The sequence below is a fragment of the Heterodontus francisci genome, chromosome 1, assembly GCF_036365525.1.
Source record: "Heterodontus francisci isolate sHetFra1 chromosome 1, sHetFra1.hap1, whole genome shotgun sequence".
Lineage (NCBI taxonomy): Eukaryota > Metazoa > Chordata > Chondrichthyes > Heterodontiformes > Heterodontidae > Heterodontus > Heterodontus francisci.
In genome coordinates this window covers 95,940,094-96,084,272 of record NC_090371.1, presented here as the reverse complement: position 1 = coordinate 96,084,272, position 144,179 = coordinate 95,940,094, and the positions used below count along the sequence as shown (strand labels likewise).

At 43.0% G+C, this 144,179-nt stretch overlaps 1 protein-coding gene across 1 annotated transcript; it reads right to left on the bottom strand.

The window, feature by feature from the left end:
* Positions 1-64,615: 64,615 nt before the first annotated feature.
* LOC137370989 (sorting nexin-18-like) lies at positions 64,616-143,844 on the bottom strand. The gene is made up of 2 exons (XM_068032896.1): positions 142,028-143,844; positions 64,616-66,810 (listed from the first exon to the last, which is right to left on the bottom strand). Exons 1-2 carry the CDS (start codon positions 143,529-143,531, stop codon positions 66,557-66,559), a joined length of 1,758 nt encoding a protein of 585 aa, XP_067888997.1. The 5' UTR covers positions 143,532-143,844; the 3' UTR covers positions 64,616-66,556.
* Between the last annotated feature and the right edge of the window lie 335 nt (positions 143,845-144,179).

Below are 144,179 nucleotides of genomic sequence, written 5' to 3'. Positions count from 1 at the left end.
ACTGTTCCTGCCTCCACCAGCTCCTCAGGCAGCTCATTCCAGATACCCACTATTCTTTATGTGAAAAATTTACCCCTTTGATCCCTTTTAAACCTCCTCCCTCTCACCTTAAATCTATGCCCTCTAGTTTTAGTCACCCCTCCCATGGGAAACAGACTCTGGCTATCTACCCTATCTATGCCTCTCATAATTTTATATACCTCTATCATGTCCCCTCTCAGTCTCCTTCACTCCAGGGAAAACAGACTCAGCCTATACAATCTCTCTTGAAAACTCAAGCCCTCCAAACCAGGCAACATGACTTATTGACAAGGACACCCAGGTCTCTTTGTATATCTACACTTCCCAATCTCTTACCCTTTAAGAAATACTCTGCACATCTATACCTCTTACCAAAGTGGATAACCTCACATTTTTACGCATTATATTCCATCTGCCACATTGTTCCCCACTCACTATCCCCTTGAAGCCGCTTTGCATCTTTCTCACAACACACATTCCTACCTAGTTTTGTGTCATCTGCGAACTTGGAAATACTACATTTGGTCCCCACATCCAAATCATTGATATGGTGCCATCCAGCAGTGACCCCTGCCTGAGTTCTGAAGTATGTGGGAGAGCACCTAATTTGTTTGTAGCAGGCAGGTACATTCTGGGGGCATCTCATGCACCACCTGCTTCATGCAGCTGAAAAACCTGGCATCCATCGTGGTGTCATGGAACAGAAGCTGAAAGGTTAAGAAACTACAGCAGAGAATTCCATTGCCAGTAGTCTAAGGGCTAATCTACTGGTATTTCTACAATTCCACCTTTTGTTGTGATTACTGGAATTCTCAACAAGGAAATGTAAATAGCTCAACCCCCAGTATTTCTGTATAAACAGATATAAAATAAACCAGTGAGATTCTACAGCTCAAAATCACTAGCAACACCTTCATAATCACTTCTGCAGTTCTGTTGCAGTGACTTTAATTGTTGTCTTAATTTTAGGCTTTAGAGTCCCCCAAAATTTCATCATCTTGGTGCCTCACATTTTGCAAATCTGTAAAATTACTCCTATCAGATCTGATTATGACCTTCAACTTGATTGCACTGTATTTAGTGGGTTTGTAGTGCAAGTGGTGTATGCTGGAGGTTAAATACAGTTTTGTCAACACTTTGGAATATCTCTATAAGGTAATCTACTCTAGTGGGTGACTAGTATAAACATTTCAAATAAAGAAAAAGTGCTGTTGATTTCCTAATCATTAATGTAATGCACACTATATTAATTTGTTATCAATATGCAGATGCATTCTTTAATCAGCGTTTTTTTAAGATTACACTTCGCCATATATACATGCTTAGGGAAAACATTTTGGATTAAGGAATTTATACTAATAATACTCAGTTTTTCTCTGTCCAGACTGTTTTGATTGGTCAGTTTAAGAGTGTGTCTGTTGGTGAGTTTATTTGGTGGGCGGTGCCTGGCACCCATGGAGGCAAATGGAGCATGCACAGCACTGGAACACATGATGCACATGCGGCTGCCAACGGTTGGGGTTGTTGGTGGAGAAAAAAACAGTGCAAGATAAGGGAGCCCAACAGCAAAGTTACCCTGGCTGAAGAGATTGTTTCTGTTTGGGATGGGATACGATTTATGGGAGGGATGGGGATGGCATATGTTGCATGTTCCTTGAACCTCTGTGTTTGTACAGACTGTACACAAAGACTGACCACTCCAAATTGGATCAGTAACGCAATATTGTGGATTCTTTATTGAGTACTGAGACAGCAGCTAGTACATTGAGATGTTTACTATACCAATGTTTCTTCAAGTCTGCTTCACACTCAGAATCATGTGCTGTGTTACATCATAACTCTTACATGGCTAATATGATCTTGTAGCCACAACTCTTAAAGATGTACACACACAACAGCATAAGCAAGATGGAATGGGAAGAATGGAATGTCCTGGGATGGGAATGGCATGGATGGGGATGGCATGGGAGGGATGGATGAGATGATGGAATTGGTTAAGTGTGACAAAATGGCTGGGACAATTATTTGATGCAATTTATTATTCGAATGCTATTCTTTGTGCTAAAATGAAGATTTGAGTTAAAAAGATTTAGAAAATCTGTCATGTGAATTAAAAGAATACACCAGTATTGATTCTATAGATGAAGAACATGATAACAGACTATACCATCCAGAGTTTCTACACAGTCTAACTCCAATGGGCATGCTACTGTGCAAACTTAGACTTAAGGAAGGTGCAGTTATAATGTTGTTCTGAAACTCAAATCTTAAACAAAGACTTTGTCATGGAACAAGATTGGTAATTAGGAAGCTGATTTTTTTGATGATAGATGCTGAAATTATAACAGGCAGATTTCAAGGAAATAGTATTTCCTGAATAATATCGACCCCATCAGACATAAACCTGTCTTTTCAACTCAGGAGAAAACAGTTCACAATCAGACTTCCATATTTGATGACTATAAACAAGTCATAAGGCCAGACTCTTGACAAAACTTGTATTTATATTCCTAAGCCTGTTTTTACACTTAGAGCTTTATGAAGCTTTTTCCAGAGTGAGAACTTTTGATTCTGTTAAAGTCTTTGGTGAAAAAATAACTAGAAATCCTGTATTTAAAGAATAACTCTTGCAATAAAGATACTAATTTGACTGTAGTTGTTTTGTGGGTCTCTGCTAATATAAAAATAACTTTGAAATTGAAAGACAACTTTTTGAAATATTTAAATTTGGTAAAAGTAATTTAAATAGGAAAATAAACTCTGGCTTGGCCACTTAAGGCAATATCGTAAAATCACCTATTACTCCAGTATGGTCCTCAAGTCAAAGACAACCCTTGGTTCCTTTTCTGCATGATCAACCACCTCCTTAAACCTCTCGTGCCCTCCTCTCTCATCCTCAATTCAATAAACAAGTACAGCTGCTTTCCATCCTAATCCCCAAACTCTCACCCACATTAGTCCAAGACACCTGCATTTTTGAAGCTTCTTGCCCTCCAAGCCAATTTTGGAAAACCATTTCTTGCTCTTATTCCTTTGCCCCCTCAATTACTGGCCACCCAAATCCCTTTCCCTTGCTGGCTGACATTTTCAATGGCACCGTTTCCTTAGGCACTGTCCCGCTCTCCTTCAAAACTGTCCATCACATCACCACAACACATCCACCCTCCCCAACCACCCCAAAACAGAAAATCTTGTAAACTCGCTGTATGTCAGGCAGCATCTGTGAACAGAAGACAAGTTAATCTTTAAGCTGCCTGACATGCTGAGTGCTTCCATCATTTTCTGTTGTTGTTTCAGATTTCCCACATCTGCAGCACTTTGGTTTTTTTTATTTCCCAACCTCAGAGCATGACGGGCCCTCCATTTTACTTTTATTTTTAGTTATTTTCTTTTTTTGTATATATTTTTTGTGTTTATTTTATTTTATTTCATCTTAGTTTGTTCAGTTTTCTTACCCCTTTTTTGTCATGTTTGTACTTGCGGCTGTTCAATTTTCAGTCTGTTACCACCCTATCTGTACTAATGCTTTGTCTTTCAACACACCATTAACATATTGTTTGCCTTTGCTCCATGGCCTTCTGGTCAGCTATTCTGTGACCTTGTCCTATCTACATCTTCTTCTCCTTTGTATCTCTTGCCCCACCCCTGCTTTACTTGCTTATAGCCTTTCACATTTCTAATATTTGCCAGTTCTGAAGAAGGGTCACTGACCTGAAATGTTAACTCTGCTTCTCTCTCCACAGATGCTGCCAGACCTGCTGAGTATTTCCAGCATTTCTTGTTTTTATTACTTAATTTCCCTTTCTTCTCCAAGCCTCCCAACCTAGATATTTCCTCCCAGCTACATGCCCATCTCTTCCCTAAATTAGTTTGAATCCTTCCAGTCTGGCCTCTATCCTTCCCACAGAACTGAAATGAGACTGGCTCAGTTCATGAATCAGATCCTTTGTGACTGCGACAATGGTGCTTTAATTGGTCACCTCCCAGTCTTTTTGAGATCACCACAGTGTTTAATACAGTTGACCAGAGTACCTTCTCCAAACCCTCTCCTTTGTCATACATTTGTCACCAAATTTACATAGTTGCATTGCTACCTATCTGAATGTAACCTGTATATTAACAGCAATGGTTTCTCTTTTTTCCCCACACTATCACTCTAGGGCACTCTGGGATCATAGAAATTACAAGACAAGAAAAGACAAAAGTCCATCCAGTTCACCTTCGACCATCCTAGCAGTTGTGATGCAATGACAATGGTGTTTTTCACTAATCAAGGCAACCAATCTCTTTCAATTAGGGTTGGGGCCGACCATGACTCATGGCCCTCCTGCCTTGGGCGCTATGGCGTTGGAAGGATGAATGAGAACGGGCAGAGACTGCTTGAGTTGTGTACCTATCATAACCTCTGCATCACCAACTCGTTCTTTCACACTAAACCCTGTCACCAGGTTTCATGGAGGCACCCAAGATCACATCGTTGGCACCAGCTAGACTTCATTGTCACAAGGCGAGCCGCCTTAAACAGTGTTCAAATCACACGCAGCTTCCACAGTGCGGACTGCGACACCGACCACTCCCTGGTGTGCAGCAAGGTTAGACTCAGACCAAAGAAGTTGCATCATTCCAAGCAGAAGGGCCACCTGCGCATCAACACGAGCAGAATTTCTCACCCACAGCTGTTACAAAAATTTCTAAATTCACTTGTAACATCCCTTCAAAGCACTCCCACAGGGGATGCTGAGACCAAGTGGGCCCACATCAGAGACGCCATCTATGAGTCAGCTTTGACCACCTACGGCAAAAGTGCGAAGAGAAATGCTGACTGGTTTCAATCTCATAATGAAGAGCTGGAACCTGTCATAGCCGCTAAGCGCATTGCACTGTTGAACTACAAGAAAGCCCCCAGCGATTTAACATCTGCAGCACTTAAAGCAGCTAGAAGCACTGCACAAAGAACAGCCAGGTGCTGCGCAAACGACTACTGGCAGCACCTATGCAGTCATATTCAGCTGGCCTCAGACATCGGAAACATCAGAGGAATGTATGATGGCATGAAGAGAGCTCTTGGGCCAACCATCAAGAAGATCGCCCCCCTCAAATCTAAATCAGGGGACATAATCACTGACCAACACAAACAAATGGACCGCTGGGTTGAGCACCACCGAGAACTGTACTCCAGGGAGAATGCTGTCACTGAGACTGCCCTCAATGCAGCCCAGCCTCGACCAGTCATGGATGAGCTGGACATACAGCCAACCAAATCGGAACTCAGTGATGGCATTGATTCTCTAGCCAGCGGAAAAGCCCCTGGGAAGGACAGCATTACCCCTGAAATAATCAAGAGTGCCAAGCCTGCTATACTCTCAGCACTACATGAACTGCTATGCCTGTGCTGGGACGAGGGAGCAGTACCCCAGGACATGCGCGATGCCAATATCATCACCCTCTATAAAAACAAAGGTGACCGCGGTGACTGCAACAACTACCGTGGAATCTCCCTGCTGAGCATAGTGGGGAAAGTCTTTGCTCGAGTCGCTCTGAACAGGCTCCAGAAGCTGGCCGAGCGCGTCTACCCTGAGGCACAGTGTGGCTTTCGTGCAGAGAGATCGACCGTTGACATGCTGTTCTCCCTTCGTCAGATACAGGAGAAATGCCGTGAACAACAGATGCCCCTCTACATTGCTTTCATTGATCTCACCAAAGCCTTTGACCTCGTCAGTAGACATGGTCTTTTCAGACTACTAGAAAAGATTGGATGCCCACCAAAGCTACTAAGTATCATCACCTCATTCCATGACAATATGAAAGGCACAATTCAACATGGTGGCTCCTCATCAGAACCCTTTCCTATCCTGAGTGGTGTGAAACAGGGCTGTGTTCTCGCACCCACACTTTTTGGGATTTTCTTCTCCCTGCTGCTTTCACATGCGTTCAAGTCCTCTGAAGAAGGAATTTTCCTCCACACAAGATCAGGGGGCAGGTTGTTCAACCTTGCCCGTCTAAGAGCGAAGTCCAAAGTACGGAAAGTCCTCATCAGGGAACTCCTCTTTGCTGACGATGCTGCTTAAACATCTCACACTGAAGAGTGCCTACAGAGTCTCATCGACAGGTTTGCGGCTGCCTGCAATGAATCTGGCCTAACCATCAGCCTCAAGAAAACGAACATCATGGGACAGGATGTCAGAAATGCTCCATCCATCAATATTGGCGACCACGCTTTGGAAGTGGTTCAAGAGTTCACCTACCTAGGCTCAACTATCACCAGTAACCTGTCTCTAGATGCAGAAATCAACAAGCGCATGGGTAAGGCTTCCACTGCTATGTCCAGACTGGCCAAGAGTGTGGGAAAATGGCGCACTGACACGGAACACAAAAGTCCGAGTGTATCAGGCCTGTGTCCTCAGTACCTTGCTCTATGGCAGCGAGGCCTGGACAACGTATGCCAGCCAAGAGCGACGTCTCAATTCATTCCATCTTCGCTGCCTCCGGAGAATACTTGGCATCAGGTGGCAGGACCGTATCTTCAACACAGAAGTCCTTGAAGCAGCCAACATCCCCAGCTTGCACACACTACTGAGTCAGCGGCGCTTGAGATGGCTTGGCCATGTGAGCCGCATGGAAGATGGCAGGATCCCCAAAGACACATTGTACAGCGAGCTCGCCACTGGTATCAGACCCACCGGCCGTCCATGTCTCCGCTATAAAGACGTCTGCAAACGTGACATGAAATCCTGTGACATTGATCACAAGTCGTGGGAGTCAGTTGCCAGCGTTCGCCAGAGCTGGTGGGCAGCCATAAAGACGGGGCTAAAATGTGGCGAGTCGAAGAGACTTAGTAGTTGGCAGGAAAAAAGACAGAGGCGCAAGGGGAGAGCCAACTGTGCAACAGCCCCGACAAACAAATTTCTCTGCAGCACCTGTGGAAGAGCCTGTCACTCTAGAATTGGCCTTTATAGCCACTCCAGGCGCTGCTTCACAAACCACTGACCACCTCCAGGCGCGTATCCATTGTCTCTCGAGATCAGGAGGCCCCAAAAAAAAGAAGAAAGTCTACAACAGACCTAGACATGAGGTGAGGAAAACCCCAATGGTGGAAAGCTTTGGGAACCACAGGAGACCAACTCCTCACAAGCATGCTATACATTAATTACCGTATGTCGTGCCTCAAACTACTCATTTACTGTATCCTAAAATATTTTCTGAAAGAAATCTGTCGAATATGAATTTTATTAAAAGATATGTCCTTGTCTTTCTTGTCTTCCTTATCCTTCGGGTACATAATCTGCAGGCATGGGAATCACCGATCACACAGGTTGAGCAAACCCAGCTCCAGCTCCAAGAACAAAGAATAAAGAACAGAGAACAGTACAGCACAGGAACAGGCCATTCGGCCCTCCAAGCCTGCGCCGATCTTGATGCCTGCCTAAACTAACACCTTCTGCACTTCCGGGGCCCATATCCCTCTATTCCCTTCCTATTCATGTATTTGTCAAGATGCCTCTTAAACGTCGCTATCGTACCTGCTTCCACCACCTCCCCCGGCAACAAGTTCCAGGCACTCACCACCCTTTGTGTGAAGAACTTGCCTCGCACATCCCCTCTAAACTTTGCCCCTCTCACCTTAAACCGATGTCCCCTAGTAACTGACTCTTCCACCCTGTGAAAAAGCTTCTGACTATCCACTCTGTCCATGCCGCTCATAACTTTGTAAACCTCTATCATATCGCCCCTCCACCTCCGTCGTTCCAGTGAAAACAATCCGAGTTTATCCAACTTCTCCTCATAGTTAATGCCCTCCAGAACAGGCAACATCCTGGTAAACCTCTTTTGTACCCTCTCCAAAGCCTTCACGTCCTTCTGGTAGTGTGGCGACCAGAATTGCATGCAATATTCTGAGTGTGGCCTAACTAAAGTTCTGTACAGCTGCAGCATGACTTGCCAATTTTTATACTCTATGCCCCGACCGATGAAGGCAAGCATGCCGTATGCCTTCTTGACTACCTTATCCACCTGCGTTGACACTTTCAGTGACCTGTGGATCTGTACGCCCAGATCTCTCTGCCTGTCAATACTCCTAAGGGTTCCGCCATTTACTGTATACTTCCCACCTGCATTAGACCTTCCAAAATGCATTAGCTCACATTTGTCCGGATTAAACTCCATCTGCCATTATTCCGCCCAAGTCTCCAACCGATCTATATCCTGCTGTATCCTCTGACAATCCTCATCACTATCCGCAACTCCACCAGCCTTTGTGTCGTCCGCAAACTTACTAATTAGACCAGCTACATTTTCCTCCAAATCATTTATATATACTACAAACAGCAAAGGTCCCAGCACTGATCCCTGTGGAACACCACTAGTCACAGCCCTCCATTCAGAAAACCACCCTTCCACTGCTACCCTCTGTCTTCTATGACTGAGCCAGTTCTGTATCCATCTTGCCAGCTCACCTTTGATCCCGTGTGACTTCACCTTTTGCACCAGTCTGCCATGAGGGACCTTGTCAAAGGCTTTACTGAAGTTCATATAGATAACATCCACTGCCCTTCCTTCATCAATCATCTTCGTCACTTCCACAAAAAACTCAATCAAATTAGTGAGACACGACCTCCCCTTCACAAAACCATGCTGCCTCTCACTAATAAGTTCGTTTGTTTCCAAATGGGAGTAAATCCTGTCCCGAAGAATCCTCTCTAATAGTTTCCCTGCCACTGACGTAAGGCTCACCGGCCTATAATTTCCTGGATTATCCTTGCTACCCTTCTTAAACAAAGGAACAACATTGGCTATTCTCCAGTCCTCTGGGACCTCACCTGTAGCCAATGAGGATGCAAAGATTTCTGTCAAGGCCCCAGTAATTTCTTCCCTTGCCTCCCTTAGTATTCTGGGGTAGATCCCATCAGTCCCTGGGGACTTATCGACCTTAATGCTTTGCAAGACACCCAACACCTCCTCCTTTTTGATAATGAGATGACTGAGACTATCTACACTCCCTTCCCTAGGCTCATCATCCACCGAGTCCTTCTCTTTGGTGAATACTGATGCAAAGTACTCATTTAGTACCTCACCCATTTCCTCTGGCACCACACATAGATACCCTTCTCTGTCCTTGAGTGGGCCAACCATTTCCCTGGTTACCCTCTTGCTCTTTATATACGTATAAAAAGCCTTGGGATTATCCTTAATCCTGTTTGCCAATGACTTTTCATGACCCCTTTTAGCCCTCCTGACTCCTTGCTTAAGTTCCTTCCTACTGTCTTTATATTCTTCAAGGGATCCGTCTGTTCCTAGCCATCCAGCCCTTACGAATGCTTCCTTTTTCTTTTTGACTAGGCTCACAATATCCCGCGTTATCCAAGGTTCCCGAAACCTGCCACAGGAACATGCTGGTCCTGGATTCTAATCAACTGACGTTTGAAAGACTCCCACATGTCAGATGTTGATTTACCCTCAAACAGCAGCCCCCAATCTAAATTCTTCAGTTCCTGCCTTTCTCTTTGGCCTCTTTATCTCGAGAGACAATGGGTAAGCGCCTGGAGGTGGTCAGTGGTGTGTGGAGCAGCGCCTGGAGTGGCTAGAAAGGCCAATTCCAGAGTGACAGGCTCTTCCACAGGTGCTGCAGAAAAATTTGTTTGTCGGGGCTGTTACACAGTTGGCTCTCCCCTTGCGCCTCTGTCTTTTTTCCTGCCAACTACTAAGTCTCTTCGACTCGCCACACTTTAGCCCCGTCTTTATGGCTGCCCGCCAGCTCTGGCGAACGCTGGCAACTGACTCCCACGACTTGTGATCAGTGTCACAGGATTTCATGTCGCGTTTGCAGACGTCTTTAAAGCGGAGACATGGACGGCCGGTGGGTCTGATACCAGTGGCGAGTTCGCTGTACAATGTGTCTTTGGGGATCCTGCCATCTTCCATGCGGCTCACATGGCCAAGCCATCTCAAGCACCGCTTACTCAGTAGTGTGTATAATCTGGGGATGTTGGCCGCTTCGAAGACTTCTGTGTTGGGGATACGGTCCTGCCACCTGATGCCAAGTATTCTCCGGAGGCAATATTCCTGCCTAATATTGTTATAATTAGCCTTCCCCCAATTTAGCACCTTCATCCGAGGACGACTCTTATCCTTATCCACAAGTACCTTAAAACTTATGGAATTATGGTCACTGTTCCCAAAATGCTCCCCTACTGAAACTTCGACCACCTGGCCGGGCTCATTCCCCAATACCAGGTCCAGAATGGCCCCATCCCTAGTTGGACTATCTACATATTGTTTCAAGAAGCCCTCCTGGATGCTCCTTACCAATTCTGCCCCATCCAAGCCCCTCGCACTAAGTGAGTCCCAGTCAATATAGTGGAAGTTAAAATCACCCACCACTACAACCCTGTTACCTTAACATCTTTCCAAAATCTGTCTACATATCTGCTCCTCTACCTTCCGCTGGCTGTTGGGAGGCCTATAGAAAACCCCCAACATCGTGACTGCACCCTTCCTATTCCTGAGCTCCACCCATATTGCCTCGCTGCACGACCCCTCCGAGGTGTCCTCCCGCAGTACAGCTGTGATATTCTCCTTAACAAGTAATGCAACTCCCCCACCCCTTTTACATCCCCATCTATCCCGCCTGAAGCTTCTAAATCCTGGAACATTTAGCTGCCAATCCTGCCCTTCCCTCAACCAAGTCTCTGTGATAGCAACAACATCATAGTTCCAAGTACTAATCCAAGCTCTAAGTTCATCTGCTTTACCTGTTACACTTCTCGCATTGAAACAAATGCACTTCAGACCACCAGTCCCGCTGTGCTCCGCAACATCTCCCTGCCTGCTCTTCGTCTTAGTCTTACTGGCCTTATTTACTAGTTCCCCCTCATTTATTTCACTTGCTGTCCTACTGCTCTGTTTCCCACCCCCCTGCCACACTAGTTTAAACCCTCCCGAGTGACGCTAGCAAACCTCGCAGCCAGGATATTTGTGCCCCTCCAGTTTAGATGCAACCCGTCCTTCTTGTACAGGTCCCATCTGTCCCTGAAGAGACCCAATGCTCCAGATATCTGAAACCCTCCCTTCTACACCAGCTGTTCAGCCACGTGTTTAGCTGCGCCAACTTCCTATTTCTAGCCTCACTGGCACGTGGCACAGAAGTAATCCCGAGATTACAACCCTAGAGGTCCTGTCCTTTAACTTTCTACCTAACTCCCTAAACTCCCTCTGCAGGACCTCGTCACTCTTCCTGCCTATGTCATTGGTACTGATGTGAACCACAACCTCTGGCTGGTCACCCTCCCCATTCAGTATGCCCCCTGTCCGTTCAGAGACATCCTTGACCTTGGCACCAGGGAGGCAACATACCATCCTGGAGTCTCTTTCACGTCCACAGAAGCGCCTATCTGTGCCCCTGACTATAGAGTCCCTATAACTATTGCTCTTCTGCGCTTTGTCCCTCCCTGCTGAACAACAGTGCCAGCCATGGTGCCACTGCTCTTGATGCTGCTGTTTTCCCCTGATAGGCCATCCCCCCCAACAGTATCCAAAACGGTATACTTGTTAGAGAGGGGGATAGCCACAGGGGATTCCTGCACTGACTGCCTGCTCCTTCTAGCAGTCACCCATCTATCTGCCTGCACCTTGGGTGTAACCACTTCTCTAAAACTCCTGTTTATGACGCTTTCTGCCACCTGCATGCTCCTAAGTGCATCCAGTTGCCTTGATCCCTAGCTCGCTTGATCCCTAGTTTGCTTTCTGTTGTTTCTTGTTTGACCACAGCATCTTGGCATCCTATTTGACCCAAAGCTGAATTTTTAATTCCACAACTTATCTATCAACATGCTTATTTCTACCTACATCACAACACCTCCACCACAACCCATCTTTCTGCCAGTGAAACCCTTATCTATGTCTTTGCCACCTCAGAGTTTACTGTTCTACGTTGGCTTTGCTGACTTCCCATATTGCATAAATTCCAACCTCTCCAAAACCCTGTTCCACATATCCAGTTGTTCACTACATCCCAATTGCCCATCAACACGATCATTGTTGACCTATCGTGGGACCATGTCCTCCAATACACTCAAAACAAAATTCCCATCTATTGGTTGTTCCATGTCTTGTCCTACCTTACCTCTAATAGCGAGAGCAGTCCAGGCACGCTGGAGTTTTGAAAAAAAAGTCAACAGTGACATCACAGGAAAGCTGCAAGCTGATTGGTTGGTGAGTAACAGCTGTTAGAGCCTGGAAATAGGTTTAAAAATTAGGGGGAAATTCTTTTTATTTTAAAAAAAACCTTCAAACCTACCTTATAAGTGATGAGGTTAGAACTACTGAAGTGTGTTTTTTTTTATTCGTGTAATTTATTAAGGACTTTAGATTGTAGTGGGTAGTGTTAGGAGTAGAATAAGGCCTCTAGTGTAATTAGTATTCTTTTAATTAAAGGGAATAACTAAGTAATCTAAAGGTAAGTCATGGCAGGAGAGCACACACCCATGATATGCTCCTCCTGCGCTATGTGGGAAATCAGGGATGCTTCCAGTGTCCCTGACGACCATGTGTGCAGGAATTGTATCCATCTGCAGCTACTAGCTAGCTGCATTATGGAGCTGGAGCTGTGGGTGGATTCACAGTGGAGCATCCATGATGCTGAGATCGTCGTGGATAGCACGTTTAGTGAGGTGGTCACACTGCGGGCAAATGCTGCAAATGCAGGAAGGAAATGGGTGACCACCAGGCAGAGAAGAGGAAGGCAGGTAATGCAGGAATCCCCTGTGGCCATCCCCCTCTCTAAAATAGATATACTGCCTTGGATACTGTTGGGGGAGATGGCTCAGGGAAAAGCAGCAAGAGCCAAATTCATGGCACCATGGGTGGCTCTGCTACACAGAAGGGGAGGAAGAAGAGTGGCAGGGCTATAGGCATTTCTGCGGCCGCAAACGTGACTGCAGGATGGTATGTTGCCTCACTGGTGCTAGGGCCGTGGATGTCATGGAGCGGCTCCGGGACATTCTGAAGGGGGAAGTGAACAGTCAGAGGTCGTGGTACACATTGGTACCAACGACATGGGATGAGGTCCTGCAACAAGAATTTAGGGAGCTAGGTAGCAGATTAAAAAGCAGGACTTCAAAGGTTGTAATCTCTGGATTACTCCCAGTGCCACATACTAGTGAGTCTAGGAATAGGAGGATAGAGTAGATAAATGCGTGGCTGAAGACATGGTGCAGGAGGGAGGGCTTTAGTTTCCTGGATCACTGAATCTGTTTCTGGTGAAGGTGGGACTTGTTCAAGTTGGGCAGGTTGCATCTGAACCGGAACAGGACCAACATCCTTGCTGGGAGGTTTGCTAGTGCTGTTGGGGGGGAGTTGGGGTTTAAACTAATTTGGCAGGGGGATGGGATACAGAGTGGAGGTACAGTAGGGGTGATGCACAGTCAAATATAGAAGAGAAACTGAGTCAGTCTGGAAGGCAGAGCAAATATAGACCTATTAAGGCACAAGCGAATAATGCAAGGCTGGATTGCATCTATTTTAACGCAAGGAGTCTTACTAGTAAGGTAGATGAATTGAGGGCATTGATTAACACATGGGAATATGATATTATTGCTATCACAGAGACATGGTTGAGGACAGGGCAGGACTGGCAGCTCAATATTCCAGGGTATAGAATTTTCAGGCGTGATAGGGGAGGGTGTAAAAGAGGAGATGGCATTGCACTGTTGATCAAGGAGTCAGTTACTGCAGTAAGGAGGGATGATATCTTAGAAGGTTCTTCAAATGAGGCCATATGAGTAGAACTTAAAAACAAAAAGGGGGCAACCAGTTGGCTGGGAGTGTACTCCAGGCCTCCAAACAGTTAGGGAGAGATAGAGGAGCAGATATGTCGGCAAATCTCAGAGGTGTAAAAATAATAGAGCAATAATAGTAGGGAATTTCAACTTCCCCAATATCAACTGGGATAATCTTAGTGCAAAAGGGTTAAAGGGGGCGGAATTCTTAAAGTGCATACAGGAGAGCTTTTTGAGCCAGCACGTAGAAAGTCCTACAAGAGAAGGGGTGGTTTTGGACCTAATCCTGGTGAATGAAGCCGGACAAGTGGTAGAAGTGTCAGTGGGGGTCATTTCGGTGATAGTGATCATAACTCTGTAAGATTTAAGGTAGTTATGGAAAAGGATAGAGGGACTGGAAATAAAAGTGCTGAATTGGGGGAAAGCTGATTTCAATATGATAAAACAGGGTCTGGCCAAAGTAGACTGGGAGCAGCTACTTGTAGGAAAGTCTACATCAGACCAGTGGGAGTCATTCAAAAAGGAAATTGTGAGAGTTCAGGGCCAACATGTTCTCATAAAGGTGAAGGGTAGGACCAACAAGTCCAGGGAACCCTGGATGCCAAGGGATATAGAGGATTGGACAAGGGAAAAAAAGGAGGTTTATGGCAAATTCAAAGCGCTGAAAACAGCGGAGGCCCTAGAGGAGTATAGAAAGTGTAAGGGAGTACTTAAAAAAGTAATTAGGAGAACGAAGAGGGGACATGAAAAAACACTGGCGGGCAAGATAAAGGAAAATCCCAAGGCATTTTATGTATATTAAGGGCAAGAGAATAACTAGGGAAAGAGTAGGACCCATTAGGGATCAAAGAGGCAATCTGTGTGTGGAGCCGGAGGACATAGGTGATGTTTTTATGATTACTTTTCATCTGTGTTCACTATGGAGAAGGACGATGTAGGTGTAGAGATCAGGGAGGGGAATTGTCATATACTTGAACAAATTAGCATTGAAAGGGAGGAAGTATTAGCTGTTTTAGTGGGCTTAAAGGTGGATAAATCCCCCGGCCCAGATGAGATGTATCCCAGGCTGTTATGTGAGGCAAGGGAGGAGATAGCAGGGGCCCTGACACAAATTTTCAAATCCTCTCTGGCCATAGGATAGGTACCAGAGGACTGAAAGACAGCAAATGTGGTACCATTATTCAAGAAGGGTAGCAGGGATAAATCAGACAATTACAGGCCAGTGAGTCTAACGTCAGTGGTAGGGATATTTTTGGAAAAAATTCTGAGGAACAGGATTAATTTCCACTTGGATAGGCAGGGATTAATCAGAGATAGTCAGCATGGCTTTGTCGGGGGCGATCGTGTCTAAGAAACTTGAATTTTTCAAGGAGGTGACTAGATGTGTAGATGAGGGTAAGGCAGTTGATGTAATCTATATGGACTTCAGTAAGGCTTTTGATAAGGTCACACATGGGAGATTGGTTAAGAAGGTAAGAGCCCATGGGATCCAGGGCAATTTGGCAAATTGGATCCAAAATTGGCTTAGTGGCAGGAGGCAGAGAGTGATGGTAGAGGGTTGTTTTTGCGAGTGGATGCCTGTGACCAGTGGTGTACCGCAGGGATCGGTGCTGGGACCCTTGCTGTTTGTAGTGTACATTAATGATTTAGACATGAATATAGGAGGTATGATAAGTAAGTTTGGAGATGACACGAAAATTGGTGGTGTCGTAAATAGTGAGGAGGAAAGCCTTAGATTACAGGGCGATATAGATGGGCTGGTAAGATGGGTGGAGCAGTGGCAAATGGAGTTTAATCCTGAGAAGTGTGAGGTGATGCATTTTGGGAGGTCTAACAAGGCAAGGGAATATACAATGGATGGTAGGATCCTAGGAAGTACAGAGGGTCAGAGGGAGCTTGGTGTACTTGTCCATAGATCACTGAAGGCAGCAGCACAGATAAATAAGGTGGTTAGGAAGGCATATGGGATACTTGCCTTTATTAGCCGATGCATAGAATATAAGAGCAGGGAGGTTATGACGGAGTTGTTTAAAATGCTAGTTAGGCCACAGCTGGAGTACTGTGTACAGTTCTGGTCACCACGCTATAGGAAGGATGTGATTGCACTGGAGAGTGTGCAGAGGAGATTCACCAGGATGTTGCCTGGGCTGGAACATTTCAGCTATGAAGAGAGACTGGATAGGCTAGGGTTGTTTTCCCTAGAGCAGAGAAGGCTGAGGGGGGACCTGATTGAGGTATACAAAATTATGAGGGGCATTGATAGGTTAGATAGGAAGAAACCTTTTCCCTTAGCAGAGGTGTCAATAACCAGAGGGTATAGATTTAAGGTAAGGGGCAGGAGGTTTATAGGGGATTTGAGGAAATAATTTTCACCTAGAGGGTGGTTGGAATCTGGAACACACTACCTGAAGGGATTGTAGAGGCAGGAACCTTTACAACATTTAAGAAGTATTTAGATGAGCACTTGAAACGCCATAGCAAACAAGACTACGGGCCAAGTGCTGGAAAATGTGATTAGAATAGATAGGTACTTGATGGCTGGCACAGACACGATGGGCCGAAGGGCCTGTTTCTGTGCTGAATAACTCTATGACTCTAATCTATGTCCCCTACTGACTGTTTTGTTCCTCAGGTATCAGCCTTTTGTGTAACCCTCCTCGCTTTGCCTCACCATTGCTTTCAGCCATCTCAGTGTTACTCTCTCAACTGCTTCCTCAAACCCCTCTGTCATCTTTAAATATCTTCTCAATCCCCTTCTCTTTGACTAAGCTTTCAATCATCCTTCCTAATTATTCCCTTCTGAGATTAACATCTATTTTTATTACACTTAGTTGTGAGGCACAATATGACCTTCTTTACATTAAAGGCACTATATGAATGCACCTTATTGTTGTAATGCCAGGTCATCTCAGAGCAATATCACACAGTAAAAATAAACTTGGAAACTAGCTAACAATCATCCTAATTGTTGGGACAACTGTTCCTTGATTATAAATATCTAATGCAGGTATGTTTAATTCTAACAATTAGTTTAAAAAAGGCTGACATAAGTCTCGTCAGCCTACCCTGGTGCATTACTTTAAAGTGATACAGAGACTTTCCGAATATTTTGAAAAACACTGATCATGGTCAGGGAGCCCTGAAAGTCACCTCTGCTGGCCCAAATCCTACCATTATGTGGCAAGGAATGGTAAGCAAACAAATTTGCTGCAATATCAGACTGACCTTATTGAATTGGACAGATAAGAGCACAAATAGGTGCAGTGTTTAATAATACAACATCTAATATCCAAAGCACAGCAAGGAGTCATTTACTTAAGTCAAGGTGCATCCTATAACTTACTAACCAAGGGTATTTACACTGCTAAGTTACTTCAAAAAGTTGTGTTCTGTGTTTTTTTTGCTCTTGCACAGCTGTTTTAAAGTCACAACTCAAGGTTTTATTTTTAGCTAGTGTAAACTCTTACCAGGTGAATATAAAAACCACTTTGCTGGTTTGTACTGGATAGCTGAGATACTCAGTGGTAATTGGCAAGAAAAAAATGGCTTCCTGCAGGAGCAATGCTTAAAGCAACAAAAAGCTATGGTTCTCTCTTAAAACAGAAATAACCTCTTTTGGTGGGTTGAATCTTCCAGTGACAGTAGTGCTGGCTCATTTACTTTAATGCCATTAAAGTTGGGCTGCAGTCACTGATAGCTTGGGTAAAGCACCAGCCTTGCCCTGGGGTAATTGTTACTAATACAGTGGGTGAAAGCACTGAACATGAAGTGTAGATTAATATTCAGATAACACAATTGTTTCATTTGGAAGCCCTTCTGGAATATAGTTCAGTTTCTTTTTTGCAGAGTTTGCTCGCAAAACATGTGTAGCTTTGGCTGTCTTGCCATGAATATTCCCTAATGTTATGAAGAAGAATGTTATGAAAACAATCATAGATGAAAGGAGCACCACATGCTCGCAATACTTTTTTAATTTATTCATTCTCAGGATGTGAATGTCATTATCAAGGCTGCATTTATTGCCAATCCCTAATTGCCCTGAAGAAGGTGGTGGTGTGGCTTCTTCTTGAACTACTGCATTTCTACTTGCAGAGGGCACTGGTCTGGCACATAATAATATGTTCAAGGACTTCACTAGCTGGTATGAGGGTCTCACAATTTTATTACATAAGTAGTATTGAAACATTCTCAAATCAAAGAAATGCCTCTTACAATTTCATCTTATGTGTATTGTTTGTCAGTATACCATATCGGCAGGCATAGCATAAGCAAAAAAGGAACTAAATCAGTACAAAATAATCAAGCTGCTAAAAAGTTGCTGGATAAATGCTTAATCCTTTTTTAAAAATATTGAATGCACTGCTTAGCAATTGGAACAATTGGGAAACAGATGTGCAGCATTCCAGGGCAATTCTCAGTCCCGCAGATGGTGTCCTCCACTGAACCCCTGCTTATTAATGGTGGTGATAAAGCACAGGTTGACTACTGAACATCCAGTTCCTATGATGCACTGAGAGCCTGGAGTTGCTTGCAGGCAGTATTTTTCACTCTATATGAAGCCAGGAAATCAATCCTTTGAGATTAAATTTTTTACAGGTATATCCAGATTTACAATATCACTTTTTTTTAAAGCAAACAGTTCTTTGTCTAATACATGGCTCCAAAATTTTTCTAGGGCTACTCTGCTGCTGTAACAAACCCCAAGGAGCGTTGGGCATTCCCTCAGGTAGACACTTATAGTGTTGGCTGGGTGGGGGCAGGAAGTGGAGAGATTCAGTTATAAAATCGGCACTCTTCCCCGATCCTCCACTGCAATTTTCCAGCAGCTATATCTGAGAGCTGCATGGGGGTCAGAAGTACAGCTGTCACACTTCAGCTCGTTCCTTGCCACATCCTATTGCTAACCATATCCTTTCTCCTTTATCTATTGCACTGACTTTTCATTTTGCTTCATACTTATTTTTCCTCTTTTTGAGGATGAGAGTTCCTCTTATTCAAAAGGCACATTCTCTCCTTCCTCTTTCTTAGGCTTTCTTTCAATAAACACAACACATATCAACTGTAGTCAGGACAGCTGGCTGGCAGGCAACCTTGCCCAAACCTTCCGCTGGTGCACTGTGGAAAAACCAACTGCTAGAGGCTAACTCTAATTTTCTCTTATATAATCCATGCTGAGCACAGACATATCATTAGATAGAATTTTAAATTTCATTGAGTTCCATCACAGAACATCTTTGATTTCATTTAATAGTTCTGAAAGTTACAAACCAAAATGTTCATCTCTTCTCCCCTTTCAGGTGCTGACTGAGCTGCTTTCATTTCTCGCATTTATTTTCTAAATTTTATACCATAGCAAGATTCATAGCTTTAGCAACTTGTCACATTAGTCTCTGGTCTTAGATATAAGTTAACATATGTAGGAATGCATTTGGTTAAGTCCTGTAAGCTGTTTCTTTTATCCTCACTCTCGCTCTGTTTCCTGAATGCAGTGACTCATGCTATTGCATATTTCCACTGGTGCTGACTGCCTTCCGATACCTTATCCAAGTAGCTGTTCATAGGTGAGCTTGGCAGTGAGCTTCGGCAGGCTATTCACCCATAGCAGGGAGTGAATCACAGCTGTCCCCAAATACAGTGCTTAGCTACTGACCACTTTATCTAATGTACTATTGGAATGTGATTAGGGGAAAGAACACTGGCTAATTTATTCAATGCACCAACCCAGCCACACCAAAACTATCTGTAGCACCACCACTGTTGAGATTGTCTAAATCAGCACAAACTAAGAACTGAACTTGGAACTTTCCTGTTTTGTATGGCTGAATGTTAGAAAATAAAGCATTTCATTAATGGAAGCACCCTGAAAACTAACTGATGGCCTAACTTCAGTCATCATTCTACCCAGAGAATAATGGACACTTTTTCTTACACTATGATCTAAACATTGATAAATCTGCTGATCTGAAATGCATGGCACAAATTTAAAGAACTATCTACTTTTTGTAATATTACTTGTTCCTTTGGTATGTGAATTCACAGGATTCACAGGACTGCAAGTAATATCCAAAGAAAACGTGGGTTTTTATTATAACGTAACTGGAACATATATATATTACAGCTTCTTAAGGTGGTCTGTTCTTAAGGTCGTCCCACAACATCCCCCTTTTATCCCCAAGATAAAAACATATGTACAATATATAATAATGTTGCGGTTCAGACTAACTATACATGATTAAAGCAAAACATTGTTTAAAAGTAAGCAAGTTTAATACTCTCTAAAATGTGAAGGAGGTTTGCTTATTTGTCCCTGTTATTACAGGGTGAGAAAGAGGTCTAGGGGTTCCCTCTCAGCCTTTTCCTGGTTTGGCCATAAAAGGGTTTAATTTTTTAAAAACTGTGTTTTTAGCTTACCCTCAGTGGAACCTTGTTCTCTGCTTTCCAATTGTAATGGCAACGAAATCAACCAGACAGGTTTTCTTCAATTTAAACAAGAAAGGTGTAAGTTTATTAACCTTAAAACTCTAATTCCGTTAACACTACTAAAAATACACAACGCGACCAAGCTAGCACACATACGTGATAAACACACACTCAGAGAGTGACAGCAAAGGAGAAAGAATCAAGGGGAAAGGTTTGAAGCCAGAGCTTCAGTGTCTTTTGAGTTTCATGTAAGGTCTTGGATTGCAGTTAAATCTTGCCGTCTCGTTGGGGCCCAATGTACACTTTCAAACTTGTTTCGATTGTTTTCTGTCTTGAGGCTCAGTTTCTTCCATGGGTCCCTGTCTTTGTGTGAGAGGGAGAGAGAGACAGGAAGATGCTGTCTTCTTGAAATCCAGTTGTAGTCTCTTCTTTGTCGTGAGAGAGAGAGAGACAGAGAGATATGCTCTCTCTTCAAGTTCAGTTGCAGTCTGTTTTTTTCTGTGTGGCACGATTCAAACCAAACGTGGGCCATCAGGCCAGTCCTATGACTAGCTCCTTTTTTGGAATAACCTGCCCAGCGAGGTTTTGTGTATTCTTTCAATCTTAGTAGACGTCCTCAGTAGGAGGCTGGAATGCTGGCTTTCACGTATCCGATGTCTTTTGATCAAAATCCATTTGGTTAATTGAATCAGGGAGCAGTTCCATTCTCTTCTCCAGGCAACTGTCTTTCAGAATGCAAATATTTCCAGCCACTGTCCTTTTAGAATGCAGCTGCAGCTATGATTTCAGTCCAGTAAGAATATAAAGTTAATGTTCCATTTGACAAAATTAATATGCCTCATTCTTGGCAGGTGTAATTTTCCTCACAGTCCTGATCTTGTTATCGTCAATCTTTTCCCAGAGCTGATAACTCCTGAGACTCTGGTGACTCAGAACTCTGGTTAGCATATTCTTCCTCTGCGCTCATAGCTTCTGACTGTTTAGCTTCAGACTTTGTCTTCGAACATGTCTGTGATGCCACAGGGTCGTCACATGTAGTGTTGTCATACAGCTCTCTGAGTTGACTTCAATTCCATCTGAGAATCGCACCATTGGGTGTCTTGACCTCATACGATCTGGGCTGGTCGCATATCCTAACAACCTCTGCAGGATACCGACGCATGAGTGAGAACTCTGACCTTCTCACAAATGAGCTACTTCTGGCCCTGCTTGCCTGTCATACAATGCCTTCATCTTCCCTTGTTGGAAACAAGTATATCCTTTAGAGCCATAGACTTTTACAGCACAGAAACAGGCCCTTCGGCCCAATGTGCCTACACCGACCATCAAGCACTAGTCCTAACTAATCCCATTTCCCCGCACTTGGCCCGTAGCCTTGTATGTTACGGCGTTTCAAGTGCTTATCTAAATATTTCTTGAATGTCATGAGTGTTCCTGCCTCTACCACCCCTTCAGGCAGTGTGTTCCAGATTCCAACCACCCTCTGGGTGAGAGGATTCCTCCTCAACTCCCCTCTAAATCTCCTGCTCCTTACCTTAAATCAATGCCCCCTAGTTATTGACCTCCGCTAAGGGAAAAAGTTTCTTCCTATCTATACTATCAATGCCCCTCATAATTTTGTATACCTCAATCAGGTCCCCCTTCAGCCTTCTCCACTCCAAGGAAAACAACCCCAGCCTATCTAGTCTGTCTTCATATAATAAAAGCAAAATACTGCGGGTGCTGGAAATCTGAAATAAAAACAAGAAATGCTGGAACCACTCAGCAGGTCTGGCAGCATCTGTGGAAAGAGAAGCAGAGTTAACGTTTCGGGTCAGTGACCCTTTTTCGGAACTGATAAATATTAGAAATGTCACAGGTTATAAGCAAGTGAGGCGGGGGTGGGGCAAGAGATAACAAAGGAGAAGATTGGACAAGGCCACATAGCTGACCAAAAGGTCATGGAGCAAAGGCAAACAATATGTTAATAGTGTGTTGAAAGACAAAGCATTAGTACAGATAAGGTGTTAACGGACTGAAGATTGAACAGCAGCAAGTGCAAACATGAAAAAAAACAGTGGGTAAGCAAACTGAACAAACTAAGATGAAATGAAATAAATGCAAAAAAAAAATTGTAAAAAATGTAAAAAAGAAACAAAGAAAAAATAACTAAAATGAAAGTAAAATGGGGGGCTGTCATGCTCTAAAATTATTGAACTCAATGTTCAGTTTGGCAGGCTGTAGTGTGCCTAATCGGTAGATGAGATGCTGTTCCTCGAGCTTGCGTTGATGTTCACTGGAACACTGCAGCAATCCCAGGACAGAGATGTGAGCATGAGAGCAGGGGGGAGTGTTGAAATGGCAAGCAAAAGGAAACTCAGGGCCCTGCTTGCGGACTGAGCGGAGGTGTTCCGCAAAGCGGTCACCAAGTCTGCGCTTGGTCTCCCCAATGTAGAGGAGACCACATTGTGAGCAGCGAATACAGTATATTTTGAATAACTTGAAGATAGACAAGTCTCCCGGGCCTGACGGGGTATATCCAAGGATGTTATGGGAAGCAAGGGATGAAATTGCAGAGCCGTTGGCAATGATCTTTTCATCTTCTCTGCTGACGGGGGTGGTACCAGGTGATTGGAGGGTGGCAAATGTTGTGCCCCTGTTCAAGAAAGGGAATAGGAACAACCCTGGGAATTACAGGCCAGTTAGTCTTACTTCGGTGGTAGGCAAGTTGATGGAAAAGGTGCTGAGGGATAGGATTTCTGAGCATCTGGAAAGACACTGCTTGATTCGGGACAGTCAGCACGGTTTTGTGAGGGGTAGGTCTTGCCTCACAAGCCTGATTGAATTCTTTGAGCAGGTGACCAAGCAAGTGGATGAGGGTAAACCAGTGGATGTGGTGTACATGGATTTTAGTAAGGCATTTGATAAGGTCCCCCATGGTAGACTTATGGAGAAAGTCAGGAGGCATGGGATAGTGGGGAATGTGGCCAGTTGGATTAAGAATTGGCTAACTGATAGAAGGCAGAGAGTGGTCTTAGATGGTAAATACTCAGCCTGGAGCCCAGTTACCAGTGGCGTGCCGCAGGGATCAGTTCTGGGTCCTCTCCTGTTTGTGATTTTTATTAACGACTTGGATGAGGAAGTCGAAGGGTGGGTCAGTAAATTTGCAGATGATACAAAGGTTGGTGGAGTTGTGGATACCGAGGAGGGCTATAGTCGTCTGCAAAGGGACTTGGATAGGTTGCAGTGCTGGGCTGAAAAGTGGCAGATGGAGTTTAACCCTGAAAAGTGTGAGGTCGTCCATTTTGGAAGGACAAACATGAATGCAAAATACTGGGTCAACGGTAGGGTTCTTGGGCATGTGGAGGAGCAGAGAGACCTTGGGGTCTATGTGCATAGATCATTGAAAGTTGCAACTCAAGTGGATAGGGCTGTGAAGAAGGCATATGGGGTGTTAGCGTTCATTAGCAGAGGGATTGAATTTAAGAGCCGTGAGGTGATGATGCAGCTGTACAGGACCTTGGTAAGGCCTCATTTGGAGTACTGTGTGCAGTTCTGGTCGCCTCATTTTAGGAAGGATGTGGAAGCCTTGGAGAGGGTGCAGAGGAGATTTACCAGGATGTTGCCTGGAATGGAGAATAAGTCTTACGAGGAAAGGCTGAACATTCTAGGCCTCTTCTCATTAGAAAGGAGAAGGATGAGGGGTGACATGATAGAGGTTTATAAGATGATCAGGGGAATAGATAGGGTAGACAGTCAGAAACTTTTTCCCCGGGTGGAGCAAAGCGTTACAAGGGGTCATAAATTTAAGGTGAAGGGTGGGAGATATAAGGGGGATGTCAGGGGAAGGTTCTTTACCCAGAGAGTGGTCGAGGCATGGAATGCCTTGCCCGGGGAAGTTGTTGAGTCAGAAACTTTAGGGACTTTCAAAAGGCTTTTGGATAGGTATATGGATAAAGGAGAATGATGGGGTATAGATTAAATTGTCCTTGACAGAGGACAAAGGATCGGCACAACATTGTGGGCCGAAGGGCCTGTTCTGTGCTGTATGTTCTATGTTCTATGTTCTATGTTCTATTACATTGAAAGAAGTACAAGTAAATCGCTGCTTCACCTGAAAGGAGTGTTTGGGGCCTGGGATAGTGAGGAGAGAGGAGGTAAATGGGCAGGTATTTCACCTCCTGTGATTGCAGGGGAAGGTGCTATGGGACGGGGACGAGGTGGTGGGGGTAATGGAGGAGTGGACCAGGGTGTCGCGGAGGGAATGATCCCTTCGGAATGCTGACAGGGGTAGGGAGGGGAAGATGCGTTTGGTAGTGGCATCACGCTGGAGGTGGCGGAAATGGTGGAGGATGATCCTTTGCATATGGAGGCTGATGGGGCGGAAAGTGAGGACAAGGGGAACCCTGTCACGGTTCTGGCAGGGAGGGGAAGGGTTGAGGGCAGAGGTGCGGGAAATGGGCCGGACACGGTTGAGGGCCCTGTCAACAACAGTGGGGGGGAATCCTCAGTTTAGGAAAAAGGAGGTCATATCAGAAGCACCGTCATGGAAGGTAGCATCATCAGAGCAGATGCGTCGGAGACGGAGAAACTGGGAGAATGGAATGGAGTCCTTACAGGAGGTAGGGTGTGAAGAAGTGTAGTCGAGGTAGCTGTGGGAGTTGGTGGGCTTATAATGGATATTAGTAGACAACCTATCCCCAGAGATGGAGACAGAGAAGTCGAGGAAGGGAAGGGAAGTGTCAGAGATGGACCAATGTAAAGGTGAGAGAAGGGTGGAAATTGGAAGCAAAGTTGATAAAGTTTTCCAGTTCGGGGTGGGAGCAGGAAACGGCACCGATACAGTCATCAATGTACCGGAAAAAGAGTTGGAGGAGGGGGCCTGAGTAGGACTGGAACAAAGAATGCTTGACATATCCCACAAAAAGACAGGCATAACCCATAGAGACACCTTTTACTTGAAGGAAGTGCGTGGAGTTGAAGGAGAAGTTGTTCAATGTGAGAACAAGTTCAGCCAGGCGGAGGAGGGTGGTGGTGGATGGGGACTGGTTGGGCCTCTGTTCCAGGAAGAAGTTATGAAGATCGACCTCATGAGTTTTGGACACCACAATTGTGAGAAGCTAAGAAATGAGATGGCGCGGGACCATTGTTGTGGAAGGATGGCCTAACACCATACAGGAAGTAACTGAACGTCTATGGTCAGAAACAGCATATCGAGATGAGCTTTTTATATCACATGGGGTTATTTTCAAATGGAAACAAGTCCTGATACCTAAAGCTTGCTCTGGTATCGATTTTAACTTTAAGCTAATGCTTGCCACTCTTCTGTAGACATATAATCCCGATCATGGAAAATGCCTCAGATTGCATAATAGCTTTGACATGCTGATCCAAATTAACTATTTGAAATGCTTGCTTACTGTTCACATGAGTGCATTCTTCATGTGTGTTCTCTTGACAATCTGTCTCTCTGCCAATCTGATCTACCTGCTTGGGCTATTGTTGTGTGTTGGCGTACCTTTTGTCGCATTTGACATCCTGTCTTGGTCTGCATTCTCCCTGCATGTGATCTGCCACCATTCCAGTGTGCAGTATCTGAGCTTGGCCTTCTGCACTGCCTTGCCCAATGTCCACGCATACCACAAACTGTGCACTGGTCCTGGTATGCTGGGCAACTGCGAATTGGGGGACTCAGGCCACATTTAACAAAGAACATTACAGCACAGGAACAGGCCATTCGGCCCTCCAAGCCTGCGCCGATCTTGATGCCTGCCTAAACTAAAACCTTCTGCACTTCCGGGGCCCATATCCCTCTATTCCCTTCCTATTCATGTATTTGTCAAGATGTCCCTTAAACGTCACTATCATATCTGCTTCCACCACCTCTCCTCACAGCAAGTTCCAGGCACTCACCACCCTCTGTGTAAAAAACTTGCCTCGCACATCCCCTCTAAACTTTGCCCCTCGCACCTTTAACCTATGTCCCTGAGTAACTGACTCTTCCACCCTGGGAAAAAGCTTCTGACTATCCACTCTGTCCATGCCGCTCATAACTTTGTAAACCTCGATCATGTCGCCCCTCCACCTCCGTCGTTCCAGTGAAAACAATCCGAGTTTTTCAAACCTCTCCTCATATCTAATGCCCTCCAGACCAGGCAACATCCTGGTAAACCTCCTCTGTACCCTCTCCAAAGCCTCCACGTCCTTCTGGTCGAGTGGCATCCAGAATTGCACGCAATATTCTAAGTGTGGCCTAACTAAGGGTCTGTACAGCTGCAACATGACTTGCCAATTTTTATACTCTATCCCCCACCCGTTGAAGGCAAGCATGCCGTATGCCTTCTTGACTACCTTATCCACCTGCGTTGCCACCTTCAGTGACCTGTGGACCTGTACACCCAGATCTCTCTGCCTGTCAATACTCCTAAGGGTTCCGCCATTTACTGTATACTTCCCACCTGCATTAGACCTTCCAAAATGCATTACCTCACATTTGTCCGGATTAAACTCCATCTGCTATTTCTCCGCCCAAGTCTCCAACCGATCTATATCCTGCTGTATCCTCTGACCATCCTCATCATTATCCGCAACTCCACCAATCTTTGTGTCATCCGCAAACTTACTAATCAGACCAGCTACAGTTTCCTCCAAATCATTTATATATACTACAAACAGCAAAGGTCCCAGCACTGATCCTTGTGGAACACCACTAGTCACATCCCTCCATTCAGAAAAACACCCATCCACTGATACCCTCTGTCTTCTATGACTGAGCCAGCTCTGTATCCATCTTGCCAGCTCACCTCTGATCCCATGTGACTTTACCTTTTGTACCAGTCTGCCATGCGGGACCTTGTCAAAGGCTTTACTAAAGTCCATATAGATAATATCCACTGCCCTTCCTTCATCAATCATCTTCGTCACTTCCTCAAAAAACTCAATCAAATTAGTAAGACACGACCTCCCCTTCACAAAACCATGCTGTCTCTCGCTAATAGGTTCGTTTGTTTCCAAATGGGAGTAAATCCTGTCCCGAAGAATCCTCTCCAATAATTTCCCTACCACTGACGTAAGGCTCACCGGCCTATAATTTCCTGGATTATCCTTGCTACCCTTCTTAAACAAAGGAACAACATTGGCTATTCTCCAGTCCTCTGGGACCTCACCTGTAGCCAATGAGGATACAAAGATTTCTGTCAAGGCCCCAGCAATTTCTTCCCTTGCCTCCCTCAGTATTCTAGGGTAGATTCCATCAGGCCCTGGGGACTTATCTACCTTAATGCTTTGCAAGACACCCAACACCTCCTCCTTTTTGATAATGAGATGACTGAGACTATCTGCACTCCCTTCCCTCGGCTCATGATCCATCAAGTCCTTCTCTTTGGTGAATACTGATGCAAAGTACTCATTTAGCACCTCGCCCATTTCCTCTGGCTTCACACATAGATTCCCATCTCTGTCCTTGAGTGGGCCAACCCTTTCCCTGGTTACCCTCTTGCTCTTTATATATGTATAAAAAGCCTTGGGATTCTCCTTAATCCTGTTTGCCAATGACTTTTCATGAGCCCTTTTCGCCCTCCTAACTCCTTGCTTAAGTTCCTTCCTACTGTCTTTATATTCCTCAAGTGCTTCATCTGTTCCTAGCCTTCCAGCCCTGACAAATGCTTCCTTTTTCTTTTTGACTAGGCTCACAATATCCCGTGTTATCCAAGCTTCCCAAACTTGTCTTTCTTCCTCACAGGAACATGCTGGTCCTGGATTCTAATCAGCTGACGTTTGAAAGACTCCCACATGTCAGATGTTGATTTACCCTCAAACAGCCGCCCCCAATCTAAATTCTTCCGTTCCTGCCTAATATTGTTATAATTAGCCTTCCCCCAATTTAGCATCTTCACCCAAGGACTACTCTTATCCTTATCCACAGGTACTTTAAAATTTATGGAATTATGGTCACTGCTCCCGAAATGCTCCCCCACTGAAACTTCGACCACCTGGCCGAGCTCATTCCCCAATACCAGGTCCAGAATGGCCCCATCCCTATTTGGACTATCTACATATTGTTTCAAGAAGCCCTCCTGGATGTTCCTCACAAATTCTGCCCCATCCAAGCCACTAGCACTAAGTGAGTCCCAGTCAATATAGGGGAAGTTAAAATCACCCACCACCACAACCCTGTTACCTTTACATCTTTCCAAAGTCTGTCTACATATCTTCTCCTCTAGCTCCCGCTGGTTGTTGGGAGGCCTGTAGTAAACCCCCAACATCGTGACTGCACCCTTCCTATTCCTGAGCTCCACCCATATTGCATCGCTGCATGACCCCTATGAGGTGTTCTCCCACAGTACAGCTGTGATATTCTCCTTAACAAATAATGCAACTCCCCCACCCCTTTTACATCCCCCTCTATCCCGCCTGAAGCTTCTAAAGCCTGGAACATTTAGCTGCCAATACTGCCCTTCCCTCAACCAGGTCTCTGTAATAGCAACAACATCATATTTCCAAGTACTAATCCAAGCTCAAAGTTCATCTGCCTTACCTGTTATACTTCTCGCATTGAAACAAATGCACTTCAGACCACCAGTCCTACTGTGCTCAGCAACATCTCCCTGCTCGCTTTTCCTCTTAGTCCTACTGGCCTCATTTACTATGTCCTCCTCATTAATTTCACTAGCTGTCCTGCTGCTCTGGTTCCCACCCCCCTGCCACACTAGTTTAAACCCTCCCGAGTGACGCTAGCAAACCTTGCAGCCAGGATATTAGTGCCCCTCCAGTTTAGATGCAACCCGTCCTTCTTGTACAGGTCCCATATGTCCCTGAAGAGAGCCCAATGGTCCAGATATCTGAAACCCTCCCTTCTATACCAGCTGTTCAGCCACGTGTTTAGCTACACTATCTTCCTATTTCTAGCCTCACTGGCATGTGGCACAGAAGTAATCCAGAGATTACAACCCTAGAGGTCCTGTCTTTTAACTTACTACCTAACTCCCTAAACTCCCCCTGCAGGACCTCATCACTCTTCCTGCCTATGTCATTGGTACCGATGTGTACCACAACCTCTGGCTGTTCACCCTCCCCCTTCAGAATGCCCCCTGTCCGTTCAGAGACATCCTTGACCCTGGCACCAGGGAGGCAACATACCAACCTGGAGTCTCTTTCATGTCCACAGAAGCGCCTATCTGTGCCCCTGACTATAGAGTCCCCTATAACTATTGCTCTTCTGCACTTTGTCCCTCCTTGCAGAACAACAGTGCCAGCCGTGGTGCCACTGCTCAGGCTGCTGCTGTTTTCCCCTGATAGGCCATCCCTCCCAACAGTATCCAAAACGGTATACTTGTTAGAGAGGGGGATAGCCACAGGGGATTCCTGCACTGACTGCCTGTCCCTTCTAGCAGTCACCCATCTATCTGCCTGCACCTTGGGTGTAACCACTTTTCTAAAACTCCTGTCTCTGATGCTTTCTGCCACCTAAGTGCATCCAGTTGCCGCTCCAACCGATCCATGCGGTCTGTGAGGAGCTGCAACTGGGTACACTTCCTGCAGATGTAGTCCTCCGGAACGCTGGAAGTGTCACGGACTTCTCACATCTCACAGGTGAAACACTTCACCCCTCTATCTGTCATTTCTAGCACTAATTAGTTAATTAATATAAAATAAATAAATACTTATTAAATCCTTACTAAATTGTTATAATTAACATATGGTCCCTAGTGCTAGATTTCTACTATAAATATTAAATGCTAACTAAATATAGTAATCTCCTCCCTCTGGTTTAGTTACTCTACTTATTAATTAGTTAATTAGTGTTTTAATCAATTTTTATCAGTTTTATTTTCAAATTCGGTACAGATTCCCTACCAGCCAATCAGGTCACAGCTTTCCTGTGACATCACTTTTTCAGTTTTTTTTCTCCCCAACCGAGGTAACTTACCGCTCTGGAATTCTGCCCTCTGAGTCTGCTCCAAGAATCCACGAGGTAAGATTTTTATACTTACCGCTCTGGAACTCCGCCCTCCGAGTCTGTTCCAAGAATCCCCGTGGTAAGTTTTTTATGCTTACCGCTCTGGAACTCCGCCCTCCGAGTCTGTTCCAAGAATCCCCGTGGTAAGTTTTTTATGCTTACCGCTCTGGAACTCCGCCCTCCGAGTCTGCCACAAGACTTAGCAGAATTCTGAGCCCTGGTTACCAAACCAATTTTCCTAGCCATCCCCAATGCTTGAAACTGTTGCCGCCCAGTCATGATGGTTTCAAATTTCCTTCCATCATTCAGTAATGCATCTATGGTGTGCCCTTTCTTCTTTCTAGCTGGTCTTTTTGAAAGACCTCTATTGAGGTCACCACAATTACTAGCTCTATAACCCATTCCAACAATTCAATATCTGCGAAGTTGCATTCTTGAGCTTTGTCTTGGCACCTTGCCACAAACTGGTCAATGGACTCATCTTGCCTACGCTGGGAGGCGATAAGCTCAAGTCTATGTATGCAGAAATTTACCTTCACCTTCAGTTGCTCCTCCAGGAATATCCATAGCTTGCTGGGGTCCGTCTGATCCTCAGCTGACAATCCTGATGTACTGATCCATTGCAGTCTCATTGCCCAGTGCGGTCTTGATTTTGATAGTTGGTTTCTCTGATTCACTCAATTCTTGATCCAGAAAACACTGTTCCAACCGTTGTTGAAACAGTTTAATTCAGACGCCATGTCTGAAGCCTTCCAATCCATGATTGAATACCTGAAAGCCACTTTCTGGATGATTCTGCTGTTTTACAGGTTTTCTTTTTCACAGGTACAGCTTTCTGTTTTATTTTTTAGACAGGTTCTCTTTTGCAGGCCTGCCCCTTTTAAGAGGCAGCAGCTTTTGTTTAGACACCATTTTTTTAAAACCAAGAGATCAGTTCTTTGTTTACGCAGCTTGTTCAATATTTTTTAAATCAAGAACAGTTTTTTTTAAAAAAGAGGACTGCAGTTTGCTGTACCAGCAGCTACCACAATCAGCCTTTTACCTTGTGGTGGACTTATTTTTATATATAGAGATACAGCACTGAAACAGGCCCTTCGGCCCACCAAGTCTGTGCTGACCAACAACCACCCATTTATACTAATCCTACATTAACCCCATATTCCCTACCACATCCCCACCATTCTCCTAACACCTAACTACACTAGGGGCAATTTACAATGGCCAGTTTACCTATTAACCTGCAAGTCTTTGGCTGTGAGAGGAAACCGCAGCACCCGGCAGAAACCCACGCTGTCGCAGGGAAAACTTGCAAACTCCGCACAGGCAGTACCCAGAACTGAACCCAGGTCGCTGGAGTTGTGAGGCTCCAGTGCTAACCACTGCACCACTGTGCTGCCCACTTCCAGTGGCACTGTTGAGCACTTCCCGCTCTTTTCTGTTTAGGCCCTGCCCACAAATTCAAAGAACAGGAGAACTAAAGCAGTATTGGATGTACTACCTCTTTTCAAATTTTTCGACCCACTGCCGGATTAGTTGAAAGCACCGATCTCCTGGCAAATTGCCGACTGTACTCACAGAGTTTCAACACCTCCCATGACCCTGTTTGTGCTCTCTGCCTGAATCTTCAGCCACTCCAGGCAGGCAATCGGCTGTTCCTTTTTCTCTCTTGGTGTGCTTTTCAGAAAAAAATCGAACGTTGCCACGATATAATATTTGGTAGTCTTCAGAAAAAATACATCCCAAATGTTGCCACCGTATAATATTACTTGTTCCTTTGGTATGTGAACTATTGTAAGATTCACAGGACTCCAAGTAATATACAAAGAAAATATGGATTTTTATTATAACTTAACTGGAACATTACATACACACACAGTTACTGCACAAGCACATTTACACACATCTCACTCTGTCGGGCTACACCCACAACTCCATGGCCATGTATGATGTGACATCACTCTCTCTGGTAACCTTCACTTACAGCTTCTTAACGTGGTCCTTTAAAGGTCGTCCTGCAACACTTTTAATCAAGTATTTAAAAGTAGATAAACCATCACCATATGTGCAAAACCAGAAAACCAATAAAAATATGGAGACAAAGAAGATATATGAGCATAGGGTGCATTGTAATTTCTCAGGAAATAACCTCAAGCCCATCTGGTTTTTGCTCAAGCTGACTAATAGTGCTTTCCTTGGTACTATTTATTTCCTTCCTATTCTTCAACTTGATATTAGGTACAGAAAAAGGAAGAAATTAGCAAAAGTAAGTGTGGGTCCCTTACAGGCAGAGACAGTGGAAATTATAATGGCAAATAAGGAAACGACACAGACGTTAACAAATACTTTGCATCTATCTTCACAGTAGAAGACACTAAAACATTCCGGAAATAATGGGGAACCGAGAGCCTAGTGAAAATGAGGAACTTAAAATTAGTATTAGTGAAGAAATAGTACATGGGACTGAAAGACAACACATCCCTGGGCCTGATGGCCTACATCCTGGAGTTTTAAAAAGAGGTGGTTACAGAGATAATAGATGCATTGGTTTTGATCGTACAGAATTCTTTAGATTTTAGAATGGTCCCCACAGATTGGAATGTAGCAAACATAGTTCCGCTATTCAAGAAAGGAGGGAGCGAGAAAATGGAACTATTGGCTAGTTTGCCTGACATCAGTAGTAGGAAAAATGATAAAATCTATTATTGGGGATGTGATAAATTATAATATGATTGGGAAGAATCAACACAGATTTAAGAATGGGAATTCATGTTTGACAACTTTGTTAAGAGTTTTTTGAGCTTGTAACTAACAGCTGTTACGACCAGGTGAGAAAGGTGTCTAGGGGTCCCACTCAGCCTTCACCTGGTCTTACCGTAACAGGGTTTTATTTTTAAACACACTGTTTTTAGCTCCCCCTTGCTGAATCCTTGTTCACCACTTTCCAACTATAAGGCAAAGAAACCAGAACAGACAGCTTTTCTTAGATTTAAAGAAAAAAAGTTGAAATTCATTAAACTTCAACTCTAATTTGGTTGATGCCTACAGATACACGACGCTCCCCTGCTAGCATGCATACGCGATACACACATACAAATAGAGACAGAAAAGAGCAAAAGAAAAAAATAAAGTGGAAAGGTTTGAGGCAATACCTGAAGAGGTTTTGTTATGGTTCTTCAAGCTCACTGTAGAGTCCTTGATTGTGGGTAGATCTTGCTTTTCATTGGGGCCCAGTATTCTTCTTAAACCTTGTTCGTTGTAGGAGACTTTTCTCTCTTGGGGCTCATGTGTCTTCAGTGGATTCAGAGGCTTGTGAGAAACAGATGGTAGCAGACAGGAGAGATCTTCTCAGTTCAGGAGCAAATGGACACTCTCAGTTCAAACTGTTTGTACAATTCAGAAAAACCCAGCTTGCCAAGCATGTTAGTCATGTGACTAACTGGTCTGACCACGTCTTGGATTGTATCACCTTAGCAGTCTCTGGAATGCTCCTCTTACACACAATACCTGGTGATCAAGGTCCATTGTGGGTTGAATGTGTCAGGGAATGGTCCTTTGTCCTTCCAATCACTGTCTGTTAATATGCAAATGTCTTTTGCAGCCACGGCTTATCTGTTAACAAGTCTTTTCTTCACTCCAGTAACAGTTTAAAATCAATGTTCATGACAAAATTGATGTGCCTCATTCTTGACAGGTAGGGGCTGAGTATGACACAACGTAGATAAGGGAGAACCAGTGCATGTAGTGCATCTGGATTTTCAAAAGGCATTCAATAAGGCGCTAGAGAAGAGATCATTACACAAAATTAGGACTCATGGGTTTGGGTTACTATATTAGTATGGATTGTGGATTGGTTAATGGACAGAAAACAGTAGGAATAAACAGGTCGTTTTCGGGTTGGCCATCTGTAACTCGTGGGAATATCACATGGATCAGTGCTTGGGTCTCAGCTATTTACAATCTATATCAATGATTTAGGTGAGGGGATCAAGTGTAATGTGCTTAAGTTTGCTGATGATACAAAGCTAGGTGAGAATGTATGCAGTGAGAGGATGCAACGAGGCTGCAAAGGGACATACAAGAGCAAAGTACTGCAGATGCTGAAAATCTGAAATAAACACAGAAAATGCTGGAAATACTCAGCAGGTCTAGCAATATCTGTGAAGAGAGAAACAGAGTTAATGCTTCAGGTCAGTGACCCTTTCTTGGAATTCCTGCTGTGGTTTGCACTGGAGTGCTGACTTGGTTTGCAATAGAGTGCTACAGTGGAAGTTTGGTAAGTGAGGAAGTTCGGTAAGGAGGGAGTGAGGAGCTCCTTTCATTTCCTACCTGTCCTCAGTGTGAGGGGAGCAAGAGCTTCCAAAGAGCACAGGTGACTGGGAGAAGACTCGGAGGGCAGAGTTCCGGACCGGTAAGTATAAAAAACTTACCTCTGGTGAAAAAAACTGAAAGTGATGTCACAGGAAAGCTGTGACCTGATTGGCTGGTAAGGATTTTTTTTAACTGAATTTGAAAATAAAACATTGATAAAATTGATTAAAACCCTAATTAACTAATTAATAAGTAGAGTAACTAAACCAGAGGGAGGAGATTACTGTATTTAGTTAGCATTTAATATTTATAGTAGGAATCTAGCACTCGGGACCATATGTTAATTATAACAATTTAGTAAGGATTTAATAAGTATTTATTTATCTTTAATTAATTTATTAATTAGTGCTAGAAATCTCAGTTAGAGGGGTGAAGTGCTTCACCTGTGAGATGTGGGAGGTCCGTGACGCTTCCAGCGTTCCGGATGACGACATCTGCAGGAAGTGTACCCAGTTGCAGCTCCTCACAGACCGCATGGATCGGTTGGAGCGGCAACTGGATGCACTTAGGAGCATGCAGGTGGCAGACAGCGTCACAGACAGGAGTTTTAGAGAAATGGTTACACCCAAGGTGCAGGCAGATAGATGGGTGACTGCTAGAAGGGGCAGGCAGTCAGTGCAAGAATTCCCTGTGGCTAACCCCCTCTCTAACAAGTATACTGTTTTGGATACTGTTGGGGGGGATGGCCTATCAGGGGAAAACAGCAGCAGCCTGAGCAGTGGCACCACTGCTGGCACTGTTGTTCAGCAGGGAGAGACAGAGTGCAGAAGAGCAATAGTTATAGGGGACTCTATAGTCAGGGGCACAGATAGGCGCTTCTGTGGACGTGAAAGAGACTCCAGAATGGCATGTTGCCTCCCTGGTGCCAGGGTCAAGGATGTCTCTGAACGGACAGGGGGCATTCTGAAGGGATGGGGCGGTGAACAGCCAGACATTGTGGTACACATCGGTACCAATGACATAGGCAGGAAGAGTGATGAGGTCCTGCTGGGGGAGTTTAGGGAGTTAGGTAGAAAGTTAAAAGACAGGACCTCCAGGGTTGTAATCTCGGGATTACTCTCTGTGCCACATGCCAGTGAGGCTAGAAATAGGAAGATAGTGCAGCTAAACACGTGGCTGAACAGCTGGTGTAGAAGGGAGGGTTACAGATATCTGGACCTTTGGGATCTCTTCAGGGACAGATGGGACCTGTACAAGAAGGACGGGTTGCATCTAAACTGGAGGGGCACAAATATCCTGGCTGCGAGGTTTGCTAGCGTCACTCGGGAGGGTTTAAACTAGTGTGGCAGGGGGGTGGGAACCAGAGCAGCAGGACAGCAAGTGAAATAAATGAGGGGGAACTAGTAAATAAGGCCAGTAAGACTAAGAGGAAGAGCAGGCAGCGAGGTGTTGTGGAGCACAGTGGGACTGGTGGTCTGAAGTGCATTTGTTTCAATGCGAGAAGTATAACAGGTAAGGCAGATGAACTTAGAGCTTGGAATAGTACTTGGAACTATGATGTTGTTGCTATTATAGAGACTTGGTTGAGGGAAGGACAGGATTGGCAGCTAAATGTTCTAGGATTTAGAAGCTTCAGGCGGGATAGAGGGGGATGTAAAAGGGGTGGGGGAGTTGCATTACTTATGAAGGAGAATATCACAGCTGTACTGCGGGAGGACACCTTGAGGGGTCGTGCAGCGAGGCAATATGGGTGGAGCTCAGGAATAGGAAGGGTGCAGTCACGATGTTGGGGGTTTTCGATAGGCCTCCCAACAGCCAGCGGGAGGTAGAGGAGCAGATATGTAGACAGATTTTGGAAAGATGTAAAGGTAACAGGGTTGTAGTGGTGGGTGATTTTAACTTCCCCTATATTGACTGGGACTATTGACTTCATTATAGGGGCTCCGCAGGGATCAGTGCTGGGACCTTTACTCTTTGTAGAATATATAAATGATTTGGAGGAAAATGTAGCTGGTCTGATTAGTAAGTTTGCGGACGACACAACGGTTGGTGGAGTTGCGGATAGTGATGAGGATTGTCAGAGGATACAGCAGGATTTCGATCGGTTGGAGACTTGGGCGGAGAAATGGCAGATGGAGTTTAATCTGGACAAATGTGAGGTAATGCATTTTGGAAGATCTAATGCAGGTGGGAAGTATACAGTAAGTGGCAGAACCCTTAGGAATATTGACAGGCAGAGAGATCTGGGTGTACAGGTCCACAGGTCACTAAAAGTGGCAACGCAGGTGGATAAGGTAGTCAAGAAGACATACGGCATGCTTGCCTTCATCGGTCGGGGCATAGAGTATAAAAATAGGCAAGTTATGCTGCAGCTGTACAGAACTTTAGTTAGGCCACACTTAGAATATTGTGTGCAATTCTGGTCGCCACACTACCAGAAGGACGTGGAGGCTTTGGACAGTGTACAGAAGAGGATTACCAGGATGTTGCCTGGTCTGGAGGGCATTAGCTTTGAGGAGAGGTTGGATAAACTCGGATTGTTTTCACTGGAAAGACGGAGGTGGAGGGGTGACATGATAGAGGTTTACAAGGTTATGAGCGGCATGGACAGAGTGGATAGTCAGAAGCTTTTTCCAGGGTGGAAGAGTCAGTTACTAGGGGACATAGGTTTAAAGTGAGAGGGGCAAGGTTTAGAGGGGATGTGCGAGGCAAGTTCTTTACACAGAGGGTGGTGAGTGCCTGGAACTTGCTGCCAGGGGAGGTGGTGGAAGCAGGTATGATAGCGACGTTTAAGAGGCATCTTGACAAATACATGAATAGGATGGGTATAGAGGGATACGGTCCCCGGAAGTGCAGAAGGTTTTAGTTTTGGCAGGCATCAAGAGCGGCGCAGGCTTGGAGGGCCGAATGGCCTGTTCCTGTGCTGTACTGTTCTTTGTTCTTTGTCAGCCACAGTCAAAGAATTTCACAGCTCTGGGCACTTCCATTTAGCAATCAACACAGAGTTCTGGTGAAGGGTCAGCAAACTGAAACATTAACTCAGTTTCTCCCTCCACAGATGCTGCCATACCTGCTGAGTATTTCCAGCATTTTTGGTTTTTACTGCAAAGGGATATAGACAGGTTAAGTGAGTGGACAAGAACATGGCAGAATATAATTTTAAAAGACTTGAAGTTATCCACTTTGGAAGGAAAAATAGAAAAACAGTTTTTTTTTAAGTGGTAATAGAGTGAGAAATGTTGGCATTCAGAGGGATCTGGGTAACTTGTACAAAAATCACAAAAGTTAACATGCAGGTACATCAAGCAATTAGGAAAGCAAATTTCATGTTAAGCTTTATTACAAATTAAAGAAGTCTTAGTGCAATTATATATGGTCTTGGTGAGAAGTATTGTGTACAGTTTTGATTTCCATAATCCAAGGAAGGATATGTTCACCTTAGAGGGAGTGCAACAAAGGTTCATTGGACTGATTCCTGGGATGAGAGGATTGTTCTATGAGCAGATATCAAGTAGACTAGCCCTATATTCCCATTGATCTTAGATGAGAGGTCATCTCATTGAAACATTAAAAAATTCTTAAGGAGCTTGACAGGGCAGATGCTGGATGTCCTCTCTGTTTGGGAAGTCTGGAACACTGTCTTAGAACAAGAGGCCGGCTATTTAGGACTGAGATGTGCAGGAATTACTTCACTCAAAGGGTGTGAATCTTCAGATTTCTCTACTCCAGAGGGCTGTGAATGCTTAACCGTTGAGTATATTCAAGGCTGAGATAGAAAGCTTTTTGATCTCCAGGCTGAGCTGATCTTCGACAGTGACAGTTGTTCCGAGGCTTTCCATTTTTTGTTAAAACTTGAGAATCTATATTTGAAAACTGAACAGGGATTCCATGGATGCTGGAATCTTGAAGCTGAACTTTGGGTGTTTTTCTTAAAAGATGTTACCAGGAGGTTTGGACTGAGTGTAAACAAGTTTTAACTGGAAGGCACCCGTTTGCAACGTACCCTGCAGGGGGTTGTGTTTTGGCTTGAAGAGCTATTTACAAGGAAATGACAAGTCAAGATTTATGTTTATCACAAGACTTGTATCTGAAAGGGTTTTGGTTTCATCTTGAACTCTTAAAAACAGGCAGTTAGAGTTTGCTTATTGACCTTCCAGGAGAACACAAGATGATCCACCCAGCCCACCTTTCTCTTGAAAAGCAAACCCTGTGTCAAGTGTGCTTCCTGTTGCCTCTTGTATTTGAAGAAATCATGCATGTTTGCAGCCTTGCATCTTTGAAGGAACTTTGCATTGAATGAGAGAATTGAAACCTTTGTTGCTGCATACCTGATGTCAGACCTATGTGAAGCCTTCTGTAGCTGCATGTTTTTGGAAGCCTACCCAAATTGATCGTCGACATTGCCTGGATGAAACTATTCTAGGAAGTTTCCATTGACAGCCACCTTTGGGACACCTCGCCAAAACAAAGGACTTCCTTCCATACCTTCTTTGCAGCTTAAGTTTTTTTTATTCCTTCTATTTCTTTGTAACAGCTGTGAACAAAAATCCCTTTTATTCCTTGTTAACTAGTTGTGTATGTATGTATGTATGTATGCATGCATGAGGGCTGGGATAATATTTCAATTTGCATGTATGTTTGCTTTATTATTAAGACTTGGTTCATAATAAACAGATAATTTTGTTGTTTATTAAAGAAACCTGGTTATTCTGGGGTAAAATAGTGTATCTGATTGTTTCAGTAAATGGGAAAATTAAAATATATGTTGTGACCTGTGGAGAAGTGGGACTGAATTAACAGTGCACTCCTCTCACCTTGATCATAACACAGTATGAAACTCTAATTGACCTCAGCAATCCAGAGTTGGGAAAGGCTTCTACTTTTTCTTGCTATTCAGCAATTTCTGTCAGAAGTGCCCATATGTGGACTCAAATATGGTGACCCTCTATAGTTGAAAAGCCTAATATCATTCATTATCTATGCTTACATGTGAAGAATTGCCTCTTAGCAAGGTACAGGTGCTCATCGAACTACACTGCAGCAAGGAACTACTATTGATAGAAGAGCAAAAGGGTTGAGATGGGCAGGGTGGAATAGAACTATTTGACAGAACCATTGGTCTTTGTTCCTCCCCCAACACTAACTTCTGGTGTTCACTTAGCGACTGTTCACAATGGAATCTCTGGAGATAGGAATACAAACTGATAAATTGCAGGTGTCGACCCACATTTCAACAGGCTGTGGTGCAGATGCTACATCATTTCCTCAAGCAAGCTATTCAGATTGTGGTCTTCAATAAAAAGTTAGTAGCACTGCTCTGGATCAAACCATGATACATATTCTGAGCATGCACAGGAAAACAGCATTACCTGAAATACTGCCAGTACTGGCTGCATTTTGTAGTCAGTCATGAATCAGAGCTTTTGAAGCAGGCTAAAACTGGACAGGAGCAGGTTGGCTGTACTTAAAAGCTCTATTCTGTCTGCCTTTGAAGTAGGCTGACTAGTTGTGGGTTGGGTTCAGTAACTATATTGTTACCAGCCTTCATTTTGTCCTGGAAAGTGAGCTGGAACCGGAAACATCAGCAGGAGAGCTGATGTTATCTTGCAGTTTGCTGGGATTGTTTTTGAAATTAAGGTTCTACACTATTTAAAGTAGCATCAGTATGGCAAAGACTGCAAATTCTTAACGTTAAACAAAATATTTGTAGGTTTCTACTAGTGGATATGAAATATTAAGATATATTTGTTGTACATGTTTTATTAGATGTAAGTTGTTCCTTAACTATAAACAGTAGTTCTTTTGTTACATCAGCATACTGAAGAAATGTGATACATTACTTTTTAAAGAAGATAGATGCCCTGGTCCATGCTAAGCTAACTGGTTTAAGCCACAGTGGTGACAGAGATGCTACCAATACCCTCAGCAAGTTGAAGGTAGGGAGAGAAAAAAAAAAAGTTAGGGTCTTGTGTGGATGACAGGAGGTGTCAGACTCCACAGTCAACAAGCCAGAGAGAGTATGATGGTGTAATGGTTATTTTTTTATTTTAGAGATACAGCACTGAAACAGGTCCTTCGGCCCACTGAGTCTGTGCCGACCAACAACCACCCATTTATACTAACCCTACAGTAATCCCATATTCCCTATCACCTCCCTACACTAGGGGCAATTTACAACGGTCAATTTACCTATCACCTGCAAGTCTTTGTATGTGGGAGGAAACCGGAGCACCCGGGGAAAACCCACGCAGACACAGGGAGAACTTGCAAACTCCGCACAGGCAGTACCCAGAATCGAACCCAGGTCCCTGGAGCTGTGAGGCTGCGGTGCTAACCACTGCGTCACTGTGCTGGGATAATAATCCAGAGGAAAATGAATTCAAATCCCGCTATAGCTGGTTCAGAATCTGAATTCAGATAAAATAAATCTTTAAAAAAAAAGCTAAAAATAACAAACTCAGTAAAAGTATAAGATAGATTTTAAAAGCAAACTGGTTCACTGATATCCCTTTGGAAAAGATAACCTGCTGTCCTTACCCAGTGTGCTCCATCAGCCTTACACAAATGTGGTTGACTCAACTAACTTGGCAGGTGAATGGGGACTGAGATGCAGTCATAGAAAGGAGAAACAAGGTGCATGAAGAATTGAGAGACAGATAGCATGAGAGTAAGAAATAGTAAGGTATTAGGTGGGCCAGGCTAAGAGGGAGTGCAATAAAGCCTAAATTAGGTTTACAGTACATGTATGCAAATGCATGAAGTGTGGTAAATAAGGTTGGTCAGCTGCAGCTCAGAGCCACATGGGAATTTGATGAGAGGCAACAACAGAGACCTGGCTCAAAAAACAGCAGGACTGGGCACTAAATATTCCTGGATACAAGGGAACGAAAGAAAGGAGGAGGGGTGGCTGTATTGATTAAGGAGAATATTACAGTGCTGGAGAGAGGTGATGTTCTGGAGGGGTCAAGGTCAGAATTAAGAAACATTAGAAGTGCCATTATACTACCAGGTGTATTCTATAGGCCACCAACTAGTGGAAAAGATATAGAGGAGCAAATTTGTAAGGAAGTTACAGAGAGGTGAAAATACTACAGAGTAGTGATAATGGGGGACTTTAATTGTCCTAATATAAACTGGGATAGTAATAGTGTAAAGGGCAGAGAGGGGGAAGAGTAGAAGTAGATGCAGAATTTTATTGGCCAGTATGTTTCCAACCCACGAGGAAAGAGGCACTGCTAGATCTGGTATTGGGGAATGAGGTCGGACAAGTGCATCAAGTGTCAGTAGGGGAACAGTGATCAAGCATCATATGATTTAGGTTATTTATGAAAAAGGACAAGGAGCAATCTAGAGTACAAATAAATTAGAAGGGGGCCAATTGCAGTAGGATGAGAACAGATCTGTCCCAGGTAAATTGGAATCAAAGATTAGCAAGCAAAATGGTAAAGGAAAAATGGGATGCCTTAAAAGAGATGTTTCAAATAAAAAACAGGTACAATCAAGGTACATTCCCACAAGGGCAAAGGTAGGGCAACAAGAGCCAGAGCCCCCTTTTTCTGCTTCATCTTACTCTCTCTGACAGATGCCAAGTTGATAATACAAATGAGAACCAGGCTAAATATAAAAAGTTCAGAGGGGAAGTGAACAAAGAAATGAAAAGCAAAAAGAAAATATGAGAAGAGACTGGCTGCCAACATAAAAGGGAATCTAAAAGTCATCTATAATGTTATGATCGAGGTGGGAGGAGTACACTTTTTTTTTCTAGGTCACAACATATATTTAAAAGTTTACCCAGTTACCGATACGGTCAATCATAGACTCTATTTTTATCACAGAATAAAATACACCAACCAGGTTTCTTTAATAAACAACAAAATTATTATAAATTATGAAACAAGACTTAACCAGCAATGAAGCAAAGCATTAACACACAGATTGAAATATGAAAGTTCCCTTTTTACTTTATACACACACACACACACACACACACACAAAAAGATATTTTCTTTTTAGAGCCCTGTTACAAAAAAAGACAAAAAAAATACTTTGGCAAAATACTTGCTAATTCTTGAAGAAAAAAGAAAGAGATGTGGAAAGATGTTCCTTTATTCTGTCATCCCAAATAGGCATAGATGGCAGTCACTGGGATTTTTCTAGAATAGTCCTTCTCAGGCGACGTGGAAGATCGGTTTGGCAGGCTTTCCAGGAGAAATGGAGTAACAGGGGTTTCTGGCAGGCCTTTCGGGAAGAATGCAGCATCAATTTCTCTATTTCTTACACTCGCTTCAGAAAGCTTCTCAAAGAGATGGAAAAGCTGGCAGACGTTTCAAAGAGATAGAAAAGTCTGAGCTGGGGTTTTGTCCTTGGCAGGTTGATTTTTATATTCCTTTCAAAACACTGTCCACACCCCAACTCACTGTCTAAAGTGAAACCAAGAACAATATCTCCAGAGTCAAGATTCCTGACGCCAATAAATCTTGACCGTCACTTCTCTGTAAACATCCTACCCAGGTCAAAAAGCCACCATTGGGTACTTAACTGAAGCCAGGTGGCTTTCAGTAAGGGTTGTTTACAAACCCAAGTCCAAAAGGCCTTCTGATGACCTTTTTTTTTTAAAAAAAAAACAAAGTTTAGCATCTATAGAATCCTTTTCAGTTTTAAAACCCAAATCCTTAAAAAATAAATTAACAAAAAATGGAAGCACTTTAATACAATTTTTTTTTTTTTTACTATTTATATGCTTATTGTTAAGAGTGGTGGGATTGATTAGAGACCAAAAAGTGGACATAGGCATGGAGGAAGAGGGCATGGCTGAGGTACTCGATGAGTACTTTGCACCTGTCTTTACCAAGAAAGATGTTGCCGAAGTCACAATTAAAGAGGAAGTAGTCGAGATACTGGATGGACTAACAATTGATAAAGAGGAGGTATTAGAAAGGCTGGCTGAACTTAAAATTAATAAATCACCAGGGCCAGATGCGGTGCATCTGAGTATGCCGAGAGAAGATAAGGGTGGAAATTGCTGAGGTACTAGCCATAATCTTCCAATCCTCCTTAGATACAGATGTTGTGCCAGAGGAGTGGTGAATGCTACACCCTTGTTCAAAAAAAAGTTCAAGGATAAACCCAGCAACTGTAGGCCTGTCAGTTTAACCTTGGTGGTTGGAAAGCTTTTAGAAACGATAATCTGGGACAAATTAACAGTCACTTGGATAAATTGGATTAAGGAAAGCCAACATGAATTTGTTAAAGGCAAATTGTGTCCAACTAACAAGTTTTTTGAACAGATAACAGAGGGTTGATGTGGTGTAGGTGAACTTCCAAAAGGCATTTGATAATGTTGCACTTAACAGACTTGTCAGCAAAGTTAAAGCCCATGGAATAAAAGGGACAGTGGCAGCATGGATACAAAGTTGGGTGACAGGAAATAATAGTGGTGAACAGTTATTTTTCAGACTGGTGGTAGGTATCCAGTGGCGTTCCCCAGTGGTTGGTACTAAGCACACTGCTTTTCTTGACCTAGACTTGGGTGTACAAAACACAATTTCAAAATTTGTAGATGACACAAAATTGGAAATATTGTGAACTGCGAGGAGGATAGTGATAGACTTCAAGAGGACATAGACAGGCTGGTGGAATGGGTGGACAGTGACAGATGAAATTTAATGCAGAGAAGTGTGATACATTTTGGTAGGAAGAACGACAAGAGACAATATAATCTAAAGGGGACAATTCTAAATGGAGTATAGGAACAGAGCGGCTTAGGGGTATTTGTGCACAAATCGTTGAAGGTGGCAGGGCATGTTGAGAAAGTAGTTAAAAAAGGCATATGGGATCCTGGGCTTTATAAAGAGGTATAGAATACAAAAGCAAGAAAGTTAATGATGAACCTTTATAAAACACTGGTTTAGCCTCAATTGGAGTATTGTGTCCAGTTCTGGGCACCACACTTCAGGAAGGTTTTAGAGATGGTGCAAAAAGATTTATGGGAATGGTTGCAGGGATGAAAGACTTCAGTTACGTGGATAGTTTGGAGAAAATGGGGTTGTTCTCCTTAGAGAAGGTTGAGAGGAGATTTGATAGAGCTGTTCAAAATCATGAGGGATCTGGACAGAGTAGATAATGAAAAACAGTTTCCACTGACGGAAGGATCAAGAACCAGAGGACACCGATTTAAAGTGATTGGCAAAAGCAACAGCAACATGAATTTTTTTTTTTTAAACACAGTGAGTGGTTAGGATCTGGAATGCACTGGCTGCAAGTGTGGTATAGGCAAATTCAACTGTGCCTTTCAAAAGGGAATTGGATAAGCACCTGAAGAGAGAAAATTTGCAGGGCTATGGGGAAAGGGCAGGTTGTGGGACCAGCAAATGTTGCTCTTGCAGAGAGCCTGCACAGACATGTCGTGCTGAATGGCATCCTTCTGTGTAATAACCATTCTATAATTCATAACTGTCCTCTGAAGTTACTTAGCAAGCCACTCAGTTGCATCAAACCATTACAATCAGGGCAACGCCAGCCTTGCCAGTGACACGCACATCCTAAGAACTAAAATAAAACTGATATTTACCATCTACTCTAGTTTTGACCAGTGACCATGAAACTACTTCAGTCGACAGCATCTTTAGGAAAGTGAAAATTAAATGGTCTTAAAATCTGTATTGTAAGTAATAGCAATTCTTTCACCATGAAATACCCATAAAAAATAAAGAGTTCCAGATTCAAACAAAATAGTTTGCACCCATCTTGAAACAAACAATAAAGGAATCTAAGTGAAAATAGAACACAACTGATATAAACACAACTGGTATATGTGCATAAGTCATTCAAGTTGGCAGAACAGGTTGAGAGAGTGGTTAATAAAGCATACAGTATCCTAGGCTTTATTAATAGGGGCATAGAGTACAAGAGCAAGCAGGTTATGTTGAACTTGTATAAGACACTAGTTCGGTCTCAGCTGGAGTACTGCATCCAGTTCTTGGCACCACACTTTAACAAACATGTGAATGCATTAGAGAGAGTGCAGAAAAGATTCATGAGAATGGTTCCACGGATGAGGAACTTCAGTTATGAAGATAGATTGGAGAAGTTGGAACTGTTTTCCTTGGAGAAAAGAAGGCTGACAGGAGATTTGATAGAGGTATTCAAAATCATGAGGGGTCTGGACAGAGTACATAGAGAGGAACTGTTCCCACTCGTGAAAGAATCAAAAACGAGAGGGCCCAGATTTAAAGTAATTGGTAAAAGAAGCAAAAGTGATATGAGGAAAAACTTTTTATGCAGCGAGTGGTTAAGGTCTGGAATGCACTGCCTGAGAGTGTGGTGGAGGCAGGTTCAATCAAGGCTTTCAAAAGGAATTAGATGGTTATCTGAAAAGGAAGAATGTGCAGGGTTATGGGGAGAATGCAGGGGAAGGGCATTAGGTAAATTGGTCAATTTGCAGAGCTGGTGCAGACATGATGGGCTGAATGGCCTACTTCTAAGCTGTAACGATTCTGTGAAAATCACAATAGATACAAAAAGAATAAATAGCTATCTTGATGGATCTGCTGTTATAATTAATGTTTGGAAGGGGGTATCCCAAACCAGAAACTGCCATGTGTCTCAGGTCTACCCAAAGGAGTTGTCCATGTTTTCAAGGAGACACATGGCCTGACTGAAATCTAGGCCAATCTAGGCTATGAATGATACATGTGCAGAGCTTCAACAACTTGCATTTAGTTAGCAGCTTTAATGTAGAAAAACATCCCCAGATGCTTGAAGACACAGATAGTTAAAAGAAATAGAAACCAAATCAAAAGATATATTAGAGGTGACCAAAAGCTTGGTCAGGAATGGGTTTTAACGAGTGTCTTAAAAGGAGAGAGATGGAGAGGTGGTGAAGGGATTCCAAAAAGCACAGCTGTCAATGATGGGGAAGGGAGGAATGCACAAGAGGCCAGGGTGAGAGCAGCAGAGTTCAGACTGGGGATAGAGGACATTACTGAGATAGGAAGGGATGGCAACATTAAACACACTTCTAAACATTGAAAATAACAGTCCAAAGTTCTTTCATTTCTGTTCGGTCTAAAGACTGATGCTGTGGAAGTCCTAAGCATTAGCACATTTCTAACATTATCTCTAGCTGTAATTCACAATCCAAATAGAGTACAGGCCTACTAGATTCAACAGGACCAGTTGAAATGCTGCTCCAAAGCCATGACAACAGGGCAGTCACATGCACATCCTGTGCCATGTGGAAACTCCAAAACACTTCTATGTCCTGGAAACCAACATATGCAAGAATTGCCTACAACAGCTCAAGCTCAGATTTTGCAAGCTTGGGTGTGCGGGGAAGCGGGATGGTGAGGGAGGGTGGGGGAGGGTGGGGGGAGAAAAGAAGTTGGGGCAACTACAATGCATACGGGAAGCTGAGAATTTTGCGGTTAGAATGTTTCAAGAGGTGGTCACACATAGATACAAAGCATTCAGGAGAGGGAGTGAGTGAACACCAGAGGAACGGGCAGGCAGTACAGAAAACCCCTGGGGTGTCACACTCAAATTCAGATTTGAATATCAGTGAGGGTGATAACAACTCAGGAAAAACTTGTCAGACGCAATATTCCCCCTAAACTGTGTGTGTGGGTGGGTGGCTGCGCACCAATTCAGAACGCACCAAACAGTGCAAGAAACAGGTCATGCACAAGCAAGATTCCAAGCTGCACATATACAAGGCCACATAGGAATCAGGAACATATCAGGCAATGTAACAGACTGGCCACGCAGAAGTAATGCTCCAGTTAAGATGCACTAGTGCGAAGCCGTGCAGCAATCTTAATGGGGGCACCAGTGCAACAAATAGGCCCCACATAACAAAAAAAGTTAGAGGGAACATTGGTCAGAAGCACTGTGGAAGGTTCAGTTGCATTGGTTGGGGGTGGGAGTGGCGGTGGCGATGGCTGGGGTGGGGTAGAGGAGCACAAGATAGTGTAGAAATGCAGTTGTTACTGGAAACTCAGTAATCAGGGATAGACAGGTGCTTCTGAAACTGAAGTAGTAAATGGTGTGTAGCTTCCATGGTACCAGGGATATCACCAAATGAGTGCAGGACATTCTGCGAGGGGAAGGAAAAAAGTCAGAAGTCGTGGTCATGTTGGAACCAATGACATAAGTAGAAAAAGGGTTGAGATCCTAAAGGCAGAGTCTCAGGTGCTAGGAAAAAGATTAAAGAGCATCTCTGTGGAGAGCCGACAGACTTGATGGGCCGAATGGCCTCCTTCTGTGCCATAAATGACTCTATAACCTCACGGGTGGTAATCTCTGGATTACTCCCAGTGTCATGAGCTGGTGAATGCAGAAACAGGAAGATAGTGCAGGTGAATGCAGGGCTGGAGAATGGTGCAGGAGGGAGGACTTTGTATTACTCACGCATTAGGACTAGTTCTGGGACAGGAGGGACCTGTACAAGCGCGGCAGGTTACACCTGAATAGGGCTGGGACCAATTTCCTCATTAGGTTAACTAGTACTGTGAGGGAGGCTATAAACTAATTTGGCTGGGGGTGGGGCACCAGGACACAGCAGGGAGGAGAGACAAGGTGCATGGAATACAAGGAGGGACAAACAGCAACAAAAAAATAGCATACAAAATACGGAAATTAGATGGCAGAAGAAAGCAAAGCCAACTAGCATGGTTTTGAAATGCACGTGTGTTAGTATAAATAAGGTAGATGAGCTACAGGCACAAGTTGCCACATGGGTTATGGTATAGTGGCTATAAAGAAGACTTGGTTTAAACATGGGCAGGAATGGGAACTAAACACTCCTGGCTACATTGTACTCAGGATGGATAGGGAAGGAAAAAAAAATACAGGAGTGGGGTGTGTGCTGGGCAGCAGTATTGATCAAGGATAATATTACAATTCTACAGAGAGATGACATACGAGAGAGCTCAAAGACAGCATCTATTTGGTTCAAGTTAACAGAAAAGCTGTTTGGTATTTACTGGACCCCCCAAATATTGAGGAGAAAATCTGTAGGCAAATTTCAGAGAAATGTAAGATTACTAGAGCAGTAATAATAGAGAACTTCAATTAATTTAATAATCGAGAGGGAAAAAAACATTAAAAGGGCATGGAGGGTGGAGAATTCTGAAAATGTACAAGAAACATAAATCAGTATGTTTCTAGCCCAACAAGGAAGGAAGCAGTGTTAGATCTAGTTGTAGTGAATGAATTAGGGCATGTGGAGTGTATTGGAGTGGGAGAACATCTGGGTAATAGAGATCATAATATAATTAATTTTAAAGTAGTTACGGAAAGGGGCAAAGAAAAATCAAGTGTGAAAATACCCAACTGGAAGAGAATCAAATTTAATGATGTGAGAAGGGACGTAGCAGAGGTGGACTGAAATCAGATTGGTCAGAAAATAGTTGATGAGCAATGGCAGGCCTTCAAAGCAGAAATAATTCAGTTACAAACCAAACACATTCTCAGGAGGAGGAAAGATGGGGCATCCAAAGCTAGAGGTCCATGAATGACAAAGGAAAGAAGTTGAAATAAAACAGAAGAGGGTTTGAGACACATGTCAGATTCAAAATACTGCCAAAAACAGGCAGGTTACAGAGTGCAGGGGAAAAGTGAACAATGATATAAGAAGAACAAAGAGAAAGTATGATAAAAGATTACTTTACCCAGAGGGGCTGCATCCTAGGTTGCTGAGGAAAGCTGGAATGGAGAAGATAACAGAAGCTCTGTGCACAGTGTTTCAATTCTCCTTGGATATGACAGTGGTACCAGAGGTTTGAAAACCTTACATCCATGAACAAAAAAGTGTAGGGGGATAAATCGGGTCATTACAGGCTAGTCAGTCTAATGTCAATGGTAGGAAAACTACTAGACCATTGTCAAGGACAAAATTAATTATCACTTGGAGAAGCACGGGTTAATAAGGGAGAGTCGGCATGGATTTGTTAAAGGCAAATCATGTTCCACTAACCTGATTGAGAGGTTTGATGAAGGTAGTTCAGTACATTTTGTATATATCGACTTTCAAAAGGCATTTGATAAAGTACCACATAACAGACTTACTTGGAAAACAGAAGCATTTCGTATTAAAGGGACAATGGTACATAATTTGCTTAGGGACAGGAGGCAGAGTGTAGTAGCAAATTGTTTTTCTGACTAGAGCTTATACAGTAGCAACCCCAGGACCAATTTTTTTGTTATATATAAATGAGCTGAACTTGGGAACAGGGAGTACAATTTCCAATTTTGCAGATGATATAGGACTTGGCAATTTAGTAATTAGTGAGCAGTATATTTGTAGATTTCAGTGATTATAGACGGACTAGTGTATACATGGCAGGTGCAATTTAATGTGGTTCAGCGTGAAGTGATGCACTTTGGGAGGAACATGAACAGGCAGTATGATCTAAATACTATTTTGAGGGGGTGCAAGTGCAAGAGACACTGGGGGCTGCCTATTCACAAATCTTTGAAGGTGGCAGGCAAGTTGATAAGGGAGTTGGGAAAGCTGGAGGGGCAGGGGGTGGGGTTAGACTAAGTCAGACAGCTCTTTCAAAGAGCTGGCACAGGTACAGCGGGCCTCCTTCAGTGCTTTAAGATCCTATGAAAGTTTATCCTATCCTTCTTTTGCACCAGATAGTGCATTATACTGTCTTCACAAATGATTAGTTCCTGGCTTAACTTATCAAACTTGAACCAATATTGATGGCATATTTTTATAGCAATTTGTCAATGAACAAACTTTGTTTTTACAGCGTAACATAATAAATAGGAGCAGGGATAGACCACACAGCCCCTCAAGCCAGCTCCACCATTCAATATCATGGATGATCTTCGGCTTCAATTCCAATTTCCCACCCGCTTCCCCTATCCATTGATTCCCTGAGCGATCAAAAGTGTCTCAGCCTTAAATATATTCAGTGATGGACCATCCACACCCCTCTGGGGTAGAAAATTCCAAAGATTCACAATGCTTTAAGTGAAGAAATTTCTCCTCATCTCCACCCTAATTGATCAGTCCCTGTGTTCTAGATTCCCCAGCCAGGGGAAACAACCTGTCAAGCCTCTTCAGAATCTTCTTCTGATGAAAGGTCACTGACCTGAAATGTTAACTCTGCTTCTCTCTCTCCACAGATGCTGCCAGACCTGCTGAGTATTTCCAGCATTTCTTGTTTTTATTTCAGATTTCCAGCATCTACAGTATTTTGCTTTTATTATCTTATCCCTTCAGAATCTTGTAAGTTTCAATGAGATCACCTTGTATTCTTCTAAACTCCAGAGAATATAGGCTGAATTTACTCAGCCTCTCATCATAGGACAATCCTCTCATCCCAGGAACCAATCTTGAGAACCTTCACTGTACCGCCTCCAAGGCAAGTATGGAGTCCAAAACTGCACACAGTGGTCTCACTAAAGCTCTGTACAATTATTGCAAGACTTCCTTATTCTTCTACTCCAATCCCCTTGCAATAAAAGCCAACATGCCATTTGCTTTCCTAATTGCTTGCTGTACCTGCATGCTAACTTTGTGTTCCTCTGAACATCAACATTTACAAGCCTTTTTAAAAAATTCTGCTGATATTCTTCCTACCAAAGTGAATAACCTCACACTTCCCCACATTATAATCCATCTGCCAACTTGTTGCCCACTCACTGAGCTTGTCTATATCTCTTTGTAGCCTCTGTGTCCTCCTCACAGTTTATATTCCCACTTAGATTTGTATCAGCAAACTTAGATACATTACTCTGTCTCTTTGTCTAAGCCATTAATGTAGATTGTAAGTGGCTGAGGCTCCGGCACTGCTCCTTGCAGCACTCCATTAGTCACAGCCTGCCAACTTGAAAATGCTCTGTTAATCCCCATTCTTTGCTTCCTGTCCATTAACCAATCCTCCATCCATGCTAATATATTACCCCCAACTCCATGAGCCCTTATCTTGTGTATTAATTTTTTGTGAGGCACATCATCAAATACCTTTTGGAAATCCAAATATATAACATCTACTGGTGCTCCTTTATCTACCCTACCAGTGTTACAACAGTGCTTGCATTTTTTGTTACATTTTTGAGAACTTAAATTTAAATTATGGAAATTGATTAATTTTTTGGAGGCTGAAGATTTCATAGATGCCGGACTTTGTTTTTTTAAAAAAAAAGTAGCCTTTTGGACTTGGTTTGTAAACAGTCTTTACTGGAAGGCACCTGTCTTCAGATACTTACCTAGCAAGGGTTTTTTTTGATTTGGGGGAAGATGTTTACAGATCAGTGATAGGTCAAGATATATAGGGGTCAGGAATCTTGAATCTTGTGACGTTTTTGGTTTTGCTTTGGACAGTCAGTTTGTGTTTCAAAAACCAACCTGAAAGACAACACCCAGCTCAGCCTGTTCCATCGCTTTGAAAAGCCGGCCAGTTTTTCCATTGCATTGAGGAGCTCTTAGAAGCAAGCGTATGAAGAGAAACTGATGCTACATTTGTCCTGAAAAGCTTGCTTGAAACCCCTGTTGCCACATTTCTCCTGAGATGCTGGGAAAACCTGGTGGATAAATCCTTCATGCTGTCTGAACAAATTGCTCCAGAGAAAGATCCCATTGACAGCGATCTACACGTATTTAAGACACCAAACCGAAGAAGCAACAACTGCCATCTTTCCATATCTTTTTTCCCCCAAAAATTAGCAAGTATTTGGCCAAAGTATTCCTTTGTCTTTTTTTTTGTAACAGAGCTCTAAAAAGCAAATATCTTTTTGTTCTGGTTAACGTGTGTGTGTGTGTGTGTGTGTGTGAGAGAGAGGGGGGCTAAGGTAAAAGGGAACTTTCATATTTCAACCTGCGTGTTAATGCTTTGCTTCATTACTGGTCATGTCTTGTTTTATAATAAACTGATAATTTTGTTGTTTAATAAAGAAACCTGTTTGGTGCATTTTATTCTGGGATAAACAGTAGAGTCAATGATTGACCGTATCAGTAACTGGGTAAACATTTAAATATACGTTGTGACTAGAATAGATAGTGCACCCCACCCACCTCGGTTGTAACATATAATTGGGGGCTCATCCGGGACAACCCAACGCTGATGATGTGCAATTGTAAGTGGGGTAGTAATAATTGAAAAGAGGAAAAGGGAAAAAATAACCAAGTTTCTTGTGCAATGGAGTAAAGACTACCCTACCGGAATGTCATTAGTTGCTACAAGCTTTTTGGGAGAATAAGGCTATATCCCCGAGTGATTTGAGAAACTTAACCAAGGTTAGACTAAAGGATTTATTTGGCAAACCTGTTGGCATTAGAGTTAAAACCAGGAGCTAAAAAAGCAGATGTAATTGAATAGCACAGCATTTGCAATCGGAAGGAGAAGGCAAACCAGAGGGAAGTGCAGTTGAATTAGCTAAATTTCAATTACAGAGAAGGCAGCTTGAATTTGACAATGAAAAGCAAATGGAAATGAAAAAAACTTGGAGGAAAGAGAATTTAACACGTAAAAACTTGAAATTAACAGACAGGAAAGGGCAAAAGAGAGCATTTCAAAGAGAAAGTGAAAGTGAAGAAAGGGAATTCAAAGTTAAAAAGCTGGATCCAAGCCAAAAGAGTGGTCTTAGCTCCAAGGAAAATTCTGGTGAGGAAAGATCTGACTCCAACCCAGGATCCAGTGGAAAGCTGCTTAAAATTGTGCAAGTCCTCCTGAAATTTGAGGAAAGAGACAAAGAGGCATTTTTCAATTCTTTTGAAAAAAGATAGCCAGACAGATGAAGAGGCCAAAGGAAAGTTCAACACTGCTGATGCAAAGAAGGCTCCTGCAGATTATGAGATGGCAAAAAAGGCTATTCTCCGTGTATGAGTTAGTCCCTGAAGCTTACCAGCACAAATTGCAGAACCTCCGTGCAGACTTCTATAGAATTTGAGAGGGTAAAGCAAAATAATTTTGATCATTGGATACGAGCACTAAAGATAGAGGCCATGTATGAGAACCTTGGAGACCTGATTGTCCTGGAAGAATTTAAAAATTCACCCACTCAGTAAGAACCCATGTAGACAACCAGAAGGTTTCAAAAGCCAGACAGGCAGCAGAAATTGTTAATGATTATGGGCTTGTTTATGAAACGGCATGCAGATTGCAAGCTCAGTGTGGAGATTCGAGTTTGGTGAAAGGGGAAGAGGTGCTCCATTTTTCTACCTTTTTTTTGACTTTTTTAACCCTCCAGTATTTGGTTCTTGCTTTGGTGCAGTGGAAAGAGCTGGTTGGTGAGCTATTCTACTTATAAGATATAGTCTGTAAAGTTAAAGTATGGCAGGGTAGCTCTGCTGAGTGGAATGTACACCCCTGTGGCATGTAGGAAGTCATGGATGCACCATGTGTCCTAGACAAACACATCTGCAGGAAGTGTCACCGGCTGCAGAAGCTTGAGCTCCAGGTTTTGGAACTCGAATGGCAGCTGGAGTCATTGCTGTGCATCCACGAGGTGGAGGACTATGTGGATAGCACATTTAGGGAGGTGGTCACACCACAGGTTAGGAGCATACAAGCAGATAGGGAATGGGTGACCCCAAGCAGTCTAAGAGAACCAGGCAGGAAGTGCAGGAGTCCCCTGATATGATATCACTCGCTAATTGGTTTTCCATTTTGGATACTAGTGAGGTGATGGTTCCTCAGAGGAGTGCAGTCAGAGCCAAGTTTGTGGCACCACAGGTGGCTCAGCTGCACAGAAGGGAAGGAAGAAGAGTGGAAGAGCAGAAGTGATTGGGGACTCATTAGGGGAACAGACGGACATTTCTGCGGCAGTAAACGTGACTCCAAGATGGTGTGTTGTCACCCTGGTGCCAGGGTCAAGGATGTCAGAGCAGCTGTAGGACATTCTTCTGGGGGAGGGTGAACAGCCAGAGGTCATGGTCCACACTGGTACCAATTACATAGATAAGGAGGAGTGGGGAGGGGGGAAATGAGGTCCTGAAAGCAGATTTTAGGGAGCTAGGAAGATTAAAAAGCAGGACCTCAAAAGCAATAATCTCGGGATTACTCTCAGTCACACATGCAAGTGAGCATAGGAATAAGAGAATTGAACGATTGAACACGTGGCTGGAGAACTGGGGTTGAAGGGAGGGCATCAGATTTCTGAGACATTGGGGCAGGTGGGAACGCTACAAGATGGACAGGTTGCATCTTAGCAGGACTGGGATGAATATCCTTGCAGGGAGATTGGCTAGTGCTGTCAGGGAAGGTTTAAACTAAATTGTCAGGGGGGTGGGAATTGGAGAGGGAGCTCAGATTGGAGGGAAGCAAAACTGGTAACTTGTCATGGGTGTGGGAACCAGGACCAAGTATCAGAGAGGAATACCAAGGTGCACAGAATACTGGGGGAGATGGACAGCTTGACAGTAGAGAATAGTAAGTTATTAGGTGGGGAAAGTAATAAAGTTTGAATCAGGTTTAATAAGGAAAAAACAGTCCTAACTTCTCCAATCTATCTTCACAACTGAAATTCTTCATCCCTGGAACCATTCACGTGAATCTTTTCTGTACTCTCTCCAATGCCCTCACGTCTTTCCTAAAGTCCGGCGCCCAGAAGGCTCACAGGTGATTTGATAGAGGTATTCAAAATCATGAGTCTGGATAGAGTAGATCGAGAGAAACCATTTCCACTCGTGAAAGGATTGAGAATGAGAGAGCACAGATTTAAAGTATTTGGTAAGAGAAGCAAAAGTAAAATATGGAAAAATTGTTTCACGCAGCGAGTGGTTAAGGTCTGGAATGCACTGCCAGAGAATGTGGTGGAGGCAGGTTCAACTGAAGCATTCAAAAGGGAATTAGACAGTTATATGAAAAGGAAGAATGTGCAGGGTTACGGGGAGAAGGCAGGGGAATGGAACTGAGAGAATTGCTCTTTCAGGGAGCCAGTGTGGATACGATGGACCGAATGGCCTCCATCTGCACTGTAACTATTCTGTGATAAGCCCAAACCCTTTGTCACCCCCAAAACCCAAGGAGGATACAAGGTGGGAGGGTGAAAGGAAGGCAATTAGCCGGGGCCAAGAAGGGATAGTTGAGAACGCCCCGGGATCTCCTCCTCAGACCAGAAAGGAAGAAGCTGAGGGTGAAAGTGAGGTCTGCAAGCCTAAGTGTTACGATTGCCACAAGGTGGGACACCTTCGTGCAGAATTCTGGAAGTTGTGGGGTAAATCCTTGGGACTTATTGGGGTACACAAGGCCAATGTAGAGAAAGGGTGGGGCACAGTGGCGAACACTGCAGCCTCACAGCTCCAGCAACCCAGGTTCAGTTCTGGGTACTGCCTGTGCAGAGTTTGCAAGTTCTCCGTGACTGCGTGGGTTTCTACCAGGTGCTCTGATTTCCTCCCACAGCCAAAGACTTGCAGGTTGATTGGTAAATTGGCCATTGTAAATTGCCCTTACTATAGGTAGGTGGTAGGAAAATTGAGGGAAGGTGGGGATGTGGTAGGGCATATGGGATTAATGTAGGATTAGTACAAATGGGTGGTTGATGGTCGGCACAGACTCAGTGGGTCAAAGGGCCTGTTTCAGTGCTGTATCTCTTTGACTCTAAAGGGGCCCTGACCGAGAGTACAACAGATCAGGCTATAGCTGACTGCAGCTGTAAGGCCACATACAAAAACAGCTGAGAGTGCAGGGGTTGTGAATAAGATACCTGAGAGTTATAAGGAATTCTTGTCAAAAGGAAAAGAAACTCCTTATCCCTCAAGTGAGGCAGGTAAACCTATAGTTATACTTACGGATACAGGAGCCACTCAAACTCTTTTGCTGGGGCAAGGTATAACCTTCCCACCAGAGAGCACGCTGAATGCCAAGGTTTTAGTGAATGGTATTGGCGGGGAGTATATACCCATACCTTTGTATCAGGTACACCTAGAGTGTGACCTAATGTTTGGAATGGTAACTGTATGAGTTGTCCATAGCTTGCCTGTTGACAGAGTTGACCTACTCCTGGGGAATGACTTGACTGGAGCAAAGATAACAAATTCTCCAGTAGTCACAGAAAAATCAAATGAAGTTAAAGAGACAGAACAGCTGCAGGAAAAAGTTCCAGGAAATGTTCCTTCATGTGTAGTGACCCGAGCAATGGCTAAGCAAGTTCCATTGTTGGAGGTAAATGTGGCACCAGTCAAGATAGTCGGATATGTGAAACTTTCTTTGGGGATTTGGATAATCCGAAAAAAGTGTTTTTCATTCATGGGGTAGCTGGTTGGGCTAGCATTTATTACCCATCCCTAATTACCCTCGAGAAGATGGTGGTGAGCTGCCTTCTTGAACCTCTGCAGTCCATGTGGGGTAGGTACATCCAAACAGTGTTGTTAAATGTTCAGTAAGTCTTCTCTGATTAAGGTTCAGCAAGCCTATTAAGATAGAGTCGAATCAAGGTTCCAATTTTATGTCTCAAGTTAAGAAAAGTTATGGGTGATTTGGGTATAGCATAGTTAAAGTCTTCAGCCTACTACCCACAGACACAAGGGGCTTTAGAAAGGTACCATCAGACCCTCAAAACTATGAATATCCCCATGATTGGAATAAAGGACTACAACTACTTTCGTTTGACATTAGGGATTCACCTAATGCGTCTACTGGTTTTAGTCCTTTTGAATTAGTTTATGCACATGAGAAAAGAGGCCCTCTAAGACTAATTAAAGAAAGGCTTTTCGAACAGAGACACGAATCTTCTATGTTAGATTATGTATCTATGTTCTGGGAACGGCTCATGAGAGCCTGCAAAATGGCTCAGGAACACCTTAAAGCTTCCCAACCATGAAGAAATGGGCAGACAAACATGCCAAGACCCGAACATTTCAACCAGGGGGTGAGGTGTTAATACTACTGCCTTTACAGGGTGAACCGTAGAAAACACGTTTCAGTGGACCATATAAAGTGGTCAAGAGAATTGGTAAAGTAAGTTATTTGATTGACACTCCAGATCAAAGAAGAATGAATCGGCTTTGTCAGATCAATATGTTGAAACAATACCATCGCCAGGAGGAGGATAAGCAAGCACAGAAATGTCAAGTAGTGGGGACAGTGAAGGATGAAAGGGATAGTGAGGATAAGGCAGAAGGAGGCCTAGATAATTCTCAAATTGAACCTCCTACTATCCAATTAGCTAACACTGAATGGTTAGGGGGATTGAAAACTCCAAATGAAGATTCGTATTTAGATGCAGAACAAGATAACCGAACAAGGCTACTCACAGCATTTAAATGAGTCTGTAGGAATAAGCCAGGATGTACAACTTTCGCCATACATGATGTGGATGTAGGGGAATCCTTTCCTATAAAATAACATCCTTATCACACAAGTCCAGAGAAACAGGCCCAGGTAAAAGCAGAAATCCAATACATGCTGGAAAACCACTTAATTGAACCCAGTCAAAGCAGCTGGAGTTCCCCAGTGGTGTTCGTGCCTAAACCTGAGGGTTCAACTACATTCTGCATACACTAAAGAAAGGTTAATGCAGTAAAAAAAAGGCAGACTCCTACCCAATTCCTTGCTTGGAAGACTGTATTGACAGAGTGGGCAGTGCCATGTTTCTTACAAAATAAAGGGATACTGTCAGGTTCCTTAAACACCCTGAACCAAAGAAATATCAGCCTTTGTCACACCAGACGGTCTTTTCCAATGCCGAGTGATGCCATTCAGGCTATAAAATACCTCAGCCACTTTTCAGAGATTAATGAACCAAGTGGTAGCCAGTGTTCTAACTGTGTGGTTTATCTTGATGATGTGCTGGCATAAAGTGACACTTGGAAGAACAATGTGGAACAACTAAAAGCTCTGTTTAGTAAACTACAGTTGGCTGCTTTAGTGATAAACCTGGTCAAAAGTGAATTTGCAAAGGCGAGAGTAACTGACCTCGGGCATATAGTAGGGCAATGATGAGTGTTGCCAAAAACAGCAAAAGTACAAGCATTGGTGGAGTTCCCCACCCCTGGGACCAAGCAAGAAATAGTGAGGTTTTCGAGGATGTGTGATTTCTACCGCAATTTTGTACCAGATTTTAGTACTATAGCTGCTCCACTGACCGATTTGGTACAAAAAAAAATCAAGGTAGTGGGGTCAGGGGAGTGCCAAGCAGCTTTTAACAGGCTGAAAGCCATTTTGATTAATGAACCAGTGTTGGCTGCTCCAAATTTCACCAAGCCCTTCAAGGTAACAATTGATGCTAGTGACCTGGGTGTCAGTGCAGTCCTGTGACAAGACGATGAATCATGGATAGAAAGGTCAGTGGGATACTTTTCCAAAAAGCTAAATCAACATCAAAAAAGAGATTCAACAGTGGAAAAAGAAACCCTAAGCTTATTACTGGCTCTTGAGAATTTTGAGGTCCATGTCAGTCATGACTACAGAGACAGGCTGGTAAATACTGATCATAACCCCCTAGCCTTTGTGGAAAATTCAAGAACCAGAATGCCAGACTATTCCGCTGGAGTTTGCTATTGCAACCTTATCACTTAAAGATTATGCACATTGCGGGGAAAAATAATGTTATCGCAGATGCTTTGCCTAGGATTCAACTTTGCTTTGAGTTATCTGACTGCAAAGATGGTACAAAGCAGAACTGTATTAGCTACAGGTAAAGAATGAATGAGAATGAATGTGTAAATGTGTTTAACATTTCACGTCTCTTTTTTTCCATACTTTGTAATGAAACGCATTTTTGTTGAACATTTCGAATTGTTTCTTCAAATGTTTCCCACCACTTATATAAAGCCATACCTTTTAGTCTATTTACCCAATCAACTTGAGCCATCACTCCCCTCATACCGAAATATTGACTAAGATTCTTGTTCAGGACTGGAATATGTTGCTTTCAAACTCAACATGGAATTTAATTATATTATAATCACTTTTCCCCAGTGGATCTTTTACTATGAGATTACTAATTAACCCTGCCTCATTGTACAGTACCAGATTTAAAATATCATTATCCCTAGTTGGTTTCACAACGTATTGTTCCAGGAAACTGCAACAAAAGCATTCTACAAACTCATCTGCCAGACACATTTGATTGGTCCAATCTGCAAGATTAAAGTCCCCCTTAATTATTTCATTGCCTTTGTTATAGGCTCCAATTATTTGAAAGGTGGCTGCAACAAAATTTGGGAAACAATTAACCCAGAGTTGAATTCTATAATGATCCAATAAATAGTTTTTTTTTAAACTGCAAGAGACAAATAAAATCATTCACACATGCAGGCTGAAAAGATATATGCCATTTAATACACTATTTAAAAGTAACCGAATTACTGGATATGGTGCCAGCTGCAGAACTGAAACCAGGAAGGAAGGGTTCTCTTCTAAAATCCCACCAACTTCTGTAAATTCTTTTTGTTGCTTATTTTTTGCCTTGACGCCTCTTGACAATGAAAGCTAAATTTAATTTACGTGGGATTAACCTGGACTGTATCCAGTTTAAAGATATAGCAATTATGGAACACTTTGTGATGTAGCCTATTACAATCCTAGATGGCAAGAATCCAATTTACGCTTGACTATATCTGTGATTACTGAAAAACAAAAAAGGGAAAAGGGTCTGTAGGATCTTCAGCTGCTACAAATCACTAATATAGCATTATGTTCTACCATGAAGTCCAGAAAGCAGATAGCTCACTCAGGATTTGTGTTTGGCAGCAAGCCAATAGCAGAACAACATAAGTTATTTTGCTCATAAGTTCACTAAAAATGAAATACATGAGGTATTAAATTTACACTGGTAAAGGACACAAGAAATGGGAGCAGTAGGCCACTAGGTCCTTTGAGCCTGCTCCACCATTCAAGAAGATTATGGCTGATCTACCTCAGTTGCACCTTCCTGCGTGATCCTCATACTCCATGGTTCTCTTGGTATCTAAAGAAGAATACAACGGGCTACAACTGAACAGCAAATGTATCTACTAGCTTCATAGCTGGTGCCACACAGTTTAAAGCAATTAATTGTAATCATTGATGAGAAATTTTAAAATATTAAAGTCACAGTATATTATTTGATAATATGGTTTAGTGACTAAAGCAAGTAAGATTGCTCAAAAATTATATTTAGCTGCTTTTTATATTACAGGGTGAAACTGTGTTGTGCAATTGTGTACAAGAAACAGGATACCAACCCTTCAAACTACAGACCAATTCCACACAAGCTTGCCAAGTGCTTGTACATTAATGTCACAATGCAATTTCACCCCAAAATATAACTCAATGAAAACTAATTTTATGGAATTTTGGCTGAAATAAGTTGAAGTGGTCAATGATTGCTGTCATCAGTTGACACAACTATTCTGACAAGACAATAATAAATCAAAATACTCCAGTTTAAAAATACAAATTATAAAATGCTGTATTAGCCAACCACTGAATTTTAAATTGAATCTCAATCAACAACTTGCATTTATATAGTGCCTTTAATATAATAAAACATCCCACGGTGCTTCACAGGTGCATTATCATTCAAAATCTGACACTGAGTCACGTAAGAAAATATTAGCACAGACAATGAAAAGCTTGATCAAAGAGATTGCTTTTTAAGATGCTCCTTAAAACCTAAGAGGGGCGCAGATGTTTAGTAGTTCCAGAACTTAGGGCCCAGGCAGCTGAAGGCACAGCCACCAATGGTGGAGCAATTAAAATCAGAGATGCTCAAAAGGCCAGAATTAGATGAGTGCAGATATCTGAGGGCTTTGGGGCAGGAGATTGCAGGGACAGGGAGGAGTGAAGCCATGGAGGGATTTGAAAACAAGACTGAGAATTTTAAAATCCAGGCATTGCTCATCGGGAGCCAATGTCGGTCAGCATGGAAAGGACGGTAGGTGAACAGGATTTGGTGCAAGTTAAGACACGAGCAGCAAAGATTTGGATAACAAAGTTTACAGAGGGTAAAATGTGGGAAGCCAGCCAGGAGTCCATTGGAATGGTCAAGTATAGAAGTATCAAATGCATGAATGAAGGTTTCAGCAATAAATGAGCAGAGGCATGGGCTAAGTTATAGAGGTGGAAAAAGGCGGTCTTAGTAATGGCACGGATGTGTGGTCAGAAGCTCAACTCAGTCAACTATGGCACCAATATTATGAACAGTTTGGTTTAATCTCAGACAGTTGCAAGAGGAATAGAGTCGGTACCTCAGGAACAGAGTTTGGAGTGGGGACTGAATGACAATGAGCAAGAAATTTGTGCAGCTTGATTCATGGAGATAATCAATTTTGGATTTTCAAAAACACAAATTTATACATATGGAAAGAAAGCAGAACCAAAATATTTGCCCTTATCTGCAAAAATAAAACTCAAACTGTGAAATAATTATTCAAGTTTCAATAGTAATGCAAATAGCCATAAAGAAAATATACTCACACCCAGACAAAAAAAAACAGAAAATGTTGGAGATATTCAGGTCACGCAACTTTAAATATCCGATATAAAACTTTTCCACAGTATTAAGCAGGAACATAACTAGGGAAGGGAAGGAAAAACACAAACGCAAACCATTCTGGGTCTTTTTGTCCTCGTACATCCCCCCGCCCCCCCCATACCCCTTTTCCTTGATCCATCTTAGATGCTATTCATTTGTAGCATCTAAGCTCTGAAGAAAGGTTCGTCACCCAAAATGCCAACTGTCTTGTTTTTTCCCCTCCAACAGATGCTGCCGGACCTACTGACTAGCTCCAGTGTCTTGTTTTTGCTTCAGATTTGCAGCCTCTGCAGGAATTTGCTTTTTATTCTCAACAATTTGCATTTGTATTATGCTTTTAATGTTCTAAAACCTCTCAAGGCACTTAACAGGAGGGTAGCCAGACTATTACTGACACCAAGCCAAAGAAGAAAACATTAGGATAGGTGACCAAAAGCACGGTCAAAGAGATAGGTTTTAAAGAGTATTTTTTTTGGAAGTTTTACCCATGGTTATTCATCTCTAAGTAGTAGTCAATAGCATTCACAACTGTGAAACTACACATGTTCTGAGACAAGGGATTTAGTTCAATAAGTCCACCCAGAGTTGGCAGCTGGCTAATGGCACTTAATACCAAAAAAGGTAAGCTAAAACAGTCAAAATTACATAAGATAAAGCAAAAAGAAAAGATTGAATGTAACAGTTCCAAACTTTGACAGCATTACTCCACAGTTAATATCACAGCAAGTGACTGAAGAACCCCACCATAATCCTGCGGGATATTAAAGCTTTAGAAGAAGAGACAGAGAGTGATGTATCTAAGTTTGCTGATGATAAAAAGGTAGGTAGAACTGCAAGCTGCAAGGAGGACACAGAGTTTGCAATCTCTTTGCAGCCTAAATGAGTGGCAACAAGGTGGAAGATGTGGGCAAGTGTAAGTTTATTCACTTTGGTTGTAAGAATAGAAGAGTAGAATATATTTTAAATTGCATAAGACTTTTAAATTTTGATGTTCAGAGTGACTTGGGTGTGCTCGTACAAGGAGCACCAAGTTAGCATAAATAAAAGCAAAATACTGTGTATGCCAGAAATCTGAAATAAAAACAAAGTGCTGGAAATACTCAGCAGGTCTGGCAGCATCTGTTGAGAGAGAAGCAGAATTAACGTTTCAGGGTGATGACCTTTCATCAGTTAGCTTGCAGGTACAGCAAGCAATTGGCATATTGGTCTTTATTGCAAGTGGGTTTGGAGTGTATGAATAAGGAAGTCTTGCTACAATTGTACAGGGCTTTGATGAGACTACAACAGGAATATTGGCCAGGATTTTAGCTGGGCGACAAGGGTCTCAGCCACCAGCTAAAGCACCACGTCACCTCCTCTGGGGAAAGCCTGCCGCATTACATGTCAATTAGGCATTTAAGTGGACAGCAGCAGCCCTTCCCCAGGATTAGGAACATAGGAGCATGAGTCGGCCATTCGAGTCAGCTCCGCTATTCAATTAGATTATGGCTGATCATCTACCTCACATAGGAACATTAAGGACCCCAGCGACACAAATCCCGCCTGCTGAGAGCTGCTGGCCAATCAGAGGCTGGCAACCCTCGAACTGAGCAGAGCCACCACAGAGGCGGTCGCTGCTGCCGGTACTGGACTCACCAGAGGCATTGGACCCAGGCCACAGGTGAGTCAGGGTGGGATGAGGCACTTAACTGAGCACTAATCGCCCAATTAGGAGCCTCAATTGGCAACAGGGAGGGAAGGCTATCCAATGGCCTTTCCGCCCCAGACTTAATTTGGGTGGAGGTGGCAAGGTGACAGGTCTCCCCCCGCACCCCCGCTACCACCCTACCCAATTATATGCTCCCCGCGGGGGGGGTGGGGGGGGTGCGGGGAGCATAAAATTCCCCTTGTGTGCAGTTTTGGTCTCCATATTTAAGGAACAATATCCTTACATTGGAGGCAGTGCAGTGAAGGTTCATTAGATTGCTCCCTGGGATGAGAGGGTTGTCCTATGATGAAAGGCTGAGTAAATTGGGTGTATATTCTCTGGAGTTAAGAAGAATGAGAGGTGGTCTCATTGAAACATACAAGATTCTGAAGGGGCTTGAAAGGGTAGACACAGAGGTGGTTTCCCCTGGCTGGGGATTCAAAACACGGGGGCATATTCTCAGGATAAGGGGCCTATCATTTAGGACTGAGAAGAGGAGAAATTTCTTCACTCAGAGGATTGTGAATCTTTGGAATTCTCTACCCCAGAGGGTAGTGATTGCTACATTGTTGAATATATTTAAGGCTGGGATAGGTAGATATTTGGTCTCAGGAAAAATCGAGAGGGGCAGGAAAGTAGAGTTGAAGCCCAAGATCATATTGAATGGCGGAGCAGGCTTGACAGGCCACACGGTCTCCTCCTGCTCCTATTTCTTATGTTCTGCTCTTATGAACAGAATATCTGATTTCTATATTTATATTTTATGATTTGAGGAATGGAATAAAGTGGCATACATAAATGGAATACTTTTCCATCCAAAATGGCTCCATTGAAGTCTCAGTATTGGAAAATGGTACTGCTGGTAAATTAAATCAGGGCTCCACCCCAAAAGTGTAAATATAGGCCAAATGACTCATTATGCTAAAACTTAAAACATACAACACAAATGGTATTTGCTAACTTTAAAAAAAAACAAAATTATAGTTACGCAAGATTAAAAGCACACCCATACTGAATTGCAAATGAATTAAAAAAGTCAACTCAGTGTTATGGGAATTTCTTTTTAATCTATATGTTGCATACAATAACATTCGAATGAAATAGCTTTTTACTCTGTGATGTTTTGTATAAAGAGCACTTTCACAGAAAGTCTGAGATTTTGGTGCAAGTCTTGTGGATGTGCATTCAGTTGTTATATATATATATATATATCCTAGTTATCAAAGTGTTGCAGTGAGGAACCATAACAATTTCGGGTAATACAAAATGCTGTAAACATCTTCATATCTTTGCAGTTTCCCACAAATATCTTCCATAAAGACACTTTTGATGGCTATTTAGGTTATACAGCAAAGCACCAGTTACTTCTGCTGACAGAATCATTAAGCATGGCGACAATTTACACCACTAGCAAAAAATTCAATAAGTTTGCCTTTAGTCAATGACACTTTCAGAACAATACACTAATCAGTAATGTCAGACTAAATTCAGTGCAGTCAATTGCCAAATTAAATTTACATAACTTGAGTTGCATAGTCAAATGTCTTTATGGGTTGTGCAACTTAAATATGCTGTGTTGAAATGAAATATTTCCACTTCCAGATGACAGAAATTCTCAAAAAAGCCACCACTTCTTTGGTTGGTCTGCTCAGGACTGCTAACAATAGCTCCTTCTATCAGCTGCTGTATTCAAAAGGGTTCTCACACAATGGATTGTATCAACTCCCGCCAAGCAACACTTCAGCTCTCATGCACATTTCAGTTAATGTCAGAATACAGTAGACCAGACCTGTTAGCACAACCCAGAGGCGGGGTTGGGAAAAATGATACAGCCAAGATAATGGGTTGATTCCAATGATTTGTCAAATACAGCATTCAAATTTCAACAGACAACATTTAAGACTAGATTTCATTTTGTTTACTAATTTAGTCTATTTTCTTATAAATTAATTCTCATTTTGGAATACGAAAAAGAATGCAGACAAGTGATTGCCACATTTTTCAGTTACTTATTCTAACCCATACTGAAATTTTCCTCAATTAGAATTTCTAGGCCAGATATTCCGTTAATGCAAAGCCTGCACAAACGCTAGCTGTTGGGAAAAAATGTTACCTTATTCCTTAATTAAGAGTTCCCAATTTTCTTTTTTTAAATAAAGTCTTCCCTGTCCTTACTTTGAGAACTCAGCCAACGATTCCACCCAATATCGATAAGTTGCTCTCAAACCTATACATGGTTCCTGCCTGCATAACTGTTGTATTCAGAAATAAATAGCATCTTCTGCTTTCCTGAGAAGATTGTAATTTCATTAGTATTTTCTGTGATTGCTACCAGCACAGAGAGATACAGACTTCCTTTTCTGCTAAGTCAGAGGTCAGACTCATTTTTCTTCACTACCTGGTGCAATTTCAGCAATAACATCCTCCTCTTTTAACATTAGCTTTTAATAAAACTACAGAAGACAGTGACTCAAAAGGCACATGAGTAACATCGCTGCTCTGGCTGGAATCTGTAAACAAGTTTTTGTCTTTGCATTTCATTTGTTACAGATCAGATTGATTTCCTCAACAGTTAGAATAGGCCATGTAGAGAACACAGTCAGCCCATCTATCCTGCCTTCGGATCACACACAGGATTTGGGCCTAATGGTATACCCTAGATAACTTTGTTAAATAAAGCAAAGTTAGATAGTATACACACTGTGTTTAGCAGAACAAAATTAGTATGGTAGTGTAAGCATATCGTACATAGCATATTTAAATGACCTTCCTCCCAATCCCTTCCCCACATAATTTGGAGTAATTTGCCATGTAACCAACTGCATTTTTTTTTTACAAAATATAGTTCAATAGATTTTGTTGCTAGGTCACAAAGCTGGGACCCCAACATGATCTTTAAATGCCAAGGGTGATTCAAGAGTGTTTCAACAGTCTGCTGACCACCTGCATTATTCAGATGTGGGAAAGCCACAGTAAAAAAAATCAGACTGACAGAAGTTAAACACCATCATACTTTTGCAATGCCTCTTCCAACTTCTGAGTCACCTTCTGGTAAAAATGGATCTGCTGCTGAAGAAAATGCTGCATTTGTGTCTTGAAATCTGACACACGAATGGTGTGAAAATGGTGAATCTCTGCCAGTGTGGCAAACGAAATAGTGTCACAACGTTCACGGACCCCATCTGCCTGCTGCAGCTCCATCTTCCCTTCTTCCACGTGCCGCTTACTCTCCTTTACTTTGGTTAAAGCACCTGTTACAAATATAAACCAGAGTCAGTCATATGGGCAAATACAAGGGACAGAGTTTACAAGTGAAATGTTGGAGATTCTGGAAATCCTGAAAGGCCATATACAGATAGGTTATGGAATTCAGTCCACTGTCATAGGCACTAGGTTTCTTTTCTTAAAAAGAACTATACAAAAGAACAGAAATCTATCAAAGTGGGGAAATAATTATTCTAGGATCTTGGTTCAGTTGACCAAACATAAAAAGAACCAGTTATTGTGAGAACAAAGTTGCTTTCTCAAGGAAATTCAGTTTTTATAGACTCTATACTCTGGGCCCATGAGATTATTAACCATGAAATCCATTTGCTGGGAAATCAAGCAATACACTGAACTGCTGTGAATACTAAATATGTGAACAGAGTTTTATGCAAGTGTAAATGATTTGATTTAAAATAATACCAGACAGCCTTATAGAATTACAGGGGCAACCCAAGTGCTATTCATCAAATTCAGATCACAGTAATAAAGCATAAAAGGAGATTATGGATTTATTAAGCAGTTTCCTTTCACCTTCTGAATACTACTACCATACATTTGTCCAGCAGACTATCAAATTTTGCAGCAAAAGCCGCTCTGGATATCTAATTCATATAAGCTTCAAATGTTTCTAGTTTACTAAGCTATGAAAATACAACATGAAAGAATGTTTCCATTTCAAAAGGAGCTCTGTTAGTCAAAAAAATCCACAATCTGCTCCCTAAACAGAGCCCCACAGAATAATGACGACATGACACAGGAACACTGATTGCAGAATCTCCAAACCACAACAAAATCTTACGAAAGAGATATACAGGAAGATAATCTACAAAGGCAAGTGTCTTTACAATTATGCAGTTAGGTTTAATTATGCTGCCTTCTCCTGGGATAATCCTTTAATGTAACAAAGCAATTTTCTGAATGCCAGTTGTTAAACATGTTCAAATGTGATGCCAAAAATAAAGCTCAAATAAAAATATTTAATTATAAGCTGTGCTACATCACATACGCATGTTTATTCCACTTTTCTCTCAGTATGAACATTGCGTGCAGATACTGCCTTTTAGACAGACAAACTTGTGTTGTCTATCTGGAAATTTTTGGGCTAAGTTAGATTGAAATAGGAATATTCAGTATGAATGAAAAATATAGTTAATGCAACATTCACCACCCGCAACTTAACAACACCTTCCACATTTTTAAAAAAGCTGTTGGTTTGGGTTCTCTGCTGGTCATCTGATTTGATCAGTCCTCAATGAAGTGATGCATGTCCCCATTACTCGAGTGATTCAAATCCAAAATAAGACTAATCCATTGGGATGGGAACTTGCCAGATTTCTTCCACCAATGGTGTCACTCTTAAGCGTCACTGGCTCCAGGCTTTAAGACAGCTACTTGAGCTCTCAGGTAAAGTGCAAACCAAACAAATCTTCCAGAGGAATCAAAAACACAAACTGGAGATCCAGTTATCCCAGACTATTCTTTCCAGAAGCAGCTTACAGGATACGATTGGTGGATGCTTAGTGGCAGGTTTCTGTCTGTAATCTCAGCCTCAGGTGGCATCCATGGCTTTACAGGAGAGCAAAACCCAAATAGGAGACAAAAAGACATTAAACTTGTATTTTCAAGCCAGGCTTTTACATTACTTGCCAAAAGTTCCAGGTTTAAAAAAGTGCAATAGGATTTGTACATCTTTGTTACATTGGAAATAAATGGTGCACAAAGAAATATGGTTCAGAGACATTTTGTCGAAGCTTTTCATCTGGCACTCACAATAATTCGCAAGAATACCAATGCTGAGTGAAAATGCAAGCAACAAATTTATACTGTATGAGAAGAGAGTGCTGATTGGTTGGCAAGTGGACTCTATTGGTAGAGGTGTTGCCATGGAGAATGCACCAATTTATGGTGACTGATCGTTAACTGCCAAGCTTTGTTTGAAAATTAAACCAGGCAGCTGGTCTCTGATTCGTCAAGATATTGCCCTAACGAATGAACCAGTGAATGACTGTCACTTATTTTGTTTACTGAAACAGGCACAATGTGTACACATGTTCTGTCTGCTGTCTCTCTTCACATACTGTATAGATTTGTTGCTTTCCCTTACATTGGTATTCTTGCGAATTGTCCTGATGAGTGCAAGATGAAAAGCTTAGACAAAATGTCTGTTTTCAGCAATACTCAAGTTCTGTACTACCAAATGACTAAATATGGTTCAGATTTCAAAGCAAGAAGCTAATGTTTCTGATTTCATGCAAAATTGCTGCATATGCTAAATTACTTGAAAAGGAAAGAGCAAAAGTGAAAAAATATAGAAAAGTGAAAAAGGTGTGTGAAACAAGACAAAGCGGAGAAAGAAAAAAAAAAAAAGAGGTGCTGTAAAATAGGCAAATGCAACATCCAATTTATACACAGCATGGCTTTAACAAACAGCAAGGAGATAAATGATCAGATAATCCTTTTAGTGATGTTCATTGAGGGCTAAATGATGACCAGGTCACTGGGAATGCTTCCTTGTTCTTATTGTAAAAAGATTCAATGGTACTTAGTGACCTACCCAAGGGGCCAAACAGGTTCAACATTTCATGCAATAGACAACACCACAGTCCATCAGCAGGAAAATGATGGTTATATCAATATCCTCTGAGCTTTAAAAACAAAACATTCATTTTCTTACTCACAAGACGACCCTCGAGTAGGGCTTCCCTCCCTCCAACAGCACTTCAGTGATGAACACAAGTAGCATTGTAAGGTGGCTCAAATGCAAACATGCTTTTGATACGTTTTTTTTTGGGGGGGGGGAGCGGAAAAGGATAGTGGGGAGGGGCAGCTACAAAATTACTAAACCCCAGAAAACCATGATACAGGCCGGGAAGCAAACTAATACACGACAAGACACTTATTTTCTGCTGTGAAAAGGAGACACTGTTTTGACCAAAAAGTCAACTTTTCTTGCTTTTAACTGGAAGAAATAGTTAGGGTAGACAGAATGTAGGGAATTAAAGTACACAAAAATTTTAACAAACTTACTAATCAGTCTTGGCTCAATGGTAGCATTCTTGCCTCAGAGTCAGAATGTCATGGTTTCAAGCCTCACTTCAGCACATTAAGGACACTGCACTACTGGAATGTGCTGTCTTTCAGATCAGACATTACACAGAGGACAGACGTTGAATATCCATAGCACTATCCAAAAACAGCATGCCACATATCCTGGCCGACAACTATCCCTTAAACAATACATGACTGACCTTTTTGCTATTTGTGGGACCTTGCTACATACAACCAAACAGCCACATTTCCCTGCATTTTCACAGTAACTACACTTCAACTACACTGTTTGGGATCATTTTCTCACTGCTACTCTCATATGCGTTCAAGTCTTCAGAAGAAGAAATTTTCCTCCACACAAGATCAGGTGGCAGGTTGTTCAACCTTGCCCGTCTTAGAGCAACGACCAAAGTACGGAAAGTCCTCATCAGGGAACTCCTCTTTGCTAACGATGCTACATTAACATCTCACACTGAAGAGTGTCTGCAGAGACTCCGATAGGATTGCAGCTGCCTGCAACGAATTTGGTCTAACCATCAGCCTCAAGAAAACGATCATGGGACAGGACATCAGAAATGCTCCATCCATCAATATCGGCGACCAGGCACTGGAAGTGGTTCAAGAGTTCACCTACCTAGGCTCAACCATCACCAGTAACCTGTCTCTCAATGCAGAAATCAACAAGCGCATGGGAAAGGCGTCCACTGCTATGTCCAGACTGGCCATGAGCGTGTGTGAAAATGGCACACTGGCACGGAACACAAAAGTCCGAGTGCATCAAGCCTGTGTCCTCAGTACCTTGCTCTACGGCAGCGAGGCCTGGGCAATATCCAGGCTTGGGCTGATAAGTGGCAAGCAACATTCACGCCACACGTGCTTGGCAATAACCATTGCAAACAACAGAGAATCTAAACCATCTCACCTTGATGTTCAATTAGAATCACTGAATCCCCCACTATCATCATCCTGGGGGTTACCATTGACCAGAAACTGAACGGGAGTAGTCATATAAATGCTGTGGCTACAACAGCAGGTCAGAGGCTAGATATCCTGCGGCAAGTAACTCACCTCCTGACTCCCCAAAGTCTGCCCACCATCTACAAGGCACAAGTCAGGAGTGTGATGGAATACCCTCCACTTGCCTGGATGGGTGCAGTTCCAACAACATTCAAGAAGCTCGGCACCATCCAGAACAAAGCAGCCCGCTTGACTGGCACCCCATCCACAAACATTCACTCCCTCCACCACCGACAAACAGTGGCAACAGTATGTACCATCTACAAGATGCACTGCAGCAACGCACCAAGGCTCCTTAGACAGAACCTTCCAAACTCACGACATCTACCATCTAGAAGGACAAGGGCAGCAAACGCATGGGAACACCACCACCTGCAAGTTCCCCTCCAAGCCATCTTGACTTGGAACTATGGCGCCGTTCCTTCACTGTCACTGGGTCAAAATCCTGGAACTCCCTTCCTAACAGCACGGTCAGTGTACCTACCCCACATGGACTACAGCGGTTCAAAAAGGCAGCTCACTACCACCTTCTCAAGGGCAATTGGGGATGGACAATAAATGCTGGCCTAGCCAGCAATGCCCATATCCCATGAATGAATAAAAAAAATCATTTACAGCACAAAAGGAGGCTATTTGGTCCATCAGGTCTGCGGTGGTTCTCCACGGAGCTATGCAGTCAGTCCCACTCCCTGGATTGAACCCCATAGCCCTGCAAATCTATTTTTCTCAGGTGGTTTATGCAAAATATACCAAGTGGTTCCAACTGCAGAATTTACAAGTGTTAGAGTGTTACAGCAATTGTTGCAAGACTAGCTTATCGCGTGCAAACTTCTGGTTATAAAGAAGTTATATTTTGTGCTCATTTCAAAAGTAATCTTCGTGCAAATTTAGATTGAGGGTGCAATGAGACGCATATTATGTAGGGTCCTGAAACTGAACAAATTACCATCACTCACACAAGTCAAAATATGTTGGAAAGTGGTATGTAAAAAAAGTTATAACTCTGGCACAGTGTAGAAATAAATGAGGACAGAATTTCAGTAAAGTCAACAGTGGATGTGTAAATTTGAAGTGTCCATTTGAATTCTAAAATAACAATCCCATCTAAAATTTTAGATATTATGCTTCCAACCTTGGATTGATCCAGGAGAGGGCTTTTAGTTATCCAACAAGCGTTCATAGCCTGTGCCACTGGTGACAGTGTTCAAACCAATTTGAGCTAATGAATGAAATGCATAAGGGAACATGCTTTAATATTCTATCAAAGTGCAATCTTTCCTATCGCATTCCTACCAAGAGATTAAATATGCCTTGTGAAACCATATTTGAATTACTATTTACACAATATACAAAACTCTCCAAAATTAAAGATATTATTTGTTCACTTTCAAGAATATGTATAACACAGATTTTGCAAAGAATTGCACAAAAAAATGAGCTCAAACTTTTTCCCTTGAGAAGGTGGTGGTGAGCTGCCTTCTTGAACTGCTGCAGTCCATGTGAGGTAGGTACAGCCACAGTGCTGTTAGAAAGGAAGTTCCAGGATTTTGACCCAGCGACAGTGAAGGAACAGCGATATAGTTCCAAGTCAGAATGGTGTGTGGCTTAGAGGGGAACTTGCAGGTGGTGATGTTCCCATGCATCTGCTGCCCTTGTCCTTCTAGGTGGTACAGGTCGTGGGTTTGGAAGGTACTGTCGAAGGAGCCTTGGTGCGGTGCTGCAGTGCATCTTATAAAATGGTACACACTGTTGCCACTGTGCTTCGGTGGTGGAGGAAGTGAAGTGAATGTTTGTGGATGGGGTGCCAATCAAACTGGCTGCTTTGTCCTGGATGGTGTCGAGCTCCTTGAGTGTTGTTGGAACTGCACCCATCCAGGCAAGTGCAGAGTATTCCATCGCACACCTGACTTGTGCCTTGTAGATAGTGGACAGGCTTTGGGGAGTCAGGAAGTGAGTACCGCGCCACAGGATTCCTAGTCTCTGACCTGCTCTTTTAGCCACTGTATTTACATGGCTACTCCAGTTCCGTTTCTGGTCAATGGTAACCCTCAGGATGTTGATAGTGGGGGATGCAGCGATGGTAATGCCACTGAATGTCAAGGGGAGATGGTTAGATTCTCTTGTTTGTAAAACCTTTTACTTTTCTAATATCTGCCAGTTATGTTTAGTTTAGTTATACAGCACTGAAACAGGCCCTTCAGCCCACCGAGTCTGTGCTGACCATCAGCCACCCATTTATACTAATGCTACACTAATCCCATATTCCTACCACATCCCCACCTGTCCCTATATTTCCCTACCACCTACCTACACTAGGGGCAATTGCTAATGGCCAATTTACCTATCAACCTGCAAGTCTTTGGCATGTGGGAGGAAACCGGAGCACCCGGAGGAAACCCACGCAGACACAGGGAGAACTTGCAAACTCCACACAGGCAGTACCCAGAATTGAACCCGAGTCACTGGAGCTGTGAGGCTGCGGTGCTAACCACTGCGCCGCCCTGATGAAGGGTCACTGACCTGAAACGTTAACTCTGCCCCTCTCTCCACAGATGCTGCCAGACCTGCTGAGTATTTCCAGCATTTCTTGTCAGTCTTTCAGATTTCCAGCATCCACAGTATTTTGCTTTTATTTTAGTGTTAGACTCTCTCTTGTTGGAGATGATCATTGCCTGGCATTTGCGTGGCGCGAATGTTATTTGCCACTTTTGAGCCGAAACCTGGATATTGTCCAGGTCTTGCTGCAATTGGACACGGACTGCTTCAGTATCCGAGGAGTCGCAAATGGTGCTGAACATCGCATAATCAGCAAACATCCCCACTTCTGACCTTATGGTTGAGGGAAGGTCATTGATGAAGCAGCTGAAGATGGTTGGGCCCAGGACACTACCCTGAGGAACTCCTGCAGTGATGTCCTGGAGCTGAGATGATTAACCTCCAACAACCAAAACCATCTTCCTTTGTGCTGGGTATGACTCCAGCCAGCAGAGAGTTCTCCCCCTGATTCCCATTGACTTCAGTTTTGCTCAGGCTCCTTGATGCCATACTCAGTCAAATGCTGCCTTGATGCCAAGGGCAGTAACTCTCACCTCATCTCGAGTTCAGCTCTTTTGTCCATGTTTGAACCGAGGCTGTAATGAGGTCAGGAGCCGAGTGGTCCTGGCAGAACCCAAACTGAACATCACTGAAATAAAAGCAAAATACTGCGGATGCTGGAAATCTGAAACAAAAACAAGAAATGCTGGATTCACTCAGCAGGTCTGGCAGCATCTGTGGAAAGAGAAGCAGAGTTAACGTTTCGGGTCAGTGACCCTTCTTCGGAACTGACAAATATTAGAAAAGTCACAGATTATAAACAAGTGAGGTGGGGGTTGGGCAAGAGATAACAAAGGAGAAGGTGCAGATTGGACCAGGCCACATAGCTGACCAAAAGGTCACGGAGCAAAGGCAAACAATATGTTAATGGTGTGTTGAAAGACAAAGCATTAGTACAGATTAGGTGTGAATATACTGAATATTGAACATCAGCAAGTGCAAACCTGAAGAAAAACAACCTGAAAAAAACAGTGGGTAAGCAAACTGAACAAACTAAGATGAAATGAAATAAATGCAAAAAAAGATTGTAAAAAATGTAAAAAGGAATGCAAAAAAAAAGAAAAAATAACTAAAAATGACTAAAAATGAAAGTAAAGTGGGGGGCTGTCATGCTCTGAAATTATTGAACTCAATGTTCAGTCCGGCAGGCTGTAGTGTGCCTAATCGGTAGATGAGATGCTGTTCCTCGAGCTTGCGTTGATGTTCACTGGAACACTGCAGCAATCCCAGGACAGACATGTGAGCTGATTATTGCTAAGCAGGTGCCGCTTGATAGCACTGTTGACGACACCTTCCATCACTTTACTGATGATTGAGTGTAGACTGATGGGGTGGTAATTGGCTGCGGTGAACTTGTCCTACTTTTTGTGGACAGGACATACCTGGGCAATTTCCCACATTGTCGGGTAGATGCCAGAGTGGAACAACTTGGCTAGGGGCACGGCAAGTTCTGGAGCAGAGGTCTTCAGTACTATTGCCGGAATGTTGCCAGGGCGTTTGTCCATATACAGTGCCTTCAGTTGTTTCTTGATATCACGGGGAGTGAATCGGATTGGCTGAAAACTAGCAGCTGTGATGCTGGGGACGTCAGGAGGAGGCAGAGATGGATCATCCACTCAGCACTTCTGGCTGAAGATTGCTACAAATGCTTCAGCCTTATCTTTTGCACTGATGTGCTGAGCTCCCCAATCATTGAGGATGAGGATATCTGTGGAGCCACCTCCTCCAGTTCGTTGTTTAATTGGCTGCCATTCACGACTGGATGCAGCAGGAATGCATAGCTTAGATTTAATCCGTTGGTTGTGGAGTTGCTTAGGTCTGTCTATCGCATGCTGCTTATGCTGTTTGGCACACAAGTAGTCCTGCATTGTAGCTTCACCAGGTTGACAACTCATTGAGATGTGCCTGGTGCTGCTCCTGGCATGCCCTCCTGCACTCTTCATTGAACTAAACGGATTTATCAGTCTTTGTTTTACAGAGATAGGCACCGATAGGTAAATTGGCCATTATAAATTGCCCCGAGTATAGGTAGGTGGTAGGGAATATAGGGACAGGTGGGGATTGTGGTAGGAATATGGGATTAGTGTAGGATTAGTATAAATGGGTGGTTGATGGTCGGCACAGACTCGATGGGCCGAAGGGCCTGTTTCAGTGCTGTATCTCAAAAAAAAAAGATCTGAACAGCTTCTACAGTATGCAATGAAAATACTGTGCTCCCATGCTATACAATTAATGTATTTTGCTGCGAGGAAGAGAAAATAGGTTTCAAAGATCTTCATAATGTTTAAATATGCTACCTCCACTTTTTAAAAAAGAACAGCTAGCTAAAACAGTACTAATCATTTTCCACAACAGCAGTTATTTGTAGCAGTGGAAATAGTCACCCATTCCTGATTTTACAGTTTAAAAACTGCAGAAATGATCAAGGCCTCAAAAGCTGAAACCTCCACATCAGGATTTGTACGCTCAGGCAAAGGTGAGAACACAATTGCACTTTAAAGCCAAAAGTTGCACCTAGCTCAAACTTTGCCACATACTGTATATTTTTCTCCTGTGTGGGGGGTCAGGACTAATTCAAATTTAATTTACTGTGGCAAATTTACAAAAGGTCCATTATTAGCTGTAGTAAATGCCAGAAGTGACCACTACCCGTTGTCAGAGCCCCACCATTCTACAAACAGAACAGCCAGCTTCAAGAAAGAACAAAACATAAAAAAGAAACACAAGAATTACTTGCAAGCTGACAATTTTCAGTTACCCAACACTGGAAGTAACCTCACCCAACCAAATAATTGTAATTTTCAAGCCCACTCCACTAGAGCTCGTGATAATTAAAATGTCGTTTATCAACATAATTTACACTGCGATCTGTTGATCCCTTAATGAAGATCATTAGGGTAATGCTAGCTGAGAATCACTCAGTGGATCCTCTGGAAGTGGAGAGTCCTGCAACCACACTGCAGAAGTACTCTTCCAGAGCATAAGAGACCTACTGTGCATTTCCAGCATTTAATGCTTTCATTTCAGTTACTGATCGTAAAAAAACATCTTTTTCACTTTACCACACAGACTGCATCTCAAATATTTATTTGAATGTAAAGTATTCGAAAACATTACATCAACCCAAAACATGGTATCTAGGGATAATCCAGTTACTTCAATTGCTTGCAGCTTAGAATCTTAAATTCTAAGTAAATACAAAATGGGCTTTTCAATTCTGTAGGCCAACTTTATGTTAGATTGAGCTTGGAAGCCGACATCAATTTGAATTGTTTTGCCAGTTAGGGTGCATTCTACAAGACAATTAGTGGGTAACTGAATTTGAATCGCTACTGCTCATTTTAAACCACACCACCCCCTGTCCCCCACAGAGCTAGAGAGATAGGACATGCTGGAGCACACAGCTTGGGTTCCCAGATAAACAAGTCTTTTACACCAGTGGTTCTCAAACTTTCCCCAAAGGATCAGTAACCACAGACCCCTAATCTAGCTTATAATACTATGTAACTAACAGAGACCCACAAAACATTTTTGGTGAAATTAGTATCTTCATTGTAGTAGTACTGCTTTAAATCCCTATCCCCATGCCATTCCATCCTTCGCACGCCATCCCACTCATGCCAAACCGATCCCATTCCCCTATGCTATTAACATCCTATCGCCATCCCCCATTCCATATCTCCCATGCATTCATCAACCCCCCCTAATCCCTCCAGCCAGTATTACCTTCCGCTGTTTCTTTCCTCCACCAAATGCCCACACTCCACCTCTGCTGTCACCAACTGGCCCCCCCCATACTGTTCCTCTCCCCAATCCCTCCAGCCAGGATAACTTTGTTGTTGAGCTCCCCCTACCTTCCATTGTTTTTTTTCTCCACCAAACCACTCCTCTCACTACAAGCCTTATGCACTCCAGTCGACACATCACAGCAGCTACACCTCAAAGCAACAAGCACTAACTAAAACTCACAGAAAAGTAAGGATTTTTTTTTGAAGGGGTGGTGTCAAAGAGCACGTGGATAGACACAGCTGCGAGCCTTGCTCCTCACACTTTGACCTCTCGGCCTACATTCATCGGAAGTTGTTGAAATGTCTCCCATCTGTGGGTGAGTGGAGGAACGTGGGCAGGGAGAGGGGAAAATCAGATGGGAGAGTCTGTTATGCTCAGTACACGGTACCTTAGCGTTGCAGTGAAATTTCACGTTATCTATTTAGCCAACTGTCATCCCGCATGCACAAAGTTTCATTGCATCAAAATAGTGGACAGACAAAAACTATTATAGATACTCATAATAGGGAAAGTGTGTTTTCATAATGCTTTTGGAGAAAACAGTTAACTAGTGTAGCAACAGGAGGACTGCTTCACTGACGTAGAGTGATGAGACAGAGCAGACAAACCAGAGATAAAAAGGATAAGTGTCACTCCACTAACATACCAGTGAATATCAACTAAACTGCTTTTAACGTGGTTAAGGATTGCCTGTTAATGTGAGACAGACCCAATCAGTTCACAGATCACATCCAATGGCCAAATGAGTATTGAACATTGAAATATGGTGCAACTGCTGTTAACAGGCTCACATTCTCAGGATATTTCACAGACCTGTGCAAACCCAGCCCAGTTTCTCAGTGTTATTTAATCATTCAAGGAATTCACATTATGGCAACACTGTGGAAAATTTAACTAAGTGCAGCTGACAGCTTTTCCAGAATCAAACCAAGAGATTAATATAAACAGAAAATGCTGCAAATACTCAGCAGGCCAGGCAGCATTATAATGATACTTTCTTAATGCACCAGTTCAAATTGAGTGCAAGCCAGTATCACAACAGCAGCTGGCCTCCCATCTCCTCTCCTGCCAAAAGTAAATGCGAGACTCATCACTGAAAACCCTGGCAGCCGAGACACCCATCACCATGCAGAAAGGCAAATATTTGGGAGCTTTGGGGATGGACACCTCAGTTACTTGTGCAGAACTAACACTACTGTTAATTTATACAAAATGAGCAGCTTGCCTTTTTTCCTCCCTCCTTTTCGCCTCGTCCGCAAGACAGATTATTTTGCGGAACCCTAGAAATTCTCTATGACCCCCAATGGTTCGCAGACCCCAGTTTGAGACCACTATTCTACACTATGAGCACAGCTGGAAGCAAACCTGGTCTCCCTTCATAAAGTGCACTCCACAGCTTAAACAATTCCAGTTCTCTTATCTCACTAGGCACAATTACAGGGAAAGAGAAATCAGTTTTAGCAGTATAAATGCAAAGTGAATTTGTTGAAAGTGGGGTCCCAAGGAAATGGGCCTTGAATTTACTCTGCATTTGCATCCAGAGACATCCGCAACCATAGTACAAATGAATTATGTGACCAAAATGATCATGGGCGTAAGTGAGTAACATGTGCAAGTTCAATATGCTCAAATCTCTACCATCTATCGACCCTGTATCTGAACACAGCTCTGCTATAAAACTAGCTGCACCAGGGTACAGAGCCTCGTATCATTTCCTGCAATTGTACTTGCTCAATGACTCTTAAAATTATGACCAAATTTTTCAGACACAGCAGGTAAGTTATTTTTCTGATGTTTAATTGCAATTGAGTTTATTTTTTAAATGAGAGCTGCACAATATTTTCTGTTTCTTCTAATGCATTTTAAGGCATAATTATTAAGTCACATATGAACATATATAAAGAAATATGTATTAGGAGAAGTAGGCCACTCAGCCCCTCGAGCCTGCTCCACCATTCAATATGTTCATGGATGAACTGGTTACTCCAGATTTCCACCTACCCCCGGTAAGCAAGGGGGTGGAAGATTATCAAGAATCTGACTACTTCTACCTTAAAAATATTCAAAGGCTCTGCTTCCACCACCTTTTGAGGAAGGGAATTCCAAAGACACTCAACCCTCAGAAAAAATTTCTCCTCATCTGTTTTAAATGAGTGACCCCTTATTTTTAAAGGGTGACCCCTAGTTCTAGATTCTCCCATAAGGGGAAACATCCTTTCCACATCCACCCTGTCAAGGCCCATTACAAATAAATAGCTTCTCCAGTTGCAGGGTGTTAAGCATGTGTGCTTAATCTGCACAACTGATGGTTGAATGAGTTTGAAAATTGAAGTTTCAACTCAATGAAGACAAATATATGATGTGAGTTTGGCATTTCCTCATTTATGCTGATTTACACCTATTTAACGTTCAGGGCTATCATTACAAAATTTGAGAGCAACTTGACACCAGCAGGAATAGGTGTATTTTCAGGTCCAACTTCTCCGTTGCACCAATAGAAGAATTCCAGGCAGAAATTCCAGGGTGCGAGAAAACAGTTCTCCAATCAATACAAAACTAGAGGGAGTGCAGCACAGACTTCAATCTCCCAAAACCAGATACAAGAGTGAAGGCATCGTCAAAGCCAAAACATCATGATGGAAGATGGGGAAAAACTCGATAGAAAACTGATAGCTTCTAAAATTAACACATACAGTAAATGGGTGACTAAAGTTCAATTATATATCAACTGTCTGATTTCTTGCTCCTACAAGTATCTACTGAATAGCCTTTTGCCTCTGGCTACTATAGGAGTCGATGGAAGAGCAAGAGACGACTTGATTGAAACAAAAGATCCTGAGGAGTCTTGACAGGGTGGATGTGGAAAGGACGTTTCCCCTTGTGGAAGAATCTAGAACTAGGGGTCACTGTTTAAAAATAAGGGGTCACCCATTTAAGAGAGAGATGAGAATTTTTTTTTCCCCCCCGAGGGTCGTGAATCTTTGGAATTCTCTTCCCCAAAAGACAGTGGAAGCAGAGTCTTTGAATATTTTTAAGGCACAGGTAGACAGATTCTTGATAAGCAGGTGGAAAGTTATCGGGGGTAGGTGGAAATGTGGAGTAATCAGTTCAGCCATGAACTTATTGAATGGCGGAGCAGGCTCAAGGGGCCGAGTGGCCTACTCCTGCTCTAATTCGTATGTTCGTATGTAACATCAAGTAAAAAATGTTGCTCAGGAATAAGTCTAGGAATTATCTGCAAATATTTATATGGAAATGGATAGTCAAATAAGGATCATTTGACTTGGCACAAGGGCCATTGGCTTACAGTGACTGAATAGGTCGAAATTTGTTTTCCTATATGGAGTTCCTTATATTTTAAGCAGTTTTTTTTGGGGGGGGGGGGGGGGGGGGGGAAGGGGAGAGAGGGGGCTGGCATTTCACAATTCCTGTGTTTATAATTAGTGCCACTGGTTTATGGTGAACTCTTGCAGGATGTGGGAGGTAAGGGTCACCACTTGTGTCCCTGCTGACTTCACCTGCGAGAAGTGCACCCAACTCCAGCTCCTCACAGACCGCGTTAGGGAACTGGAGCTGGAGGAACTTCGGATCATTCAGGAGGCTGAGGGGGTGATAGAGAGCAGTTATAGGGAAGTTAAGTTACAGGATAAAGGTAGCTGGGTGACCGTCAGGGGAGGGAAAGGGAACAGGCGCACAGTGCAGGGATCCCCTGTGGCCATTCCCCTCAATAATAAGTATACCGTTTTGGATACTGTTGGGGGGGGGGGGGTGGGGGGAACCTACCAGGGGAAAGCCACAGCGGCCAGGTCTCTGGCACTGAGCTCTGTGGCTCAGAAGGGAAGGGGGGAGAATAGGAGAGCGATAGTGATAGGAGATTCTGTGGTCGCGAACGAGACTCCCGGATGGTATGTTGCCTCCCAGGTGCCAGGGTCAGGGATGTCTCGGATCCATCTACGGGATTCTTAAGGGGGAGGGGGAGCAGCCAGAAGTCGTGGTACACATCGGTACCAATGACATAGCTAGGAAAAGGGATAAGGACCTGAAAAGCGAATATAGGGAGTTAGGTTGGAAGCTAAAAGGCAGGACAAGCAGAGTAGTAATCTCAGGATTGATACCGGTGCCACGTGCTAGTGAGGCTAGAAACAGAGAGCGAGTGCAGCTGAAAACGTGGCTACAGAGCTGGTGTAGGAGGGAGGGCTTCAGATATGTGGATCATTGGGATACCTTCTGGGGAAGGTGGGACCTGTACAAGGAGGACAGGTTGCATCTGAACTGGAGGGACACCAATATCCTGGGCGGGAGGTTTGCTAGAGCTCTTCGGGAGGGTTTAAACTAGTTTGGCAGGGGGATGGGAACCGGAGCTACGTATCAGTGGATGGGGTAGCTGTTGAACAGGCAGATACAGAGTGCAGAGAGTCTGTGAGGAAGGTTAGACAGTTGACAGGGCAAAGTTGCAGCCAGTATGATGGGTTGAAGTATGTCTATTTTAGCGCAAGAAGTGTCAGGAATAAGGGTGATGAACTTAGAGCATGGATCAGTACTTGGAGCTACGATGTTGTGGCCCTTACGGAGACTTGGATATCACAGGGGCAGGAATGGATGCTGGATGTTCCAGGGTTTAGATGTTTCAAAAGGAATAGGGAGGGAGGTAAAAGAGGTGGGGGAGTGGCATTGCTAATCAGGGATAGTATCACAGCTGCAGAAAGGGAGGTCGTCGAGGAGGATTTGTCTACTGAATAAGTATGGGTGGAAGTCAGAAACAGAAAAGGAGCAGTCACTTTATTGGGAGTTTTCCATAGACCCCCCAATAGCAAGAGACACACGGAGGAACAGATTGGGAGGCAGATTTTGGAAAGGTGCAGAAGTAACAGGGTTGTTGTCAAGGGTGACTTCAACTTCCCTAATATTGATTGGAACCTCCTTAGTGCAAATAGTTTGGATGGAGCAGATTTTGTCAGGTGTGTCCAGGAAGGTTTCCTGACTCAATATGTAGATAGGCCGACTAGAGGGGAGGCTATGTTGGATTTGATGCTTGGCAACGAACCAGGCCAGGTGGCAGATCTCTCGGTGGGAGAGCATTTCGGTGATAGTGATCACAACTCCCTGACCTTTACTATAGTCATGGAGAGGGATAGGAGCAGACGGGATGGGAAAATATTTAATTGGGGGAGGGGGAATTACAATGCTATTAGGCAGAAACTGGGGAGCTTAAATTGGGAACAGATGTTCTCAGGGAAATGCACAACAGAAATGTGGAGGTTGTTTAGGCAGCACTTGCTGCGACTGCTGGATAGGTTTGTCTTGATGAGGCAAGGAAGGGATGGTAGGGTGAAGGAACCTTGGATGACAAGAGATGTGGGTGGAACAGCTAGTCAAGAGGAGGAAGGAAGCTTACTTAAGGGTGAGGAAGCAAGGATCAGACAGGGCTCTAGAAGGTTACAAGGTAGCCAGGAAGTAACTGAAGAATGGACTTAGGACAGCTAGAAGGGGACATGAAAAAGTCTTGGCGGGTAGGATTAAGGAAAATCCCAAGGCGTTCTACACTTATGTGAGGAACAAGAGGATGGACAGAGTGAGGGTAGGGCCAATCAGGAATAGTGGAGGGAACTTGTGCCTGGAGTCAGAGGAGGTAGGGGAGGTCCTAAATGAATACTTTGTTTCAGAATTCACTAGAGAGAGGGACCTGGACGTTTGCGAGGACAGCGTGAAACAGGCTGATATGCTCGAACAGGTTGATGTCAAGAAGGAGGATGTGCTGGAATTTTTGAAGGACATGAGGATGGATAAGTCCCTGGGGCCAGACGGGATATACCCAAAGTTATTACGGGAAGCGAGGGAAGAGATTGCTGCGCCTTTGGCGATGATCTTTGCGTCCTCACTGTCCACTGGAGTAGTACCAGATGATTGGAGGGTGGCAAATGTTGTTCCCTTGTTCAAGAAAGGGAATAGGGATAACCCTGGGAATTACAGACCAGTCAGTCTTACGTCGGTGGTGGGCAAATTATTGGAGAGGATTCTGAGAGACAGGATTTATGATTATTTGGAAAAGCATGGTTTGATTAGAGACAGTCAGCATGGCTTTGTGAGGGGCAGGTCATGCCTCACAAGCCTTATTGAATTCTTTGAGGATGTGACAAAACACATTGATGAAGGAAGAGCAGTGGATGTGGTGTATATGGATTTTAGCAAGGCGTTTGAGAAGGTTCCCCATGGTAGGCTCATTCAGAAAGTAAGGAGGCATGGGATACAGGGAAATTTGGCTGTCTGGATACAGAATTGGCTGGTCCATAGAAGACAGAGGGTGGTAGTAGATGGAAAGCATCAGCCTGGAGCTCGGTGACCAGTGGTGTTCCACAGGGATCTGTTCTGGGACCTCTGCTCTTTGTGATTTTTATAAATGACTTGGATGAGGAAGTGGAAGGCTGGGTTAGTAAGTTTGCCGATGACACAAAGGTTGCTGGAGTTGTGGATAATGTGGAGGGCTGTTGTAGGTTGCAACGGGACATTGACAGGATGCAGAGCTGGGCTAAGAAGTGGCAGATGGAATTCAACCTGGAAAAGTGTGAAGTGATTCATTTTGGAAGATTGAATTTGAATGCAGAATACAGGCTTAAAGACAGGATTCTTGGCAGTGTGGAGGAACAGAGGGATCTTGGGGTCCGTGTCCATAGATCGCTCAAAGCTGCCACCCAAGTTGATAGGGTTGTTAAGAAGGCGTATGGGGTGTTGGCTTTCATTAACAGGGGGATTGAGTGTAAGAGCCGCGAGGTTATGCTACAGCTCTATAAAGCCCTGGTTAGACCACACTTGGAATATTGTGTTCAGTTCTGGTCGCCTCATTATAGGAAGGATGTGGAAGCTTTAGAGAGGTGTAGAGGAGATTTATCAGGATGCTGCCTGGACTGGAGGGCATGTCTTATTAAGAAAGATTGAGGGAGCTAGGGCTTTTCTCATTGGAGCGAAGAAGGATGAGAGGTGACTTGATAGAGGGGTACAAGATGATGAGAGGCATAGATAGAGTGGATAGCCAGAGACTTTTTCCCAGGGTGGAAAGGGCCATCACCAGGGGGCATAATTTTAAGGTGATTGGAGGAAGGTTTCGGGGAGATGTCAGAGGTAGGTTCTTTACACAGAGAGTGGTGGGTGAGTGGAATGCGCTGCCAGCGGTGGTAGTAGAAGCAGATACATTAGGGACATTTAAGCGACTCTTGAATAGGTACATGGATGATAGTAGAATGAAGGGCATGTTGGTAGTTTGATGTTAGAGTAGGTTAAAGGGTCGGCACAACATCGTGGGCCGAAGGGCCTGTACTGTGCTGTACTGTTCTATGTTCTTAAATAAGTCAATTCTGTTATGAGAAGGGGAGTCCGGGGAAATTTAAATCCACAAATCGGGATCATTGCTTTACTAATCGTTTATAAATAACCTGAGCTTGGGTATAGGAGTACAATTTTCAAGTTTGTGGACAATACAAAACTTGGCAACAAAATTAGTCAGCATGAGAGTAGCAGACTTCAGGAAAAGACAGACTGGTGAAATGGGCAGACACAAGGCAGATGCAATTTATTGTGGACAACATGGAGAGGCAGTATAATCTAAATTGTACTACTTTAACAGGAGGTGCAAGAACAGAGTATCTTGGGAGTGCATATTCACAAATCTTTGAAAGTGCAAGACAAGTTGAAAAGGTGGTTAAGAAATCGTATGGGATATTGGGCTTTGTAAATAGGGAACACATTGAATACAAAAACAAGGAAGTCATGCTAAACCTTTACAAATCTCTGGTTAGGCCTCAGCTGGGGTATCATGTACAATTCTGGGTGCCACAATTTAAAAAGGATGTGAAGGCCCTGGAGAGGGTATATAGGAAGTTTACCAGCATGATACCAGGGATGAGAGACTTCAGTTGAGAGAGATTGGAGAAGCGACATGAGGAAAAACTTTTCTTTGGGGCAACAAGTGAGTGGTTAGGATTTGGAAGACATTGATTGATGAATCTGTATTCAACAACCAAACCGCGGCCTTCAAAAAGGAATTGGATAAATACTTGGAGAAAAAAAAAAATCAGAGCTATAGGAAAAGAGCAGGAAAATGGGACCAAAGAACAGGCACAGACTCAATGGGCCAAATGGCCACCTTGCGTTCTGTACCATTATAAAGATTCTATGAATTGTGCCTACTTTTCCACGAAAGTTACTGATAAGTCGTCTTCACCAAAATGTCAACTGTTTACACAATAAAAAGCAACTCAGAAACTTCGTCTGTCCATATTATCACAACCTAGTGACAATCTAGTGGTGACAGATCTGTTGGGGATGAGCGACCATAATATGATAGAATTCTTCATCAAGATGAGAGTGACGTAGTTGATTCTGAGACTAGGGTCCTGAATCTTAGTAAAGGAAACTACGAAGGTATGAGGCGCGAGTTGGCCATCACGGATTGGGAAACATTACTTAAAGGGATGAAGGGATGATGGTGAATAGGCAATGGCAAACATTTAAAGAGCGCATGGATGGACTGCAATAATTGTTTATCCCTGTCTAGCGCAAAAGTAAAACGGGAAAGGTCGCCAAACCAAGGCTTACAAGGGAAATTAGAGATAGCATTAGATCCAAGGGAGAGGCATATAAATTTGTCAGGAAAAACAACAGACCCGAGGACTGGGAGCAGTTTAGAATTCAGCAAAGGAGGACCAATGAATTGATTAAGAAGGGGAAAATAGAGTACGAGAGTAAGCTTGCAGGAAACAAAAATTGACTGTAAAAGTTTCTATAGATATATGAAGAGAAAAAGATTGGTGAAGACAAATGTAGGTCCCTTACAGTCAGAAATAGGGGAATTTATTACGGGAACAAAGAAATGGCTGACCAACTAAATGCATACTTTGGTTCTATCTTCACAAAGGAGGACACAAATATCATACCAGAAATGTTGGGGAACACAGGGTTTAGTGAGAGAGAGGAACTGAAGGAAATCAGTATTAGTAGAGAGATGGTGTTGGGGAAATTGATAGGATTGAAGGCCGATAAATCCCCAGGGCCTGATCATATGCATCCCAGAGTACTTAAGGAAGTGGCCCTATAAACAGTGGATGCATTGGTGGTCATCTTCCAAGATTCTATAAACTCTGGAACAGTTCCTACAGATTGGAGGGTAGCTAATGTAACACCACTATTTAAAAAAGGAGGTAGAGAGAAAGCAGGGAATTATAGACCAGTCAGCCTGACGTCGGTAGTGGGGAAAATTCTAGAGTCCATTATCAAAGATTTTATAGCAGAGCACTTGGAGAACAGTGGTAGAATCGGGCAGAGTCAGCATGGATTTACGAAAGGGAAATCATGCTCGACAGATCTACTACAATTCTTTGATGATGTAACTAGTAAAGTTGATGAGGGGGAGCCAGTGGATATGATTTATTTGGACTTTCAGAAAGCTTTCGACAAAGTCCGACATAAGAGATTAGAGTGTAAAATTAAAGCGCATGGGATTGGGGGTAGTGTATTGCGATGGATAGAAAATTGGTTGGCAGACAGGGAACAAAGAGTAGGAATATTTGGGTCTTTTTCCGAAGGCAGGCAGTGTCGAATGGGGAACCGCAGGGATCGGTACTAGGACCCCAGCTATTCACAATATATATTAATGATTTAGATGAGGGAACGAAATATAATATCTCCAAATTTGCAGATGACACAAAACTGGGTGGGAGGGTGAGTTGTGAGGAGGATGCAGAGAGGCTTCAGGGTGATTTGGACAAGTTGAGTGAGTGGGCTAATGCATAGCAGATGCAGTATAATGTGGATAAATGTGAGGTTATTCACTTTGGCAGCAAAAACAGGAAAACAGATTATCTGATCGGCTATAAACAGAGAGGGAATTATGCAGCGAGACCTGGGTGTTCTTGTACACCAGTCGCTGCAGGTAAGCATGCAGGTCCAACAAGCAGTAAGAAAGGCAAATGGTATGTTGACCTTCATAGCGAGAGGGTTAGAGTACAGGAACAGGGATGTCTTGCTGCAATTATACAGGGCCTTGGTGAGGTCACACCTGGAATGGTGTGCGCAGTTTTGGTCTCCTTATCTGAGGAAGGATGTTCTTGCTATAGAGGGAGTGCAGCGAAGGTTTACCAGACTGATTCCTGGGATGGTGGGACTGACATACGAGGAGAGATTGAGTCGGTTAGGATTATATTTTTTGGAGTTCAGAAGAGTGAGGGGGGAATCTCAGAAACCTATAAAATTGTAACGGGACTTGACAGGGTAGATGCAGGAAGGATGTTCCCGATGGTGGGGTCATAGTCTAAGGATACGGGGTAAACCTTTCAGGACAGTGATGAGGAGAAATTTCTTCACCCAGAGAGTGGTGAGCCTGTGGAATTTGCTACCACAGAAAGCAGTTGAGGCCAAAACATTGTATGCTTTCAAGAAGGACTTAGATATAGCTTTTGGGTCTAAAGGGATCAAAGGGTATGGGGCAAAATCAGGAACAGGTTACTGAGTTGATCAGTCATGATCATAATGAATGGCGGAGCAGGCTCGAATGGCCTACTCCTGCTCCTATTTTCTATGTTTCTATGTTAACCTGAACCATATTGTTTCCAATTCAAGCGTAATAAGTCACCTGAATAGTTACCACACACTTTTTATAAGTATTATTTACATATGAAATGAATTATTTTTACTTTGAATGTGGCAATTTGCTTGTTCACTTCACTGTTACACAAATTTGCTCCTTTACATTCGATGCTGTCTCATTAAAGTATTGTGTCTTTTATAAAATTAGCAGAAACGCTTAAGAAATCTTGCACAAGATTAATGTTTGATTCATTGAGGCTTTATAAAATGATAGAGGCCCAGGTTTATTGTATGATTAGGTGATTGGCACTAAACATGAACTCTTGATTGTAAAGAACATGAGGGGCAGCAGAAACAGTAAAACTCAATAACGAGAGATCTGCCATTTGCGACACAAATACATAAATTAAACAACAATCTTTCATTTTACATTTCCTAGGTGTAGATTCCCTCTCTCACTGGTCCTGTTATTTTGCCACTTTCCTTGGAGACCAAGCTTGCCATGTCCAGTCATATGGCTTTTTTTTTAAAATAACAGTTTATGGTGAATATCTATAATGAATGCAACTAGTCTATCACACACCTTTCTCTGCAGAGAAGTGCCTGGCCTCCACCACAGTGATGCAGTTGAGATCAGAAACTGGAGTAGCAGGAAAGGTGCAACCCATCACTGTAAATGTGGTTCAAAACAAAATACTGCAGCTGTGGTTGACGTGTTTTTAAGATCGTCATTCTCACACATTAACTGCTGTTGCCAATGTACTTGAACACACCACTACAGCCTTCACATAGAGATGCCACCTCACATTCACTTCAACAACTTATAGCATCTTTAACTTAATAAAATGTCCCGAAGTGCTTAACAGGAACATTGTAGAACAAAATATGGCACTGAGCCACAGAAGGGGACTTGGTTAAATAACCAAAAGCTTGGTCAAAGAGGTAATTTTTAAGGTTTGTCTTGTAGGAGGAGAGAGACAGAGAGGCAGAGAGGTTTAGCAACGGAATTCAAGAGCTGAGGCCTAGACAGCTGAAAGCACAGCCACCAATGGTGGAGCAATTAAAATCAGGGATGCTCAAGAGGCCAGAATTAGATGAGCTCAGATATCGGAGTGTTGTGGGGCCAGAGGTTATTATAGAGGTAGGGAGGGGAAAGGCCATGGAGGGATTTGAAAACAAGGATGAGAATTTTAAAATCAAGACATTCCTTGACCGGGAGCCAATCTAGGTCAGTGAGCACTGAGGTTGTAGACAAACGGGTCTTGATGTGAGTTAGGACACAGAAGCAGAGTTTTAGATGACCCAAGCTTTCAGAAAGTAGAATGTGGGAGACCAGCCAGGAGCATGTTGGAATAGTCAAGAGGTAACAAAGGCATGAATGGGATGTTCAGCACAGTTGAGCAGAGTTAGGAACAAAGTTGAGTGATATTATGGAGGAGGAAATAGGCGGTCTGAGTGATGTCACAAATAAGTGGTCAGAAGTGCATCGCAGGGTCAGATTTGACACCAAGGTTACGAACTCCATAATGTCAGACTGAAATCAGCAAATAGTTTTTACTCTAATGCGGCATGCGCAAACTACAACACAATTAAGGCAACACCACAAGCTGTCAAAATAAAGCCCTCCAGGGTTCAAAATAAATAGATTCAGATGAACTGCTTAATCAAATAAATGAAAGACTTGACAAACTTTGAAACAGAACCTCCAGATAAAGATCATGTATTCCATGGCCTTTTCAATATAGTTATACCAAATCCAATGTTGTCGTGGAGCACAATGAAAATTTTATGTTTGCTTCAGATTTTTTTTTTAAGTTGTAAAGTTATTTCCCCATGTTGACAAATTGCTTTTACATTGACCTGAAATGTTAACTCAGTTTCTCTCTCTGCAGATGCTGCCAAACCCAAGTATTTCAGAACTTTCTGTTTTTAATTTTACATCACTACTGATTTAGTTTGAATTCCAGGAGACTGCTGCCCAATCTCAATACACATACACCAGTAAACTCCACTCTCCTGCCTGCCCCCATAACCCTCAACTCCCTTGTCAATCAAAAATCTTATCTGGTCTCCTCAAGCAGGTCATGTGAAAGTGGTATAGCTTGTTTGCGTGCCTGGAATAAACTGCCCATGTCTCACAAGTAAGTAACAAAGTGGAAATGACAACTGCCCTGTATACCTTCATTTTTTGTTGAGATTAATTCCTCTTTGCTTTCAGGTAGTTTTTTGTAGCTTGCTAAGGCAACACTGGCCTCAACTATTCTGGCGTTGACTTTGTCGCCCCTGTGAACTGCTCTGGCGAGGGTACTGCCGAGGCAGGTAAATTTGTCGACTGCTTCAAGCCTTTACCCATTGACTGCTTTTGTGGAACATGTTAGTACATGACCTCAGTCTTTTTGGTGCTGATGGCAAGACCAAAGTTACCACATGCAGATGAGAAGCGGTCAATGCCATATTGCATTTCTTGTTCTGAACAGGTATTTAGGGCACAGTCATCAGTGAAAAGAAAGTCACCAACCACAGCTTCATGTACTTTGGTTTTGGCTGGTAGTTTCCTCAAATTGAAGAACGAAGAACAAAGAACAGTACAGTACAGGAACAGGCCATTCAGCCCTCCAAGCCTGTGCCGATCTTGATGCCTGCCTAAACTAAAACCTTCTGCACTTCCGGGGTCCGTATACCTCTATTCCGATCCTATTCATGTGTTTGTCAAGATGCCTCTTAAACGTCTCTATGGTACCTGCTTCCACCACCTCCCCCGGCAACAAGTTTCAGGCACTCACCACCCTCCTCTGTGTAAAGAACTTGCCTCGCACATCCCCTCTAAACTTTGCCCCTCTCACCTTAAACCTATGTCCCCTAGTAACTGACTCTTCCACCCTGGGAAAAAGCTTCTGACTATCCACTCTGTCCATGCGGCTCATAACTTTGTAAACCTCTATCATGTCACCCCTCCACCTCCGTCGTTCCAGTGAAAACAATCCGAGTTTATCCAACCTCTCCTCATAGCTAATGCCCTCCAGACCAGGCAACATCCTGGTAAACCTCTTCTGTACCCTCTCCAAAGCCTCCACGTCCTTCTGGTAGTGTGGCGACCAGAACTGCACGCAATATTCTAAGTGTGGCCTAACTAAAGTTCTGTACAGCTGCAGCATGACTTGCCTATTTTTATACTCTATGCCCCGACCGATGAAGGCAAGCATGCCACATGCCTTCTTGACTACCTTATCCACCTGCGTTGCCACTTTGTGACCTGTGGACCTGTACGCCCAGATCTCTCTGCCTGTCAATACTCCTAAGGGCTCTGCCATTTACTGTATACTACCCACCTGCTTTAGACCTTCCAAAATGCATTACCTCAAATTTGTCCGGATTAAACTCCATCTGCCATTTCTCCACCCAAGTCTCCAACCGATCGAAATCCTGCTGTATCCTCTGACAATCCTCATCACTGTCCGCAACTCTGCCAACCTTTGTGTCGTCCACAAACTTAATCAGACCAGCTACATTTTCCTCCAAATCATTTATATATACTACCAAGAGCAAAGGTCCTAGCACTGATCCCTGCGGAACACCACTAGTCACATCCCTCCATTCAGAAAAGCACCCTTCCACTGCTACCCTCTTTCTTCTATGACAGAGCCAGTTCTGTATCCATCTTGCCAACTCCCCTCTGATCCCATGTGACTTCACCTTTTGTATCAGTCTGCCATGAAGGACCTTGTCAAAGGCTTTACTGAAGTCCATATAGATAACATCCACTGCATCAATCATCTTCGTCACTTCCTCAAAAAACTCAATCAAATTAGTGAGACACGACCTCCCCTTCACAAAACCATGCTGCCTCTCGCTAATAAGTCCATTTGCTTCCAAATGGAAGACTTAGCCATCTGTGCAATATCTAATGTGGATGCCACTTTCGCTAACACACGATGTTTCAGAAAACATGGCACACATCAAGCTAAACAGAGTAGGAGCCAACACAGCCCTGTTTCACTTCACTTGCGACTGGGAAGGCATCAGAAGACTTTTTTTTATTCTTGGCAGGAAAAAGAAAAAAAAGCATATTATCTAAATGGAGAGAGATTGCAGAGTTCAGAGATGCAGAGGGATTTGGGTGTCCTTGTGCATGAATTGCAAGAGGTTAGTATTTAGGTACAGCAAGTAATTAGGAAAGCTAATAGAATGTTATCATTTATTGCAAGGGGAATTGAATACAAAAGTAGGGAGGTTATGCTTCAGCTATATGGGGCATTGGTGAGACGACATCTGGAGTACTGTGTACGGTATTGGTTTCATTTAAGGATGTAAAGCAGTTCAAAGAAGGTTTACCAGACTAATACCTGGAATGGGTAGGCTGTCCTATGATGAAAGGTTGGACAGCCTAGGCTTGTATCTGCTGCAGTTTAGAAGAGTAAGAGGCAACTTGGTTGAAACACACAAGTTCCTGAGGGGTCTTGACAGGGTAGATATGGAAAGGACGTTCCCTCTTGTGGGAGAATCTAGAACTGGGAGTCACTATTTAAAAATAAGGGGTTGTCCATTTAAGACAGATGGAGAAATTTTTTCTCTGAGGGTCATGAGTCTTTGGAACTCTATCTCAAAAGGCGGTGGAAGCAGAGTCTTTGAATATTTTTAAGGTAGCGGTAGATAGATTCTTGATGAGCAAGGGGGTGAAAGGTTATGGGGTCGGCAGGAATGTGCAGTTGAGGTTACAATCAGATCAGCCATGATCTTATTGAATGGCGGAGCAGGCTCGAGGGGCCTACTCCTGCTCCTAATTTGTATCTTCATATGGACTCTACACAATCCAGGACACGAGTAAGCATGCGGTCGTGGAATTGCCATATCAAAGAATTTTTCTGGACAGCTAAATTTTGCATCGATCTTCCATAGGTGCTCATGACTGTGTGGAAGGCTTTGGTCATATCACAAATGTTGAGTACAAGTTGCAGTTCTCCTCTTGGTATTGCTCCTGGAGGAGACATGCAGCAAACACCATGTCGTCAACTGTACAGAGACCTTTTCTGAAGCCGTATTAACTCTCTAGTTGATGGTTCTCTTCAAGATGCAGTGTCAAGCTGTTGAGCAGAGTCTTGCAAGTACCTTCCCAGCAATGCACGGTAGTGAGATTCCTCGATAGTTGTCAAAGATTTCCCTTCCTTTTGCAAAGGTGGACAACTGATGCATCTTTGAATTCCTGAATAATGGCATCCTGGTTCTACATTATCTGGAATAGTTTGGCGAGTCTGTCAGTGAGCATTGCCCCTCCTGTACTGTATATTTCACCTGCTATTGCATCTGACCCTGGTGTCTTGCGGTTCGACAGGAGACAGATTGTTTTCATGGTCTTAGCTTTGTGATGGGTATCAACAAGTGACATATTGACTTCAATTTGGGACAAACAGGCAATTGCTTCATCATTGATAGTTGAGAGTTGATTCAGAGCATTGTTACAATGTTTTGCCTCTAGGAGTTTGGTCTTGTCTGCATTCAGTGTGATTCGATCAGCACTGAGGAGAGGGGAATTTCCAGAAGCTGGAGGACTGTAGATTGAACTCAGAGCTTCATAGAAATATCATAGAACAGTACAGCACAGTACAGGCCCTTTGGCCCACGATGTTGTGCCGAACCTTTAACCTACTCTAAGATCAAACTACCTACATACCCTTCATTTGCATCACTAAATACTTCTGTATATGATTACATTTCTTCTGCCTTTTTGCTTAGCCAACGAACCTGCACTCCCCTCAGCTTTGACTGGATGATTTTATGGACATTGTTGAAGATGGCTTTCTTTGAAGCAGATGAACAGTCATTTTGGTAGGCTCTGAGGAGACAATGTTTCTCATCCAACCGAGTCTAAATCTCCTCAATACTTGAGGACAATGAGACAGGTAGATAAGGTGGTCAAGAAGGTATACGGGATACTCTCCTTTATTAGTCAAGGCACAAAATAAAAGATCGGGAGAATATTCTAGAACTGTATAAACCACTATTTAGGCCTCAGCTAGAGTAGTGCGTACAATTCTGGTCACTGCATTACAGTAAAGATTTGATCAGACTGAAGAGGGTACAGAGGAGATTTACGAGGATGCTGCCAGAATTGGAGAATTTTAACTATGAGAAAAGATTGAATAAACTGGGGTTATTTTCCTGGAACAGAGCATGCTGAGGAGAGATTTAATTGAGGCGTATAAAATTATGAAAGGCCTAGATAGAGTGGCTAGGAAGGACCATTTTCCTTAGCAGAGAGATGAATAATCAGGGGGCAAAGATTTAAAGTAAATGGCAGAAGGATGAGAGGAAATTTGAGAAATGTTCTCACCCAGAGGGTGGCAGGGGTCTGGAACTTACTGCCTGAAAGGATGCTAAGAGGCAGAAACCCTCACTGCATTTTTAAAAAAGTAGTTGAATATGCACTTGAGGTGCCGTAAACTAGAGTCCTGCTTTAGGTCGGGAAAAAGAACCTGACCCCCTCCGATTTTGCCCCAAGGCCAACCGGACCCAGCCACTAATCGGCCTGACCCAAGCCCGACCCGACCATCCCTTTACTTACTTTCCTGACATTGACACTGAACCTGCAAGAAGCTGCAGCGTATGTACGAGACGTCATAGGGACATCACTCGCTCACTGCGCAGACTCAGTTTCGTCCCGGACTCCCAGCTCAGGTAAGTTTTTTTTATTTTTAATACTTACTAGCAGAGCACCTACCATGCGTGTCTGCCCGGCCCGACCCAATCCGGACTCGGCCCCGGAAGATGAGCCCGACCTGACCCGAACCAGACACATGTTGTCGGGTAGCAGGCCTCTACCGTAAACCACAGGGCTACAGATCAAGAGCTGGAAAGTGGGATTAGGCTAGAAAGCTCTTTTCCGGCCGGCAAAGACATTATGGGCCAAATGACCACGTTCTGTGCAGTAAACTTCCTATATTTAGGTCTCAATAGCAATACCAACTTTCTCTTTGCATCTACAATACTGCATCAGGAAAAGATGACAACCTTTGCCGGCAACCTCCCCAAATGCAACCTCAGGTGAAGCTCACACTTACGAAACTTTAAATACTGCTCAATCCTAATTGCAGGTCCCTTCCACAAGACCACTTTCAGTCACCTTAGCAACATTAACTACCCTGCTCGTATAACACCATCTCTGCAACTGAAATCCCAAGTCACATCTTCGTTATCTCAATATTTTATTCCTCTGATGTTCACCTTGTTGGCTTCCCAAATCTCCACATTTTGTAATTCATCCAAAACATCATTTTCTCACTTTTTCCCCATTTGCAATAACGTCCAACATTACAACAACTTTTATTCATAATCACACCTTTAACGTATTGAAATGTCCCAACGTGTTTCATGGGGCATGAGAAAACAAAAAATATGACAGAGCCAAAAAAGGAGATATTAGGGCAGATGGCTAAACATTTGGTCAAAGAGGCAGCTTAAAAGGAGGAAAGCAAGGTAGAAAGGTGGAGGGGCTTAGGAAGGGAGTTCCAGAGCTTAGGGCCTTGGCAGCTGAAGGCCAATGCCATCAATGGTGCAGCAATTAAAATCGGGGATGTTCAAAAGGCCAGAATTAGAGCAGCGCAGACATGAGGCATGTGGGACTGCAGAACATAAAGTGAAGCAAATGTTATCACATTAGCATTATTGGTTTCCTGTTTAGCCTGAGCACTAGTTTTGAACATCTAAATCCCCTTGCTCCTCTACAGCTCCAAATCTCTCATTAAGAAATATTCCTATTTGTCATTCTGAACCAAAGTGAATGACCTTACAGCTCCCCACATTGAACTGCATCTGACATAGGTTTACCCATTTACTTCGTCTAGATGTGCCTTCATAACTGCCTGCTCCCACCAATACAACTAACATTTGCAAATTTTCTAATCCAATGGCATAATTCCCAAATCTGGAAATTTAGAAAATTAACACATTTGTAATATCTTCTCCCATATCCTTTAATACCCTTGGGTGGAAACAATCAGGTTCTGGAGACTTAATTATCTTAACGTTCCATTATTTTCACCATTTAAAAAAAAACTTAGACCCTTCATTCAACTTTTTTTTTGCTTCCTCTGCTGGTATTTTTGTACTTTCTTCACTGTGGAAATGAATACAAAGTATTCATCCACAAAGTCTGTCATTTCTATATTGTCCATTAGGGTGAAGACTCCCACATTTGATTTTACTGCTCTGTTAATATATTTATAAAAAACCTTTGCTATTAGCTTTGATATTGCTTGCAAGATTTTTTCATATTCCCTACTGCACTTTCTAATCCCTTTGTTGATTTTTTGTTCTCCCATGGGCTGGATTTCAATTTTTGTCTTACACTTTAGTAAGCCTTTTCTTTTGACTTGATACCGTCTCTTATCTTGTCTGTTGGCCATAGTTGTTTATCTACACAGTGGAACCTTTACCTTTTAGGGACATGTACTGATTCTCTACATATCAAATACTTATTTGAATACTTCCCTCTGTTTACTAATTTACCCACTAAGAGCTCAACCCACTTTACTGCAATCAATTGAGTTCTCATTCCATTTAAGTTTGCCCGACTTAAATTTTAAACCCCAGTTTGCAACTTTCCCTTCTCCTTCTCAACATATCATAATACAACTGAATTATGATCGCTATGATTACAATGAATTCCTGTTACCATCAGAATGACCTGCTCCCTTGTCAGTTCTAAAACAGTGACAAAACCATCCTGAATACATTCTAGAAACCCACAGCCTTTACTACTTGAGCTGCTCGACCTCTCCTATTGTGAAAATTAAATCTTACTTTATCATGAAAGCACTCCAAGATATCAAGGCCCAGAAATCCAACAGAAGTTGTCTTTTTTTCCCTCTCTCATTCAAATGTCACAATTACTCTTTTGAAAAGTTGGTAATATGCACTAATTATATGCATTTCAAACTAAAATCTAATCTAACACAAAAGTTAATTTTGAGCCCAACAGTGACATTCCAAAACACTGAAACTGTTGCTTTTTTCCCCTGAAATCAGGCCCCCTCACATTAATGGAGAGAAATAGAACAAAGAACAGTACAGCACAGGAACAGGCCATTCGGCCCTCCAAGCCTGCGCCGATCTTGATGCCTGCCTAAACTAACACCTTCTGCACTTCCGGGGCCCATATCCCTCTATTTCCTTCCGATTCATGTATTTGTCAAGATGTCTCTTGAGTTAGTTAGCTTTTCAGGTTGATGACCTTTCATCAATTTCTCGCTCCACAGATGCTGCCAAACCTTCTGAGCATTTCCAACATTTCCTGTTTTTATCTCACCACATATTACTTGTAGTATTAAAGTCCAGGTGGCATAGGTGCAATTCTGTTATTAAATGTGAAGTCAGACGCAAGAGCAGAGAAACTACAATGCGCCACACCTGCTCGACTGAAACATGACACACATTTGATCAATTACAATACTGACTGATCAGTTGTACTTAACCAGAAACAGATGTTAAACGACCTATGCACTCATCTTTATAAAACCTGCGGCAGAATTCTGAGGCAACCAGAATGTAAATTTAGCATCAGTTAGGAGTCACATAACAAGGAAAATACATCTGCAAGCACATCTTGTGTACATTGTAGAAACTTTTCTTGCTGAACCAAAATCTATCTATAATCCCTTCTCCATGATGGGCCAAATGCCACCTTCCAGTGCTGCAATTTATGACTACTATCTCCAATTAATGTCAAGAACACAGCAACTTAAAATTTTTAAGAATTTTCACTCTTACTTTTATGTTTTATATCAAGAACCTGTTCTCATCTGAAAGGTTGCTGCCAGTTACAGTAAAACACATTTATAATTGTATCCAAGTTACAAAAGCTGAAAATAACAAAGGGCTTTCCCTCACTTTCATGAGTGATCAGCAGGAGTTTATTTTGCCCACTACTTTCAGTATTTGTACTAAGGGACACAAACAGCAAAGTGGGCCTTCTACCAAATCAGTGAAAATAGACAAATTCCTTAAGGATAGAAAGAAATTATTCATAATCTTGACAGGATGTTATTTTATGAAATATAAACAAGAAATGCTGGAAATACTGAACAGGTCCGGCAGCATCTGTGGAGAGAGAAGCAGAGTTAACGTTTCAGGTCAGTGACCTTTCATCAGAACTGTTACTTTATGAAACAACTTTCCCATGCACCAAACCTTCAACTAAGGCAATATCATACTTATTAAGGTCTTCAGTTATGGACCAAATTACACTCCACATTCTAACTACAGCAATTATCATGAAATAAGACATTCTCCACCAATCATTGGAGGAAGAGGATTCGACATCAAAATTTTACTAAATCCCCTTTAAAGGTTTTTAGTTCCCCTTTAGAACACCTTGCAGCCATTGGCCAAAGGATGGCTTTTCCTAACTTTGGCTTTTGGCAGAGAAGGATATACCATTAAGTAATGTCACAAAGTGGACATCCACGTCTGGATTTAGAGTCAGTGAGTCATTTACAGCACAGGAGTCATTTACAGCACAGGAGGCTGCCATTCGGCCCACTGAGTCCATGCCAGCTCTCCAAGGAGCCATGCATTCAGTCCCACTCCCCGGCTCAATCCCCGTAACCCTGCAAGTCTATTTCTCTCAGGTGGCCATACAACCTCCTCTTGAAGTCATTGATAGTCTCCTCTGCTTCCACCACCCTTCTGGGCAGCAAGTTCCAGGTCATTACCACCCACTGCGTAAAAAAGTGCTTCATATTCCCCCTGCATCTCTTGCCCAAAACTTTCAATCGGTATCCCTAGTCCATGTACTATTTATTTCCTTGTCTAACTTATGTATGCCAGTCATAATCTTGTACACCTCTACTAAATCTCCCCTCAATCTCCTTTGTTCTAAAGGAGAACAACCCAGCGTTTCCAACCTAACCTTGTAACTAAAATTCTGCATCCCTGGAACCATTCTGGTAAATCTCCTCTGTACCCTCTCAAGGACCCTCACATGCTTCCTGAAGTGTGGGGACCAGAACTGGACACGATACTCCAGTTGGGGACTAACCAGAGCTTTACAAAGGTTCAGCATAACTTCCCTGCTTTTGTACTTGATGCTTCTAGTAATGAAGCCCAAGATCCCATGTGCTTTACTAACCACTCTCTCAATATGTCTTGCCACCTTCAAAGATCAATGCACATGCACTCCTAGGTCCCTCTGTTCCTGCACACTTTAAAACTGTGCCATTAAGTATATATTGCCTCTCCCTATGTCTTCTGCCAAAATGCATGACCTCACACTTGCCAGTATTAAATTCCATCTGCCACCTCTCTGCCCATTCTGCTAGCCTATATACGTCCTGATGCAGGCTTTGCACCTCCAAGTTTGGTGTCATCAGCAAACTTTGAGATTCTACTCGCTATTCCATGATCAGAGTCATTTATATATAGCAAAACAAAAGTGGTACCAGTACTGGCCCTTGGGGAACACCACAGTCTACCATCTTCTAGTCTGAAAAGCAACCATTTATTGTGACTCGCTGTTTTCGGTCCTTAAGCCAATTTTTTAATCCAATTGGACACTGACCCTCCTATTCTTGGTTCCCCTAACTTCCACCCTTGTTGGAATGTTCCTAGCCTGTACCCGAAGCATTTCTTCCTTAAAGATAAACCATTGTTCGGATACAGTTCTTCCTGCCAGTCTTTGGTTCCATTCTACCCTCGCTAGATCCCTTCTCAGTGTTGAAATTAGCCCTCTTCTAATCTCGACAATCTACCTTATTTTGTTCCTTGCTTTTCTACATTACTAGTCTAAACCTGGTCATACAATGATCACTCTTGCCCAAGTGCTCCCCAACAGACACTTGCTCCATTTGGTCCACCTCATTTCCCAGCACCAGATCCAGCAATGCCGCTTTTCGAGTTGGGCTGAGAACATACTGATCAAGGAACTTCTCCTGAACACATTTTAGAAATTCCTCCCCCTCCTTAACCTTTACTTTAATTATCCAAATCGATATTTGGGTAATTATAGTCCCCCAATATCACGATTCTATAGTTCTTGCATCTCTCCGATTTCCCTGCAGATTTGCTCCTCTATCTCTCTCTCACTATTTGGAGGCCTACAGAATACCTCTGGTAGTGTGCTCAAACCCTTTTTGCTCCTCAACTCTAATCAAATGTATTCTGTCCTTGTCCCTTCAAGGACATCCTCCTTTTCCAGCACTGCAATGTCTTCCTTAATCAGAAATGCCATTCCACCTCCTTTTTGGTTTTAATGATCAATGAAAACAGATTCTGATACTTTGTATAGTAGACAGACCAATGCAGTAACAAAGAAACAAAGATTATATCTGGTATTGCCAAGTGTGCAGCAGGAATTGGACCTACAGGAGCACTACAAAAATCAAACAGCAGATTGAACCAACCCAAAACCTAAAATCTACATGTAATCCAGGACTACTTTTGTGTGGGGTGGTGAGGTGGGGAGGGAGATCAGGAGGAGGAGGAATATGCAACCTTTCAAACCAGAGACCCTGTACCCGAACAGCTACAGTTCAAAGAAAATCTTTCCTTTTCTCTTCTCATCACCTTTTTGTTGGAGGTTACATGTTTCTTTGAGTTTAAGTTACACAAACTTCAATTGGCCGCATTTTGTTGCATGTAAATTGGTCAACTTCTGGTGACCGTAAAAACTTAGTTAAAACCTGGAAATCAGCAGGTTCCTTACAGAGTTGCCCTGCTCCTCCAGGAACTGCACAATACAGGTACCTTGCCAAGAGACTCCATATTGTAATATAGCATGTAGTTACTATACTTGCATGATAGATACCCTCTAAACAGGGAGTGGTTGTGGGGAATAGTATAGATGCACTTAAGAGGAGGCTAGATAAGTGTGGGAGGGAGAAGGGAACAGGAGGATTATGCTGACTGAGATAGATTAGGAAGGATGGGAGTAGGTTCAAGTGGAGCATAAATGCCAGCATTGGACTGGTTGGGCCAAAAGGCCTGTCTCTGTGCTACATACTTTATGTAACACTATGTAAACTTGCCAGAAAAATTAGGGCCTGTCCATTCTAGTGCAAGTTCATTTTTAACTATGTGATAAGTCTAAATAGCTGCACCCGCACTGAAAATTAACCATAGTAAGATTGGAGTCTGATTCTTTCGAATATTAATTGGAGATTTTTTTAAAACTAAACATTCAAACTTTTCCTTCCTGTCTCTTATCACTCACTCTTAAACATGTTTATTTGGCATTTGGTGTCCAATTTGACAATGAATTCAATATTCCAACTCACATTTCCTGCTCAAACAATTTTCTAATATGATTCTCCTTAACCAGTCACTTGCCCTGTTTGCACAGGTCCTCGGTCCCCTGTAAAGGGCATTACCGTATTTTTGGCTAATTTACAACAAATTCGAGTACAAATATCCCATAGACAGTCCGTGTGCAAGTCATGAACGGTTGGTACCGTTCACTCACAACTGGAAGCAAAATCCTGCCACAATACTAGTATGCGTGCATTGATCTTGCACTATACCTTGCATGCAATGCTCAGACAACTTGTAATGCAATAGTTAACCACTTCCTAATTAGTCCATCTCTGTGGTCAGACAACCAACTAAAAGAAAAAAAAAGCCTGCCTATCAAATGTGTATATTAAATATCTGTGACATTTTTCTTACTAACGGTTCATAAATTTAACTGCTACATATATTTTGCACGTCACCTGACTCAAAACTACCACACTAACAACATTAAAATGTTATCTGATCTTTAAATATATCCCATTCTTTTCTGCATTGCGACAGTACATTATTGAGTTGAATGGTTTCTCATTCACATCTCAAGTCATTACTTTTAGTTTAGGCAGGCATCAAGATCGGCACAGGCTTGGAGGGCCGAATGGCCTGTTCCTGTGCTGTACTGTTCTTTGTAGATAGGAGATAGATTACAGAAAAACAAAAGCAAAATTATCTGCACAACTTGCAATACTGAAGGAAAAGAGGGTTTTTCTACCTGCCTCACTCTTGATGCAAGATAGAGTTCAGTTTAACTTGTTTATTCAACACAGTAGACAATGTGAAGTCATAGTGAAGTGGGAAAATGAAATCTGAAAGGCAAGTACAAAAACAGAAAATGCTAGAAATACTCAGCAGATCTGGCAGCATCCACAGAGAAAGAAGAAGTTAACAGACTTCTGTTGAAAGGGCAGACATGAAAAATTAACTCTGCTTCTCTCTCCACAGATGCTGCCAGACCTGCTGAGTGCTTCCATCATTTTAGGTTTTCATTTCAGATTTCCAGCATCCGCAGTATTTTGCTTTTAGCTGAAAGGCAGGTGTTGCATTACCAATCTTATCGAATTATTTGATGAAATAACAAAAGGATAGGATAAAGGAAATGGAAGGTAGGAGACAGAGTAAGAAGGGGATCATTCTTTGCAGATGACACCAAGTAAAATAGCAAATTGTGTGTGTGGATGCAGCAGGAAGTTCCAAAGGTCCAAGACAGAGTCATGTGTCTTGGGTGACGTGTGTGGAAAGTGTCTCCAGCTGCTTCAGCTTGAGCTCAGGATTTCTGAGCTTGAGGGGCAGCTTGAATCACTGCAGAGCATCAGGGAGCAGGAGTGTTTCCTGAATTGTACATTCCAGGATGTGATCACCCCACAAACAATAGCTCAGGATAGCAATCGGACGGCCATCCGGGACAGTAGGAGTCTTCAGGATGCTTGCTACACTCAAACCAATACTCAGCTCTGGAGACTGCTGGGAATGACGACCCCCTTTGTGTGCAGTTCAGATCATGGCACCAACAGGCATGGGACTATACAGGAGGGAGCAAAGTGGAGAAATGCAGTTGGTTTAGGTGACTCCATAGTCAGGGGAATATATAGGCATTTCTGTAACAGTTATGGTGAGCTCCGCATGGTGTGTTGCCGCCCTGGTGCCAGGGTCAAGAATGTCACTGAACAGCTGCAGAGCACCCTGAGGGGAGGGGGGGAGGGGAGGGTTTGAACAGCCAGCAGTCATGGTCCACATTGGTACCAACAACATAAAGTAGAAAGAGGGATGTGGTAAGGGTTTACTGAGCTAGATAATAAATTAGCAAGCAGGACCTAAAAGTAGTAATCTCTGATTACTCCCAGAGCCACGGGCAAGTGAATACAGGAATAGGAGTATAAGAGCAATGAATGCATGCCTGGAAAGATGGTGCAGGAGGGATGCCTTTAGATTTTGGGACATTGGTTCTGGGGGAGATGGGGCCTGTATAGGCCGGACAGGTTGCACCTGAACAGAGCCGGGACTGAGTTCCTTGCGGGACGTTTTGCTAGTGCTGTTGGAGAGGGTTTAAACTGATTTGGCAGGGGGATGGGGATCTGAGGGTAGACACAATTGGGACAAAATCTGAAATGAAAATGGAAGGCAGAAAATTAGTGCATGAGTCTGGAAGGCAGAGGAAACAGTTGGAAAATCTAAAAAAAGAGAGTTTGGCAATGCTCAAGGGTATCTAGTTCAATGCCAGGAATATAGCAAATAAAGCAGACGAGCTGAGGGTACAGATAGACAGGTGGCAGTATGAAATAGCTATTAACCGAAACATGGCTCAAGGTGGGACAAGAATGGCAGCTCATCATTCCTGGTTACAAGGTTTTCAGACGCGATAGAGGGGGAGATAAAAAAGGAGGGGGGGGTGGCAATTTTGGTCAAAGAAACAATTACAGATGTGAGGAGGGACGATATGTTAGAAGGATCATCAAATGAGGCCACATGGATTGAGCTAAGGAACAAAAAAAGGGGCAGTCACACTGCTGGGAGTGTACTATAGGCCCTCAAACAGTCAGAAAGAAAGAGAGAGAAGACAGAGATGTAATCAAATTTCAGAGAAATTCATGGTGAGAAACTAGGAACAGTGAAGGAGCAAAGGGATTTAGGTATTTATGTACATAAACCACTAAAAGCTAGTGCAGAGTTACAAAAAGTAATTTTAAAAAAGTGAATGGAATATTGGTCATCTCATGGAGACTGGAATTCAAAAGTGAGGAATCTTGCTTCAGTTGCATATAAAGCCTTGGTTAGACTCTATCTGGAGTACGACAGTCAGTTTTGGACACCAATTCTAGGGAAGAATTTTGGCCCTGGAAGGGGCATAGCACAAATTCACCAGAACAATAACATGCTTTAAGGGTTAAATTATGAGACTGGTTTTATTCCCATCAGTTTAAACAGATGAAGAGTGCTCTAATCAAGCTCTTTAAAATGATTAGGACATTCAACAGAGTAGATACAGACAAACTATTTCCCCTGTTGGAGGGAAATCTAGAAAGAGGACATAATCTTAAAATTAGGCTAGGCCATTTAAGAGAGAAATTAGAAAGTACTTTTTCTACACAAAGTGCAGTGGAAATTGCAACACACTCCTCCAAAAAGGTTGTGGATGCTGGGTCAATTGAAATTTTCAAGAGCTAATTTTTTTTGTTAGACCAGAGTATCGGGGATATGGAAAAGCCAGTAAATGGAGTTAAGGTACAGGTCAGCTATGATCTAAATGAATGGTGGAACAGGCTTTAGAAGCTGAATGGCCCACTCCCGTTCCTGTGTGATTTATATGAATCTTCATCAAAGGTTTTGGTAAGGTACCATATAAAAGGTTTGGAAGAAAAAAAATCAAAAGGGTAGGGATAAAAGTAAACTTCTGAGACAGAAAGATGTGATGAGTAGTATTTAACAAAAATTGATGTTGGGGTTTTGTTATTCTGATGGACAGATTTGGGAATAAAGGGAAAAAGATCAACATAGGGTATAGAAAATTGCAACAGAAGTTGTGAAAGAGTGCAGGGCATAGATTAACAGTTAGTAGTCAGAGTTACATAGTGCCAGACATAGTTTAATGTCAAAAAAATTGAAGTCAAATACATTTTGGAAGCAAGAAGAGAAAAACAAAATAGGTCTTGTGACGGAAACCACACCTGCCGAACAGAAACATATTAATTTCAGCATATGGAACACTATTTGAACTTGTACTGGGCATTCAACATAACATGTTTAAAAAGACCACAAAGCAGTAGCTGAAAGCATAGCTGCACATTTGCATTCAGAGACAGTTGCCTAGAGAGACAATGGGAGCGCTCCCTGATTCAATTCGTCAGATGGGTTGTCTCAATAATGATCAAAAGACATTTGAGATGTTTATGTAAGAGCCAGCACTCAACCACTGCAATCCACCACCACCACCACACCCCCACCCCCCCATTAGTGTGTCTAGTAAGCTTTGAAGAATCAACAATCCTCGCAGGCGATGCTGTTTCAAACAAAGAGCTAGTCACATGACTAACCTGCTGGCCAACCTGGGAATTGATTGAATTGTGCATCACAGTAAAGTTTTGGGGACAGTCAGATGATAAAAAGGGGCAGTAAAAGCTTCTATAGGTACGTGAAAAGGAAATGTTTAGCTAAGACAAATGTGGATCCATTACAGGCAGAGTCAGGAGAATTTATGAAGTTCTGAAGAAGGGTCACTGACCTGAAATGTTAACTCTGCTTCTCTCTCCGCAGATGCTGCCAGACTTACTGAGTATTTCCAGCATTTCTTGTTTTTATTTGAGGAGAATTTATAATGGGGAAGAGAGAAATGGCAGAGTAGCTAAAGGATTATTTTGTGTCTGTCTTCACTGAGGAAGACACAAGAAATTTCCTTGAGTTAGACATCCAAGGGATTAGGGGGAATGAGGAATTGAAGGAAATTAGTATTAGTAAGACGGTTGTATTGGAAAAATTAATAGGGCTGAAGGTTAAGTCCCCAGGACCTGATATTGTGCATCGAAGAGTATTGAAAGTAGATGCATTGGTGATCATCTTCCAAAATTCTATAGATTCTGGAACGGTTCCTGCAGACTGGAAGGTAGCAAATCTCACCCCACTATTTAAGGTAGGGAGGGAGAGAGAAAACAGGATATTACAGACCCGTTAGCCTTACATCAGTCATTGGGAAAATGCTAGAATCTATTCTAAAGGACGCAGTAAATGGACACTTGGATAATAACGATCTGATCGGGCATAGTCAACATGGATTTATGAATGGGAAATCATGTTTGACAAACCTGTTGGAGTTTATTTGAGGATGTTACTAACAGAATTGATAAAGGGGAGTCAGTGGATGTAGTATATTTGTATTTTCAGAAGGCTTTTGATAAAGTCCCCCGTAGGAGGTTAGTTAGCAAAATTAAAGCACATGGGATAGGAGGTAATATACTGGCATGGGTTAAGAATTGGTCAACAGGCAGAAAGCAGAGAGTAGGAATAAACGGGTCATTCTCGTGTTAGCAGGCTGTGACTAGTGGGGTATCGCAGGGATCAGTGCTTGGGCCCCAGCTGTGTATGTGTGTGTGTATATATATATATATATATATATATATATATATATATATATATATATAAATAAATAAATGATTTGGAAGTGGGGACCAAATGTAGTATTTCCAAGTTGGCAGATGACACAAAACTAGGTGGGAATGGGTGTCGTGAGAAAGATGCAAAGCGGCTTCAAGGGGATTTGAACAGACTTAGTGAGTGGCAAGAACATGGCAGACGGAATATAATGTGGAAAAATGTGAGGTTATCCACTTTGGTATGAGGAATAGATGTGGAGTATTTCTTAAATGGTAAGAGATTAGAAAGTGTAGATATACAAAGGGACCAGAGTGTCCTTGTCAATATGTCACTGAAAGCTAACATGCAGGTGCAGCAAACAATTAAGACTTAGCCTTATGTTAGCCTTTATCGCAAGAGGATTCGAGTACAGGAGTAGTGAAGTCTTGCTTCAATTGTATAGAACCTTGGTTAGATGGCAGCTGGAGTACTGTATGCAGTTTTGCTCCCCTTACCTTAAGAAGGATATTATTGCCATAGAGGGAATGCAATGAATCTTCACCAGACTTGTTCCCGGGATGGCGGGACTGTCCTATGAAGAGAGATTGGAGAAACTGGGCATGTATTCTCTAGAGTTTCGAAGAATGAGAAGTGATCTCGTTGAAACCTACAAAATAGGGGCAGAACAGTGGCGCAGTGGTTAGCACCGCAGCCTTACAGCTCCAGCGACCCGGGTTCGGTTCTGGGTACTGCCTGTGCGGAGTTTGCAAGTTCTCCCTGTGACCGCGTGGGTTTCCGCCGGGTGCTCCGGTTTCCTCCCACAGCCAAAGACTTGCAGGTTGATAGGTAAATTGGCCATTGTAAATTGCCCCTAGTGTAGGTAGGTGGTAGAAGAATTGAGGGAAGGTGGGAATGTGGTAGGGAATATGGAATTAATGTAGGATCAGGATAAATGGGTAGTTGATGGTCGGCATGGACTCGGTGGGCCGAAGAGCCTGTTTCAGTGCTGTATCTCTCTATGACTCTAAAATACTTAAAAGGGATAGACAGGGTGGATGCAGCCAAGATGTTTCCCCTGGTTGGGGAGTCTAGAACCAGGGGACACAATTTCAAAATAAGGGGGAAGCTGCTTAGGACAGAGATGAAGAGAAGTTTCTTTACTCAGAGGGTTGTGAATCTTTGGAATTCTCTACCCAGAGGGCTGTGGAAGCTCAGTCATTTGAGTATGTTTAAAGCAAAGATTGACAGATTTCTAAATAGAAAATGATATAAAGGGATATGAGGATAGTGTGGAAAAAGGCATTGAAGTGGAAGATCAGCCATGATCATATTGAATGGTGGGGCAGGCTCAATGGGCTGAATGGCCTACTCCTGCTCCTATGAATATTGGTCAGCACACTGGAGCTTTGTCAATACTGCCATTGGATCTATTGTGTTCGCCCAAAACCAGTAGATGGGATATGAAATATAAACGGCAGTAACAGCAGTTAGATGGGGTATGAAATATAAAACCAGTTGGGCTAAATGGCCTGTTTCTTCCTTGTATATTCTATGTAATTCTATGGAACATCTCATCAAATGATGACATCCCCAACAAAGCAGCACTCGCTCAGTACTTCACTGAAGCGCCAGCCAAGTTTATGTACACAGTCCTGGAGCAGGACCTGCACCCAAGACCTTCAGACTTAATGATGAAAGTGCCATCAACTGAACTAAACTGAAACTACCTGCGTACATAGATTATAACTATCAGTGTTGAAGTATATCATTTCTTGCCATCAAGAGTTTGATATAGAATCCCTATGGGAAAAGAGAATCATCAGAAGGGTGTGGGGAGTGAACAGGAATGGAATTGGATTAGGTAACAAAAAAAAACACACACACTGGTGCAGGCTTGATGAGCTGAATGGCCTCTAAGTGCTGTAACATTCAATAACTGTCCATAACAACTGCAGTGTTTATGCACAGTGAAGCATTTGCACATTTTGTCTAATTCTACTGAGCTCATCAAAACCACAATATTTCAGGAAAGGCAAGGTCCTTCCAACAGAAAGGAAATTTGGAAGGGAGGTTTGGAAGGCAGAATTATTGGCAGGTAAAATCCAGGAAAACCCAAAGATGTTTTATCATTAGATTAAGAGCAAGAGGATAACTAAAGGAAAGAGTAGGACCTTTCAGTCACAGGGGGACTTATGCGTAGATGCAGAAGATGTGGGCAAGGTTTTTAATTAGTTTTTTGTCTCTGTCTTCACAAGCGAGAGGGTTGATGCAGACATTGTAGTTCAAGAGGAGTGTGAAATATTAGATACGATAAGCATAATGAAAAGGGGGAAGTGCCTGAGGGTCTGACATCCCTGAAAGTGGATAAAATCACTAGGACCAGATGGATTGCATCCCAGGTTGTCGAGGGAAACCAGGGAGGAAATAGCGGATGCGCTGAAGATCATCTTCAAATCCTCACTAGATGCAGGCGTGGGACCAGATGATTGGAGGTCTACGAACTTTGCACCATTGTTTAAAATGGGTGCGAGGGATAAGCCAAACAATTATAGGCCAGTCAGTCTAACTTCGGTGGTGGGTAAACTGTTAGTTTATCCTATCCCTCAGAATAGATTGCATCACTTAGAAAGGCACGGATTAATCAGGGATAGTCAGCATGGATTTGTTAAGGGAAGATCATCTCTTACTAACTTAGTTGAGCTTTTTCAGTAAGTAAAAAGGATGCTTGATGAGGGTAGTGCAGTGGATGTGGTCTACATGGATTTTATTAAGGCATTTGACAAGGTCCCACATGGCAGACTGGTCAGTAAAATGAAAGCCCACGGGATACAGGGGAAGGTGGCAGGCTGGATCCAGAATTGGCTCAGGGACAGGAAACAAAGGGCAGTAGTTGACGGATGTTTTTGCGAATGGAAAGCTGTTTCCAGTTACGTTCCACAGGGCTCAGTGTTGGGTCCCTTGCTGTTTGTGGTATATCCTAATGATTTGGACTTAAATGTGGGAGGTATGATTGGGAAATTTGCTGATGACACAAACATTGGCCGTGTTGTTAAGAATTATATCAATGGTTTGGTTGAGTAGGGGGAAAAGTGACAAATGGAATTCAATCCAGAGAAGTGTGACGTGTTGCATTTGGGGAGGGCAAATAAAGCGAGGGAATACACAATAAACGGGAGGATATTGAGAGGGGTAGAAGTGAGACACCTTGGAGCGCATGTCAACAGGTGACAGTGGCAAGACAGGTGGATAGAGTGGTGAAGAAAGCATATAGATTGCTTTCCTTTATTGGCTGAGGTATAGAGTACAAAAGCAGGGGTGTGATGCTGGAACTGTCTAAAATGCTGGTTAGGCCACAGCTGGAGTATTGCATGCAGTTCTGGTCACCACATTACAGAAAGGACATAATTGCTCTGGAGATAGAGTACAGAGAAGATTTACAAGAATGTTGCCAAGGCTTGAAGGTTGCAGCTATGAGGAAAGATTGGATAGGCTAGGGTTGTTTTCCCTGGAACTGAGGAGGCCGAGAGGGGGACGTGATTGAGGTGTACAGATAGAGTGGATAGGAAGGACCGGTTTCCCCTGGCAGGTTGTCAGTTACCAGGGGACACAGATTTAAGGTGATTGGTAGAAGGATTAGAGGGGACATGAGGAGAAACTTTTTCACCCAGAGGGTGGCGGGTGTCTGGAATTTACTGCCAGGAACAGTGTTGGAGGCAGAAACCCTCAACCCATTTAAAAAGGTATCTGGACATGCACCTGAAGTGCTGTAACCTGCACTTGGGATTAGATTGGGCGGCTATATTTTTTCTGGACGGCACAGATACGACGGGCTGAATGGCCTCTTCTGTGCTGTAATTTTTCTATAGCGTCAGAGTTATACAGCACAGAAACAGGCCCTTCGGCCCATCGTGTCTGTGCCTACCATCAAGCACCTAATTATTCTAATCCCATTTTCCAGCACTTGGCCTGTGGCCTTGCATGCTATCGCTTTTCAAATGCTCATCTAAATAATTCTTAAATGTTGTGATATTTTCTGCCTCTACCACCTCTCCAGGCAGTGCGTTCCAGATTCCAACCACCCTGTGATTGAAAAAAAAATTTCTTCAAATCCCCTCTAAACCTCCTGCCTCTTACCTTAAATTTAAGCCCCCTGGTTATTGACCCCTCTGCTAAGGGAAAAAGTTTTTTCCTATCTAATCTATCAATGCCCCTCATAATTTTGCATACCTCAATCATGTCCCCCCATCAGCCATCTCTGCTCTAAGGAAAACAACCCCAGCCTTTTCAGTCTCTCTTCATAGCTGAAATGCTCCAGCCCAGGCAACATCCTAGTGAATCTCCTCTGCACCCTCTCCAGTGCAATCACATCCTTCCTATAATGTGGTGACAAGAACTGTACACAGTACTCCAGATGTGGCCTAACTTGCGTTTTATACAGATCCATCATAACCTCCCTGCTCTTATATTCTATGCCTCGACTAATAAAGACAAGTATCCCATATGCCTTCCTAACCAACTCATCTACCTGTGTTGCTGCCTTCAGTGATCTATGGACAAGTACACCAAGATCCCTCTGACCTTCTGTACTTCCTAGGATCCTACCATCCATTGTATATTCCCTTGCCTTGTTTGTCCAACCCAAAATGCATCATCTCACACTTCAGGATTAAATTCCATTTGCCACTGCTCCGCCCATCTTACCAGCCCATCTATATCGTCCTGTAATCTAAGGCTTTCCTCCTCACTATTTACGATACCACTAATTTTTGTGTCATCCGCGAACTTACTGATCATACCTCCTATATTCACGTCTAAATCATAAATAGTTCTATGGTTAGTATTTTCTACTCTCTATCATATTTAACCATGTCTAATTTTCATGAAAACTAGATTAAGGAAAATTTGGTGCAGTGAAAACTCACACATTTGTAGTCTCCTCTTGAATATTTATACCAGAGGTGTCCAACCTTTTTGCGCAAGGGGCCACATTACAATTTTTGTCCTACATGGGGGGCCCGTGAGCAAATTTCAGAAAGACAAAGGCATTAGAAATAGGGTATGTTCTCTGGTTCTTCACAAGGCCACTTTTGTGTAGCTTCTGGCTGCTTACTAACAGCTGCGTCAGGATTAATCTGATGCTAGACCACTTGATTGTAGGAGGTGATCAAGAGAAAGAAGCAAAGAGAAAAAGAGGAAGCTTATACTTCACACCTTTAATAAAGTGGAAGTAAACTGACTGCACTACATTACATTAAACTTGAGATTGTTAGTTAAAGCTCCCCAAAGCTATAAAGTATCAGATCTAGATCAAGTGTAAAATCCTGAAGAAATAAAATCAAAATGGTAACTAGATGACCTGGTCTGGTGCAATTCCCTCTTGCTGTTCCCATCACCCATCTTCATAACCTCAAACTACTAATGGCTTCAAATTGAAAGCAGTTTTATGCTCTTGATTCACATCTCCAGGAATCAAGTCAAGGCTATCCTTGCATCATGTTGGACCCTTGCAGTTTACTCAGATCTGCAAGTCTAAAGAGTACTACACTAATCATTAGAGAAGCAACGATCTTGCACTTCTCTCTTTGAGATATCTAAGTTTCTACATTTGTCTGTCTTTTCCAAGTCTCTTTTGGAACTGTGATGTTACAGTAATATCTACAATTCTACCAAAGCACCACAATCTTATCAATGACATTGTTTTATAACTCAATTTCTTTGCCAAGGAAATCTCCAGGAGTATTAAAGATGCTGATAATTCTGAATTTTGCCAAGTATCCTGACTGAAAGGCTTATTCTTCAGTTGAATTTAACAGGGTCTAATTTAAATAGAGAGACACACTACAACATTTGAGCCCCAATTTTCCAAGTCCAACAAAACCTACGCCAAGAATTGTTGGTTGCCTGCCTGGCCCACCTGTCATGGAAGTGGCTGTGCCCAGTTTGCAGGATCAATTTATTTGCATAATTATCTTAAGCTCTTAGCCCAGCTTTGCCTTTGTGCTGGCAAATAGCCCAAAGGAGCTTGCACAAGTCTGGTTAGCAGTTTAAATTTTAAGAGATGGGCACACTGAAAAGGTAAGCTCTGCACAAATTGTTTTAGTCTTTATAAAAGATCAAACTAAATTTTAAATATTTTCCAGCCTTCGTCAAAGCTGGGTTGGGAGAAGAAAAAGCAGTGCTAGGCGCAAGTTAAATGGAAAGAAAGATAACCCAATAGAGAAGTGCAATCCGTAGACAAGTGGTACAGCACACAAACCCATTTGTTGGCTGTCAAAGTGGATGTGCTTCTGAATGAGATGGCTGGAAGGAGGGTTGCTCTGTATAGCACCTCAAGGCCCTTCCCAGAACACAGCAGTGTGCATTACTCATGAGAAAGTTGATACAAGGCTCAGCTATATGCACAGCACCTGTCTAATCGCCAATTTTGCCCTATACTGGTGGAAACTCTGGCTCCCAGGAATGTGTTGCTTCCCTCAAGGCCTCAGCCACTTGCTTAATGCATGTGTTAACAGCCAACTGATGGATTTGGCATACATCATCAATGATAGGACTCTCACAAGTCAGAGAATGTGAGTTCAAGCCCTATTCTGGAAACTGGAGCACAAAATCTAAGCTACGCTTCTATACAGTAGTGAGGGAGCTCAGCACTGTCTTTCGGATGAAACAATAAAACCAAGGCCATCTACCCTCTCAGACAGACGTACAAGAACCCACGGCACTACCTCAAAACAAAGCGGCGTTTTTTTGGGGTTCTGGCCAATATTAATCCCTCAAACAATATTAATAGTTATTTGCATTTATTTTGCACCTTTAACTTGTAAAACATCCCAAGGCACTTAATATTTTTATCAAAGTCTGACACTGAGCCATATAAAATTACATTAGGACAGATGGCTAAAGGCTTGGTCAAAGAGATAGGTTTTAAAGGGCTGGAAGTAGAAAAGGTGGAGAGATTTAGGGAAGGAATTCCAGAGTTTAGGATCTTGGCAGAGCAAAGCACGGCCACCAATGATGGATTAAAATCAGGGATGCGCAAGAGGCCAGAACAGGAACAGCGCAGATATCTTGGAGGGTTATAGAGCTGGATGAGGTTAAGATAAAGAGGGACAGGACTACAGAGGGATTTGAAAACAAGGTTGAGAGTTTTTTTTTTTTAAAAAGCATTGCATAACTAGGAGCCAATGTAGGTCAGTGAACGCAGGTGTGATGGGTGAATGGGACTTGGTGCAAGTTAGAATACAGGCTGCAGAATTTTGGATGAACATAAAAGTTTATGGAGGATGAAAGATGTGAGGTTAGACCGGAGTGCACTGGAATAGTCAAGTCTAGGAGGTAATAAAGGCAAATCATCTGGTCATTACGACATTGCTGTTTGTGGGACTTTGCTGTATGCAAATTGGCTGCTGCATCTTCTACATTACAAAGTGACTACAATTTAAAATTTAATTGGTTGTAAAGTGCTTTCAGATGTCCAGAGGTTGTGAAAGGTGCTATGTAAATGCAAGCTCTTCTTTAATGCACAGCTACAGGTAGAGTCATCCTTGTGGTACAAGTTACCTGCAGGTCAGCCTCCACTGAGGTAATGACATGAACAATTCCTCAGGGACCATTATTTTAATCGCACTTTCGTGAACTCATGCCAAACAATGCAGTACTATTGGAAACTCAAAAGGTGTCCTTTCCTCACTGATTGTTCGGTGCTATTTCAATTGCAGCAGCAAATACAAAAACTGTAGGAATATACTGATAAATAAAATCCCAAAATGTCTCACTCCCTAACACACGCTAATGTGGGAAGCTAAATGCAAACAATCTTTGCTTAAACAAAAAAAAATTGCATATTTGTTTCAAGACAATAATCTCAGAAGCCAACTTGAGCAGGCCACATCAAAGAAATAGCCATGTGCCCATTTTATATGGGCAAGCTCAACAGCAGGGATGAAGCAAACAAAAAGAAATTCAGTGAATGTACCATTTTCATAATTCATATTTCTCTAATGAAGTTTAGGCTGATCGGCAGCACAGCCTCTCCCAAATCCCAATATTTCTTAACCACAATACATGAGTGGTGCACCATGAGGACACAGACCCACAAAGCCTCCTTTACTAGCAAGGCTCCCTGGCAGCATCAAAGTCTTGCAAAACTGGTTTTAAGGATCTATTGTCCAACCTTATGAGATAGTGATTAAATTTAACAGCAGTCCAATAACTATGCCTCTTGGTATTACAGTGGTATTTTCTGTTGCAATACCCCCCACAAAAAAAAATCAAAACATTTAAGACAATGTTAAATAAGGGGAAGGCCTTGCTACAAGACAACTGACATGCAAAATGCGTAACTATGTTTGCCTTTTCCTCATTTCTTTTAAGTGTCAAGGTTAAACAGATGTCAGAATTCTCTATTCAAGTTTTTGTTAGTTTAACCCTTACATGGAAAGCCCCAATAATATTTTATAGAAAGATATGCTGAATGGTTACAATTCATAAATCTGATGTTTGGATCCTAACAAAGTATCTCCTTTATCCTTTTTAAATGCACAATTAATACCACACACACTCACCCCAAACAATGTAACAGGTACAATCAGTTCAATATTTTATATGACCAGAGACTCTAACACTGGCGGTCTTTAAATGTCAACATCAGGGATTTTTTTTTTGCATCGGTTGGCACAACCTTGGTCAGTGTTAACAGAATTGTTTTCTATGGAAACATTTACAAGGGAAAGTTCATTGTTGCACCACAATGAATTTTCCACACATGGCTGGACAGGTTATATGTGAAATTCAACCCATTGTTACAGATGAAATCTATACTCAGACAAGCAGGTAAATAGTAAGAATTACTACGGAGTCAGACAGATCAGGAAGTCTTCAGATTTGATGTCTGGCCTATGGCAACTGAAATAACCACAGAGGCCAATACAGGGTGCATAATTTGTCTCAGTGCCCACAGGGGTGGGGGAAGGGATATCTAGTAGCCCATTAGAAAGATATGTGTATTTGTCAGTCAAGGCTTAAACACTATCCCCCTTTGACAAACTAACTTGCCAACACATCCCGAACAAAGCAATGCACTCGATCAGAACCCCTGGACTCAATAACCAGTCCTTCCATTACCAACATAATGCAGTCACAGTATGGACTTTTGATAAGATTAGTTATCTTTTCCTAAATAAAAACACTCATTAAAGCTCTGAAAGGTCACTTTTTTTTTTAAGTGATCATACAAATATCAATACAGGAGGAGGCCATTCAATCCAACAAGCCTGTGCTAGATCCACATCAGAACTATCTACTTAATTTCCATTTCCTGAACCTTTCTTCCTATGTCATAATATTTTCTTTCAAGTGTTTATATTGGCTGAACAGGTAAAGGAAACAATTGGATTCTATCAATTTGAGTATACATTGGCTATGACATTTTTCTGCTGGCGTGGCCCTCAAAAAGGTTTAGGAGCCAATTACTTTAAATCTGTGCCCTCTCGTTCTTGATCCTCACACGAGTGGGAACAGTTTCTCTCTATCTACTCTGTCCAGACCCCTCATGATTTTGAATCCCTCTATCAAATTTCCTCTCAGCCTGCTCTTCTCCAAGGATAACAGTCCCAACTTCTCCAATCTATCTTCGCAAATGAAATTCCTCATCCCTGAAACCAATCTCGTGAATCTTTTCTGCACTTTCCAATGCGTTCACATCTTTCCTCAAATGTGACACCCAGAACTGGACGCAATGCTGCAGTTGAGGCCAAACTAGTGGCTCATACAAGTTTAACATAACCTCCCTGCTCTTGTACTCTATGCCCCTATTAATAAATACTGTATGCTTTATTAACTGCGCTCTCAACCTGCCCTGCCACCTTCAATGACTTATGCACATATACACTCTGTAAAGAGAACATGCTATGCCAAATGAGGATTTTAAATCCATCGGTTGGAAACTTGGATTAATCTTTTAAAGACAAGAGACAGAAAGAAACTGAAAAGTCACTGCTAAACAGCAAAAAAATGGCCACCACCATTTGCATCTGAACACCTCACACATAAAGGTATCAAAGGAGAGACGGATATCTGAGCTAGCCACCACTAGCTCAATGCCTCATGAATTTGGAATCAGCTAACAGCTTCACTCCTAATGGCAAAATATTTAAAACGATCTTGGAACATTAACAGTGGAAAATAAACCCTCAAAGGGTAAACATTGAAACAATGAGACCTGAGATTGGGAATTCCTGGACTTGAATCCAATTAAATTGCAAAAGAGGACACTGGACAATCATGTGACAGCGTCCCCATCTGTGAAAAACTAGCAGTCTTTTGCTACAAAAGGACAAGTTTCTCAGACTTTGACGTATGTAGAACCCATAGGGGGTGTCTCTCTCTCTAGGTGACCTTGGGGCTTTCGAAGCTTGCTTGCTGGCTGAAAAAGATTCAAGACAAAGACCCCCAGGAGGACCACCTGCTCCACTGTCTCCAAGAACATGTACAAACCAAGAACAATAAGAGTAATTTACAGCAGAGGAGGCCGCCATCCAGCCCATTGAGTCCATGCCAGCTCTGCAGAGAGCTATGTAGTCGGTCCCATTCCTCGGCTCCATCCCCGTAGCCCTACAAGTCTATTCCTCAGGTGGCCACCCAGCTTCCTTTTGAAGTCATTAATGTCTTCTGTGGCTGTGACCATAGTGCATTACCTGTCTTCATCTGCCTCAACCTCTCTGCAATCTTTGATACAGCCAACCACACCATCCTCCTCTGACATCTCTCTTTCATTGTCCAGCTTAGTGGGACTGCCCTCATGGATTGCTGTCCTTTGGGTGTGTATAAAGGGAATATAAGATAATGATATTTTGAACTGGCATTGCAGCATCCAGGGAGACCAGCTCCACTCTCTCCAATCCCATCCTAGCCAGACCATCTCAAGCAATGATTTCTCTTCCCACACACATCTTACCTTTGGAGACACTCCAGGATCTATCCTGTCCCCCCTCATTTGCACGATGCCCCTTGGTGACATCATTCGTAGATATGGGGTCAACTTCTGCATGTACACTAATGACACCCAGATGTAGCTCCCCACCACCTCACTTCAGCCCCATTATAAACTCTGTACCTTTGCCACCGATTTCATCCCCTTCCCCAGCAGTCTCAGATTTAAGATTGTTTGCAACCTCAGCATACTATTCAACCCAATTTATCCAAACTCTATTCCAACCACTATTCCTCTCCACTCTGTAATCTTTGTGAGAAATTCTCGAACGCACAAGAGAGCATGTGAATACAGAGGGCAAGGGGGCGAGGACAGCACACTCTTTCATCCAAAAAGTCAGAGAGCTGAAGGTGAGAAACTGCAGAGTAGACTGGTGATTCAGTTGAATAGGTTAATTGATGTTCTCACAATCTTGATTCAGTAAATAGCATACCAAGCTTCATTTGTTACTTAAATCGCTGATCGTTTACTCTGAGAGAAATCAGTCTCTTAGATCATTCCAAGTCACATAAAATGTGTGACTAAGGTTAGGAAAAGAACATATTTAAAGTGTTGCACAAAATTTTGGACGACAACAATTTGAAGAAAATATTGAAATACTATACCCTATTCAGGTACAAAACCCAAGCACGTCTAGCAGTTAAAACTAATTTCCTTCTGTTCTCCCACTCCCAAAAACATCATACACAAACAAAATATAGAAGGCATAGTTGCCAACTATCATCTTGCTAATGTATGTGTCAAACAATTCCCTAGGTATTCTTTGGCATGTAGGTTGAATTGATGAGTCACAAATGATAGCGACTTAAATGCAGACTTGTCAGTCACTGCAGCAGTGACTGGACATACCCGTCAAGCACTGTACCTGTTTTATATTGTGTGGCTCCTCTGCATGGGCAACAGCAAATTAATTTCAATTGCATCATCAATTTGAGGTTTACATTTATTTCAGATTTAATTTACATGCATCAATCTGAAAGATAATGGCTAAATTAATTTACATCTGCTTCAGACTAGCCAGAAATCTCCAAGGAGCAGAAAATCAGATTTCCCAAGCTGTTGCCTAGCTAGTTTGCTGTTCATTTCATCTAATGTGTGGCTGAAAATGAGCTGCGCTTGTAATTATTTTAACATTAATCACTGGTTTTAGATAATCTGAACTCTTATCGTAGACAACACCATGCTTACTGATCTTTAAAGTGACAATGTCTTGCAACTAAGTTGGTAATTGGTGTGTGAGAGAAAAGTTTATTTCTCTTCCCACAAAGTACAAATAATTTGGTAAAGCAAATCTACCTCAATAAAGTACAATAAAGAAAACTCCATTTGCAGTGTACAACCCAGATATTGTTGAAATGTCAGTGCAAGAAACCTAAAAGTGAGAGTCATTGACAATTTCTCCTTTATGACTACAAGACTTTGTTTCAACTGTCTTCACTGGAGGCCTGATACACTGTACTGGAAGCATAAGTCCATTCACATCTGCACCTGCTACTGTAACACTGAGTGATACAAGTGTATGCAATTTGAGCTGTCCAGTACACAATCTAAAAAGAAAAATCGCTTTGTTTATTTCCCTGAGCAGAAAGCCATATGTGGTTATTTGTATTCTCAACTTTCAGAATTAGTTTTGAGTGTTTATTTTAAAAACGTCCTCAACTAGCCAACAGGGTAATACACATGCAAATATAATTCATTTCTTTTCTCTAACTAGAAAACTGCTGGTATGAGGAGCACAGGAAGAAAAGCCCATGTCCTGGAATACAAATTTTCTATGAATGTGCAAAAAAAATTATAGGAAACAGCAAAACGTCCCATCACTGTGGATGGTCTGTATTTTTCAGTGCTCTAACTGAATCAGCTATTTATCTCATGATTCTAACTGCAAAACATGCACATCTAAGGCCATATGCTTTCGATTCCACTGGTGGACCAGTCTGACAAACAACTCTGGTCACTCAAGATCCAGCAGTGGAATATAAATTATCAATGTTTGCATTAGTTACAGAACACAAGATATATGTTCACAATTAAATAATTAACTGATGCATATTCAACTCCCATGGCGTGATGGCAAGATTCCCCCCTCCCCCACTACACTACCATCTGTTCCCAATTGTGATGTCATTTCCATCTCACGGCGATGTCATCCCATCTGGTGTAACTGAATTTTATTTCCAAACTACAGCCCTTGAGACAAACAGAATACAGTTTACATTTCCCAATAACCGTGCAAATATTTTCTTGCCCCTAACATTAGGGCAACACATTATACATTTCTTCAATAATGCAATCTTTAAACCCCCAACATAAACAAGGGCAATTTATTCAACAGCCATATTATGTTTCACTTACCAAAAGCATTTTAGCTTTGTTAAAAAGTGTCCCTCCACATGCGAAAAACTACAAAAAAACATATTCGTTCAAGATTTATGGGATAATTAGAGGCACATCATGTTTTACACCACTCACTTTTTTAAAAAACTATTTTAGTACGGCAGCTCAGTTATCCCAAATGGAAAAACAATGTGAGCATTAGAAGACATTACGTCAACAGTCTGATTCAGCAGCTTGCAGCAACAGGATCAGCTGATTTCAGCTCTGGTTTCCGTGGTTGATTTGTAAAAGGCAGATACTGTGAAATAAACTCTTGCTTAAAATATTTGTGATCATTTATGATCGACATGAGCAGTGTGAAAGTAGAACACTTTTCCACTTTGACCACCTTGTTACAGCATCAAGTATTCCTAGTTAATCTACAGTACAGAGTAATGCTGCATTTACTGTGCTCCTACAAAGTGCTTTGATAACTAGTGACTACATTTCCCAAACTAGCTGTTTTTGCTGTTTAAATGAAATCAACAATTTGTGTCTCAATTGTGCAGAGTGTTGTGGCCTTAAATTCACCAGGAATTAGGTTGACTATCCAAACTAATTTCTTTGAAATCTTAAAAAGGTCCACCAATGACGGTTTGTTTCAACAACACTCAGCTACATGTGCAACTGGTAAGACAGTAACTTTTATAAAATTTCTTAACTTGTCATTCCAAGATTATGATCAGGTCAAAGTGTTCAGTTTGGCTTAGAAGTGCAGCCTTTTTGACCAGATTTTAAGGCAATCAACGACATTTAGGTACATGTGCTTACATCACAGCTGAATCCTGAAAAGCAAGATGAAGGGAAAACACATAATAGGTGATAAAATTAGACTTTAAAATATAGAGTAGGGTAAATCTAATAAAGAAATAGCAACCAGAAAGCAAATCAGTGCGAAAGATAAGGCAGAAGCATTTGCAACAATCTTCAGCCGGAAGTGCCGAGTTGATGATCCATCTCGGCCCTCTCCTGAAGTCCCCAGCATTACAGATGCCAGACTTCAGCCAATTCAATTCACTCCGTGTGATATCAACAAACGACTGAAGGCACTGGATACTGCAAAGGCTATGGGTCCTGACAATATTCCGGCAATAGTACTGAAGACCTGTGCTCCAGAACTTGTCGCACCTCTAGCCAATCTGTTCCAGTATAGCTACAACACTGGCATCTACCCGGCAATGTGGAAAATTGCCCAGATAAGTCCGGTACACAAAAAGCAGGACATGTCCAACCTGCCCCATCAGTCTACTTTCAATCATCAGTGTATGGGATTAATGTAGGATTAATATAAATGGGTGGTTGATGGTCAGCACAGACTTGGTGGGCTGAAGGGGCTGTTTCAGTGCTGTATCTCTAAAATAAAATAAAAAGTGATGGAAGGTGTCATCAACAGTGCCATCAAGCAGCACTTGCTCAGCAATAACCTGATCAGTGATGGTCAGTTTGGGTTCCGCCAGGGCCACTCAGCTCCTGACTGCATTACAGCCTTGGTTCAAACATGGACAAAAGAGCTGAACTCAAGAGGTGAGGTGAGAGTGACTGCCCTTGACATCAAGGCAGCATTTGACCAAGTATGCCATCAAGGAGCCCTAGCAAAACTGGAGTCAATGGGAATCAGGGGGAAAACTCTCTGCTGGTTGGAGTAATACCTAGCACAAAGGAAGATGGCTGTGGTTGTTGGAGGTCAATCATCTGAGCTCCAGGACATCACTGCAGGAGTTCCTCAGGGTAGTGTCCTAGGCCCAACCATCTTCAAATGCTTCATCAATGACCTTCCTTCAATCATAAGGTCAGAAATGGGAATGTTTGCTGATGATTGCACAATGTTCAGCACCATTCGCGACTCCTCAGATACTGAAGCAGTCTGTGTAGAAAATGCAGCAAGACCTGGACAATATCCAGGCTTGGGCTGATAAGTGGCAAGTAACATTTGCGCCACACACGTGCCAGGCAATGACCATCTCCAACAAGAGAGAATCTAGCCATCTCCGCTTGACATTCAGTGGCATTACCATCGCTGAATCCCCCACTAGCAACATCCTGGGGGCTACCATTGACCAGAAACTGAACTGGAGTAGCCATATAAACACCGTGGCTACAAGAGCAGGTCAAAGGCTAGGAATCCTGCGGCAAGTAACTCACCTCCTGACTCCCCAAAGCCTGTCCACCATCTGCAAGGCACAAGTCAGGAGTGTGATGGAATACTCTCCACTTGCCTGGATGGGTGCAGCTCCAACAACACTCAAGAAGCTCGACACCATCCAGGACAAAGCAACCCGCTTGATTGGCACCCCATCTACAAACATTCACTCCCTCCACCACCGCGCACAGTGGCAGCAGTGTGTATCATCTACAAGATGCACTGCAGCAATGCACCAAGGCTCCTTAGACAGCACCTTCCAAACCTGCAACCTCTACCACCTAGAAGGACAAGAGCAGCAGATGCATGGGAACACCACCACCTGCAAGTTCCTCTCCAAGTCACACACCATCCTGACTTGGAACTATATCGCTGTACCTTCACTGTCGCTGGGTCAAAATCCAGGAACTCCCTTCCTAACAGCACTGTGGGTTTACCTACCTCACATGGACTGCAGCAGTTCAAGAAGGCAGCTCACCAGCACCTTCTCAAGGGCAATTAGGGATGGGCAATAAATGCTGGCATAGCCAGTGATGCCCACATCCCATGAATGAATAAAAAAGTTTTAAAAAGCAGGGGCAGTCACAACAGAAGGTTTGTAAAATATTGTCTCCATCTAAAAATTATTGAAAATGATACATGCTCAAACAAGCTTTGCAGCTACTCCAGTATTCTAAATGTTTTGACCACCTAGTTTTAGGGGTTTACCATCAAGGTATCGCCTTGATTGTAAAATTGTTGTTAGTTGAGACAGCCTGAAATTTCCCAGATCTCCTGGGAGAACAGTGGTTGGGACATCTACAGTTGGCAGAGTAAACCTATTTTAGTTTACGTGGACTGGTTTTAAGCACATAGCCAAAAGATGAGGAACCACTGCAAACGCAGGTCAGCACTTAAATCACCAACCTTTAGCTGCCCAGCATTTGGTGATAGGACATTACCAGTCTTCTGAAAGTAGTACATGATAACCCAACTATATCGGTTCATGCACCAATGAATTGTAATCTTACACTCCTATAAATCTTTAATTCTAAAATGCGATTTTTTTTTGGAAGATATTTTAAAGGAGCTACTCCGAAACTTGCTAACTGCAGTATTTCAATTAGGCAGAAAGGGACAATACATTGGTACTCTAATGAACCACTGAAAAACTTTCTAGGTGTTGGGAGAATACTGGAATGTACCAATTTTAAAAACATCCTATTTTAATAAAATTGATACCTCTGAAAATTTACATTTGAATCTTACGTAGCGTTAATATTGACAGTGCTTTAGCAATGCCCACAAAAACAAATGGCACAACTGGAAAAGCAGGATAAATAAGTTTCACGTATTCACAAAATTAACAGGTTGGTGCTGAGTTAAATGCACACCAAGTGTTCAAAAACTATTTCAGTATATTAATTACAAGCGATGAGGTCACCAAGTCATTTCAATACAAGTCTGACAGTATGAAGTCCCTAAAGAAAACTATCGTATATACTTAAATCTCAACAACTTATGAAAAAAGTGATATTTGCCAGTCAGACTTTGATCCACCAAGCAGGTCAAAGAAGCTTGGTTTGCCATCTAAGCACTTTAATCACCTTCTCCGTGGAATAATAGGCAATGTCACAAAATGCTTTAAATCAAGTGAATGGCATCTCTAAAATGCATTTATGGAACCTTGCAGCACCATGACTGCTAACACCGCCACATGGAAAATATGGCTGGGAAAAGCTTTCTTTCCATCAAGGTATAGAAAGTGTCAGAGCAGAATAACTCACATGGATACTTAACACCCTGGTGATGTCATTACTGCTTTCATCTTACTCCAGTCCACAATATTAGCACTACTTGAAGGGGCAGGTAGACCTGACAGATGGTTGAGTTATTGGGGAACCAGGTCTACACCTTGAAGCCCTTGCAGTTAACACCAGTCAGGAACCTGTGAACTGAAGTGCAAGTCAGGTGCAGCTCTGCTCTACAGCCCTGTGATAGTCTTCAAAATTATCTACATCAGCTGCATAATTTCACTATTCAGAAGGGAGAACCCATTCACAGGAAAGACTGCCAGTAGAAGGGCCAATTGCTGGTAGTCATGTTAAAGCCATCTCATCATCTTATAGAAATCATTCCAATGGCCAGCCTGCAGCAGCGGTGCAGGAGATGGGGATGGAAGAATCTAGCCGGGAAGATTCATGCATCAACCATCGATTGAAGTGACTTAAAAGTTGCACTTGTGGTTATGTATTAACGATATCATCCTCTGAATATGACATGAGCCCTATCACAAACATTTTGCACTTAATCCCCACTACCTTGCCAGTTTCTGTTATCTTCAATATTCAAGTCCCCTCTGATGATAATCTACAGAGTACATTCAAAAAGTAAAATGTACAACCAGTTTATTTCCCTAAACAAGCACTTTGTCTGTTTTAATGTTTAGTTCACTTTTGGTCATTTGAGAGTATAAAGTATGCGCTATTTCCTAGATGCACTCAAGTGCCTCCACAGTGGGAGAAATGAGCATAGTGACATTCTTCTGCTCCACAATGGGGTGATCCAGCTATGACGATTCTCCTCCCTGTAATCATGAGATGGTACTACCACGACTGCCAACATCTTGACCCTGGGCTGGTAGCCTTTCCTATCCTTTTCCTGCCTCTTCTATAATCCTCGGATAGGACCAGGTGGGTTAAGTAGATGGTTCATCACCAAGAGGTAAATGCCTCATTTGTGTCACTTCCTGTCAGGCCATAGTTGCTGTGTAAGCCTGGAGATGATCCGGAGTATGGGGTTAGCCAGTCAGGATCATGAAGCTGATCTGCTAGTCTTTTAAGGCTATGAAGGAGAGCCTCCTAAAATTCCCCAACAGCAAGTAGACAAACACACTGCATCTGCACTTAGCTTCTCTATCAGCAGCACCCCTACAGATTGTCCACTCGTTCCACGGTTCTCTGAAGGTCCTCCAAAAATCTCATTTTCTATTATTCTCTGTTGGGAGCTTTGACGATTCTCAAAAGATTGCATGAAGTGTTCCTGCAGATTAAGAAGCTGGGCTCTGTATGCAGCCCTTGTACACAAATCCACCAGAAATTATATATTAGTTCATAGCTCTTCCTCCCGGTTTGCTGCTCATTGGTACTGGTGCGACACCAGGTGTGCTCTCAATACGCTACAGTTTCCCCAATATTTACTGCTGCCAGTGGGCTGAGGAATGTTCGATAAATGCTAAAGTGACAGATTAGATTCTTGCTCCTGGTGACAAGTGCTACATTTTGGGTGCAACCTACACAAAAAAGGGAACACATGTTCACTGTGAATACAGAAAATGGCAGTATAAGACCATTATACTGATTAGCATGAGTTTTTGGATGACTCGCTGAGTAACAATTGATGGGCCAGAAATAGGCTGAAGGGAACATTTACAAAGCCACCAATCTTCTCTTTGTGCCAACCATGCCAATAATTCCTCATGGCAAGAGTGCTGGCTGGCTAGTCCATCACCAAATGGTGCACTTGATCATCAAGGCCTACCCTTTTTAAAAACACAGAATTATAGAATAGGGCGGCACAGTGGTTAGCACCGCAGCCTCACAGCTCCAGCGACCCGGGTTCAATTCTGGGTACTGCCTGTGTGGAGTTTGCAAGTTCTCCCTCTGTGTCTGCGTGGGTTTTCTCCGGGTGCTCCGGTTTCCTCCCACAAGCCAAAAGACTTGCAGGTTGGTAGGTAAATTGGCCATTATAAATTGCTCCTAGTATAGGTAGGTGGTAGGGAAATATAGGGACAGGTGGGGATGTGGTAGGAATATGGGATTAGTGTAGGATTAGTATCAATGGGTGGTCGATGGTCGGCACAGACTCGGTGGGCCGAAGGGCCTGTTTCAGTGCTGTATCTCTAAACTAAACTAAGAATCTTGCAGCACAGGTGGCCGCCATTTGGCCCATTGTGCCTGCACCAACTCTTTGAAAGAATTATCCAATTTAGTTCCACAGCCAGCTTTATCCCGATAACTCTGTAAATGAGTCCCCTTCAAGTACATCAATTTCATTTGGAAAGGATCCTACTGAATCAGATTCCACTACTTTTTCAAGTAGTGCATTCTAAATCTTAACACTCTGTGAAGAATTCTCTCCATTTCATCTCTAGTTCTTTTGCCAATTATTTTAAATCTATGACCTCTGGTTACCAACTAGAGGAAAAGGTTTCTCCCTACTTGCTCTGTGAAAGCCTCTCATTATTTTGAATACCGCCATTAGTTCTACTCTTAACCTTTGCTGCTCTGAGAATAATCCCAGTTTCTCCAATCTTCCCACTTAAGTGAACACTCTCATTTCTGGTATCATTGCGGCAAGATCGCTGCACCGTCTCCAGCACCTTAACATCCTTCCTAATGTGCTAAAACAGAAGACTATTTCAATGTTAGGATGTAAAATTAACACATCCCAATGACCAGCCTACATTCCAATGTGTGAAAGGATGAACACAAAGCATGCAAGTAGCTAAAAGAGCCAGTCATGGATGAGCTGGACATACAGCCAACCAAATCGGAACTCAGTGATGCCATTGATTCCCTAGCCAGCAGAAAAGCCCCTGGGAAGGACAGCATTACCCCTGAAATAATCAAGAGTGCCAAGCCTGCTATACTCTCAGCACTACATGAACTGCTATGCCTGTGCTGGGACGAGGGAGCAGTACCCCAGGACATGCGCGATGCCAACATCATCACCCTCTATAAAAACAAAGGTGACCGCGGTGACTGCAACAACTACCGTGGAATCTCCCTGCTCAGCATAGTGGGGAAAGTCTTTGCTCGAGTCGCTCTGAACAGGCTCCAGAAGCTGGCCGAGCGCGTCTACCCTGAGGCACAGTGTGGCTTTCGTGCAGAGAGATCGACTATTGACATGCTGTTCACCCTTCGTCAGATACAGGAGAAATGCCGTGAACAACAGATGCCCCTCTACATTGCTTTCATTGATCTCACCAAAGCCTTTGACCTCGTCAGCAGACGTGGTCTCTTCAGACTACTAGAAAAGATCGGATGTCCACCAAAGCTACTAAGTATCATCACCTCATTCCATGACAATATGAAAGGCACAATTCAACATGGTGGCTCCTCATCAGAGCCCTTTCCTATCCTGAGTGGTGTGAAACAGGGCTGTGTTCTCACACCCACACTTTTTGGGATTTTCTTCTCCCTGCTGCTTTCACATGCGTTCAAATCCTCTGAAGAAGGAATTTTCCTCCACACAAGATCAGGGGGCAGGTTGTTCAACCTTGCCCGTCTAAGAGCGAAGTCCAAAGTACGGAAAGTCCTCATCAGAGAACTCCTCTTTGCTGACGATGCTGCTTTAACATCTCACACTGAAGAATGCCTGCAGAGTCTCATCGACAGGTTTGCGTCTGCCTGCAATGAATTTGGCCTAACCATCGGCCTCAAGAAAACGAACATCATGGGGCAGGATGTCAGAAATGCTCCATCAATATTGGCGACCACGCTCTGGAAGTGGTTCAAGAGTTCACCTACCTAGGCTCAACTATCACCAGTAACCTGTCTCTAGATGCAGAAATCAACAAGCGCATGGGTAAGGCTTCCACTGCTATGTCCAGACTGGCCAAGAGAGTGTGGGAAAATGGCGCACTGACACGGAACACAAAAGTCCGAGTGTATCAGGCCTGTGTCCTCAGTACCTTGCTCTACGGCAGCGAGGCCTGGACAACGTATGCCAGCCAAGAGCGACGTCTCAATTCATTCCATCTTCGCTGCCTTCGGAGAATACTTGGCATCAGGTGGCAGGACTATATCTCCAACACAGAAGTCCTTGAAGCGGCCAACACCCCCAGCTTATACACACTACTGAGTCAGCGGCGCTTGAGATGGCTTGGCCATGTGAGCCGCATGGAAGATGGCAGGATCCCCAAAGACACATTGTACAGCGAGCTCGCCACTGGTATCAGACCCACCGGCCGTCCATGTCTCCGTTATAAAGACGTCTGCAAACGCGACATGAAATCGTGTGACATTGATCACAAGTCGTGGGAGTCAGTTGCCAGCATTCGCCAGAGCTGGCGGGCAGCCATAAAGACAGGGCTAAATTGTGGCGAGTCGAAGAGACTTAGTAGTTGGCAGGAAAAAAGACAGAGGCGCAAGGGGAGAGCCAACTGTGCAACAGCCCCAACAAACAAATTTCTCTGCAGCACCTGTGGAAGAGCCTGTCACTCCAGAATTGGCCTTTATAGCCACTCCAGGCGCTGCTTCACAAACCACTGACCACCTCCAGGCGCGTATCCATTGTCTCTCGAGTTAAGGAGGCCCAAAAGAAAAGAAAGAAAGATAACATGCTTTCAAAGCTTAGGACAGTCGTGAGGCTGTTTTGCCATTCTTTTTGGCAGCCACCTAGCTGGAGCTGCAGCTTTAAAGATGATGTACCTAGAAGAGGGAAATCTGAGGCAGGGCAAATGCTTTGCAGGCTCCCCATTACTGAAATGATAATGTGCTATGGTCTGTGTCCCTGGTATAAACATAGTAATGGCATTCTTCTCCTTTGAGTATGCACCTTACAGCAGTCCCACCTTGGCATGCTTCTTCATTCCAAAAGAACTTGCTTATTTGTGCTCATTGCTAATGAAGTGGGAGACTCTGCTGCCCATCTCCAGGGTTTCCTCTGTGAAGGGAAGAGTCCTCACAGCACCTGTAATCTCTAGGAAATAGCCTTCATCCCCCAGTTAACATGGTACATCAGTTCTATAAAGTTTCTACACTCCTCATTCTTCACCTACCAGTTGCAAGAACATTTCTTGTGCATGAGGACAAGGCATAGATGGTTAGTTATTTAAATGAACACATGCCATCAAATATCCTGGGCTTCAAAAGCCACTCCAATTGCACAAAAGCATGGTCAGCTTCTTCTCATCAAAATCAACCACAAAGTATATAAAACTACAGCCGAAGTAATGATTTGTATATTTTAGCATCACCTCCATTTGTATGCAATGTCTTTATTTACAAAACCTACAATTTTATTTGCTTTACTATTTTAATGAACAGCTTTATTAACCTGATCTCCCACTTTCAGATGTATGTATGAACCCCAAGTTTCTCTGCTCTTCTACTCATTTTAAGGTTGTCCATAAGTGTACGTGTTCTCTCATTCTTCTTCCCAAGAAGCTCCTCACATCTGTTGTATTAAATTTTTTTTGTCTATTTTCCCAATCTAATAACCTTTAACCTCCTGAAGTTGTTTACAGTCCTCCAGTTAACCATGTTCCCTATTTTAAGGCCGTCTGTAAACTTTACTTGTCCAGATATTGCTTAATTATATGTGAATGGGTCTTGCACTGACCCCTGGGCAACACATCCCTCCAAACCAGTAAAATCAAAATTGCCACTTACTCAACTTAATATGTACATTGACCAAATCCCTTCAGTACTGAAACGTTAACTCTGCTTCTCTCTCCACAGATGCTGCCAGACCCACTTCGTATTTCCAGCATTTCTTGTTTTTATTCCCTTCAGTACTGTGCCTTGTATTCGATCAATTTGCCTTCCATAAAACACCTGATTAAGTACCTTTTGAAAATTTATGTATAATATCCACTGCATTTCCATCATCAATATGCTTTTTCTGAATAGGACTCAAATTTGTCAGTATTTGCATTTAACTATATTACCTGTCCTTAAATAAGCTGTATCTTTCCAAGTGAATATTAATTTTATCCAGCATATTATGGCTTCTAGAAGCTTAACTGCGATTAAACTGCCTGCTGAATAGTTATCCAGCTTATTGCTTTCTCACTTTCTGAATAGAGGTGCTGCTTTGGCAACCGTTTTATTTTCTGAACAATTCCATTTTCAAGAAGATGTGAAAGATTGTCGTCACGGCCTCTTATTTCCACTCTGACTTATGGCAGCATTCTTGCTTGCATGCCATCAGCATTTGGTGCCTCTTCCACCAAGTTTGAACAGTTTCTTTCAGTATTACTTCCTTATCTATAAGTTATCCTATGTAATTGAGCCCCTGCTTCCTCCTGTACCCTTCCATCGCCATCATTACACACTTGTGTAAACCAAGGCAAATTACTTATTTAGTACCTCTGACATTTCTTCATCCTCAGTGAGATTTCCTTTTTCCTCTCTAATTATCCTTGCCTTACCACTATTCTTCTACTTATCAGTTTATAAAAACACTTCTGTTTCCTTCTGTGATTTGCTACTTTTTCCCCCAAAATATCCTGTTAGCTGCACTAATCATTTTCCTCCCCAATTCATCATCCTTTTACCTCACTCTAAATTTGAAAATTTAAATATATTTAAAGAGTAGTGGAAATCTGGAACACTCCCCCCCTCAAAAGTTTTTGGATGGTGAGTCAACTGAAATTTTCATGACTCACATTGATAGATTGAAGTTGGATAAAGGTATCAAGAGATATGGAGAAAATGGAGTAGAGGTACAGAACAGCCCATGATTGGAATGAAAGAATGGCTCAAGGGGTTGAACAGCCTATCCCTTTAACTATATTTCTTTTTGAAAAAGCTTAGACTGTTTCCTTCCCAATTCTTATATTCACTAATTAGATTACATTTTCTGTTCCCTCGATGTTCCTACATTTGCATTACCTACATGGCCCCATTTCAGTGCTAGATCTAGTTCTAGGCAATCTACTTCCTTGGACTAAAAACATTTCATATACCAAAAAAAAGGACCTTTCAGCACTCCCACTCATCTCAGTATAACAGAAGGAAAGGGATGAACTACTGACAGTAAGGTACCTTGGCTTCATCTGTCTTTTCAGCATCAAATTCTTGCTATGCATCATAATCACAGATTTCAGACAATAAAGTCAGCACATGCAAATAAGGCAGAACCATTCTTCCTCCTCGTTACAACTATTTAGGAAAGAAGTTGAAGTGTTTGATACTTATCCAAGGTCTGTTACAACGGCAAATAGTTTTAAAAAATCAACACATCAGATGTTAAAACGGTTCAAGATTTGAGGTCTAAGAAACACTAAGGAAGACTAAAATGGGGAAGAAAGATCATGGAATAATGTAATCTAAGTAGCCTCAATTTTTAGATTATATGAGAAACTGGGAATCAAAATATAATCACTATGACCATAAGTACAAGATGCACGTTTGATGACTCTCTAATACTGTAGTTCACTTCTGAAGGCTTTTAAAAATAGCTTCCATGTAAAGAAAGGTGGTTGTGGGGTGGGAGGGGTGAAGAAATCAACTGCACTTTTAGTCGCTCTTAATATTTGAATATACTGGGGTTTGAACGAGATATGGTACCCATCAAAAAACAAACTTCTACAAGGAATAATGCAGATCCTAGAGCACCTGATAATATAAACTGATCAGTTGGCAGTTATACTCTCAACTTCCACTGAACTTGCATTTATATTGTGCCTTTAAAAGTAGTAAAATGTCACAATGCGCTTATATAAATTAAAATGGCAGTATTGTAGAATATCACAGCAGCACTTTAGAACATTGAAATGTGCCACAGCACGTCACACAATTACTTCTGAAGAGTAACAAATAGGGGCTAATGCGACAGCAATTTGGTACAACATCCCACAAACATCATAACAATCAGCTCACTTTGTGGGAAGAGAGGGAGGTGGGAAGATTACAACTGTGTTTAGCATAGGAACAGGAGTAAGCCATTTAGCCCCTTGAGCCTAATCTGCCATTCAATGAGATCATGGCTGATCCATGACCTAACTCCACAAACCCGCCTTTGCCTCATATCCCTTAACACCTTCGGCTAATAACACTTAAATCTTAGTTTTAAAATCTATCAATTGTCATCTGAAGAGTCCAAACTTCTACCACCCTTTATGTAAAGAATTATTTTCTAATTTCACTCCTGAAAGGTTTTGCTCTAGTTTTTATACAATGCCCCTTAGTCCTAGACTCCCTAACTAGCGAACATAGGGTCCATTGGGGGAATCTATCTGTTCCCCTTAATATCACAGAATGGCTACAGCACAGAAGGTGGTCATTCAGCCCATTGTGTCTGCGTTAGCTCTCCGAAAGAGCAGTTTACCTAGTGAGGTGAGAGTGACTGCCCTTGACATCAAGGCAGCATTTGACCAAGTATGGCAAAGAGCCCGAGCAAAACTGAGGTAAATGGGAATCGGGGGGAAACCCTCCACTGGCTGGAGTCATACCTAGCGCAAAGGAAGAAGGTTGCGGTTGTTGGAGGTCAATCATCTGTGCTCCAGGACATCACTGCAGGAGTTCCTCAGGGTAGTGTCCTAGGCCCAACCATCTTCAGCTGCTTCATCAATGACCTTCCTTCAATCATAAGGTCAGAAGTGGGAATGTTCCCTGATGATTGCACAATGTTCAGCACCATTCACGACTCCTCAGATACTGAAGCAGTCCTGTAGAAATGCAGCAAGACCTGGACAATATCCAGGCTTGGCTGATAAGTGGCAAGTAACATTCACGCCACACAAGTGCCGGGCAATGACCATCTCCAACAAGAGAGAATCTAACCATCTCCCCTTGACATTCAATTGCATTACCATCGCTGAATCCCCCACTATCAACATCCTAGGGGCTATCATTGATCAGAAACTGAACTGGAGTAGCCATGTAAATACCGTGGCTACAAGAGCAGGTCACAGGCTAGGAATCCTGCGGCAAGTAACTCACCTCCTGACTCCCCAAAGCCTGTCCACCATCTACAAGGCACAAGTCAGGAGTGTGATGGAATACTCTCCACTTGCCTGGATGGGTGCAGTTCCAACAACACTCAAGAAGCTTGACACCATCCAGGACAAAGCAATCCGCTTGATTGGCACCCCATCTACAAACATTCACTCCCTCCACCACCGACGCACAGTGGCAGCAGTGTGTACCATTTACAAGATGCACTGCAGCAATGCACCAAGGCTCCTTCGACAGCACATTCCAAACCCGCAACCTCTACCAACTAGAAGGACAAGGGCAGCAAATGCATGGGAACACCACCACCTGCAAGTTCCCCTCCAAGTCACACACCATCCTGACTTGGAACTATATTGCCGTTCCTTCACTGTCGCTGGGTCAAAATCCTGGAACTCCCAACAGCACGGTGGATGTACCTACCCCACATGGACGGCAGAGGTTCAAGAAGGCAGCTCACCACCACCTTCTCAAGGGCAATTAGGGATGGGCAATAAATGCTGTCCTGGCCAGCGATGCCCACATCCCATGAATGAATAAAAAACTCCCCTGCCTTCTCCCCGTAACCCTGCACATTCTTCCTTTTCAGATAACAATCCAATTCCTTCTTGAATGCCTCGATTGAACCTGCCTCCACCACACTCTCAGGCAGTGCATTCCAGATCCTAACCACTCACTACGTGAAAAAGTTTTTCATGTCGCCATTGCTTCTTTTGCCAATAACCATAAATCTGTGTCCTCTTGTTCTGATCCCTCCACCAATGGGAACAGTTTCACCCTATCTACTCTGTCCCGACACCTCAATTTTGAATACCTCCATCAAATCTCCTCTCAACCTTCTCTTCTCCAAGGAAAAGAGTCCCAACTTCTCCAACTATTGATAGAACTGAATGGTTCATCCTTGGAACTATTCTAACCATTCTTGTGAATCTTTTCTGCACTACTTATAGGGCTATGGAGATCGAGGGGGAGAGTGGGACTGACTGCATTGCTCAGAGAGCTGGCATGGACTTGATGGGCTGAATAGCCTCCTTCTGTGGCACAAATGACAATGACTCTCCAAAACCTTCACATCTTTCCTAAAGTGTGGTGCAGAGAACTGTACTGAGGCTGAACCAATGTTCTGTTCAAGTTTAACATAACTTCTTTGCTTTTGTATTCTACGCATCTATTAATGAAGCCTAGGATGCTGTATGCTCTATTAGCTGCTCTCTCAACCTGTCCTGCCACATTGAATGATTAAAAACTTGGATCAAATCACCCGTTAACACTAAGTTCCAGGAAATACAACCATAGTTTGTGGAATCTCTCCTCATAATTTAACCTTGGAGTCCACTCTTCATTCTGGTAAATCCACACTGCACTCCTCGGCCAATATATCCTTCCTAAAATGTAGTGTCCAGAACTGCTCACAGTACTCAAAGTGTGGTCTAACCTGGTCTTTGTATAGTTGAAGCATGACTTCTACCTCCTTGTATTCTAGTCTAGATACAAAGGCTAGCATTCCATTAGACATTTGATTATTTTCTGCACCTATTCATGACATTTTAATTTTATTTCTTTCCTGGGATGTGAGCATCGTTGGCAAGGCCAGCAATAGAGATGAATGGGTATGAATAGAGACGAATGGGTATGATTTAGTGGTGATTACGGAGACGTGGTTGCAGGGAAACCAGGTTTGGGAATTGAATATCCAAGGGTACTCTGTATTTCGGAAGAATAGGCAGGAAGGAAAAGGAGGTGGTGTGGCTTTGTTAGTAAAGGAGGAGATCAGTGCTGTAACGAGAAATGATATAGGCACTAGAGATCAAGACGTAGAATCAGTCTGGGTAGAAATAAGAAATAGCAAGGGAAAGACGACCCTGATGGGAGTAATCTGTCAGTCCCCAAACAGTAGCTTCGCAGTGGGGCACAGTATAAACCAGGAAATACTGGGGGTTTGTAAGAAATGTACAGCAATAATCATGGGGGATTTTAATATGCATATAGACTGGATTAATCATATTGGCAAGGGGAGCCTCATGGGAGAGTTCATTGAATGTATTAGAGAATTTTTTTTGGAGCAATATGTTGTGGAACCAACCAGGGAGCAGGCTATTCTAGATTTGGTATTGTGTAATGAGGTGGGATTAAATATTGATTTCATAGTTAAGGATCCTCTAGGGAAGAGTGATCATAGCATGCTAGAATTTCAAATTCAGTTTGAGGGCGAGAAACTGGAGTCCCACACTAGTGTTCTGGGGTTAAACAAAGGTAATTACATAGGCACGAGGACAGATTTTAGCCCTAGTGGACTGGGCAGGAAGACTAAAAAGTAGAATAGTTGATGAGCAGTGGCAGATGTTTAAGGAGATATTCAAATCCTCCCAACTAAAATATATTCCAGAGAAGAAGAAAGATTGTAAGAGGGGGAAAAAAGCGTCCATGGCTAAGCAAGGAAGTTAACATAAAGACAAAAACTAAGGCATACCATATTGCAAAGGCCAGTGGCAGGCTGGAAGTTTGGGAAACATTTAAAGATCAACAAAGGGTTACTAAAAAAAGTAATAAAAAAAGCAAAGGTAAATTATGAAAGAAAACTAGCGCAAAATATAAAAGCAGATAGCAAAAGCTTCTATAAGTATATAAAAGGGAAGAGAGTAGCGAAAGTGAATGTTGGTCCCTTGGAGGATGAGACTGGGGAGTTAATGGAGGGGAACACAGAAATGGTAGAGATATTAAATCAGTATTTTGCCTCAGTTTTCACAGTGGAGGACACTAGCACCATCCTAATAGTAACACGTTATAGGCAGGGAGAAACTTCGAACAATCATCATCACTAGGGAAAATGTACTGAACAAACTATTGGGATTGAAGGCAGACAAGTCCCCAGGGCCTACATCCTAGGGTCTTAAAGGAAGTGGCAGCGGAGATAGTGGATCCATTAGGTATAATATTCCAAAATTCCCTGGATGTGGGAAAGGTTCCAGTGGATTGGAAAAAGGCTAATATAACGCCCTTATTCAAAAAAGGAGGGAGGTAGAAAGTAGGAAACTATAGACCAGTTAGTTTAAAATCTGTCATTGGGAAATTGTTACAATCCATTATTAAGGAAGTAATAACAGGACATTTAGAAAGTCAAAACGCAATCCATCAGAGTCAGCATGATTTTATGAAGGGTAAATCGTGTTTGACTAATTTGCTAGAGTTCATCGAAGATGTAACAAGTAAAGTGGATAATGGGGATCCTGTAGATGTATTTTATCTGGACTTCCAGAAGGCATTTGATAAGGTGCCGCACAAAAGGTTAATACACAAGGCAAGATCACATGGGGTTAGGGGCAATTTATTAGCTTGGATAGAGGATTGGCTAACCAGCAGAAAACAGAGTCGGTCCTTTTCTGGTTGGCAAGATGTAACTAGTGGGACGACCCACAGGGTTCGGTCCTCGGGCCCCAACTATTTAAAATCTATATTAATGACTTGGATGCAGGGATAGAAAGTACTATAGCCAAATTTGCAGATGACACTAAAATAGGTGGGATAGTAAGTTGCAATAAAGAAATTTACAAATGGATATGGATAGGTTAGGTGAATGGGCCAAAATTTGGCAGATGGAGTTTAATGTGGATAAGTGCGAGGTTATCCATTTTGGTCGGAATAGAAAAGCAAATTATCTAGATGGAGAGAAACCTCAGAGTCCTTTGGTGCAGAGGGATCTGGGTGCCCTCGTGCATGAATCGCAGAAAACTACTATGCAAGTGCAGCAGGTGATAAGGAAGGCAAATGGCATTTATTGCTAAAGGAATAAGAGTATAAAAGTAAGGAAGCATTGCTGCAACTGTACAAGGCATTAGTGAGACCGCACCTGGAGTATTGCGTACAGTTTTGGTCCCCTTACTTGAGGAGGGATGTTGTTGCATTGGAGGCAGTTCAGAGGAGGTTCACTAGATTGATTGCAGAGATGAGGGGTTTGTCTTATGAAGAGAAATTGAGCAGTTTAGGCCTTTACTCTCTGGAGTTTACAAGAATGAGAGGAGATCTAATTGAGGTATATAAGATGATTAAGGGGATTGACAAAGTAGAAGAGAGAATGTTTCCTCTTGTGGGGAAATCTAGAACAAGAGGTCATAGTTTTAGGATAAGGGGTAGCAGATTTAAAACAGAGATGAGGAGAAATTACTTCTCTCAAAGGATCGTGAGGCTGTGGAATTCACTACCCCAGAGTGCGGCAGATGCCGGGACATTGAGTAAATTTGAGGAGATAGACATATTTTTAATTAGTAAAGGGTTGAAGGGTTATGGAGAACGGGCGGGAAAGTGGAGTTGAGGCCGAGATGAGATCAGCCATTGAATGGCAGAGCAGGCTCGAGGGGCTGAATTGCCTACACCTGCTCTTAGTTCTTTTGTTTTTGTGTTCTATTTGTTGCCCATCCCCAATTGCCCTTCACAACTGGATGGCTTGCTAGGCCATTTCAGAGGGTAGATAAGAGTAAACCACACTGTTGTGGGTCTGAAGTCACATGTAGGCCAGACCAGGTAAGGACAGCAAATTTCCTTCCCTACAGGACATTAGTGAACCAGATGGGTCTTCACGACAATCGATTATAGTTTCATGGCACCATTACTGTGGCTTGTCTTTCAGTTCCAGATTTTTACTAATTAACTGAATTTAAATTCCACCAGCTGCCGTGGTGCAATTTGAACCCACGTCTCCAGGTCATTTGCCTGGCCTCCGGATTATTAGTTCAGTGGCATTACCACTACAGTCGCCCCAGTAACACGGGAAACGTCACCCAGCCCAGACATGGAAAGGATTGACAGACTGATGGATCTTTTTCGAAAATGTGGGGTGATACATGGGCATTCTTAGCCGGAAGAGCAATTTGTCTGGTTAATTCCAATAACGAACAATTCTTCCATGCTAAATAGTTACCTGACCCCTGGGTGGTTTGCGTCCAACTTCTTAGAGAGATTTGAATCATCTATGTGCCTGAACCCTCAAGTTTCTTTGGACTTTCACTGTTTCTAGCTTTTCACCCTTTAGAAAGTACTCTGTTCCATCTGTTTTAGGTCTAAAGTAGATGACCTCACATTTGCCTACATTGAAATCCATTTGCCATAGTTTTTCCCATTTAGTTAATCTGTCAACAGCCCTTTGTAATTTTATGCTTCCAGCTATACTGCTTACAATACCACCTATCTTTGTGTCATCAGTATATTTGGATATGTGGCTTTCTATCCCATCATGTAAGTCATTAATGACTACAGTGAATAGTTGAGACCCTAACACAGATCCTTAAGGGACACCACTTGTCACATCCTTTAGAGTAGATGCCCATTATCCCTACTCCGTGTCCTTCCGCTCAGCCAATTTCCTAATCAATTCCATGAGTTTCAATTTTAGTTAACAATCTCTTATGAGACACTTTAGCAAATGCCTCTGGAAGTCCATATAAATAACATCCATAGACAATCCCCTGTCCACTACTTTAGTTACTTCTCCAAAAATAATTCGATCAGATTAGTCAGGCATGACCTACCTTTTACTAATCCACACAAGCAGCAGTCCTAATTACACATGTCTTTTCTCTCTTTCCTTCAAAACTATTGATAAAAGTTGGCATGGTCTCTGCTTCACTGCAAGGAATGGCAGCTATATTGTCTTCCTGGTAAGAGAGACACTTAGGAGGGGAGACTTGGAACACGGTCAACAATCCTTTGCCCTGACCTTCAAAAGAACATCTCCACATTTGTTTTATAACAAGTACCCCCACCTCAGTCATCTGCAGCCTGAACAACAAAGGACTGGGCTTTTTTTTTAATGTGTTCATGTCCCAACCAATCCACAACATGTAAAAATACAATTTACAAACCAACCTTTAAAAAACAGAGGCACATTTTATACAGCAGTTCTGTCCCCCACTGCCAACTATTGGCCAGAACAAAAGGGCGAGGAGGAGGAGGGTTGAAGTCAACTATCAGCCAGGGCCCATGTTGAACAGAGCGTGGAAGAACTCATTTCTCTTAGAATTAACACCATGAAATCACAGCTAAAAGTACTTGTTGCTACTCTTTGTTCCACCTACATCTAATAATTCATCAAGCTACAACATAAGCATTCCTTAATAAACAAATGTCGCAGTGAGAACAGCAGCCACATTGTGTAGATACAAGCAATACATCTCTGCTTGAAACAAGCAGTTTCCATACAAGTGTATGGCGTATTGTGCTAGCGTTAAAAGTTGTATTCCAGTAGCACCAGTTGAAAACAGGCACCGAAGTAGATGAATTATTGCAATGAAAGATGCAAGGTCTTCAAATAAAATCTAGTATTGCTGCCTTAAAAACTGAACTTAATTACATCTGCCTATAAATGTTGAAAAAGAAAAAGGATTTATATTCATGTAACTACTTTCATGATCTCAGGATGTCCTGAAGTGCTCGACAGTCAAATAAGTACTTTTTGAAATAAAAACAAGAAATGCTGGAAATACTCAGTAAGTCTGGCAGCATCTGTGGAGAGAGAAGCAGAGTTAACGTTTGTCAGTGACCCTCAACCGTGTCCGGTCCACTTCCTGAACCTCTACCCTCACCCCTTCCCCTCCCTCCCAGAACCGCGACAGTGTTCCCCTTGTCCTCACTTTCCAACCCACCAGCCTCCACATCCAAAGGATCATCCTCCGCCACATCCAGCGTGATGCCACTACCAAACGCATCTTCCCCTCCCTTCCCGTCAGCATTTCGAAGGGATCGTTCCCTCCACGACACCCTCGTCCACTCCATTACCCCCACCACCTTGTCCCCTTCCCACGGCACCTTCCCCAGCAATCACAGGTGGTGTAATACCTGCCCATTTACCTCCTCTCACCTCACTATCCAAGGCCCCAAACACTGCTTTCACGTGAAGCAGTGATTTACTTGTACTTCTTTCAATTTAGTATACTGTATTCGCTGCTCACAATGTGGTCTCCTCTACATGGGGGAGACTAAATGCAGATTGGGTGACTGCTTTGTGGAACGAAAGCATGACGCCAAGCCTCCGGTTGCTGGCCATTTCAACACACACCCCTGCTCTCACGCCCACATCTCTGTCCTGGGATTGCTGCAGTGTTCAAGCGAACATCAACGCAAGCTCGAGGAACAGCACCTCATTTACTGACTAGGCACGCTACAGCCTGCCGGACTGAACACTTAGTTCAATAATTTCAGAGCAGGACGTGCCTCCCTTTTCATTTTTAGTTATTTTTTCTTTGTTTATTTTATTTTCGTTTGTTTTCGCCTACCCACTTTTCTTTTCATGTTTGCGCTTGGGGCCAGGGCTGTTCAGTTTTTTGTCAATTGACATCCTCTCTGTATTAACGCTTTGTCTTTCACCACACCATTAACATACCGTTTGCCTTTGTTCCATGATGTTCTGGTCAGTTATTCTCTGTGACCTTCTCCTTTGTTATCTCTTGCCCCACCCCCACTTTACTTGTTTAAAACCTATTACATTTCTAATATTTGTCAGTTCTGATGAAGGGTTACTGATCTGAAACGTTAACTCTGCTTCTCTCTCCACAGATGCTGCCAAACCTGCTGAGTATTTCCAGCATTTCTTGTTTTTATTTAAGATTTCCAGCATCTGCAGTATTTTGCTTTCAGTACTTTTTGAAATGTTGTCACTGGTGTTTTATAGGAAATTCAGCTGCTAATTTGAGCACAGCAAGGTCCCATAACAGCAATGGGATAACAACCAGATATTCTGTTTCAGTGATGTCGATGGAGGGATAAATATTGGCCAGGACACTGGGGAGAACTCATCACATCTTTGAATAAGGCCAAGGGAAGACAGGGTCTCAGTTCTTGTTCTTGTCTCAGTTTATGGTTTCATCAAGAAGGTGGAACCTCAGATAATGCAGCATTAGCCTAGATTACATACTCAACGCTCTAGACTGGGGCTTGAGCCCACGACATTCTGACTCTGAGGCAAGCGTGCAACCACTGAGCTAAGACTAATGAAAGAAATCCTTTGTGATAAAGAACAAAGAAAATTACACCACAAGAACAGGCCCTTCGGCCCTCCAAGCCTGCGCCGATCCAGATCCTCTATCTAAACATGACGCCTATTTTCTAAGGGTCTGTATCTCTTTACTTCCTGCCCATCCATGATTCTGTCTAGATACATCTTAAAAGACGCTATCGTGCCCGCGTCTACCACCTGGCAACACGTTCCAGGCACCCACCACCCTCTGCGTAAAGAACTTTCCACGCATATCCCCCCTAAACTTTTCCCCTCTCACTTTGAACTCGTGACCCCTAGTAATTGAATCCCCCACTCTGGGAAAAAGCTTCTTGCTATCCAACCTGTCTATACCGCTCATGATTTTGTACACCTCAATCAGGTCCCCCCTCAACCTCCGTCTTTCTAATGAAAATAATCCTAATCTGCTCAACCTCTCTTCATAGCTAGCACCCTCCATACCAGGCAACATCCTGGTGAACCTCCTCTGCACCCTCTCCAAAGCATCCACATCCTTTTGGTAAGGTGGCGACCAGAACTGCACGCAGTATTCCAAATGTGGCCGAACCAAAGTCCTATACAACTGTAACATGACCTGCCAACTCTTGTACTCAATACCCCGTCCGATGAAGGAAAGCATGCCGTATGCCTTCATGACCACTCTAATGACCTGCGTTGCCACCTTCAGGGAACAATGGACCTGAACACCCAAATCTCTCTGTACATCAATTTTCCCCAGGACTTTTCCATTTACTGTATAGTTCACTCTTGAATTGGATCTTCCAAAATGCATCACCTCGCATTTGCCCTGATTGAACTCCATCTGCTATTTCTCTGCCCAACTCTCCAGTCTATCTATATTCTGCTGTATTCTCTGACAGTCCCCTTCACTATCTGCTACTCCACCAATCTTAGTGTCGTCTGCAAACTTGCTAATCAGACCACCTATATTTTCCTCCAAATCATTTATGTATATCACAAACAGTGGTCCCAGCACGGATCCCTGTGGAACACCACTGGTCACACGTCTCCACTTTGAGAAACTCCCTTCCACTGCTACTCTCTGTCTCCTGTTGCCCAGCCAGTTCTTTATCCATCTAGCTAGTACACCTTGGACCCCATGTGCCTTCACTTTCTCCATCAACCTACCATGGGGAACCTTATCAAACGCCTTACTGAAGTCCATGTATATGACATCTACAGCCCTTCCCTCATCAATCAACTTTGTCACTTCCTCAAAGAATTCTATTAAGTTGGTAAGACATGACCTTCCCTGCACAAAACCATGTTGCCGATCACTGATAAGCCCATTTTCTTCCAAATGGGAATAGATCCTATCCCTCAGTATCTTCTCCAGCAGCTTCCCTACCACTGACGTCAGGCTCACCAGTCTTGATGGTTCAAGATTTTTTTTAAAACAGGTATAGTTATCACCAAAGTGTGCAGTTTAATCTAGTCCTCGAGGACAAAAAGGTGCTACAGATTGTGCTACATTGCTATTTAAAATATAAAACATGTACTTATCTGGAGTGGTTTGTAATAATTACACTTTACCACATTATCAGTGTTTAAATCTGAAGGCTATAAATCATAAGTTAGTCTACAACACGAAGCACATTGAACTAGGCTTACATGCAGCATATATAGAGAAAATGGGGGGGGGGGGGGGGGGGGAAAGAGGTACAGATACCTTTCTGGACGTGGATAATATCGGGAAAATTGGTCAAGTGCCCCTGGTAAAGTGCTAGTAAGTCCACTATCGGGTCTATATCTTGTTTGGGCTGTTCTGCGAAAAGTTCTCCTATAGCATCGTATGCGTCTCCAGTGAAGGCAATGGCACGGTTGAGTCCGACTGAGAAGGGCTGCTGGTCCATCTCAAACGCTTGGCTCAGCAATCGGAAAGAAGAGCCCACTTTCTGATACTCCTTCTTGAAGCCCACCACCTGCTTCCTCGCAAACTCGTTGGCGGTGTGGCTGAGCTGGAAGACGCTCTCATCCATCCTCTTGGTGAAAGTTTTGAAGCCGTCCACCCTGCTCTCCACCTCCTGCAGGTCCAGGTGGTTTTGCGCGGTGCTGAGGGTGAGGAAGAAGTTGCCCCCCACCATGTCGTCCTTCTCGGCTTTCCGCTTGCCCTGTTTCCACGCCTTCTCGTCGTTGCAGGTGAGGAAGTGCTGGAAAACATCGCAGCGGGCCAGCACCGGGTGGCTCGTCATGTGGTTCATCCACAGGATCAGGCCTTTCTTGCGCTTGGAAATGAAGTCCTCCTCGAAGCGGCCGGTGGCCTGTTTCTCGGGGATGTGGGGCACCGAGATGACCGGGAACTTCTCCACCAGCCGGCCGTACAGCCAGTCGAAGTGTTTGTAGCGCCGATTGACCGGGCTCTGAGTGTGACTGGGCACCAGGCGGTAGGAGATGTAGCTCTTAATGCCCTTGAACTTAGTCTGCTTGGTGGGCTCGTCGATGGAGCAGGTGAACGGGTAAGGGTCCTCCTGCCACTCGGGGCCGTGCGGCCCGTTCACCACACAGATGCGGTCACCGTCCTTGACGAAACCGGACGCCTCGCCCAGGATGAAAGCCTCGCCGCCCGACTTGACGAAGGTGGAGAAGCGGTTCAGATTCCTGCTGACCGTGGCCGTGCTCTTGGAAGAGGCGGAGGAGGAGACCGACCCCCCGCCACCGGCCCGGCCGCCAGCCCCCGTGCTCACTTTATACCGGCCCGGCCCGTCCAAATCCGAGAAGCCGCCGCCCCCGGACAGCGGCTCGTCCGCAACCGTCGAGTTATCGTCCCAGTCATCATCCCAATCGTCGTCGTCGCCGCTGCCGGACGCCTGGTGTTGTAGCCCCACCATCCCGGCCCCTCCTCCTCCTCCCGCCGCCGCCGCCGCCTGTAAGTGAGGCGGGGGGCAGAAAGTGCTCGCGGCCGGGCCAGCGAGTTGCGGTTGGGGTGGCGGCACTGCCGGCACGTTGGCATAGCGGGAGGCGGGGGTCTCGCTGGCCTGGCCGCCGCTCGTAGTCCGCAGGATCTGCACGTACGAGGCCGGGAAGAGGCCCCTCTCGCCGCGGCTGTTGACCCCCTCCAGCCAGCCCTCGATGTCGTGCTCGCTGTAAACGGTCAGAACCTCATCCTCCCGCACCGAGATCTCGCCCACATTCTCACTCTGGAAATCATAGAGAGCCCGAGCCTGGAGCGCCATCGAGTCGAGCCCGCGGTAACCGCTCACTCCGGGCCCCCAATACCCTCACTCCGGCTCCCCTCCTTTAAAGGCCCCTCACTCACTCTGGGCCCCCAATACCCTCACTCCGGCTCCCCTCCTTTAAAGGCCCCTCACTCACTCTGGGCCCCCAATACCCTCACTCCGGCTCCCCTCCTTTAAAGGCCCCTCACTCACTCTGGGCCCCCAATACCCTCACTCCAGCTCCCCTCCTTTAAAGGCCCTCACACTTCACTCCCCCTCCTTAAAGGCCCCTGACTCACTCAGGCCCCCCTCCCCAAACGCCCTCACTCACTCCGGCCTCCCTCCCTCCCTCCCCGAACGCCCCTCACTCCGGCCCTCCTCCCCGAACGCCCCTCACCTCACTCCGGCCCTCCTCCCCGAACGCCCCTCACTCACTGCGGCTCCCCTCTCCAAAGTCCCCTCAATCACTCACTCCGGCTCCCCGTCCCCAAACGCTCCTGAGCCCGGCTCCTCAACACCCTCACTCCGGCTCCCCCTCTGTTGAGTGGCGGCGGAGAGGCTGCTCGCGGTCTTCCCTGGTCGGCTGCAGTTCAGTGATTACTCTTCTCTCTCCAACAAGTTGTTGTCTTAATTGACAGAAATCCTGCGAGTTGACAGAGAATCAAC

Bases quoted from the DNA above. Each gene is read 5' to 3' on its own strand.
- LOC137370989 (XM_068032896.1), bottom strand. From the start codon at position 143,531: ATGGCGCTCCAGGCTCGGGCTCTCTATGATTTCCAGAGTGAGAATGTG. The intron at 66,811-142,027 runs GTATCTGTACCT...TATTTGTAACAG, and splicing joins TATTATCCACGTCCAGAAAG to GTGCTTTAACCAAAGTAAAG.